Source organism: Pseudorasbora parva, chromosome 17 (assembly GCF_024679245.1).
Source record: "Pseudorasbora parva isolate DD20220531a chromosome 17, ASM2467924v1, whole genome shotgun sequence".
In the NCBI taxonomy this organism is placed as follows: Eukaryota; Metazoa; Chordata; class Actinopteri; order Cypriniformes; family Gobionidae; genus Pseudorasbora; species Pseudorasbora parva.
In genome coordinates, this window is record NC_090188.1 from 11828452 (window position 1) to 11972630 (window position 144179).

Here is a 144179-nt window from a genome sequence, read left to right on the forward strand (position 1 = left end):
TCTTCCAATCAATTTTAATCTTCCCTGTCCCTGCTGAAGAAAAGCAGGCCCAAACCATGATGCTGCCACCACCATGTTTGACAGTGGGGATGGTGTGTTCAGGGTGATGAGCTGTGTTGCTTTTACGCCAAACATAACATTTTGCATTGTTGCCAAAAAGTTACATTTTGGTTTCATCTGACCAGAGCACCTTCTTCCACATGTTTGGTGTGTCTCCCAGGTGGTTTGTGGCAAACTTTAAACAACACTTTTTATGGATATCTTTAAGAAATGGCTTTCTTCTTGGCACTCTTCCATAAAGGCCAGATTTGTGCAGTATACGACTAATTGTTGTCCTATGGACAGAGTCTCCCACCTCAGCTGAAGATCTCTGCAGTTCATCCAGAGTGATCATGGGCCTCTTGGCTGCATCTCTGATCAGTCTTCTCCTTGTATGAGCTGAAAATTTAGAGGGACGGCCAGGTCTTGGTAGATTTGCAGTGGTCTGATACTCCTTCCATTTCAATATTATCGCTTGCACAGTGCTCCTTGGGATGTTTAAAGCTTGGGAAATCTTTTTGTATCCAAATCCGGCTTTAAACTTCTCCACAACAGTATCTCGGACCTGCCTGGTGTGTTCCTTGTTCTTCATGATGCTCTCTGCGCTTTAAACGGACCTCTGAGACTATCACAGTGCAGGTGCATTTATACGGAGACTTGATTACTCACAGATGGATTCTATTTATCATCATTAGTCATTTAGGTCAACATTAAGGGTGCGTTCACACTTGTCATGTTTGGTTCGATTAAAACGAACCCTGGTGCGGTTGCTCGGTTAGTGCGGTTCATTTGAACATATGTGAACGCTGCCACCCGAACTCTGGTGCGCACCAAACAAGCGGACCGAGACCGCTAAAAAGATGGGTCTCGGTCCGCTTCCAAACGAACTCTGGTGCGGTTCGATTGATATATGAACGCAACACCATGCGCAACACGGACCAAAGATATGTAAACGGACCAAAAACCGGACGTATAATGTCACAAGATGCCACGCATAATGCAGCTGATTTGACGACGCGGAAAGATCGGTGTACGTTATCCAAAATGAGTAACTTTAACGTTAGAGGGCAAACGTAGAGCAACGAGGAAGAGCCTCATCAATATTTGGTCTGACGAGCATGTTTCGAAAATGCTAGAAAAAAAACACAAAAAGCATACCTGGCTCTTCTCATCAAAGTTCCTGTGTTGCCCATTATTAGCAGGTACAGACGACAGAACGGCCGTCTCTGCACAACGGAGGATATCCTGCTGCTGTTTTGAATGTTTTGAACATTTTATGAGCTCTTCATGAGTTCTCAGCGGGTAAAAATAATGCCACATGTACACGCATAAAATGATCGCGTTTAATCCAGCACATAGCGTTGTTTTGAACATTTCATGAGCTCTTCATGAGTTCTCTGGTAAAAAATAACGCCATATGTGTTACACGCATAAAATGATCGCGTTTAATCCAGCACACAGCGTTGTTTTGAATGTTGTGAACATTTAATGAGCTCTTCATGAGTTCTCTGGTAAAAAATAATGCCATATGTACACGCATAAAATGCCCGCGCGTGTAATCCGCACACAGCATTGTTTTGCATGTTCGGTAAGCGAGCTTCTACGTCATATAAACCGACCAATCAGGTTGTGAGCGTCTCCCTGTGCCTTTGGTTCGGTAACTTTAGGTTCGCTGTTAAAAATGCCCGTGTGAACGCTAAGCGGACCAGGACTATTATGTTTGTTTTTGTTTTTTGGTCCGGACCAAACTAACCAAACGAACCGAACTACAAGTGTGAACGCACCCTAAGTCATTCAGAGATCCTCACTGAACTTCTGGAGAGAGTTTGCTGCACTGAAAGTAAAGGGGCCGAATAATTTTGCACGCCCAATTTTTAAGTTTTTGATTTGTTAAAAAAGTTTGAAATATCCAATAAATTTCATTCCACATCATGATTGTGTCCCACTTGTTGTTGATTCTTCACAAAAATGTACAGTTATATTTATATGTTTGAAGCCTGAAATGTGGCAAAAGGTCGCAAAGTTCAAGGGGGCCAAATACTTTCGCAAGGCACTGTAATAAATAATGAGCACCAAAAGATGCAAAATTTTATTTCAAACATTTTTTCTTTATAAACTGCTTTGATTTTTAAGGCGAGATACAAGGGGCGGGGCTTTATTGCATCTTTACTCACAGCTGATTGGTCCAGTTTGGGTTTGCAAACTCTAACCCAGAATAAAACCTGCTCCAGAGCAGGTTAGCTGTGTAGGGTCAGTTACCATGGTGATGAACTCAGATAAAAACCAATCCACCTTCTTGAGCCTGAAAAAATTGAGTTTGCTCAAACTAATTTTACCTGGGTAACAGCTTTGTGCAACAGGCCACAAATTTGAGTGTATGTTTGTTGATCAATTTTTATATGTGAATAAAAGGCTAAATTCAATCTGTTCATCATACAATTTAACCGTGTGTAAATTAAACTTTTAGTTATGATTAACATGCTAGTTTTATATTTTATGATCTCTTTATGAACATTTTAAAGTGCCAGAGTTCTGTGTGACAAAAAACTCTCAGGTTTCATTAAAAATATCTTCATTTGTGTTTCAAAGATGAGCAAATGTCTAATGGGTTTGGAATTACATAAGAGTGAGTAAATGTTGACAGAATTTTTGGGTGAACTTACCCTTTGAAGTTGTGGTTGACAAGATTTCCACATCAGAGAAAAGTGCTATTTTAGTGCATTGCTTCAGACACACTTTATGTGTCAGAGGCATGACTGATCATTGGTTAAAATCTCTATATAATTGCAAATAGACCTTATTGGCAATGGCTATTTTCACAAACTCCACCAACCATTGCTCAGACAATGTAAGCTTAACACAAATTGCATTTTCAGTTTATACTTTGTGTGAATATCATCTGTCACTAGTGTAAATATCTATATGTGTGTGTGAGTGTGTTGTTGTTGTTTTTTAAATGGGCAATCTATTGGGTATACTATAGATGCTGCTAATCAGGACCCCAACAGGAAGGAAGGCATTTTTCAACCTTGTAAACTAGGTAGAGAGAGGAATGCTTAGTTATAGAAACAATGTCTTAAAATGTCTAACATTATGTCATTATACTATTATGGTATGATACACTAAACTCCATCTAAAACTACCCTAAACATTTTATTAAGTGTATTATTAGAATTGATAAGGTCCTTTATACCAGAATATAACTTGAAATATTAGTTGTGTTAAACATAAAAAAAAAAAAATATGTCAGAGTTTCAGTTCCCCATATATCTAGCCTTGACACTCATTTTCAAACAGTATTTACCATGGCATGGGGATTTTACCATCTTTACCATCTTTTCAGCTATAAATATGCAAGGGATAGACATTTTTAATAAGAAATTATTATGATGGTACAATGGGCCTGAAGCAGTCTGTGGTAAAACAAACAAACAAACAAAAAAACAGATGCAATTTTTGCCTCAGTTGAGGAAAATATTTGTTGTGATGTGCAATGTATTCAGATTTATTTTTGAAGTATGCATGAACTAAAATATACACAGTTCATGAACTAAAGGCACAATACATACGTTAAATTAAATATGATGAAATTAATGAAATGAACCAGGAAGAGAAACACACTGTGCCAAAGTTGAGTCTCAAAGTCTTTTAATATTTCTTTGTAGAGATTGTGTCTTCCATCAATATTCATTTATTTATTATTATTAATTTATTGATTTAACATTCAACAACTTCAGGGTAAAAAAAAACCTATGACCCCTTGCACCCTAATAAAAATATATGAATTTGTAATGGTTTTCAATGTGGCCCAAAATTGACAAGATGATCGACAAGTGAAGTTTCTCGAGACAACATGAGGGTTAAAACCCTGCCCAGTACCAGAAGCTTCCCAGTTTAAAGTCCGCGCATCCCCGTGTATCTGCAATATTATGTCATCGTAAGGCAGTGTTCGGATTCTCGCGCAGGATAACTCGCCTATACGGTATTTTAGCAAAGTTCTACAACGAACGACTGTTTAGTCAATCTGAGGTTGCCGAGTAAAACTGCTTTTCTAAAATGCACACGAGAGAACGTGTATTTTAGAGCAGCACGAGTGCAGCATGCTGTAGTCGGGGTACCCAGTCACTTCCTTGTCCTGCAGAGAGGATAAAGCAGTGACGTCGGTGGACCGGTCTGCACGGTGGATGTTACGCCGCAGAGGGAAACCTGTCCGCCCGACCCGGACAAACGACCCACGCCGGCGTGCCGACACATCAGCCACTTTATCGTGGGCGGCTCGACGTCTCACGCGCGCTGAATCTTAAAAATGTTTTGCTGTGGACCACGACGATAGGCTGGCGGTTACTAAGCGACGCTCGACCGGGAGATCAGCCGCCCCACTGTCTATGTGTCCGTGTGCGGTGCACCGGTGACCATGTCCTTGTTGAAGAGTGACGAGGAGCAGCGATGGGTGCCAACGCACGTGCAGGTAACTGTGCTACGGGCCCGAGGGTTGCGCGCGAAGGGTAAACACGGCACGAGCGATGTTTACACCATCATCCAGCTGGGCAAAGAGAAATATTCCACGTGCGTGATGGAGAAGACCACGGACCCGGAATGGGGTGAGGAATGCGCGTTCGAGCTGCAGCCGGGGATCCTGGAGGAGGGAGGGCGAGACGCTTACCCACCCGGTAGTGGCGACCTGACCCTCACCGTTATGCACCGTGCTCTCATAGGGCTAGATGTGTTCCTGGGCCAGGCTGTTATACCGGTTGATAAAGCCTTCCAGGATCGGAAGAGCATGAAAAACGAGTAAGTTTGTCTTTGCATTTACTATGTATTTATTCGTTGTTGTTGTTGTTGTTGTTGTTGTTGTTGTTATTAGTATCAGTCTGAATGAGCAGACCGAATGACTGAAGGAATGAAGATTAATATGTGCCATTAGCCCAGTCAGATGTGTCTTACTCAGAGTGCTGCAATCTGTTCCTCTGCAGTCACGCCCTCTTAAAGTGGGCCTGGATGTTTGACTGAGGAAAGTAGGGGAATTTTCCTTGGTGTTTTCCTTCCCTGTTCCTGGAGGACCTTCCAATGGTACAAAATGAAATCTTACTCATCAAACTTAGCACCTGAGAGGCTCCAAAACCTGAAATGGATGCGTCCCATAAGGGAGACATCCTAAATGTGTTAAAGGGCTAGTTCACCCAAAAATGAAAATTCTGTCATTAACTACTCAGCCTCGCGTTGTGCCAAACCCGTAGGACCTTTGTTCCTCTTCAGAACACAAATTAAGATATTCTTGATGAAATCGAGAGCTTTCTTACCCCTCCATAGACAGCAATTTAATGAACACGTTCAAGGCCCAGAAAGAAAGACATCGTCCATGTGACTCCAGTGGTTCAACCTTAATTTTATGAAGCGACGAGAATCATTTTTGTGCACAAAAAACAAAGAAACATAATTACTTTATTCAACAATCTCATCTTGTACGTGCCGTCTCCTACGCTGCTGACAAACGGTGGCTCACCATTGGATAGCTCCTGCATCAGCATCACACGCATGCGTCGTCGTGCTCACGTGAACCGTGTCGGCCAATGGTAAGCCAGCGTTCAGACGTAGCGATTCGAAAGCGCTGCACTGTCAACATCATAGGCGACCTGCAGACTACATTAGATTGTTGAATAAAGTAATTATTTTTGGGGGCTTTTGTGCATAAAATTAAGGTTCAACCACTGGATTCACATTGACTCTTTTAACATTGTCTTTCCTTTCTTGTAATTTTTTACAAATTAGTTTCAAGCTACATTCATATGTGGCCTGAAATCCTATTCAAATCTCAATTCTGGAAATCTGTTTCATTATGACCGTTCTGATTGGATTTTGTGTAGCTTTTTTATCTTATAATGTCACTTTCCACACCACGTAAACCCATCAGACAAGTACAGAAACAAGTTTTCTCCGAAAATTATAATATAATGGAGACATCTCCATGGTCCAGTGATGAGGTGAAACACAAGTCCACTAGTCACGGCCTGATCCACATATCTCTTTGAATTTTGAGACTGAAAGAGAGGGCAGCATGGAGTAAAATCACTCATGTCTCATCACTCTGTCTCCTAACATTGTCATACTGTAAGACAATATTGCAAACCAAGGGTGTCCAGGATCAGTGTTGAGAAACACGTGCTTAGATGTTCTGTATTTTTCACATCTGTTTGTAGCCTAGAAATCTAGACGCACCCTAGCGGCAACAAATTTAATCTGCCCGCAAGTGTTTCTGAGCTGTATTCCCCTCACTCTGGACGGACCAATCACATCGTGTATAGAGTCGTCGGGCGGGGCCATAATGATGACGACCGAGTTGCGTTTGCGTGCTTCTAGTAAACACAGAAACTGGCGAACGGCGGTGGCCTTTCGAATCAGCTTTGACTGCGATTCTGGAAGACTTGGAGTTAAGCTTTTCTCTGAGAAAAGAACAAAGAACGGCACTGAAGTCATTCTTAAAAAGGGAAGATGTGTTCGGAGTTTAGCCGACCGGATACAGTGAATGTTTAATCTATCAACAAGCTCTGTTTCACCTTCGTTGCTCTGGTTGGTTGTAGCGTTATCCTATCTCGTGCAGAGGGAGTTTGAAAGACAACCGTTTATCCCGCCCCTCGGATTGAGCCCTGTCTATGGTGAGTTTCCAGACCAAACATCTTGATGTGGGTCTGGCTTGTCAGGCTAATCTGTTTGATTCAGGTAGATAAAATTGTGTACAAAGTGTGGAATAGGTCATTGCTTATGCGTATGAACAGTCTAGCTTTGCTCTGTCAGCTTTCTGATTATGTAACATTAAGGCACAAGCAGAAAAATGAAGGCTTGCTTGGGTCATATGCCTCTACCTGGTGCATCAGGGCTCTTTAACCATAATGCCCCTTTTTGTGTGCTTCACCAACACAATCTCATGGCAATATGTAACTATTTCATGTTTTTGGGTATCGGTGGCTGGTTGCTTCATATTCATTTGTATGATCTCTTTCATACATTATATGTATCGCACTGTTTTATTAAGTTACCATGCATTGCATTGACAGCAGTGATCTGCATTGTGATGTGCTAAGTGTAGCATCTCAAACAATTTTAAAATGCATGTTTTTTTTATCTAACCATAATAGCTTTCTACATATTGTCCTCCAGAAGAAACCAAGAGTTTATCAGCAAATAACACAAGTGTCTGGGGTACCAGATAACGGATATCAGAAGCTCAGAATAACTTGAGATGGATGTTTGATCCGACCAGTGGAGCATGACTTCTTCATGCTTCACTAATTGATACTTTTTTAAACATTTCATAACCTGAAGAATATGCACTCTTATGTGTTTCACTGTAGCATGCAACAGAAGTGTTTTAAGATGCACTTTTACCTGTATGTAGAGTCTCTGTGCATATATTTATGTGTATGATTCTGAGGTAATCTATTTTCCTGAGTGGTTATGAGTGAATGAGGCTCCATACTATATCTAGACTTTAACACTACAGCTGTGAAATATTTATTCTCAGTATACGCCCCATTTCCTGTAACTGGCCACCAAATAAAAAATAAAAAAAATATTTGTTGGCTATTATATAGAGGTTCTTCAGTGTTGCTCTCTAACTCTTCTGGTGAAACTTCTTGTTAGATGTACCCAGAACCAACGTGTTTAACTTCTATTAAAGAGTACCTTTTAAAAAAATCTTTTAAATAAGACAAGAATAGGTAATACATCAAGAGTAATGTGGCACAATGACAATTATCCTGTAAATATACACTGTAAGGCCTATAATGCTCCCAATTATAGTAGGTGCGCACAGGCATTCAATTGTAGCTTTAAAGTGATAGTTTACCCAAAATCAATATTCTGTCATTTACTCACCCTCAAGTTGTTCTAACCCTGTATGATTTTTTTTCTTCTGCTGAACACAAAAGAAGAAATATTAAGACATTTTTTAAAGAACATCAGTAACCAAACAGTTGATGGACCCCATTGGCTTTCATTTTATTTTTTTCCCATAAGTGAATGGGGTCCATCAACTGTTTGGTTACTCATATTCTTCAAAATATCATCTTTTGTGTTCTGCAGAAGGAGTAACCAAGGAGTAAAGGATGACAGATTTTTAATTTTTGGGTGAATTATCCCTTTAAATGAGACCCTGTAACTTAACTCGTTTTAAAGGAACACCCCACCGTTTTTAGAAATAAGGCTTATTCAACTTCTTTCCTACATTTAGATATGTGGGCAAATGCATTTTTGTCTCAGTGCATGCATTGTTTTAATTTGGCAGGGTCGCCGCTAGCTTAGCTTAGCATAATGAATGGAATCCTATATGTTGCCAGCTAGCATGTCCTGAGTAAAAGTGATCACAAAAAAAAAACCACCAACCTAATTACTTCTTGTGGCATGCGTATTCACAATGAGTGCAAATAGCGATGCAGATTAAGACTAGGCGATATTGACTTGGAACTACATTATTGGGAAGCACAGGCGAAGCACTGCTACTTGGATGTAGAGATATCACGCAACACGTTGTGATCGCTCAATAGCCGGAGGACGTGAGGATGGGAGCCATGATATCTCTCCGCCCAGTAATATAGTCTCCTACCCCATAATATAGTCCCAAATCAATATCTGCCTAGGAAATCGCTTAGTCTTAATCTGCATCGTTATTTGCACTCGGTGTGAATACGCAGGCCACAAAAAATAAATAGGTGAGTTTTTTTTAATCACTTTTACTCCAGACATACTAGCTGGCAACATAGGATTCCATCATTATGCTAAGCTAAGCTAAGCTGCGACCCTGCCAAACTAAAACAATGCATGCACTGAGACAATGCATTTACCCACATATCTAAATGTAGGAAAGATGTTGAATAAGCCCTATTTCTAAAAAACGGTGGAGTGTTCCTCTAAATGTATACAGTCCTTTTAATGTTCCAGGTCACTAGTAGTTCCTGCATAGTGACTTGGTAACACTGATGCATTTTATGACTTTATTTAGAGTAAAAAAGATGACTGACTTATGTCTCCGACATACAATAATGTTCTACATAATTTGTCAGTTAGTTAATAGACATTAATGAGGCTAATCCCATTCAGTAATCGATTATTAATAAGGAACTATCTCCTAAATTTGATATTACTTACGGATTGGATAAGCTTGTTTCTATATTAGTTAATGGTAGCTGAAGTATTCATGTAGCATTAGTCCTGCATAGTTACCTATTAATGACAGGCCATTATTCTAAAGTGATTCATGGAAGAACAGTTGAGCCTGCGGTCCAAAACCATCCGGCTATGGGGTAGACTCAGTTTACTAAATGCACTAAATGTTGACACTGAGGGTTTAATATTTCCTGAATATGCTGTGCGCTTCTTGGTTCCTGGTGATTTCCAGATTGCGTTTTGGTATCTCCCCTTGTTTGTGTAGGTGGGGTGAGTTGGGTAGATAGATGAATCATGTAGTTAGTGTGTGGGTTGGCAAATTACCATTGTATAACGATTAGATCACGCTTGACTCTGCACTTTATGATTAAAACATTTATTCAGATTTGAATTTGTCAGAAGTAAGTTTTATGTACTTGGTTGGCACTGATATACAAAGTGTTTCCATCTATTTACAGATTTTGTTTTTGTTTTTTTGAAAGGACCACATTGTGAAAGAGCCAATTCTGCTGTATGCTGAGTAATAAAACCCACATCTAACCACACTGGGCAGGAGTTTGCTGCTCACCTCAGAGGTGAAATGATTGTAGTGATGTTTGAATCTGGGTTATTCACATTGATACTGGAACTAGTGGGTGTTTGGGGCTCTGGTATGGTGTGGGTACCATAAAAGATGCTACAAATCAAACAAAGGATTGGTTTGACTTGCTGACTAGTCACTTTTGAAACTTAAGCTCTTCAAAGACATAGACAGTTACATTCTGCGCTTCAACCACCACGCAAAGTTCTTAATAAAGAGTAAAAGAAGACAAAATATTCAGTAACTAATTTCTAGTTTACTAGGTTCATGTTGCTTTTCTTTTGCTTAGTTGGCCTGGCATTGTTTGAGCATAACATTGTGCACAATACCGTACATAATACCTCTTGTAACTTAATAAACTTGTCAGAAAAAGTATTTTGCTAAATGTTTTACTTCGGTTAATCTCAAGGTAAAGGAAAAATGGTTGCTTTTAGTTCACTTTTTGTACATTTACACTTTACACTTTTGCTGTATCTCGGTAACACTTTACAATAAGGCCTCATTTGATAACATCAATGCAAACTAACAATGAAATGTATATATTCAAAGCATTTATTAAACAATTCTTAATAGTTAATAAAAAAGTCCATGTTCACTTTTCACAGTGTATTAACTAATGTTGTTAACAAATCAGCATTTGATCTAAATGTAGTGAATGTGAGATTAACACTACATTTACATTTTATTCATAACCCTGTTTTCAACTTAAAACTGAAAACGTATATGCGTTTGGTCATTCATTTACATCTCCGTGTAAGTACAAAAAAACTACACTTATGTCTATAGGCGCATAGGTTTTTTTTCTTCTTCTTTTTACAAAGTGACATCACCAACTACTGGCCTGGCATGCATAACGGCTATAAAGATAACTGTATTTGCATCCACAGCAGCTGGCGATATCACTGTTTATTCTAAGCGCATGCTTGTCTGTCAGTTTAAATGCTCTCTTAAAGCAGGATGAATTCTGATTGGCTCACAGTTTTAATTGTTCATCAGCTGGATAAAATCGCTCTGAAAGTGATTTTCCAACGATATTGTTTCTCTCGTGTTCACTGTGGTGCAAACTGTTATTTTTCAATATTGAGAACAATTATCATTATCTTTAGTTATCATCCTATCATATCAGTTGTGAACTGGACTTAATACTGCATTTTGAATTGTTTTCGCTGGGTGAACGTTTTAAGCAACGTTGTTGTCTGTCTCTTTATTATATGGAATAAACCAATATTCAAAAAACTGCCAAATTTAAAGTGTCTTTTAATCCCTGTAGCACAAACAGTGCATTCTTAATACCTTACTCCATTTATGAGCCATAATTGTGATCCTTCCCTTAGCAAACAACACCGCTAACTTATCGGCTGAGATTCTTGTGCTTTGAGAAGGTTGTGTCTGGACATTTTAAATATAGGTTAGGCCATAATAATGTTCACTAGTTGCTAATTAATTAGTTTTTTGTCAAAGGAACTATGCACAAATTAAAGACAATTATATAGGTTTTTATGGTAAAAGACATATGGTGAGGCAACCGTGGACATTGGACATTGAAAAGCGAATGGATGGAATTTAATATGGTACTTAAATTTGCACATGTGAGACTGGATGAAGTGACTTTGTGTTTAAAGCTAGAGAGTGTCAGAAATGCGGTAGGTGTACGACCTAGATGTAGAATTTAGATTTCCTGTTAGAGATTGTGATTATCCTGGTGGTCTTTGATACTTTGCCATGACATCATAAAGCAGATATATTTTATATTTTTCTGTTTGTGTATATGTGTGTGATTATTTGTGTTTCCCAGATGCACTGATATCTTCTCGATCTGCTTTGGAATCATTAAACTATATATATATATATATATATATATATATATATAATATATATATATATATATATATATATATATATATATATATATATATATATATATATATATATATATATATATATAATATATATACACTCTAAAAATGCTGGGTTAAAAACAACCCAAGTTGGGTTGAAAATGCACCAACCCAACAATTGGGTTGTTTTAACCCAATGGTTGAGTTGTTTTAACCCAGTGGTTGGGTTAAATGTTGCTTAAGACAACCCAATTGCTGGGTAAGAACAACTCAACCATTGGGTTAAAACAACCCAATTGTTGGGTTGGTGCATTTTCAACCCAACTTGGGTTGTTTTTAACCCAGCATTTTTGAACTGTTTTACTAATAAAAACAATGTATGTATCACCTTTACTAATTGCAATATAAAATAACTTATCCAAGTGTCACTTCAATGTGATGCTACCATAGCAACATAAGTGCCAAATGTGTTTATTAGTAAATGTGCATAATTAATGGACATTTATGTGTGGGTGGATCTGCCTATCTGTTCATCTGTTAATTGGTTAATTGTTTTCTTTTAATGTGTCAGCCAAGTTTCTAACAATAAGAAAAGTGTGTGTGTGTGTGTGTGTGTGTGTGTGTGTGTGTGCGTGCTGCCTTGTCTGCCTTGCCTTGTGGAGTGTCTAGAAAAGCAATAATGCTGATGGAAGAAAGCCGACCTTCTTGTCCCAGCTCTGCCTTTGTGTGTGTGTGGGTTTACATGAAGAAAAAATGAATATCAGGAAATCCTCAATTAATAGCAGTGAGATAATTTGATCTAAATTCAAATGACAAGTTTTTGTCTTTGTGTTTGCTAGAAAATGAAAACTGTATGTAAATGTAGAGTAGAGGGCGCGTGCAAAACCTTGGAACATCAGATCAATTAAATTCCACTAATCCAACAGACAATTTTCTGTTGTAATATTAACATAAATAAACTGATGATCAGTTGATAATTTTCTTATGCTTGTACTGACAAATAGCCGGAATTAAAATTGTATACTATTTTTTAAAATGTTTCCTTAAAAAGTCTTAATCAACCATATTAAAGGAATAGGTCTTGTCTTTTTAAAGATTAACTTGATTTGGAAATTTGATGACAGCAAAGCTAATCTAAATGTAGCAGGAAATGAGCATTAAAAATATTAAATATATATATATTATAATATCTGCCAATATTTATTATATATATATATATATATATATAGATATATAGTTATATTATATATAATGTTAATATAATACTGGTGTAGATACCCTGAGGCTTTCCTTTGAAGCCCACCTTGTGATGTTTTGAGGATTCTTTGTAAGATTCATATTTTTTAATCTAGGTATGTGTCTTCCTTTGTAAAACTTTAAAACTCTCAACATCACAGAAATATAGAAAATGGCAAAGGTTCCACAATGTAAAATACAAAGACAGCAGATATCCAGATTAGACAAATATCTCTCTTAGTGTATTGTTCTTCTTAAGTATTTGTTTGTTCTAACAGAGATGTACAGTAGTGGCTAAAAGTATTGTTCGGCCTAGGAAAATTAACATCTTCACCCTTTATTCAAATATTATTATCAATTAGTTAAAGATAGTGCAAGCATATCACATAGTTGTGAGTCAATTTATTTGTGATAACACATTCAAACCAAACCAAATTGTGCAGACAATTTTTGGCCAGGCAGTCATACATAGAAATAAACAAAATATTAATAGCTAATTTTGTTGTGGTCAGTGTATGTTTTTTCCCCTTTTTTTCTTTCTGTGAGCTTTTTTCTATCTAATTTACTCAGATAAATACCATAACCAACTGTAGTGTTTTCTTCTTCCCTTGTTTAAAATAAAAATAAAAAATCCTCATATTTTGATGGTTTATTCAAAGTTGTAGTTAAACTAGCTTCCTTTAACAATATTTTCTTTACTCTTTATTGTTCATAGGTGGCACCGGCTGCATTCTAAAACTGGCAAAAAGGAGAAGGAAAGAGGGGAGCTTCAGCTGACCGTACAGTTCACCCGGCACAACCTGACGGCCAGCATGTATGACCTTTCCATGAAGGACAAGCCTCGCTCTGCTTTCGACAAGCTCAGAGAACGCATGCGTGCTAAGAAGCGCTCTAGTGAAGAAGATTCCTCTTCCGCCATCGTCTCTGGTGGATACGGATCAATGGTACGCATGCGGGGGCGGCTGCCAAGTGATGGGGGCGGCGAGGAAGACTACGAGGATGATGAAGGTGGGGAGGTCCGCAGAAGTAAGATGAGAAGTTTTTTCCTGCGTGGGAGGTTGAGGAAGTCTTCAGACACACGCTCAAGCACGTCACTGGGCTCTGAGAGCAGCGAGTCGTCATCGCGGGGCGGCAGCCTCAGCCCAACGGCAGGAATCAGCGTGGTGGTCTCAGATCTGTCCAATTCTCCAAGTAACAGCAGCAACCTGACTGCAGACAGTCCAGGTATGCACAGCAGAATATTGATGTTTTTTTTAAAAATAATATTCTGGGTTCACTACAAGTTAAACTCAATCAATATAAAACAAATCTGAACTTGTATCTGGTTTTCTTAAAAAATAAATAATAAAAAAAGCTAAAATCTGGGTGAAAGTGAAGGACTTACAATGGAAGTGAATGGGTACAATCCATTAACCTTATAATACTTGCTTCCACAAGACATAAACAATAGGTGTCAAATGAGTTTAGTGTAAACATTCCTTAATAACCTGTTCTGTGCAAAATGATATGCATTTTTATAACTTTGTCACTATGACCTTGTAAAAGTGTTGATTTAAACATAATAATGCTTGTTTTAAAGCCCCCATAATATGCTTCTATACACATTCATAATGCTAGATTAAATGTACATGATTTAAAGGTAGTATAGGCAACACTTTTTGTTATACTGGTTGATACTCTCTTTACATCCTGATATCAATCAGTAATCCACCAGTTCCTCCAGAACCAAAACAACGAGCTTATGCTTCATTCACGTCATGTCATAACTGAAATTACAAGAAGGCAACCCGTGACGTTCTACCTGGAGCTGTTCACGTCCTCAGACTCAGATTTTTTGTGTTTCTATGTCAACACTAACAATGTCAAACTAAATCTGCAGCAGTCAAGTGGTACAACTAGAGCTCTGTAAGTTGTTTTACGTTCATACTTAAAAAAAAAAAAAGAGCCACAAAACGACGGTGGATGACATTAAAGAATGGCTTTTTGTTGATTTATTTTTTATTTGATTTTTTAAATTTAACAATTTATTAAAAGTTTAAAGTATACTTAAATATATAAATAGATACAAAACACTATTTACTTAAATTCACAGTAAAAGCTTAGCCACCTAACCCAACTACAATAGGCCTAATTTAACACTAAATAACAGCACTAATACTAGTGATATTACAGCACTAATGACAGCAAAGTAGTCTGTATTCTTGGTCTGCTATAAACCAGCTTCAGTTCAGCATTATTTTGCATTAATATGATCATATTCTCTGGCTAAATATTTAGAACGCATCACCTTATTGTTTCCATGGCAACGAGCAATAGCGCTGTGTGACAGCTTTGTCGTTTTCTTTTTCTTTTTTATTCATAATATTCACAAAATTGTTACCTATGTCATGAGCTATCTGATATTATGATTTTTAAATATGTGTAAGTGAATGTGTTTTGTCATAATGATCATGTTAGTTGATCTATAAAGCGTGATGGGCGCCGTCATGTTAGTTTGCGCCTCAGAGAATCGGATCTGTCGGATTTACATCACATAAATTCATCCTCGTCTCACGAAACATACAAACGTAAGTGACTGGTGAACTCTGAGAAGAACAGAGTAAACTATATAGTAACTTGTATAATGTGTGTCTGATATGAATAAAACAGTCAAATTAAAACTGTCAGAAAGGAGTTATTGCCACTTCCATAGACATCAGCGTGTTTTTGCTGCTACTTATGTGAATTTAAATTTTTGAAACCTAAAAAACATGATGTGGTTGAAAACACTGAATAGTTGTGATATGTGACGAGTGCTGAGCGTGTCTGTCTCTGGCTCAGCGCCAGCCAAAGTGCGATGGCACTGAAATGGGGAACCGAAATCTGCGTTCTAATTCGGTCCGGTACATACCGGTTATAAACGTGCCGGTGCTATATTGGCACTGGGTTTTGATACCCAATCCTACTCGTGACGCTTTGCAAACTGTTGTGTGTTTGAAGGAGGTGTGTCTTGTGGAGACGCTCTGAAGGGATCTTTTGCTTTCAAAGCTAGCTTGCTATTGCTAGCCTCTCCAAAATTGCCTACCCTACCTTCAATGGGTTACTTCAGCGATTTAGCATGAAGCTTCGTATTTAAACTGGGTCATTAATGTAGTAGAAATGTGAAAATATTTTTGAATTTGGTGCCTTCTAGACTGAGAAAAGACAGAAAATGAATTTTTTGTGAAAGACAAATCCCAGAATATACTTCCTTTGCTGCCCTATGAGGCCACTTCAAAAGCCACTGCTACTGGATTACTGGATCACTTTGCCACCGCGTTCCTTTTTTATAAAATCAGTTCAGTTAGAGAACAGACACTACAGTTAAAATGTATCACAATAACATGTGAGTAAGCCGAAGGAGAGTCACGGCACAAACGCAGCAGGAGTCAGATTGCATTCGTCACTAGAGCTGAGGTAAGCACAGTTTACCGGCATAAATTCACAGTGCGTGTTCAGTCTGGCGCGTTTTCAGTTCATGCCGAGACCCGAGCTGTGCTGTGAGTGCGATCCCCTCCCCCATGGCCTGGTTGATAACATGCGAAAATGGCTCCCTCTAAGTCGTTAGCCTCTGGTCAAAAAATGCCTTCATGTAATTTTTCTTATACACTATGTAGCCCGGACTGCTCTGATTAGGCAGCCACCCCAGTCTGTTGGATTGGTTACTGCTTAGAGTGTGTCGGAAATGTTATGTCCCTAATCTTTATCGGGTTTCAGCGCTCAAGGCTTCATGAACATCTGAAACCATATTATATCAATGGTTTCAGTATTGAAAGTCCATACAATGAAGTCCAAAACAGTGTTTTCTCGATAGTGAAATTACTTACTGGCAGGCCAAAGCAGCTAGTAGGCGAGCATTATGCAAATGTGTAACATTGTAGCATAGCTAAATCACAGAAATAATGGCAGGACTACAAACGAGGCATTTTAGGTATTGTTTTCTGTTGCAGAAATGAACTCCATTTGGTGTGGACTAGGCCTGCTGCAGTAGTCAGTATTACACAGTGTTCTGCCACACACTGATTACATTACGTGCCCACCGTAGCACCACCCCCACTGCTTTCTTATAGAAATAAAATCCATTTAGTTTAGTTGGACAACGAATGCTACAATTGCAAACCATAAGCATCTGCTCTGTACAGCACAAGCAGCGCAGTGCAGCAGAAATCTGATTTCACGTGATAAGTAAAAGTAAGCACAACAGATCAACAAATATATTTTCTTGTAAAATATGGGGTCAGTTCCACTCTCTAGCACAGAGATATTTCTAGTGTGGACTTTGTGCTGTGTAATTAAAAATAATAGAATAGAATAGAATAGAATAGAATAGAATAGAATAGAATTGTATTAAAATATAAGCTTTTGCATTTAAATCCTCCAAAAAGGGGCCCATTATCTTATATTGTAAGGAAAAACAATCCTATAAAGTCAGCAGGACATGGAATTAAAAATTCATTCAATCTATTTGTGTGTCATTGAACTTATTGTGAATTATTATACTTTTTTGTTTTTGTATGTTTTACATTAATTGAGCTCATTATTTTTGGGGGGAATCTCAATCTTTCGGGAAAATGACAGACTTATCTCTGGTGATGTATGCTGGACTCTCCAGTTATTTAGTCTGATCTAACCCCACCCCTTTTATTTAGATCTGCCTCCATGCCAATTTTTTTCAATAATCTGTTTCACTCGGGTGCGTCACAAGAATGTGCTATGTCCGTTACATTGTGACTTTAAGAAAATTATGAAACTCTTTTTCTCTTTCAGAACACACAGTGGCTCCCTCACCACAGGTTTCTCCTGTTAGACATATGATGTACGACATCAGCTTACCAGTGCCTCATTCTTTGACGTCGGAGAACGAAACTCTTATTCTGCTTCCTTCAGTGTGCGTGAACGGGAATCCGGTGGAAACTTCTCCTCTTACTCACCACCCACCGTCACTCATACTACAGCAACCTCAACGAGAGTCAACCAAACCAGTAACTCAGTCAGGTCAACCACAGGCAACCAACCTGCCAGTTAAGTCTCAGAAAACCCAATCTATTGAACAGAAACCCCAAGAGACCCGGCTATCCAAGTCCGAGTCAAAGCCAAGGCCCGAGCCCCAGCTCCCAGCTCTCGGGGTGCTTCAGAAGGGCTCCTCTCTCTCCCTCTCCCTGCAGAACCTCTCTCGCCGTAGGGAAGAAAAGCAAAACGGCGGTCCTGTGGATGGCCGTCGCTGGTCCTTCGATAAACCTGGAGAGGAAGAAAAAGCTGCTATCGTAGCAGCATTAGAGCATGCTGGAAGAGTTACAGAAGAGGCTGTGATAGAAACAGTGATACCTGCTGGAGAGACAGAGACTCAGGGCAAGAAAAGGAGGGGCCTGTTTTCACATGGGAGAGGTGATTCGGCTGGGAAAGGACCAATCATGAGTAAAGAGGAAGCAGAACATGCTCAACCACTTGTAGAAGTCAAACACAAAGGATGGTTCAGCTCCAAGGATTCGCACAGTAAACCCAGGTAAACTTATTTTTGCCATATTTATGTTACAGATGCTAAATAGAAGCGTGTGTGTGTGTATTTGTGCTCCTGTGAGCATGAACGCTGTGACACAGCCATAGATTTAGTTTCAGCATCTGCATTGCAGAGGGGGGTGTTGCCTGGAAACCTGAACTCCCTGAATTACTTTCTTTCTCTCTCCCTCTCCCTCTCCCTCTCTCTCTCTCTTTCTCTCTCTCTTTCACACTTGCTCTCCCTCAATACCAAGCTTTGATTTCTCAATTTTAATCTGAAAGTGCTATTTTTGTATTGCAGACAGATGGATCTGAATGTGTGTGGGAGTGTTTGTGTTCGCTATGAATGGGAGGAGTCAATCAGTTTAAATCTGTCACTGACCGAAACCAGTGTAACTACATTCTTTTTTTCTGGTGTAGGTGTGTATGCTGTCCATTGTTTGGTAAATATTTTCTTTTATTCATTGGTGATGGTAAATCACACTGTTCTATTTTTCTGGGCTTTGGTTTGGGTTTTTGTAAAGCAGGGAAATGACTCTTCATGCTGCGTCAACAGAAATGTGAACACACATGCTCATAAACATCCCTCCAGGATTTTGCAATTGTAAAAAATAATGCAAATTAAAGAACTCACACATCTTCAATTTTCAGCGAAAAAATGTTACTCAAGGAAAAAAAATGAAAGCAATATTATAAGCTAATTAAGATCTGTGAATTCCAGGCTTATCAAATTAATCTCATGTTGAAATTTCCTGCTGATGTCTTGGAGCAAATTCCACAGGAAGTTTTATTATGTTGAACTCACTCTGTAATGCTCTTGTAGTGAGATTACAGCAGTACATCTCGTATCTTCACATCTGGTACATGTGCAAAGACGTCATAGCCACATTATATTCAACCCTATTAGTTAAACAAAACAGGCGAATACTTTTGCATCCAATGTTCTTTTATGTCTTGGGTTTTGAAATACCAAGAATATTTGGATTGTTTTATCATAAACTACAAAATTCTAAATTGGAAGGACGTCAGTGTGTGACACTTTGCTGTACACTTTGCTAATGGCCTAGAGCAGTGTTTCTCAAACCTATCCTGGAGGACCACCAGCCCTGCACATTTTGTACGTCTCTATATCTGATACACACATTTCAGGTCTTGCAGTCTCTACTAATGAGCTCATGAGTTGAATCAGGTGTGTTAGATGAGGGAGACATACAAAATGTGCAGGACTGGTGGTCCTTCAGGACAGGTTTGAGAACCACTGCCCTAGAGGAAGAGCTCGTGGCAGGATTTAGTTGCTTTCATTTGTTTGGAATGTCCCTACGTCTGTCAAAGATGCAAAAATGCCTTTTGGAATTTGCTACTTGGATCATGTACACATCAAAAACAAACTATTACTATACAAATGTTTACAAATTTTACTATACAAGTATATTGATTAATAAGCGCACACTTACTAGGCTCAACAATTAATGCATATTCAGTTATTGTGCACAAAAATATTTACAGGTAATTGCACTTTTACTGTTACTGGTATTAATTGCATAATCATTTATTATTAGCCTGACAAGCCAGACCCACATCAAGATGTTTGATCTGGGAACTCGCCATTGACAGTGCTCAATCCGAGGGGCGGGATAAACGGTTGTCTTTCAAACTCCCTCTGCACGTGATAGGATAGCGCTACAACCAACCAGAGCAACGTGAAACGGAGCTAGACTTCAGTGCCATTCTTTGTTCTTTTATCAAAAAAAAGCTTACCTCCAAGTCTTCCAGAGTCGCGGCCAAAGCCGATTCGAAAGACTGCCGTTCGCCAGCTTCTTTGTTTACAAGTAGCACGCAACTCTGCTGTCATTATGTAAAGCCCGCCCACCGACTCTATACACGAGGTGATTGGCCTGACCAGAGTTGGCTTTTTACAGCTCAGAAGTCTATTAAGAGTTGCTAGACTACACTTGCGGCAAATTATATTTGCTGCCGCAAAGGTGCGTCTAGATTTCTAGGCTAATTTATTCTGGGAAAACACTGCAAAACTTCTGCCAACAGCAGTGCCATTTCTGGGCTGCAATACATTTTAAAAAGTCCCTTGAAATCCTGATGGGAGTGAGATAAACGGATTTACACATAGACCTCAAAGAGAATATAATCTATGCTGATCAAATTATTATTCACCCATGAAATGTCCCATAACAGACTAAATCTTAATGGCTAATGACCTATTAAATGGGTACAGATTAAGCCTTGACCTAACATAAAAACAGTTTTCTTTTGAAAATCACCATTTACAATGCAGTTTAGCTCACAACTATTGTTAATCTTTTCCTAAGCAGCTGGCTTCTAGCATGTCTTTATTAACTGTGACATCTAGTTCAAATGATTTCATAGACATTTCTTTGAAGTTTAGCTACTGGAACATGTCAAATAACCCAACCAATCACATGCTCTCTTATGTTTATTTGCTTGAAGCAAAAAGTGATTTAGTTTATGCATGAACTTAACTATATGGGCCTAACTTAAGCCTGTAAAAGTCTATTGTTTGCTCAGTCTTTCTTTTTTTCTATCTCTCACCTCCCCCTCTAATACGGTTGGGTGATTTGTTATGGCCTTTTCAAACTCAGCGTTTCTACATGTCTTAAAAGTAGAGCAACCAGACACTGTTTTCGAAATACTATCCGGTCATACTGCTTGACACATCACAAGGCACTACTGCGTGATAATTCTTTAAACATCATTTGAGTATGCAATAGTAGATTTTTAAAACTGTAATATATTGAGGAGTTATCATATGGCATATTATCATGTGTTTGGCATTGCGTTGTTGACCTTTTGCACTCTGATTTTACACTGCACATTTTATCATAAAATGTAATTATAAGATATCACATACTAAAGCAATCATACTATCCACAGTATGTACACTGGAAACTGCTTTTCTTTGAGGAGTTTTATGAGAAATATGATCGTATGTTATTTTGAGCATAACACAATTATTTAGTGCCTTTTATTTAGAAGTTTCCTATAGCAAACGTCTTTTTTGTTGAGAATACATGGTGCACAGTTGGTGTTTGAGGGATTTTGTATTTTAGATGGTGAAGGTCACAGGTCATTGCACTTGTATTTCGCCGTTATTATGGGTTTAATGGAGGACACGGTTACTAATGAAGTGCACTGTATATACCTTTCTTTCACAGCCTACTGGTGTCTCCTCAGTCACACTCAAGTGCCAGTACAATCTGTCAAATTGTACCACTGACCTTTAATGACCCTTCACAGAGCATGGCTGACAAACACGCTAATCCCTTCACCTCTCTCCCACCCTTTTCTGAAGACAATCCCTTCCTCCCACTTGCACAGCAGAATCCTTTTTTTCAGGAGCTTCATTCTGCTGCTCCTTTAACATCTGATGTGCCCTCTCTCTTTAGCTCACAGTCTGGTAGTAATGCCACACCAGATTTGCTAAAGATTGGAAACCAAAAAGGACCGTCCCAAATGGATATCTCATTTGATCCTTTAAAGGGACAGACAAAAAAGGATGAATTTGAACATTTTGCTAAGGACAGACTGATGTCTTCAGATGAGTTGAATGAAACAAAGAATTTGGTTACACCCCCTGCTCTCCTTCTAAAAACAAATAATCAAGAGCCCTCTGGTGCTTTGGGTAGCTTAATGGTGTTGGATACAAATCACCTAACTGATTTAGGGCAAACTGCTTCAGCGAGTACTGTAGAGACATCTAAGGAAACTGCTGCTGACACACCTCAAGTTTCAGGAAGTGATGCTAATGATATTTGCTCTAGTTCTGACAAGCATGACCTTACAGATCATGGGGCTCATGGCTTCCCAGAATTTGATATGAATTCATCTGAAATATCCTTACCTGAAAATTCCAGTTTAGAGTTTTCTGAACTGAATACACTTGCATGCCCTTATCCTGCACTGCCACCCTGCTCTATGAATGAAGACCGTTCTGATGCCACAACTGTTGAAGACCACGCAGAAATGTCCCTAAACTCACAAAATGCCAAATCAGATGTCAACCAGCCATCATTATCAAAAGCAGACACTGTTGACCTTCTTCCTGGTATCCGCATTGATTTGTCAGAGGGGGTGTCTGTGCATCCTGAAACACAGAAGGTCGAAGCACCTGAGCCTGCTACAAATATCGAGCCTATGATAGTCCATGAGGATCCTATGCCTTTCTGTAGAGACAACAGCTCAGATGACACCCTGGAAAAGTCCACTGGGATATCTGATTCCCTAGGTGGAGACTTAGACCACCAATCTATTGAACTCTGTCATTCTCTACAGAGTGACATCATTCCAGGAAATATAATACAATCGGATGAAGAATTTTGGAGATCAAATGCCTCACTTATTCAAACTGTGCCAGTAAGTGGAAAGCCCCTGGTTGAAACCACTGAGCCTTCAAGAATCCATGTTCAATCAGCACCGAGTTCCCTGGTGTCAGCTGTTTTGCCAGTAAAGAATGGAGAGAAAACAGATGCAGTTATGGACACCATGTTACAGAATGAATCAAGAGATGGTTTCTTAGAGGGTGTCAGTAGTAAAGATATATGTTCTGAAATTGAAAACTCTGTTCCTGAGAACCTGTTTGATGGCCCATCCTTTCCAAGGCTCTCAGAAACCATGACTAATGACATGCCGGAGGACAAACAGAAGGTCAGTGAATTGCATACAAGTTCATGCAAGAATAACTTCACGGGTAATCTACTCGGCAGCATCAGTGAAGAGCAAGAAATAACGCATTCTAATGGGCCAACACATCCTGTAGGAAACACTGTAATTAGAACAGGGACAGATTGGGATACATCAGATCCAAATTTTGTGCTCTCACCTGGTAGTGTGCACCTCCACAGCCTGTACAAGAGTGCAGAATCAGACCACTATCTTACTTGTGTATCTCAGCAGGATTCAATTTCCCCTAGCTTAGAGCTCACACAGGATGTGAAACCCAAACATGATTGGTCTGTAGAGGACACTTCGAAATTTGAGTCCTTGCCAAACCATAGTTCTAATACTATGCCAAAAGATGACACATCTGTAAAGGCTGTACCAGAAATGGCTTGTAAGCTAAATCAGGTCATAGAAGATAACATTAAACAATCTCAAGAAGTCTTGCCAAAGCCAGAATCCCCTCAGGATGTTCTACCAAGAAATTGCTTATTGGACCTCCTGCCAGAAACGCATACCTTTACACTAAAATCCGCCGCCTCCCACGATACATCATCTGAGAACATGTCTGACATGATGAAGTCAGATTTTGATGAAGCAATTCTACAGTGCAACCCTTCAGAGGACATGGTTGAGAAATACGAATTTTCCAAAGATATGATGCCAATTGTTGTTACCTCTGATATGATAGCAGAACTTGAGGCTCAGCTTGCACCGTTAGGTATAGAAACATGTCACGTAAATGACTGTAAAAGCTGCCCAACCAAACAAAACGATTCCCATGAAGCACTAAAAGATAAATCCCATGGGATTCTATTTGAGGACAACCTAGATTTGTCAGATTGTGTATTAGAACAAACTTCCAGTATCACTCAGGATCTTGTCACAACTAATTCTGGCCTTAAAAACATCTTTCTACCCGAGCCAACTGAAACACCCCTTCAGTGTACTAGCAGAAGTCCTGTTACAAACCCTGAATCTGCAGAGAGTCTAGACCGAAATACTGAAATGTGGGCAATCCCAGCTGTTCAAGATTCTATCACACCTGGTTTATTTCCAGTGAACTGGCCTCCTTTATCCAAGCCATCAGCACCTTCACTCTTTGAACAGCCAATGCTTGCTTCAAGGCATGATCGTAGCCTTAATTTGACATCATCTTTGTTCAACCTTTCACCTGTAGCTTCCTCAACACCACATGTAGTTGTAGAGACTAATGCACTGCCCCAGATATTCCCCTTTCCTATAATTCCCCCTACCTCAGCGGAGTCATTGCCAGGTCCAGAACATGATCCGCTTTCTACTATGCAACCTGTGAATTCTACAACATACAATCCTTTTCTCCAGGATAAAACACAGACATTTGATCATCAGAGCAGGTGAGGTCTCAATTAGTTTTGTTGTGGTTGTTTTGTAGTTGTTTTCTCAAGGTCCTGTTCTTGTACTGATCACATCTGGAGATCTTGTTGAAATTCCTTGGGCTTTCCAGTCACTTTCATTCAGTTTTAAAACTTGTCTTCAATGATGTTTAAAGGTAAAATCTGTAATTACTGAAACTCCACTTAAATTACTGTAATTTCCACTCCTAGAAATTAATTATCCAATAATATGGACATTTTGGTTAAGGGTGATAATTATTGATCGGTTGACCAACTAGAAATAATGTGGGCTCCCATGATCATTTGACTGTTATTTATTGGTTGAAATATATTTGATCATTAATTCTCATTTATTGGTTGAAATGTATTTGATCATTAATTCTCATTTATTGGTTGATACAGATAATACCACCATATAGTCCATCCATACTGGAAATTATTTTGGTTATGCATGGACTACAGTATTATAAACTTTTGTTCTATATACATTCAAACCTAAATTTATTCGGACACCTTCAACATTTTCTCACATTGTCACAGTTTATTCGCTTTGGTTTAGAAAATGTTAGTAAAATATGATAAGAACTCTGTGTCAGAACAAATTCATCATGATAATGTCAGATAATTTAGATTGAAAGGTATGTAATGGATTACAGTCAACCAATCAGCTGTTAAATTTAAGCATTCATTTACATAAAACCAGTTTAGATCAATAAATTACCAAGCAATGCTTCATTTTATTCAGTCTGTGGTGTAAAAAGTTGCATTAGAAATTAGAGAAAAAACACTTAAGCAAAAGTGGTCAGGTCAAAGTGTCTGAATAATTTTGATCAATTTTACTGGTAGTCCACTGTATGAATAATTTTTGGGTATAATACGTCACAGTTCACTTTATTTTGCTATCCTTACATAAATGAGCTATAGTGTCCTGCCAGTTTCATTAACTACAGATTTCCTGTTTTAGCAGATATGTGGTGCAAGGTATGTTTCTTGTGAAAATGGTGTTATAGTGTTGTGCAAGGTGTCTTTTGGGATGTCTTATTATATGCGCGATCAATGTACTTCACTTTCTCGGGTTGCAGGGTGACTCTTTCCCTTCATCCATATCTTCTCTCTTGTGTTAATTTGTTTGTGGTAGCAGCATGTCTCCTGATTTCTCCATGGACAATCACACATAGGCTCACACTCTCTTGTGGAATCTACAGTTGGGATGGGGGAGCCTCAGTTCAATTAGCAGGTGTTAACCAAGTGAGCTGCGAGTGAGATGCGTGGTACGGTCCAACCAAGTGAAATGCTTGGTTCGGTCCACAGGAAGCTTGCCTGAGTAAATTTTAGTTTCTGTGTTTTCAGGGGCTTAGTAATTTCCTTCATATTTTTTTACTTGATTAGAATTATTACCCTTACTGCATCTAGTTTAAGGGGTTGTTGGAAGATGAATGAAGGTAACATTTATTGTGTCCTAGAAGAGATCTCCTTATCTCAGAACTGAAGGCTTTTCACAACAAGAACGATAGCTTTAAAGATTATTGTAATGATAACTATATTGGCATCCACATGCTATCATTTAAATAATTTGTGTGCTACATTGGTAATTCCTATTATATTGTTTCTCTCTATCCTTACAGTTGTGGTGTAGACTGTATCTTTTATCATTCCTTCCTTAGTATCTTCCTTATAGTATCTTCCTTAGAATGGGCCTTAAATGATGTGCTGTTGTGAATAAATTGATTGACTTGTTATATTAAGCTGTCACCATTCTTTTTTCCCTGTACCCTGTCTAATCTTGCTGTGTCAATATGTCTTCTAGTCCACACCCAGTGAAGCCATTGACACCCCCTGATGAGAAAAGGTCAGAGGGTCGCTCAGTACTAGAGAAGCTTAAATCCACCATCCACTCAGGACGAAGTCACCACTCGGACCAGGACGCTGACAAGAAGGTACTACATGAATATAAAGCAGCCTTTTGGGGTTTTTTTTATGGTAAATTTGCTATTTGAATAAACAGATCACATTTTAATTCATTGACACCCAAAAACATTTAGTCAGCTTTCACTTGTCATGTCTCCTTATTGGCATATCTTAAATACAGTTCAATACAATGCAAACATTTTTCCTACTCTTATCATTATTTAAGTATAAGTAATATTTTTGCTAGAATATTTTTTAAGTATTAGATATAATTTCCCCACATGTTCTTCTGCTCACCAAGGCTGCATTTATTTAATCAAAATACAGTGAAAACAGTACAAATGTGAAATATTACGGTTTAGAATAACCATTTTCTATTTCTATTTTCTATTTATTCCTGTAATGGCAAAACTGAATTTTCAGCATCGTTACTCCAGTCTTCAGTGTCACTTAATCCTTCAGAAATTATTCCAATATGCTGATTTGGCGCACTACTTATTATCAATGTTTAAAACATTTGTGCAAAAATTATGCACAAACAGTACTAAATATTTTTGCGGAAGTCTATCATACTCAGACATACATTTTTTTCCTTATGAACATTCTGTAAATATTAATTTACTAAAATTAACATGTTTAAATGTTAATCAAATTAATCAAGTACTACTACTAGTAGTTACTACACTGTAAAAGAGTTATGATAACTCATTTCAATTGAAGAGACCAATTGATTCAATAAATTTAAGTTTACAAACCTTATCTGTTAGTTAGCAGGCTAATGCTTAACATGTGCTAATAACACACCGTAAACCCAAACAAGTTCGCAAAATGTAAAAAAATTTTTTTTGAGGCAATTCATTACATCAATTTTTTATATTAAGAAATTAGAAGTTTAAGCAGAACTTATCTTGTACTAATTGCTCTTACTTTCTTATATTTGAGTAAGCTCATTCATACATTTATATGAAAATTATCAACTTATATTTTAGTAGTGGAAATTTGGCTAGCTTTAACTAGCAATTCAATAAATGCTACCTTGCCAATTGGTAATACAATGGCATAGCACTTGCTAAATGAGTACAGCAATATAATAATTTAACATACTGTTTGTCTGTTCTCAAACTAAATTTATGCTCCATTCGTCACCATGATGCCCCCCCCCCCAAATAAAACCCCCAACATAACAGAAACTCTTCTAAGCTAACATAGCAACATTAAACATAAACATCCCATAATAACTCCCACATAACATTAATCTTGCATTAATTGTAATGCTTAATTTTAGCATTTACTCTCCCATTTACTCAAAGCCGAAATAGAAATTCCTGGCCAGTTTCAGTTAAATTTAAGTTTGTCGAAACTAAAAGAAAAAAAAAAGTTCACAACTCAAAACAGTGAAATGATTCAGATTACTTAAAATGTGTCAGTTCTATTAACTTGAAAGGAAAAAAAAGTTCTAAATACTATTTAAAGAACTAATTTGTTTAATTTGAGTTGGCTCTACTCAAACCAATTAATTATTTTGAGTTTTAGAGTTTACAGTGCACACGAGACACTTGCTACGCCCAAAATTAAATACTTCTCTACCATATAGCATGCAAAAAATAGTACGCTAACAGAGTAGCATCTCCAAATACATAGCATTCGAAAAACAGTAGGCGAAAAGTCCCCGGATGACCTACTACTTCCGGCGAGATTCTGAAGTACGCATTCGATGGACACTTTACTATCCCATGAGGACACGGGAAGGGATTTATGAATGGAGGTGAAGCGACGCAACTGACGCTGGTAGGTCACATGATAATAACAACAATGCGGATGTAGTACGTCCGGATTACATTCATACTACACACTTTCATACTACCGTATAGAACAAAGTTTTTAACGGTCGTGAAGTAAATTCAAATGTTGTAGCGATTACGCGATTTTGGTCGCACCGTATCACTGCATCAGTAAGTGTTACTTTTAAACAAAACTGTTTTGGCCCATCCTCGAGCTAACCACAGGCTCTACTCTTCAAAACAATGGTAACCCTCAAAACCTCCCAATGAATTCCAACATAACAACAGTAAACACTAACAGATCACCACCTGCTTTAATCTTGTGTAAAAGCATAAAATAACATTTACTCTCTCTACAGCATGCTGGGAACTAGAAATCCGCCTTCAGCCTGTGACTTAATCAGTTTGAGTTCTGCTTAATATAATCAGTTATTGAGTTCACATAACTTTTTCTATTAAGTACAATGAACTTTCAGTAATTTATGTGAAATTAACTAATTTCATTGAACACATTTGCAGTGTACTACTGCTACTACTACTTTAATAGTTCTGTCATTTAAACCCATTACCATGATCACAAATCAAAATATAATTTAGAAGTGACTTTTCTCGTCATCTTTGCTCGTCTTTCTTGTTTTAGCCACTAGTGGAGGGAGGAGGCTCGTACTACCACCTGAACCACAGTGAGCTGGTTAATTTGCTGATCCAGCGAGATACTGAGCTCAGGCAGGAACGGGAGGAGTACCAGAAGCGAGGGGCGCTGCTGGAGAAGCGTGAGACGGAGATAAAGAAGATGAAGTTTATGATCCGAGATCTGGAGGATTACATTGACACGCTGCTCGTACGCATCATGGAGCAGACCCCCACGCTACTGCAGGTCCGCACCAAGATGAAATAGTACAACAAACGCCTTCTCTATCCTTCCATAAATCCCGGGTGGACGTCACAACCTTGCACTGCTACAGCAACCATATAAATGTAGAGAGCTATCTGGCGCTAGGTGATGGACATGGGGGAGAGGGTGTAGTATTTGCTGTTCTTAACTGTGTCCAAAAGTACCTAGGCTTCTACGGGGGTCTGTATGCACTGCAGGTTTGCATTGATGGTTAAAGGTCGGTGCCCTGCTGCTAAACTTCAAAGCTGGTAGAATCCATGTTCACTGACCAGACATGTCACTAAGACACATGATAGTCCAGCTAAGTACCAAAACCACCTGTCAGTCGAAAGGAAGGCATGACTGTGACGTGCCAGTCTTCTAGTGCTAGTGTGTTTTTAATGCACGAAGAAAAGCATTGCTTTATCTTTTGTTTTTCTATCACGTTTTGACATGTAACACTCAGCTGCTTGAACGGAGAACAAAAGAACAAGTTTGAGAATTCGAGGTGGCTTGAAAGTGTGCGAGAAGGATCTGCTTGTGCCTCCCTACATGTCTTCTGCACTTTACTTAAGAGCTTAAGGGCAGAGGCTCACACCAACTGACCTTCTAGCTTTGTTTTGTAGGTCGGTGACCTTCCTCTTCCTTCCTTTGCTTGAGCCAATGCACGTACATTGCTGCCAGTGCTTTCAGGAGTAATGAATAGGATATACACCATATTCATTGCGTATATGCCACTCGGACAAAATGCCAAATGCTGCCTTATAATACAATATTTTCTCCATTCTGTTGTTGCTGAACTCATCACTTTTAATTAGATTGCACATATTACAAAATAAAAGGTGAAGGAGTGTTCAAAGTTTAACTTTCCCAAGACTGTTAAGTATCAAAATCATCAAATGGTTCTAAGGAGAGAACGAAAGCCATGAAAATGCAAATGCCAGAAACGATCTGCTCTAAATTAACGTTACAGTATTCTCAACACTGCACCGGCTCTGTTCGTGTCACTGTAATGTTATTCTGGTGTTTTTATGATGTCGCCACTATTAGTGTTGCCACTGTCTGTGTACAATGTAGCACTATAGATATGTGATAGAGGCGTAGGCCGCAGCACTTTTAAACCTCACACCGAGGCATTTGCAACAGTTCTTTCACAACAGCTTAGGAAGTGCACATAGTCAAACGCACATGTTCATTGCACAGACTAATAATTCTTTTAACACAGGATATTAATGGTGTTTCAGTGCTAGTCTCTGCTAGAAAGCTTGAGATTTATCAAAAACGTATTTCTGCGATTAGAAGCAGTTAAAGACTATTGAAGGTGGATTAATGAATGTTCATTTAATAAGGATTAAACTTAAACGTTTACAAGTTTTTAAGAATATGTTATATTTTATTCATGCAAATACCTATTTATGTTTTTTTTATTGTATTTTGCTTTGTTGGCAGGTATTTTGACACCTTTATTTTGAGGTGGTATTAGGGTTTGTACAATCCGTTCATTTTTTTGTGTACATCATGATTACTAAGCTTAGGACTCCCTTTCTAAAGGTCAGTAGTAACAGAAAGCAATAGATGTGAAGGCCAGGCTTTTGCAGAATTTAAGAGATTCATACTTTTCTAGGTCTAAACAGATGGAATGTAATATGAAATATTTGCTTAGGTTGCCACTGTGTTGAACAATAGTTTATAATAGTCACAAACACACAGCCTGCAGCCTAAAAAGAAAGTGTGTTCAAGTGCCCTTGGCTGAATGATATCATGAGATGTGTGTGTAGAAGAAGATTTGTATGATTTTAATGGTGAAGTTGATAATCAAAGCTACATTTTATGTAGTACAAACTCTGGAACTTGCAAATAAAAAACTTTTACGTTTACTAGACTACATTTCATTTATTTTTTAACGGTCTGGAATGTATTTTTTTCTTTTAAGGTCATTTAAAATCTGGATATTTTTAAAGAATTGCAAAGGGTTTATTTTAAAGGAATGAAGTTTGATGTCTGAATAACGTCTGAAAATGATCAATTCTTCCTTCTCTGTTGTAAATTTCAGTGGATAAGAAAAGCATAAATTAACCTCACATATTAAGTAGCGTATAAGCACCAAACATGCTGGGAATGTTAAGATGAACCATTTGTTTTAGGTGCAAAATATTTGAAGTGCTTCCCTGAGGTGTTTGATTGAATGTTTAGGGTGTAGTTATATGAGTGTCCACTGGAGGTTGTGATGTATTCTTGATTTTTTTATTATCCAATGCCTCATCTGAGAGATGTTCAATGACTTTTGGTGTGCTCTTATGCATCTCTGCAAGGAAAAGGGTCTCTGTTGATTAAATAAACTTTTCACTTTGCGATGCATCTCTGACTGTCCTTATTTCACAAACAAGAAGAAAAAAGACAAAGCTCTGTTGTGAAGTCAAATTCCTTGTATGTAGTTACATTGAAAATTAAACCACTATTTTAACACTACACTATTTCAACTACACCTTTATCCCAAATTATATTTCCCTCAATGATTCGGTGATATATTTAGCTTTCAACCAATCAGCAAATATGCTAAAAAGATTCCCTAGGAATATTTTTGATAATTTTTTTTGATGTGCTCACACTGGGTGAGAGAGAGAGAGAGAGAGAGAGAGAATTAATGGGATAATATAATTTATAGCAACATTAATAGTACACCGCTTGCAATTTGTGGAATTACTTGGCTATATTATGTAGCTATATGAATGCAAAACACATCACACCCTGTGCAGTAACAAGGTCATAGAAGCTAATGACTAAACTGAACCACATGATGTAGTTAAGGCCACTGAAATTAATTTATTTATTAATGAAAGTTAAGCAATGTTTTACTGACGTTCATGATAAATCTTTAAACTACTCTACTATCCTAACCTACTATCATTTGATCTGTTAGAAAACGACATTACCCAAAATGCATCAATGCGGATGACTCGACCACTCTTGAGGGGGAAGTCTACTCTAGTTTCAGAGCTCAGTAAAATAGCCTGTTTGGATGCAAAACCTGCCATGCCTGAATCGACTGAGTACCCTCCATTTAGACTCGGCGAGTCTCGGTTTGATCAGGTAAATAACAACCGGACCCCGTCCATATACGAATGTGAAACCTTTGTGTTATTGTAGCTTTAGTTTACTCGCTAAATCAAAACCAAATAGTGCACTGCAGTGCAAGTGTTTGCTTCTTCCGCCCGCCCGCCCGCCCTCACTCACTTACACACTGGGGTCGGTCGCATTAACAGTGACCTCTGTTGGTGACATAACTTCTTTGCAAAGATAAATATTAATGTTGTTGCCTAGAACATGTCGAACACATTTAGATAATTGGAAGAAAATTAAGAGGAAAATGCACATTCCCATCTGTACAGTAGAGGGCACAGCTCAAACAGACCTTTCAGCTGTATTGAGAAGAAAGTTAAACACTTAACCATGGACTTTCTTCTAGTTCACACAAAAATGGAAATTCTGTCATAATTTACTCACATTTCCAAACTTGAATGAATTTCTTTCTTCTACTGAACACAAAATATATTTTGAAGAATATGAGGAAATAAACAGTTGATAGACCCCATTGACTTCCATAGTAGGTAAATAATACTATTTGGTTACCGACATTATTCAAAATATCATATTTTGTGTTCAGCAGAACAAAGAAATTCATACAGGTTTGGAAAAACTTTTGGGTGAGTGAATTATTCCTTTAAGCAATATAAATAAAAAAAGAAAGAAACACAAATGTGATGTTTATATAAAGACATTTTAGTATGGTTGAATTGGATCATTGAAGGTCAGCGACCAAGACATTGGTTAATGAAATGATAATAAATGCATGTAAATTTGTGTTATTTAACATTTAGTTCTTTCATTCAGGTTTGCGTCATATTCTGAGTTTGATGTTTTAATTAATGTTTAGGAATACTGAATCTGTTTTTGTGCAAGTGAGACATGCATACTCACATTTAGTCTAGAAATACAATAACCATCATGTTCATACAGCGCACACAACACCTCTGCACTCTTTTTCGATTTCTCTCAAAACGGGAGCCAGGAGAGGTGTCAGTCAATTAAATTTTATTTTTTAATTGTATTAAATGTTGCCGTCTCCGCTATAATTCATCCCAAAGGTGTTCGGGTTGAGATCCGGACTTATTAACAGTTCCTTTCACTGGAACTAAGGGGCTAACCCCAATCCCTAAAGAATGACCCCACACCATAACCCTCCCTCCAACAAACTTTACACTTGGCACAATGCCGTTAGACAAGTATCGTTCTCCTGGCAACTGCGAAATCAAGACTCGTCCATCAGATTGGCAGACAGAGAAGCATGATTCGTCACTCCAGAGAACACGTCACTGCTGATCTGGAGTCCATGGGTGATGTGCTTTACACCACTGTATCCTACCCTTTGCATTGCACTTGGTGATGTAAAGCATGGATGCAGTTGCTCGATCATGGAAACCGATTCTGACCTATGCTGACTCCGCTCTGATTTTACATGGACTACCACTTTGTGGCTGAGTTGCTGTTGTATGTAAAAACTGTATGTAAAAACTACATATCAATAGACTTTTTGCAGACCCTTATTATTCACATCCCGCCCTCAATTCATTATTTTTTAGCTTAGCATCAAATATGAAGACATAAAGCAGTGTTAACTGTTTTGTGCCAAAGCAAGTTCATTAGCAACACTACTCTATTAAAATGTGAAGACTGGAGCATTCACTGCGAGAAAAAAGCAATTTAAGCCATTTTATATGTATTAGTGACTCAATAACTTTAACCTCAGTGGAAGAGGAATTGAGAGGCAATTTATTTATTCATTCATTTATTTTTTTAATACAGATGATTCACATCTGCTGTTATTGCTCCAGCAGTACCGTCCTTCATATGTGTAAAGGGCCGTCTGTTAGACGTGATAAACAGAGAATATGTTGCATGCTGCTTTGAAATCTCTAAATTCTTCTCTCTCACACACATTTGAACATTTTAATTGCGTTGGAAGAAGTATTTTAGGTCTACAGATCAGCCAGCAGCAGTTGGTGCGCACGCATAATGAGGCGGACACACCTGGTGTGCGAAAACAACTGGTTCGGCCGTGGTGTCAGAGTCTGCATCAGCAGCTGACTCCCGCGTCTGGAGAAAGTTTCTGGGCCCTCAGAAATAATTTGATGAATAATTAAAGAAATTGTGAACATACGATTAATAATCATAATTTTATTCACTGGAAAACTGATCTTGTTCCTTACACAAACTTAGTATTTTTTAAGAATTCATTGGATTCTTTAAGGGGGATTTTTTTTTTTTTTTTTTTTGCACACAATAAATAAACTAATCAATCAGTCTAAAAAAATCACAAGCATAAACTTATCCACCAAATAATTAAAGGTAGTTTACTTTATAAGGTAGTTATATTATATACAGATATATATATATATATATATATATATATATATATATATATATATATATATATATATACAGTCTTGTTCAAAATAATAGCAGTACAATGTGACTAACCAGAATAATCAAGGTTTTTCTTATATTTTTTATTGCTACGTGGCAAACAAGTTACCAGTAGGTTCAGTAGATTCTCAGAAAACAAATGAGACCCAGCATTCATGATATGCACGCTCTTAAGGCTGTGCAATTGGGCAATTAGTTGAAAGGGGTGTGTTCAAAAAAATAGCAGTGTGGCATTCAATCACTGAGGTCATCAATTTTGTGAAGAAACAGGTGTGAATCAGGTGGCCCCTATTTAAGGATGAAGCCAACACTTGTTGAACATGCATTTGAAAGCTGAGGAAAATGGGTCGTTCAAGACATTGTTCAGAAGAACAGCGTACTTTGATTAAAAAGTTGATTAGAGAGGGGAAAACCTATAAAGAGGTGCAAAAAATGATAGGCTGTTCAGCTAAAATGATCTCCAATGCCTTAAAATGGAGAGCAAAACCAGAGAGACGTGGAAGAAAACGGAAGACAACCATCAAAATGGATAGAAGAATAACCAGAATGGCAAAGGCTCAGCCAATGATCACCTCCAGGATGACCAAAGACAGTCTGGAGTTACCTGTAAGTACTGTGACAGTTAGAAGACGTCTGTGTGAAGCTAATCTATTTTCAAGAACCCCCGCAAAGTCCCTCTGTTAAAAAAAAGGCATGTGCAGAAGAGGTTACAATTTGCCAAAGAACACATCAACTGGCCTAAAGAGAAATGGAGGAACATTTTGTGGACTGATGAGAGTAAAATTGTTCTTTTTGGGTCCAAGGGCCACAGGCAGTTTGTGAGACGACCCCCAAACTCTGAATTCAAGCCACAGTACACAGTGAAGACAGTGAAGCATGGAGGTGCAAGCATCATGATATGGGCATGTTTCTCCTACTATGGTGTTGGGCCTATTTATCGCATACCAGGGATCATGGATCAGTTTGCATATGTTAAAATACTTGAAGAGGTCATGTTGCCCTATGCTGAAGAGGACATGCCCTTGAAATGGTTGTTTCAACAAGACAATGACCCAAAACACACTAGTAAACGGGCAAAGTCTTGGTTCCAAACCAACAAAATTAATGTTATGGAGTGGCCAGCCCAATCTCCAGACCTTAATCCAATTGAGAACTTGTGGGTGATATCAAAAATGCTGTTTCTGAAGCAAAACCAAGAAATGTGAATGAATTGTGGAATGTTGTTAAAGAATCATTGAGTGGAATAACAGCTGAGAGGTGCCACAAGTTGGTTGACTCCATGCCACACAGATGTCAAGCAGTTTTAAAAAACTGTGGTCATACAACTAAATATTAGTTTAGTGATTCACAGGATTGCTAAATCCCAGAAAAAAAAAATGTTTGTACAAAATAGTTTTGAGTTTGTACAGTCAAAGGTAGACACTGCTATTTTTTTGAACACACCCCTTTCAACTAATTGCCCAACTGCACAGCCTTAAGAGCGTGCAAATCATGAATGCTGGGTCTCATTTGTTTTCTGAGAATCTACTGAACCTACTGGTAACTTGTTTGCCACGTAGCAATAAAAAATATACTAAAAACCTTGATTATTCTGGTTAGTCACATTGTACTGCTATTTTTTTGAACAAGACTGTATATATATGTATGTATTTTTGGTTGTTGTTTTTTTGTTTTTTGTATGGGTTAGGGTTAGGGTTATGTGTGCTGCCAGCAAGTGAGACAAATATCTGATCATTTGTCACTTTATAAAATATGATGCCGAATGGCTTGGACTATCACACCCTGCTAGTTAAAACAGTTAAATAGCTCCACTACACTATACGATAAAGAGGAAGACATAAATATAAAATTGTCATACTTTTCCTGTTGTCCCACTTATGTTGTCCCTCTTCACAAACCAGGTATGCTCTGCATTAGATGTTTAACTATTAGCTACAATATAAATTAGATGGATAAAATATAATTTATATTCAGACAAAATATTTTTTTTATGATTTCACTTTTTTATTGCATTTTCTCAACTTTTAAGATCTTTAAACAATCTATAAACAATTATTTCTAACGTATTTTTTATAAGAAAACAACTATTTTACAAGTTGGCAATTTGGTATAAATCCGTTCCATGTGATTTGTATGAAAAAAGTAAGTATGAAGGCCCTACCCTTAAACATAACCTTTAGTAAGGGCGTAAACATTGTATGAATTAGGCACCAATTCACCAAATTGTAAAATAGTTATGAATTGCCATGACATTTTATTGTTTTATTTCTTAATGTTTCCCTGTTACTTCAGGGTTCATTTCATGGCAGATTAAGACACTTCTTGGATGTGATCGACCCTCGAACGCTCTTTGTTTCAGAGGTAAGCCAGAGTTTCCTGAAAGTAACCCTCAAATGATTGGATAGTTTATATGTAAATGCTGTTTTCTCTTTTATATTTTAGACATATTTAAAGGAATGTATGAAACTCCTGGATCAGTTCAAAAATGGAACTCTGCCTCCAAGTGTGACTAACATACAGGTACGTTTGAAACTGGGGCCCATTGTAAGTTAGTTTTCAGCACACTTAAAATTAAAGGTTCCAAAAAGGTTTCGCAGTGATGCTATAGAACTATTTTGGGTTCCCCAAAGAACCTTTCAGCAAACAGATCTTAAAATTACAATGTTTTTCTTACTGTAAAAAAAGGTTTTTACACTATAAAGAATGAAAAGGTTCCATGGATGTTAAAGGTTCTTCATTGAACTATAGATGCCAACATATTTAAAGAGTGTGTATGAGAATAAGAGCAAAATAGAAGATATCAACCAATCGAATTGTCAGAATTTGCCAATTAAGTTCACGTGTTGTGTAAAGAGCTTCTGTTTTCTTGGTAACTTTAGTAACACAACAAAAACAAGGTGAGGACGAAATACATTGTAAACATTTCCCTCTTTTGCATGTTTCTCTCTCTTTTTCGCAATAGCTTTGGGAAGCACAGAAGATTAAACAGGTGAGTGTGAACAGTGTTGAAAGCCTTTTACAGGTTCCTATGATGAAAGAACCTGCTCAAATCACTCGACATCTTCGTGCACAGTGTGACACACACTCACAAGCTGTGGTTCTGAATAGTGGTGTAATGAGAGGAGAATTGCAGAGAACCTCAGCATGGTAATTCTCCCATCAGTCCGCTCTCACCTCTCCTTCCCTCTCGTTTTCTCCTCTTCATGCTGTCTGCTGTCTGTGGATTCATTATGTCCTCAGGCCATCGTCCATCCAGACACAGGAGAGAAGATCCCCATGCCCTTTCGCATGTCAGGTAAGGGTGTGAGTGTGTTTTCCGTGTGTGCGTGTGTGTATGTGTGTGTGTGTGTGTGTGTGTGTGTGTGTGTGTGTGTGTGTGTCTGTGTCAGGGGTGGTAGGCAGTTTTCTGCTTGTTACCAGCTCTGGAGACTAGAGCTAGGTGGTAGGGGGTCTCTCTGGACCGATCTGTTGGCAAAGGTCACACTCAGCTGGGCTCTGATTAAACCCTCTCCCTCCTGCTGTCTGGAAGTGTTGTTGGGCCACTCAGAAATAGGAGTATTTTAGTCTTCTGTTAACACTACTATTTAAAGGGAGAACAGATAGGGAGCGACCTGCCTGACAATTATGATGACTACCTCTGACCAATGCTATCTTTTATGAGTAATGAGGATTTTATTAATCTGTTAAAGGTCAGTAATAAAGTCATAATGGCATATGAGAGACTATAATCCTGATTATTAAACCAAAAATGACATGAAATACTTCTGTTGCCTGATCCGGCATATTCAAATGTCAAAATTACATTCTTATTGCATTATTACATTCGTGTTATTCCATTATTGAATCAAGGATTAAGTTTTCCCCTTTATATTCTTTATGTTGGCACATGTTTTTCCTTTTTCTTTCAGGTTTTGTGCCTTTTGGTACTCCAGTGGTAGGTCGAACTAAATATATTTCACATCTCCTTGTCTTGCTCACCAGATGTTAGCATTAATTCATTGTTAAACCACATACTCCTCCATTTTTAGGTTGTGGGCCTTCTTTTACCCAATCAGACATTTGCTTCCACCATCTTCTGGCAGGTATATGGTATACACATGTTTTTCTGGTCTTCATGCTCCTTAAGTCATTCCAAGCTTTATTTACTATGAACTATATCTTACTCATAGTGGCTGAACCAGAGTCACAACGCCTGTGTAAACTACTGCAACCGTAATGCAACTAAGGTACGGTCATGTCATAACCATATTTACTGGTCACATGTATGTTTACTTTTAACCAAAAAAAATGTGTTTTTGTAGGCCAACCCATAAGTTAGCATCATCCTGGTTCCCTCAACTAAACCCAAAAGGATTTTTATGTTGTTTTAAAAGTAAAAATCTAAAAGGAAGTCTACCACGGTCATGTGACTTCAACGCCACCACCAATTATTTTAAGTCATAGAATAAAAATGGAAAATGTCTTGAGATGTTGATTAAAATGTCTTGTTAATTGCAGACCTTTTTTCAGATATTTAACCAAAAACCCATTGACTTAAGACCTATGCAACTGAAAGTGTTAAAATGGTAGCTAATTTCTGGGTTTTGGCCTTCAAAAATACATCATCCCTACAGCACTCCATATAAAACGAAAAAATGTGGTAACACTTTTTAATGAAGCCTGTAATGTAACACATTATAATGGTATTGTAAATGCAATATAATGCATGCAAAGTGCCTTATTATACACCTAATTAATATGACTAATGGTAAAAACAGTTACAATTCTTAAAGGGGGGGTGAAATGCTGTTTCATGCATACTGAGCTTTTTACACTGTTAAAGACTTGGATTCCCATCCTAAACATAGAGAAAGTTTCAAAAACTAATGTTGGACGTTTGATGGAGTATTTCTGTTTTAAAAATACTCCTTCCGGTTTCTCACAAGTTTCGGAGAGTTTTTTTTCAAAACTCGCGCGCGTGGCTAGAGCGAGAGAGAAAATGCACGCCCATAAACACTCTCTTATCTGTCCGTGAACACTGTTTCTGCACTGTTTGAACGCAGAAATGACGGGAAGTTTCACAACATCACTTTAGTCGCGTCGCAAAGTGGATCTCCACCGTTCACTGCTGTCAGGACTTTACCAAATCATACCAAAGAAGTGTGTTTTTGACTGAGCGGTTCCAGCGATAAAGGTTCGGTCCTGCTTTGGAAGCAGCCGGTGAGTAAAACTGCTTCAAATATCTATGCTGTTGTCGTGTGAGTAAACATCAGTAAATGACACGATCGCGTGCTTTGTCATTCAAATGCGCTAACGGTTACTCCATTGTTGTTCTATGTATAACGTTACACTAGTCTGACCTGCAAAACCGTTTTGCTTGCTACTGATAAGGTTTAGTCGCATACAATAGTCCATAAACCGAATCATGTCCTCATAAACTGCGAGTAAACACACACAAATGTAGACAGGCCACTAAATACAGTCCATACCACAGAGACGGACGTCCTGCTGTTGCTGTTTCTCCTGTTCAATTTATTTCAGCCTCCGCATCTGATTCTGGATCATATATCTATTAGCTGAGCTCGATAGCGATGGGTTTCTCCACGCTTGAGGACGTCACCGCTTTGGGTGTGCTCGTCATTCTTTAGCTCCGCCCACACGATACGCCTCCAGGCGCTCGTTTTTTTCCGGAAAGACTCGGTACAGCCTATATTTCTTTTATAAATATGATAAAACTAAAGACTTTTCGGAGATATGAAGGATGCAATACTACTCTATAGGTACTCAAGATTGACATGAGATTGACTGAAACTGAGTGTGCCCCCCCCCCCCCTTAGCTAATTATAACATTATAATTCTTACCTATTTGTGGTTATAACTTTTAGGAGTAGGATGATATAAAGCTTATAAAACTTAAATTATAGTGGATTATAGTTGCTATAGTAACATGTTACTTTTAAAAGTAACTTCTACTATATTGCTCTGGTTAGTTCAAGTTAACTACTGGATTTATTTATTTATTTTAAATAGAGTAATAATAAGAGTAATGCAATATATACGGTCGTCATGGAAAGTGTTATCAAAAGTGCAATATTAACTTAATTTTTAAATCTTTTTTTTTTCAGCCCACACCAATGTCTACATTTTTCAAGGGTTATCTTGGTGCAGTCAGCAGTGCAGTTACAATTGCAGTGAGTTCACATCCCTACATAAAATTGTATTATGTAATTTAATGTGTAGAAAGAATTCTCTTTTAATCCTTAGTTTTTTTATTTCCACATCACGCTAACAGAGAAGATTATTATCCATAATTTATCTAGTTTTATGTGAATTTAATTTTAATAAGCAAACTGATTGAGCCTAATCGCATTACATAGGCACACAGAGCCCTATGCTGTCACTTTGCTGAATTGCATATTCTTCTAGTCACGCCCCCTGTGTCCTCTAGAGCCAATTAGCTGCCCTGCTGGGCGGCAGTTTGATGCCCAGGGGCATGACAAGCAGAACCATGGTGACGACAACTACCAATGCCCCCATGCCTGTGAGAAATGCGGGAGGGGGGCACTAATTAAAACTACAATCCCTCTGAACGCCCCTGCTGAGAAGGGAAGGGATGTGAATGGGTTATCTTCTCAGATGTTTGTTAGACGAGCTCACAGAGATGACCAGAGCGACCAAGGCGAGACCTGAAACAACTTAGCATAGCCTGTCAAGACCTGTCATGAAGCCCTCTGGGAGTTACATGCTTCTAAGGTCACTATGAAAACAAATGATTATTGTCACCGTAACGCCTTTGATATTATATTTGCCATATTAGATGTATTTAAGATTTCATGTTTCACTAGACATGTTTTCTGTTTTTCATTTGAGTTCGAATTGAAAACAGTTTACACAAAGCTGTTTAACTAGGCAATCAGGTTCAAATTCGATGCGTGTCTGCTCCCCCTTCCAAAAACGCAATGTTCTCTAATAAAAATGATATACACACTGTTTTTGAATTTTTTTTTATTTTAGCCAAGGCTGCATTATAATACAATACACCTTTATTTATATAGCATTTTTTACAATGCCGATTGTTTCAAAGCAGCTTCACAGTGTTAAACAGGAAAATAATGCAACAGTCAAAATGCAATTAATTCGGCTGTACAGCTGCACCGGAGAAAATGGGGATGTCATCCATCTCATTTACATGATCATATAGTGAGAATGCTGGCAGATCAATAATTTAGTTAAATATTTAGTTGAATATTTAGTGTCCCCAACTGAGCAAAGGCAATAGTGGCAAGAAACCAAAACTCCATCAGGTGGCATGTATGTGATTTAAAAATCAGTAAAACAGTAAGTGTCAAATATTATTACAAATCATTTTTATATATATTTTAAAATGTAATTTATTACTGTGATGGCAAAACTAAATTATCCGCATTTTTAGTCCAGTCTAATGCTAATTTGATGCTCAAGAAACATGTATTATTATAGTAACACTTTAATGTCAGTTAATGGTAATTTCAACATTTACTAATACATGAATTCAAATCAAAATTTGTATCTGTGAACCTAAACTAACTATGAACAGTTGTATTTTTTGTAATAATCAATTATAATAAGATAAGTACACATGCATTGGTCATTGTTAGTTAATGCATTAACTAACCCTAACTAATGGAACATTTTTGTAAAGTGTTATCATTATTATTATCAGTGTTGAAAATTTTAAAAGTATTTTCTTTGGAGAAAAAAAAACTTTTGAACAATGTAAAGATAAACATGTACATATGCAGACATTTATCATATATATATATATTTAAATAAAGTGTTTATTTAAAAAAAAAAAAACTGATAAATGTTGTAATTGTGTGCACAGGTGGGGCTGAATATTCTTATTAAGAGAGCTGAGCATTTCAATCCAGCTACTAGAATCCTGGTCCAGAGGTTCATCCCGTTCCCTGCCGTTGGTATGTGCATGTGTACGAGTGTGTGTTTATGTGTTGGCGATGAACGTTAGCTTGATTTCCTGCATCGCTTATTGTGTTGTGTTTATGACAGAAATCAAACTACGGCTTCCTGTCATGTGTTCTTGCTAAATTGCTTATTAGCTAAGCATAAAATGATTGATTCAGTAATATACAATATTAATTAATGCATGCCGTTTTCTATCAGCTCTTTTACTGTCTGAAAGCTCACGTCTTTGCATTTGTGATGACACTCAATTTCTAAATGAGCATTAGTTCAGACTAAACCTCAAGCGTTTGTTTATTGTTGTTTGTTCTCATGTTGTTTTGACTGATCCTGTTGTCAGAGGGGGATGCTGCTGAAATGTTATCTCAGTGTTCCATTAGCGTGCTGAGGCTCAAACAGGTCCAGAGGGGCTGAGGGAGACTGTCCCACAATGCCTTGGGGATCCTTGGCTGTAATTAAATTGTTTTCGTCCCCCACCCCACCCCTTTAATTAAATCAGCAGGTTCCCCTTCACCTCTCTGGACTGGAGTAACGGGACCTTGTTAGCTCTCGGCTGCCGCTCTCTAATTGGTTAATTAGGCCTAAAGTGCTCTCTGTGTTAGCACTGGGCTCCCTGTCTCCAGGCCGCCATATTGTTGTTGTTTTTCAGTGTTTAGTTATAAAAGGCAATTAAACACAGCTAATGAAATTCAGTGGAAACAAATTTGCCTTGGATTTTATTTTGCTTCAGTTCACATTTATATACATTTTAATTAAAATGTTTATCCTATTTATTAACCTCAAAATGACATTCTTTTGGAATAAGCATTTTATAAAGACATTTTATAGTGAATCTTTTTTTTCTGCCTTTTCTGCCATAGGGTGACCTAAAGCAGGACTTTCTTCTTTGTAAAATTTAGTATGCATATGTTTTTCTTTGTTCTCCATTTTTGATGCTCTGTGCAGTGTGTGTGTGTGTGTGTGTGTGTGTGTGTGTGTGTGTGTGTGTGTGTGTGTGTGTGTGTGTGTGTGTGTGTGTGTGTGTGTGTGTGTGTGTGTGTGTGTGTGTGTGTGTGTGTGTGTGTGTGTGTGTGTGTGTGTGTGTGTGTGTGTGTGTGTGTGTGTGTGGTTAATTGGCCTGGGTCTGAACCCCTCAGAGGTGAATAGCTATTTACTCAGCCAATTAACTCAGCCCCACAACACTGCAGCACTGAACACTGATAACTCACAACACAAGGCCTGTAAATTAAAAATGCTTCAGGCTCTCTTTATTTGTCTGTTCACACACACACACCCACACCAATCTCACCACATGCCACAGATAATAATGCCAGGAAGTAAATCATTATTCTAATCATTTTTACGCTTGTAATTCATGTGTGCACTTTGACATAACCATATGAAACGATTTGTTTTATATCCAGTTAACCCCTCTTAACGCAGACATTCCAGATCAAGAATGTTTTCCAGTTTTGATTGCTTTTATTTCAATATTCACAGGTGGTGACTCTCTAACAGATTAATTTGTTCTGTTAGTTCTATAGTATGTTTAGTATAGGGTAAGATCTCCCCCAGTCTAGCAAACGCATACAGTGCATCCAGAAAGTATTCACAGCACTTCACATTTTCCACATTTTGTTATGTTACAGCCTTATTCCAAATGGATTTAATTCATAATTTGTTCCTCAATGCTTCAAACAATACCCCATAATGACAATTTGAAAGAAGTTTGTTTGAAATCTTTGCAAATTTATACATAAATGTAAAACAAAATCCCATACGTATTCTTTACTTACTTTGCTCAATACTTTGTTGAAGCACCAAAGTCCTTTTGAGTATGAAGCAAGCTTGGCACACCTATTGTTGGGCAGTTTCTTCCATTCTTCTTTGCAGGACCTCTCAAGCTCCATCAGGTTGGATGGGGAGCATCGGTGCAGCCATTTTCAGATTTTCAGATATGTTCAATCAAGATCAAGTCTGGGCTCTGGCTGGGCCACTTAAGGACATTCTCAGAGTTATCCTGTGGCCACTCATTTGTGATCTTGACTCTGTGCTTAGAGTCCTATTGAAAGTTTAACTTTCGTCCCAGTCTGAGGTCCAGAGCGCTTTGGAGCAGATTTTCATCAAGGATGTCTTTCTACATTGGTACATTCTTCTTTCCCTCGGTCCTGACTAGTCTCCCAGTTCCTGCCTCTGAAAACATCCCCACAGCATGATGCTGCCACCACCATGCTTAACTGTGTTGACCAGATGATGAGCGGTGCCTGGCTTCCTAAAGACATGACGCTTGTTCAGGCCAAAGAGTTCAATCTTTGTTTAATCAGACCAGAGAATTTTGTTTCTTATGGTCTGAGAGTCTTTCAGATGCCTTTTGGCAATCTCCAGGTGGGCTGATTGGTGGAGTGCTGCAGAGATGGTTGTTCTTTTAGAGGGACCATCAGGTTTTTGGTCACCTCCCTGACTAAGGCCCTTCTCCTCTGACCACTCGGTTTTGCTGGGTGGCCCGCTTTAGGAAGAGTCCTGGTGGTTCTAAACTTCTTCCATCTACGGATGAAGGAGGCCACTGTTGGAGTCATTGGGACCTTCAATGCTGCAGAATGTTTTCTGTACCCTTCCCGAGATCTGTGCCTCAATACAATCCTGTCTCGGAGGTCTATAGACAATTCCTTGGACATCATGGCTTGGTTTGTGCTCTGACATGCACTGTTAACTGTAGGACCTTAAATAGACTGGTGTGTGCCTTTCCAAATCATGTCAGATCAGCTGAATTTACCACAGGGGGACTCCAATTAAGTTGTAGAAACATCTCAAGGATAATCAGTGGAAAAAGGATGCACCTGAGCTAAATTTTGAGAGCCATGGCAGAGGCTGTGAATACTTGTGTACTTATGTGATCCCCCACCCCTCCCCCAGTTTTCTCATTTTTAATAAATATGCAAAGATTTTAAACATACTTCTTTCACGTTGTCATTATGGGGTATTGTTTTACAATTGAATAATGAAAATGAAAAAAATTATGAATTTAATCAATTTTGGGATAAGGCTGTAACAACAAAATCTGGAAAAAGTGAAGTGCTGTGGATACTTTCCGGATGCACTGTATCTAAAAACTCTTTGCATGTCAAGGTAAAATAATCAATGTTATAATTACAATAATGGCAACTCTTAGAAATAGTTTTAGTATGTTATTGAAAATGGCAATTTTAATGTAGGCTATTTTGTCTTGGCGGACTAAATCTGCTACACAGCTGCTGATTATTGCGGCTGCTGCAGAGCAAGTTTGAATTTGCTACTTGTAATAGATACGCACAGACATACTGCTGTGAGCATATAAGATATCCTGCTGCTGCATAAACACAGGCAGCCGTAAATCCCACAGCATATCTAGGCAGGTGGAGCTGGGGAAGATGGAGGGTTTCAGAGGAACTCTGATAGGACTAGCTTACAGCAAACGATTAGTGAGACTTCAGTGAGCAATCTCATTGGCTGCAGGATCAGTAAAGGCCAATAAGCTTGTGCCATGCGGTAATGATGTGATTGCATGTAAAGGACCTATCAGCCTGCACCCTCTAGTGTTTCATGACTGAACTAGATATGGTAAAACTTTACAATAAGATTTCATTAGTTAAGTTTAGTTAATGCATTAATATTAATAACCAATGAGCAGTACATTTGTTACAGTACTTATTCATCTTTGTTGACTTTGTTAATAAAAAACACAACAGTTCATTTTTAGTTCATGTTAGTTCAGATTATTTAAAGGGATAGCTCTTCCCAAAAATGTAATTCTGTCACCATTTACTTATTACTTTGTGTTCAGCAGAAGAAAGATACAGGTTTGGAACCACATGAGAGTGAGTAAATGATGGCAGAATTGAAATTTTTGGGTGAACTATCCCTTTAACATTAGCTGAGATCACCCCCCAACCCCCCATTGTTAGTTCATGTTAACTCATGTATGAGTGGCAGAAAAGAAGTTGACCTCTGCTAAATAAGGCTTTATTTTCATATTTTTATTTCAAAAGAAAATTGTTAATGTCTTCCCCAGTGATTTAAAGGGATAGTTCACCCAAAAAATGTGATTACCCCCCTTATTTACTCACCCTCGAGCTATCCTAGGTGTATATGTCATTCTTCTTTTAGACAAATACACTCGTTATATGTATATTAAATTATTATTTATATTATATTAAATTAAATTACATTTATATTGTATTAATCATTACAGTTATATAAAAAAATGTTCTGGCTAATCTAAGCTTTATAATGGCAGTAAATGGCAGCCCAAAATGTGAAGGCCAAAAAGGTGCATCTATCCATTATAAAAGTACTCCATATGGCTCCAGGGAGTTAATAAAGTCCTTCTGAAGTTAATCGATTGGTTATTGTAAGAAAAATATCCATATTTAACACATTATAAAGTAAAATAATAGCTTCTGGCGGACCGCCTACTGTTCTAATTGAAAGGATATATTCTGAAATATAATTTGGCATATTTGTTTTATCTCTGTCTCATTTCTCCTGGCCTAAAGGATAATTTAAAAATAAAATTGCACAGCTTACCCCATTATTCTCCCCTACTCTTTTAAATTAAAATGCACTGCGACATTCATGCATTGACGGCTTCTTACATTTGTGTGTGTGTGTGTGTGTGTGTGTGTGTGTTGGTGTGTGTGTGTGTGTGTGTGTGTTCTTGTTTCATAATCAGGGATAATAACATCAGTCCAAACAGAGTCAAGTTAACATGATTCTCTCTACATTAAGAATCAGTGATTTGGATCCAAATAAGGAAAGTTGGGCAACAAATGGAAGTTCTTTTGTTCTCTAACTGCAGTTCTACCTTAATTTAGCAAGTGCCAACGTGTGTAATGTTTTGCTGATGCGCCACACCGAGCTGTCAGAGGGCATCAGTGTACTGGACGACAAAGGCAATGTGGTGGGCACCTCAAAGCTGGCTGCCAGGCATGTGAGTATGGATCCTTTTTCATGTTTAAGGCAAAATTTTACTGTTAGCAAATGACTAGCAAATGTCTTTTTGTCCAGGCTTTGACGGAGACATCTCTGACACGTGTCATGCTGCCCATGCCGGTTCTCCTGCTGCCGCCTTTAATAATGGCCATACTGGAGAGGTCAGAGAATTTCCTGTGAATTTGACATTTCAGACTTGAGTTATTTTTACAGCACCATCACCTCAGGAAATCACACACCCATAAGAACCATATGTTCTGGTATACCTTTATTTAACAGTTTGATATGAACACATTTGTGTACGTTTTTAAAGGAGTAGTTTACACAAAAAATGGCATTATTACTCCTTTATGATAGCTTTTAAATATAATTTGTGCAACTACAATATTCTTATATGATTGGTTATATAACACACATAACAGAACGTTATTGTATGACGTCACAGTTAAAATAAAGTCACAGGTCACAAGGACAACTGTCAGCATTCTATTAAATTTTGTTTTGTTGAAAGAAAAGTATGCTTTCATTCAGAAAGGATGCATTCAATTTATAAAGTGACTGTAAAAGCATTTATAATTTGACAAAAGATTTCTGTTTTAGAAAATCAGCATTTTGAAATGATTTCTGAAGGATCATGTGACACTGGAGACTAAACTAATGGCTGCTGAAATTTCAGCTTTGCCATCACAGGAATAAATTACATTTTTATTTTAAAAGTTATTTCAAATGGTAATAATATTGCACAAAATTACTGTTTACTGTATTTTCAATATGATAAATAAAGACTTGTGAGCTTAAGAGACGTCTCACACGCACACACACACATACACTTTAGTTTTTGTGGAATGTGGAGACATTTCATGATAGGAGTAATGGTTTTTATACTGTACAAACTGTTTTTGTGTGTGTGTGTGTGTGTGTGTGTGTGTGTGTGTGTGTGTGTGTGTGTGTGTGTGTATTATAAATCTGTGATATTCTTCCATTTAAATTTTAAATATATTTTAAAATGTATAACTACTCACGTTGATATGCTGATAATGTTATTCCTTTCATATCAAATTATAAAAGGCAAAATGCACATTTCACTTGCTCTGTGACTTCTCAGCCTCATTGTATTCGTAGGATCCTCTTCAACAGAATTTGTTCGGTTTTATGACTGATAGACTATGTTGCAACCTCCTTGAATTCTTGCTGCTCTGATTCGCAGGTGTGTACAGCTATGTGTGTGTGTAGGTGTGTCTGTGTGTGAGCGGTAGTAAATGGTGAGTTGTCCTCTGCTATGCTGACTGTCAGCTCACCCTCACTGGCTCTCAATGGAGCAAGAACAGGGATGCAGGAGGGTCACTGCTTTAAGGGTGAGACTGAGTGGCAGGGGTATTCTTGATTAATTAGGGCGCTGAGAGGAGTGTGTGATATATGTGTGGTGTTTGAACCTTTCACCTATATCTTTCTTGCTTTGTCTGAAGACAGCTGCTTTGCTGAACAGTCAGTGGCTTTACAGATGGCGTTATTGCATTTAGGTACCGCCTAATGTTGCGTTCGAGTCATTTCGGAAAGATCCTGTTTACAAATTGAGTGCACGAGAATGCCACTGCAAAGTCGGAAATTATGAGTGAGAAACTCAGGATTTTCTTCAAGCTCCAAGTTTCCGAGTTAGGGGTGTGTGACATTGCAGAATGAACAAATTCCACATCTCTACACTGTAAAAAATTATTTCGAAAAAAAGTTACCTGGTTGCCTTATAATTTTGAGTTCATTGAAATTAAAATTTTGAGTTAATACAATGACATTTTTTTGAGATTCGACAACCTTTATTAAAATATTATTAAAAGATTTTGTAAGCATATTGGGTAATTGTGTGTGTTTTATTTCTGATGATGCAGTGAAGCATGCCAAATAGTGCTATTTTCATGATTTATCAATTTTTTTATGTGGTTCAGATACAAAAATATTTTGAGTTTCTATTTATTAAACAAAATTCCTTCATTGTATCAACTCAAATTTTTAATTTCAATAAACTCCAAATTTTAAGGCAACCAGGTTACTTACTTTTTTAAGTTAAACCAACAAAAACCAACACATTTTTTTTTACAGTGTAGTTGATGATGGTACATTTTCATAAATTAATCAAAAACATAAAAAACATTCTTTGTTCTTAATTTTCTAGAAGTATGCCTTGCTGTGTTTTTGTTAATTTAAAGAATGTTCACCGCCATTTTACTCCAATGAAAGTGACTTAATGGCAAGTCTTAAATGCGAACTTCCCGGGATGACTTGAACGCACCATAATGAAAATGGGTTCACATCACATGATCGGGAGGAAATTTAAGCGAGCTTTAGCCATAACCAAGCAAATATTTCATTAATACAATGTGTATTAGTTGGTTGAAATTTTACAAGTTAAAAATGAATATTACTGAGTGAATTTCCTACATTCAGATGTGGTTTTTAGGAATTGAAAAGGGATTTTTTTAGGGATAATATAGTAATTTGTACCATATCAAGATTTTGATATAAAAAAATAATAGATTTAATTGTGAATGCCGTTTGACCCCCATTTTTACATTGAGATTACATTTACCATCGAATACCCACTTAAAGTTAATCTTCAAAAACACTAACGATTTAATAAGTCCTTTGTTTATATAGAATACAGCTTGTTTCAAAGCACCTTTACAGTGATAAACAGGAAGATAATGATCAAAGTTACAAACAGTTCAATTTCTGCTGTAAAGCAACTTAATAGTGTGATAATAACACTGTTATATATAATCTTTAGCTAATCTCAAGATGAATATCCAGTTTTTATACTGTACACCAAGTTGTGCATCTCTAAAGCCATAGGCATCAGAATACATAAGCCCCATTTATTTCATCTTAGTAGACTAGATGTCATGCAAACATTGAATTACATGCGCGTATTTCCTGTACAGGCAGCACTGTTTGCTTCCCTTCAGTTTGGCTTTGACCTCTGACGGATGAGTGATTTATTTAGAGCGGTTGATGGACATGATAAAAGGTCTTTAACGTACTTTGATCCTTTTCTCCGTAGCTTTTCTCTCCCAAACATACACACGCAAGCATGCGCACGGAGAGAGTGTGTCTGGTGGCCAATTAAAGCTCATCATGCGTACGTGTTGATGAAGTCATCATTAAGCAGTCGCTGGCTTCATTAAAACAGGACTTCTCTGGAGGACTCCTGCAGAGCACGCTATCCCACAACCCCCCACACGCATTGCGGCCAAGGAGGGAGGGAAGGAGGGAAGGGGGAGGTGTCAGAGACCAATCACGCGCAGCAGTTTGAAAGTGTCAGCGAGCATGTTTAATAACGAGAATGGCGGGAACGCTCACGATTTTCAGAGTTCAGTGTGTGTTCTGCCAGTAACGTATGCGTCTTTGTGTGTGTTTTGTGCGTTAGGCTCCCTCTGCTGCAGAAGCACCCTCGTCTAGTGCTCCCTGTTCATAGCGTGGTGTGTCTCTCTGCATTCGGCCTGGCGCTGCCTGTTGCCATCAGCCTGTTCCCCCAAAACAGTCAGGTGAGCACTCACACATGCCTCCCTCCATCCGCTCTCACTCTCCCTCTCACTTTCTCTCCGTCCCCTCTCTTTGTCTGCCACGAAGGCGCTTATGGTTTAAAATGGTGTTTATTAAGCTGTTCATCCATATGGTTACTGAACCGCAGACATATGTGCTGCCAACTACTTCTATTCCTCTCCCACCCCTCCCCTCCTCCTCTCCTCTCACTCTCTCGCTCCCTCTTTACACTTTTCCGAGGGTTCCAGACGAACGCTCCCAAAAAACTCCACTCCTGTCCCCCCCACCCACCTTTTCACACCCCACAGGATGTCTGTTTCAGATTCTGCCTCACACACTCACACACTCATTGCCATCTGTTTCTGAGCAAAATATTGCAAGTTTTGGCCCTGGTTTGGATATTTACCAGTGCTCGCTGCTTCATTTTAGCTTTTTATGATGGCAGAAGTGTCAGTTTTGACTGTGAAAAATGCTCGAGGCTGGAAAGACATGGCACACTTTTAATTCTCATTTGATGAAACATTTTAAACATCTTAATGACTTAACGATTGCTGTGAATGGTTATCTCACCGTAGCCAAAAGATCTGAATCTTAATGTCAGTACAAAAATAAAAACACCCCGTAATCAAAACAGCAGATTCATGTACGAGGCGGTTTCATGTTGCAACCTTATCCTGCCGCTTTTTGATATTTGCGTTGTTTTTCTGTTCCCGTTGAATTAAATGATTATAATAGTGAGATATAAATTAGCAAAGTACTAATGAAGCTGTAAGCGCTGACCTGAGGAGCTTCGCATTACATGGTTATTTCTGTTTTTCTGCCTCTGTTTTGACTGTTCCTGATTTTTGTCTCTTAGATCCACGTTTCAGAGCTAGAGCCAGAGATCTCTGCTGCAACAGAGTGCAAGATCCTGACCTACAACAAGGGTCTTTAACCGGTAAACGCTTGACACCTAGCAACTAATGTCTTTGTCCTTCACAGTAAAACTCTGGTGCGAACAGGAAAAATGCAAAGCGTTATTACAAATTTTGATTGCATCTCACTAGATTGTTCATGCTGTGTGTGAATTCTCTCCCAGCCACACACAGAGACAGACTCACACCAGTGCTAATCATCTTCTTTCAATGTACTTGAAAATGGCAGTGGCAAATAGAGGATTTTGAGTTAACATGATCTACTTAGAAATTTACAGAATTATCTGCCTTCTCACTCAAACGGTTCTGTATTAAATGCCTGTAATTATAATGTTTGCAAAGTAATTCTTTAAACAATAAATAACCATTTTTGATATTTCAAAATGTATTGTAATTAGGAAAAAATGTTGTTTACAAGAATTCAGCTGCCTTTGTTATTTTCTTATAATGCCTTTACAAACTACAAATTACAATGAATAGGAATGTAAACAGATTTTTTTATCAGTAATTCCCATACATAAAAGATAGATAGTTTATCAATTCTATATAAGTTATGATCTATAGTGCTTCGACCTAATCTTTAATATGTTGTAAATCTATAATAATGTGTTTGTGTGTATCTATATGTGTGTGTGCATGTGTATAACTAATATATAATAGTAATAATAATAATAATAATATATATATATATATATATATATATATATATATATATATTATATATATATATATATATATATATATATATATATATATATATATATATATATATATTATTATATATATATTTGCTAAAGGATTATTAGGAACACCATACTAATACTGTGTTTGACCCCCTTTAACCTTCAGAACTGCCTTAATTCTATGTGGCATTGATTCAACAAGGTGCTGAAAGCATACTTTAGAAATGTTGGCCCATATTGATAGGATAGCATCTTGTAGTTGATGGAGATTTGTGGAATGCACATCAAGGGCACGAAGCTCCCGTTCCACCACATCCCAAAGATGCTCTATTGGGTTGAGATCTGGTGACTGTGGGGACCATTTTAGTACAATGAACTCCAATTTGAAATTATTTGAGCTTTGTGACATGGTGCATTATCCTGCTGGAAGTAGCCATCAGAGGATGGGCACATGGTGGTCATAAAGGGATGGACATGGTCAGAAACAATGCTCAGGTAGGCCGTGGCATTTAAACGATGCCCAATTGGCACTAAGGGGCCTAAAGTGTGCCAAGAAAACATCCCCCACACCATTACACCACCACCACCAGCCTGCACAGTGGTAACAAGGCATGATGGATCCATGTTCTCATTCTGTTTACGCCAAATTCTGACTCTATCTGAATGTCTCAACAGAAACCGGGACTCATCAGACCAGGCATCATTTTTCCACTCTTCAACTGTCCAATTTTGGTGAGTAAATTGTAGCTTCTTTTTTTATATTTGTAGTGGAGATGAGTGGTACCCGGTGGGGTCTTCTGCTGTTGTAGCCCATCCGCCTCAAGGTTGTGCGTGTTGTGGCTTCACAAATGTTTTGCTGCATACCTCAGTTGTAACGAGTGGTTATTAGAGTCAAAGTTGCTCTTCTATCAGCTTGAATCAGTCAGCCCATTCTCCTCTGACCTGTAGCATCAACAAGGCATTATTTCCCTCTGGACTGCCGCATACTGGATGTTTTTCCCTTTTCACACCATCTTTGTAAACCCTAAAAATTGTTGTGCATGAAAATCCCAGTAACTGAGCAGATTGTGAAATACTCAGACCGGCCCGTCTGGCACCAACAACCATGCCACGCTCAAAATTGCTTAAATCACCTTTCTTTCCCATTCTGACATTCAGTTTGGAGTTCAGGAGATTGTCTTGACCAGGACCACACCCCTGAATGCATTGAAGCAACTGCCATGTGATTAGCTGATTAGATAAGAGCATTAATGAGAAATTGAACAGGTGTTCCTAATAATCCTGTGTGTGTGTGTGTGTGTGTGTGTGTGTGTGTGTGTGTGTGTGTGTGTGTGTGTGTGTGTGTGTGTGTGTGTGTGTGTGTGTGTGTGTGTGTGTGTGTGTGTGTGTGTGTGTGTGTGTGTGTGTGTGTGTGTGTGTGTGTGTGTGTGTGTGTGTGTGTGTGTGAAATATTGTGTATTAGCAGATTGGCAGAAGATGAGATGCATTATTGCTACAGAAAGATTATTCTATAATCTCTTGATTTTTATCTAGATCTTTTTGCCAATAGTTCAAGTACCAAGTACTCAAGTGTACGATAAAGTCACATGCTTTTTCCTTTTTGCTTTGTTCAAGAAAATACATAGAAATTCTTTAAATCATTATTAACATGGTTAATGAATTGAAACACTGCACACAAGTCTACAATCCCTGTTTTACTTTCATCCTTTTCCATCCATTCGTTCTATTGGTTTTAGATGATTATATCTCTTCTTGTATTTGGATGTGTTTGAGTTCCTTTGGCAGGGCTGTAAAATGATTCCTGTAAACTTCTATTTTATCGTTAGATCCATCGCTAGAGTGAGGGAGTGGACCTTTTGTGTTTTTCTACCTGGTTGTCACGGGAACAGATCACAGTGGGCAGTAGTGAGGAGAGACATGACATGAAGCCGCATGTAGAATCATTAACCGTGCAAGACTGCCATACACAGAACAGTTGCACAACATGCACACAACCGGATTAATGAGGGTAACATTAGTTCTTAATCTTTCCTTTTTGTCAGCTTTTGCTTTAATTTCAAAACCAAGGTAAAATGTTTGCCTAATTAAAAAGAGATTTCTTTAAAGACAAAACATATTGTCAAAATCGTGTTATGACCAAAATGAGGTCTATGAGAATATAATCTGTCCTGTGACAGACAGGTCTGGTTTAAATATGCTCATCTTCAGAAAAAACTGTACAAAAATATATAAAAAATGTCATAAAATACTTTGTTCCAGTGTTGGTGTAGTTACTTGTAGAGCATGCACTGCCGACTGTGTAATGTCACATTTGCAATGATACAGAAGTCATATATTTTCAGTAATTTGTCATAAGATAAATGTTTCAGTTGCAGCCTTTCAATTTGCAACAAAAAAATCTTAAAATAATAGCTTTCTCACCCAGAAGACTTTGAGTTTGTGCAGCAAGCAGCCAAGCATGTTCCACAAGAGTGGCACTCTACATCAACAAGCTTTTGTTTACCTCCCATAGGTTCTCCATTACACCAGTGCTTAAAGCAGTTCACACTCTAAAGAAAAAAACCTGTGAAATTAACCTAAATAAATTAAAAAACTGATGCTGTGGTTGCCAGAATTATACAGTAAAAAAATATGATAGCAACAATTTAAGTTATATGGACTGAAGTTAAAGAGGCTATACGTAATAATTTTCATGTAATGTCTTGTGATGTTTTTCCTAGGAAAATCAAAAGGATGTGACATCACATCATTCTCTATAGAGCACAGCTGACTGGTTCCTGCTTTAATAGTAGCCAATGAGCTCATTGCTCAACCTTTAAATACTTGGTCTGCATTTGCGCTTTCTGAAACCCTCCACCTTCCCCAGCTCCACCTGTATACAGCAGCAGCGACTGTGTGTGTGTGTATTGGCAGTAGCAAGTCCTGTACTTGCTCTGCAGCAGTAGAAGTGTAGCAGATGTATTCCGCCAAGACCAAATATATCAACATAGTCATGTCCATTACACCTCATTGCTGTCATTTTTGTTGTTTATTTTGTTATTGAGAGGAAAACTAGCAGCTCATATTTACATATTCATCTATACGTCGCTCTCAGCGGTGTGGACACAGTCAGGATGTTTGTTAGTATATTACTAAAAAAGGTATATTTCCAACTTTTTACTTCTAAGAGAAAAGCGAACAATAAGTTAGCCGTGCGTAAATCAGGGCCTTGAATCGTGTTCAGTATCTTCAGTTTGTTATGTGATTGATTTGTTCGTCTGAGGCTAGCTCACGCCACAATGTTTGCACGTGTGAGCATGGTTGGTTTAGCTAATATCAAGGGTTTCTGAATTCTACATATTCTGCAACTTTTGCAAAAGTTAAAGTACTAAATACTAATACATAAAAGGTGCACACAAATGCAAAACATCATCATGGTGACACATGATACTAAAATAATGCAATGGGCATAAATTTAACAACTTAAGATCTAACAAACCCCTAATGTACATAATTGATCAATCAAATACATTGGGTTTTTTTTTTTTTGTGAAATATTAAATGTGACTTTCCAGGAATGTCAATGAACTATTTTCTTTTTCTTTTTTTTCTTTCAAAAACTACATTTACCAATATTTCAGTGTTAAATTTAGTAGTCAAATCAATTAATCGCATCCAAAATAAAAGTTTATTTAATAATATGTGTGTATGTGTATAATTATTATGTATATACACACACATTCATGTATTTATATTTATGAAATATTTGCATGTATATACTGTATATATTCATATAATTTATATTATATATAAATATAAAAAAAATCTTAACATATACATGCTTGTGTGTTTTTGTATATTGGCTATATATAATAATTATTCACAGTACACACACACGTATACATTGTAAACTTTTACTTGGGGATGCGATTAATCTTGATTAATCCATTTGACCACTAAATTACATGAACATACAGTTTTTCACTGTATAGATGACAAGGAAGTAACAATCATTTTCCCCTATTGTGATATCCTATAAAAAATAAATTATAGGGTGATTTAAAGTAGGAGAGAAAACTATTAAGATTAAAGATTATTAATAAAAAAAATTACTCTGGTTTACTTATTATCCAGAATAATAGTTATGATCATTTTTACTAAGACTATTCAGTTTGTGTAATCTCTTTCATGTCACTTGTGCACACACAAACACACTTTTTCTCAATCTTTTTCCCCTTCTGAAAGAGGAAAGAGTGCTGTAGGGAATGCACGGAATGTGTGATGTAAAGCTACAGAGGATGTGATGTGTGCACCTGCACACAGGATTGGATATCTGATGGCCTCAAAACAAACCTACCAAAACAATCTTTTTGGCCATCTCAATTCACTCTTGTCGTACTTGACAGTGATACTCGGGTGTCATCAGTCTGTGCGTTTCACTCTCACAACCCTTGCTCATTCTGCAGGCTCGGGGTCAAATGTTGAGGTGAAAGGTCACCTGCGGGTTCGTTTAACACAATCTTCCAGCGTTTCTTTAGACAGGAAGTTAGCAGGGTGAGATGAGAGGAAAATTGCCGGCAGGCATTATCCCTTTGTCTGAGGGTGTGTTTGTGTGTGTGCGTAAATAGTTTTTCTTAAGTTAATAAAAAGTTATTTCCAATCACAGCTGCAAATGAGGTTTGTCTCTGAAACATCTTTATTAATTATGGACATTTTTGATCATGTTCTTCAGGAAAATTAGGTGAATGAACACTAAAGAAGCTAATGTGTAAATTAGCAAACATTCATTTTAGTTTGTGACTCCAGCAGAATGATCAAGGAGCCATTACAGAGAAACCTGCATACATCAGCCTGTATTTACCAGTAGGCCTACTGAATGACAGCACGCAAATCACTCACATACACACTCACACGCTCACACGCTCACACACACCATTTCCTACTCTTCTTTAGATACAGAGACCATTATTTACACAGAAACATACACCTTTGCCTCTATGCTGTGGGTACAGGATGGCTCATGTTAAAACTGGCTGGTAAACTGATTCCTCACATCACTTGACTTATTTCAGGCTAGTTGCTACAGTCGTTTAAAATAATTAATATAAACTGCCACCAATTTCATCAGCATGTCTTAAAACATTTTCATTTGGATAAGTTTTGGATGTTAGTTAATATAATTTTGAAATTAATAGAAAATATACATTTAAAACGAATTTTACTAATTGACTGCACAGAAACAACAAAATAATAATAATTAATAATATTAAAAATATTTAACTTAATTGTTAGCTTTAAATACACAACCAAAAAAAAAAAAAAAAAAGCTAGAAAGACAGTCAAACATAAAATGATTTCTTCTAACAGGTGATGTCTCAAACATTGAATCATTCAAGCAGATGTGTTAAACAACTATAATGTTCAGTCCTGGGTTAGCTAATTGCTGACTGGTTTAATTCATCCTTAACTCACATTTACCAAACTCACGTGGTCAGGTCCTCTGCAGTTAGGATTAGAATATGAAATATCGTGACTAATAACATTAAATAAATAGTGCTTTTCTTGGTCTTGTGTGTTCATTTGGGCAGTGTTTAGGTTGGTCTTAGGCATCAGACATGACATCTATGTCCTCAGATCCGCTCTGTTTGGTGGCAATCCTCCAGCGGTTAATGTGGTGGCTTCCCTTCTTCTTCTGTGTGCACTCCGGGCCCTCTTCCTCCAGCTTCTGTCGCTTGTACTTGGTCCTGCGGTTCTGAAACCACACCTTCACCTGAAGGGAGTAGAAGACCGGGACATCAGTGCCATAAAGGTTTTGGTGAGGCTATAGCCTATAACACAGTTGAACCGAGACAGTTTGTGGGTGACGCAAGACAGTTCAAAAAGACGTTCGATTTTATTCATGCTGTTTTATTTTGTCACGACCGTGTGTAATAATTATTTTTACACTTGTTTCATAACTTTTTGTATCAGACAAAAGAGAGAAACAGGCCTAGATTTTACATTATAATTTAATTCCAAATATAAGGTAGGCCTTTAATGTAGACTTTCATGCGTTCCAATTAAAAACAGGATTTATTTGTTGCAGCAACGGTTCACATTTCACACATTTGAAGAGATTAATGTGCATAATCGGGTTTAGGGAAACAAGAATAGCCGGAAACAATCGAGCAGAAGTGAAAAATATATAGTTTACCATCATTTTTATTTAATCTATTACTGAAGTGGTCTCACGCAAATTAGCTGAATAAATTCTCAAGATGCTGATCTGAGTCCTGAAACGCTTTGGCTTTAGTTGGTAAATTAAAAGAAAAACACAAATTATTGGCCAATATTTTACCAAAATTGCCTCTCGTTCTGAGATGTGTGAATAGGCTATGACCATGTCACGCCTGTTTGGGCTATTTTATTTTATTTTTAAGTTAGTTTTTGTAATAAAACCCATGTCATAGATTTTACAAATAGGGTTGCGATGCATCAAATCGTGACGAGTTCTTAGCCTTAAGTCGAATGCAGACGAACACTGAAAAAATAAATAATAATTTGCAGGTTGAAATTTTAAACATAATTCAGATATATTTTCTTCTAGCCTATGACATTTAAAATAACGTTTTAAAAAAAGAGCTGTATGAGCATAACGGATCAGGGTGAGTGGGTTTATTCCTACTGGCATCTGAGCAGAGCAACTAATAGCAGCTCATCCCTTTGAAGTCTTGGCCTAAAATAAAATTATATCACAGAGCGCCGCAAACAACTGACAATTGGCCAGCCAGCGTCCTTTCAGACTCGGGAATTCTGCTATTGGCCCGTTTCTGGATTTAGCAAGCAGCCCAAGTGTTGTTTACATTGTCATGTAGGCCAACAGCAACAGCTTGTCAGTACAACATTAATCATTCAAAATAAAGAAATGTCTCATTAATGTAGGCTAGTCCCCAGTTTCCAACATTTCCTCATAACTTTTTAAACATAGCCTATTTATTATCTTCTTCTTTTAATCGAACATGTTCTACTTCTTCAATAATTTTAATTAGCGTTATCCTACTTTTTGTCTGTGATTTATTTGTGAAATAGTCAGTTCCACGGGGCAATTTCTCTATTGAAAGCGCGGCTACAAAATACCTCTTTTACTTTAAGTGTTTTAAAATATTTTATACGAGCATTTTATAACAGCATATTTTTTGTGGTGTGTGTTAGCATGTTTACCTGAGTCTCAGATAGACTGAGGCTGTTGGCGAGCTGTTTCCGTTCGGCTCCGACTACGTAGTGGTTCTTCTCGAAGGCGCGTTCCAGGCGCAGCAGCTGAGAGGGCGAGAACGCGGTGCGGATCCGTTTGGGCTTCCTCGCGAAAGGTCCGTGTAGTAACAGCGTGTCCTGTGAGACGTCGTTGCCTGAAATAATAGTAATCGAGAAAAGACAACTTGATTATAGTAATGCCAGTGAACTTGAACGGAGTAACCTATACAGCACGGGACAACTTGAAGTGATGTTAATTAAAACCCAAGTAACAAGGACCATATGAAAGCTTTTTGGAATTATTGTATTTTGTAAATTTAAATAAAAGCTGACCCCACCTATCGACTTCATCAAAAAAAGAAAAGAAAAACTAGGCTACCCTGCTTTAATGCCTATTTTAATTGATAGGCTATCATTGATTTAATAGCATAGGCTATATTGTATTCGTTATAATTTTAGAATATTTGAAAACTGTTTGTATCAACATGCCATTCCAACTTGTTTTTTTAGCTTTTGGGGTTTTAGCTGTTCTCCGCCTGAGTTAGATTTTTTTTTAATTCTGTAAGATAAATCTAAATAATTGACTACATGACTCAATTATATATAGGCCTATATTGATTTCTTTTTAAATAATTTCATCTGAATGAAATATTTTCACAGTAGCCTAATTTGCGAATATTTGACGATAATGTAAATTAAAATAAACTAGACAATACAAATATTGTCTATATTTGTCTATGAATTTAAGTCCAAATATTGTAAGCACGAATTAAAATCGTATAGCTTTGCAACAAACTGGCCTGCAATTTCTATTATTAATAGCCATTTAAGGAGTTTAACAGTCATTACGCATAGCTTTGCAACCTATAGGCTTATGATGGAGAATTAAAAAAACTGCAGAGTTTGTCGATTTAAAATGTTTTCAATTAGCCTACAAGTGGTGTTTAACAGCAATTCATTTTTGAAATAGATCTGATGCACTTATACCCTCATAAATGATTCTTCTTTAAAGGTCATCACAGTTAGCTAAATTATTAACACTGTTATCTCATTAATAAATGTGTGACCTTTTATATTAGCGTTTTGTATTTATACAATTCATACATTCGTTTAATTTCATCGTCTTTAGACAACAGCTTGAAGAGGACAATTTATCGAATGACCTATGAAAATGTAATTGTGATAATGATGAGGTGTAACGAGTTCATCAGCAGATTCGTCGTCTGTCATTATCTCTCGTTGCAACGACAGTAATTAGAAGGCGGTGGCAATGGTAAGCTAATATAAATAACAATAATTAATAAGTAAGCTAATTAAGTAAAAGTCAAGTTTAAAAAAGGAAAGGTCATAAATAGAGGTGATTTGGTGTTGGGTTAAAAATAGCCAGACTCAAAACAATTTAAACTTCTCTCATTTTGCCGTAGGCAGCAGACAACATAAACCTGGTGGACGTTTCGAATTCAAGATCAAGCAATTACTTTTATCAGAACTGTTCTCCAATGCTTCTATTATCATCTTAATGCGTTCATTTTGGGAGATATGACATTGTGCTTTTGTGCGTGGGAAGCTTAGTCTAAATCTGTGTTTCCTTTCTTTAAGTATCGCCCCAGGGCATGGCCAAAGCTGTAAGCATATCATTTGTGATTTTCATTCGCAGCTTAACCGGAATTACCTTCCAATACAAGCTCCATCTATCAGCGTTATCCCGCTCCACAGTGGTAAGACTGTAGCCGCGGGTGAGCGTTTATGAGCATATGTCAGATAAGTTCAAAGACACACACTATTCCATTAAGCACAGCATTGTATTTCACCTACTTATATCGAGCACTTATCTTAAAAATAATTCATATGCTATATTCTTATTTTTATTCAGACTAAAAAGTTGTTTAATAGCTATCTCTTAATGCGCGGCTGACAAAAATACCGAGTTGGATGCTTACCTTGAAACCGGTGTCCAAAAAACCTGTTCCTTAAGACCCACGGGTAGAAATTCAGTGGCTCGCGGTGCTGCGTGCCAAAGTAGTGCGGGTGCTGGAGGTGTGTGCTGCCGAGCGGGTGCGAGTGCAAGCCCAGAGGTGCGTGGTTCACAGTCTCCGAAAACACCAGTTCGGGATTTGGATAGAGCGCGCGGCCTGCGGGGCTTTGATACCCGTTAAGAAAACTGTCAGCAGGCGCCGAGTAGCTTAGGGCTGTAGGGCGAATGGGGTCTTCTGGTGTTAAGGGGTTTTCCTTCGCCACCAAAGACTCAATGGTAAAACACCGCTTCCCCGTTGCCGAGAACATTGTCCGTTACGGTACCGGTACAGTCCAGCAAGTGAGGTTCACCTTTACGTCCTTTCACAACTCCTTTAGTGACCTCTGTCAGCAGCAGTTTTTTTAGAAAGACATTTTAGTTAAGTCAGAAATGTAAAACACTTTAATGTCCCCTACTTTGGCCTATTGCTGTGTAATCCATCGGTCCACGAGTGTCCATAAATCATGAAAGAAAAAGTGCGAATAGAAGCTCGAGACCCATGGATTTGGATTTGAGGGGCTCACGCAGTGTCGTCTGAGACTGGCACTCATTGGATGAAAGCCCTTGGCGCATTGAGCTCCGGCGGTGGGCGGGTCCTACGTTCATTTGGGTCAGATAATGAACTCTATTAGTTTGATCATTCACTTCAATTGGGCTGCCTCCAACAGGTCAGTTCCTACGCTAGATCATCAAAAACTATTTTCCTTGTCACACTTCCAACTATGAGTTACGCAAAGCAAGCCTTCAGGGTGTACCTGCTACAATCTGCAGTTCATTCCAGAATAGGTTTGAAAAAAGGTTTGCTTTTGAACTTTTTAATAAAACTCGTTTAAATATCATGGTATTTTCATAAATAAAAATAACGATGCTGAGCTGTAGGGAGAAAAATAGAATTATAGTAAACACGTAGATGTTTTGCTGCCTTGATTATTGTTGCTATAAAGAACCCAAGAACATTTCTATAAAACAAAAATAAGAGTTTTTCAATTAAATTTAGAATCCTACATTTGAAATTGCAAAAAAAAAAAAAAAAAAAAAAAAAAAAAAAAAATGCCGTCTGGGTAGCCTACCAAATATAAATTTGTTTAATTCTCTGACAAAGTTTTATTTATTATCATTCATCCACCTTTAATGGGCCTATTCATAATTTTCTAGATGATAAATAAGCCTAAATCATTTTGGCATACAAATATTTTTTTGTATTTACTAGGCTAATAATAATAATAGGTTATAAGCTAATGATAACAATATAAATTAATAGGCTAATAATTAGGTAGATTATTATTTTTAGACTTTTAGCCCAGTAAATAGCCTACCGCATGGTAGACTAATTTTTGTTTATATTAGCCTATTAGGGTATTATTATTATTAGTGTAATTTTTAATTATTTTTATTAAAGCTAGCCTATAGAATACTGCCACCCACTTCATTCCAAAAAGAAAAACAGAATCAGCAGTGCATAATGACACGGACATTATCTAACTAACCAAAATAATTAAATTCGATGCCAGTTTTGTACCTATAACTACAGGCTGTATTACATTCGTCGTTTTTAGTCTTTCACCAGTGCCTGTCTATTAAAATGGGAAATCGTTGACCCGTTTACGCAGTAACGTATTAACTTGGTCACTGTGTGGTTTCCAGAACTGGACATCGATAACATCTCATGGCAGGCCGAGCCTCCTGCACCTGTTTCCGATCACTCACCCGCGGCCAGCGGACTGGCCCACACCACGGCATTATGAGGCTTACGCGACTGAGTGGGTCAATTATTGAAAATATTCCGTTTCGGGGTTTGACAAGAGTTGCATGTGCAAGCATTGCGAATACGGCGACATAGCTCACAAACTTCTGCCTCGCTATTAATTTACAGGCCAATGTATATTTAGTCTCTTGAGGGGTTGTTCAGCGATCGTTTCATGTTGTGTTTTTAAAGGTAATGATTAGGCTAAATGTTTGACTGGCTCGTTAACTCCAGTGCGCATTAGAAAATCATTACAGTTGGCAGAACAACATGTTGAGCGCCTATTTAGAAAGCAAAAACCCGTGAATGCGCACAGCCATCCCTTAAAATGGACCTCTTTACACTATCAACGGAATAACCGTCGTTTTGTTCATTTTTCAATCTTTAGTTGTTGTGCCAAGATCATACAATAAATCGTCGACAAAAAGTTATATTTGGTAGCCTACATTATATGGCCAGTAAAGCAACATATTCCAAATTGGTCTTTGTGAATAGTGTGATTGAACATAGCTGCCTAATTATTGCTAATAAAATTATTAAAATTATTATAAACCATGCGTACTTGATACAAATTATGTGCACAGTTTTCAGTTTAGTTCAATAATTTAAAGGCAACGGCTTTCCTCACAGATGACTTGTTTTGTTTAAGCTCCATTAAATTACACTTAATTAAAATGTCCAGTACTTTCCGTGTCCTTGGCTTTTAGTGTTTTGATTGGCACTGGATCTGTTGCAGCAGTAACCCTATCTGCTGTATCCTCTAGCCATAACAAATGAGTACAAATATTCTCAATATCTGAAATTGAGGTGGTAGCATTCACATCCCTGTTCATAATTACTCGAGTGTTAGTTAATGTGTCTGTTTATTATCCACGAGATGTGCAATGTTGAATTTTTAATGGACCATCATTTTAGACAGAGCGGTGTCCATGGCATTGCATAAAATGAGCAGTGAATCATAATTGCACTGTCACACAAATTCTATCTACTATCTACCCTATATATAATTCCCAATGCACATCAAGAATATGGTATTCTGGCATTCTGAAAAACATTTTCATGGATCTTGTCTGTGCCATACACGAACCTAAAGGTGCAATGAAGTGACAGGGAAAGGGAGAGAGAGAGAGAGACTCCTCAATGTTTCCGTCTGCCACTCTTCTCTCTTGTTCCATAATTAAGTGCTCAAGGAATCTGTAATGAATGCTAATGGGGCAACCAGCCATCTGCACAAACACAGAATTAAAAACTACCATGCTGAGAGAGAGAGAGAGAGAGAGAGAGAGAGAGAGAGAGAGAGAGAGAGAGAGAGAGAGAGAGAGAGAGAGAGAGAGAGAGAGACTTAAACCTTTCACCAGAAGAAACCCTATTAAAGGCAGCTCTCACTTTCTTTCTCCCTGATTTGTTGCCTGTGATTTGAAGCAAGACATCAAAGATTCACAGCATCTAAAAAAACGTACAATATACGAAACACAAAAATACAGAGATGTTATATTTTAAAATATGTTTTAGACACTTGTTTATCATCAAAAATTACATGAATTCAGGTTGACTGAAGTCACTCCTCCGCAATGATGCCTACCATTCTGGCTTGAAATAGTCCCAATACAAACATTTACTATAAGTGTACCATAATGAATCAATGAATCATTCATGTTGTACATATATATATATATATATATATATATATATATATATATATATATATATATATATATATATATATATATAATTGTTTTTTTTTTTGTAAATCTTGAGCACAAAAAAGTTACGGTGAGATGTAGCTATGTTCTGTTACAATTTCCAAACTCCCACGTTCATCATTATCTTCTGCATTTACATAGCATGGGATCTTACCAAAAATAGCATTTCCTGTTATTTTCTAGCATTTGAACACTTGTAGTTGGTTTCTGTTTGTCTGTCCTGCTGTCCGCTGCTGCCCTCTAGTGGTGTAAAATGTGTGTTTGGAAACCGTTTTGTAGAGGTAGTCACGTATAGAAGAAATATGAGCATGAAGAGCAATTATTCTATATCAATATTATAATGTTTAATTCCAGCAGCAGTCTGTACACCTTGACAAATGGGCTACATATCAAATAGTAGTTTTCTTGATATGTCATGCTGCTTGCTTAATCTAAACTTTTACATAGCAAAGTGAAGCCAAAACAATTGTCATTTTCGGACACCTTAAATTCAAGTAGACTGTAGTATATTTACATTTCAGAATACAAAGGAATGGTCATAGACCTATAGCCTATATGCTGAGTCTGACAATACACCGCCTCTACCTGATTTCACTTAAAACACTCGCAGCACTACTACTAATCTAAGAGCATTTAACACCCTGGTAAAATATGAATTATGTTATAACAGTTTTGTAATGAGACACCATTTGATGAATTTTAACACTACGTTGGAGGATTTGTTGTAAAGTGGAATTTATTCTGTAATCGTTGACAGTTCATTCATATAGTTGACAGAAACATTCATACTGACAATAATAAATAAATAAATAAATATATAAATAATAAAAAAAATGAAAGAAACAATCTATATTTGACATGTCACACTGACAAAAAAAACATTAATAAATATGTCATAAATTAAACAAACAATTATAAATTGTCACAAATCAAACAAACAGATAATTATCAATATCAAACTAGTGTGTTTGATTTTTGATATGCTTCAATGATGTAGTTGAGGAAGCATCTAGGAGACACCAGTGTGTGCCATTGGCATGTGCCTTCATGTGTTGTTATCTTGCTCTGTAGGAAAAAGGAAATTGATTCCGTCAAATGAATAAAGTACAAGACACAACAGGCAACAGAATAGTCTACAAAAGTACAACAGGCTGATTGTCTTTTAGCCTACTACATTGTAAAGTAACCTTGGGTTCCTGAAAGGCGTTATTTAAAAAAACATATTATTATTCTTATTATTCTTATTATTCTTATTATTCTTCTTCTTATTATTATTATTATTATTATTATTATTACATGACTCTGTTGAAGTTACAATATAATTGGGACCAAAAATGAATATCTAATGATGATGAAAACAGACTTTATTTTCGTCCTCATTCCTCATCAGTCAGATTAGTTTGGTCAACACAATTTAGTTGATTTGATTAATTTACTGTAGCAGCCTATGTATGAATTGCTTTCTTTACATTTGTCAAACTAAACTTTTATAACTTTTTTTAAAAGACTTTATTGTGGTTTAAAGGTAGCCTACACTTTTTGTTAAAAATTAACAATTTGCATTACAGATTTACATCATCAATCCTTATTCTTATGTCTCACCGTGATTCATACTGTAACTCTTATAAGTGTTTAAAACAACAGTCTCACGACCAATTCGTAGCATTCGTTTTTTTACGAGGTGGCTAATTCGTATGAATTTTGTACGACCTCACGTGTATGAATTCTTAGGATTTGTCAGTACTGCAATGATGGCTAGGTTTTAGGGGCGGGGTTTGGGGTAGGTCATTTATACAAAATCATATGAACTGACCAACTCGTCAAATAATCGTATGAATAGGCCTATGTAGTGAGTGAGGTCATACACAACCGTATGAATTAGCAACCTCATAAAATATGTACGAATTGTTGTGAGACCGGGTTGTTTGAAAACATTTTTCTACGGTTTTTCGCGAGAAAATGGGAGTCTCAGAGAAAAGTTGCTCTGGCTACCTTGACGTGTGTAGCCTACGGTGTGGGCGTGGCATAGGTTTAGTTGTCACAAAAACCACTAAAACTCGATCCTCCGGGGAATCGCCCTTTTTAAAAAAACAATGCACAGAGGAGAGTCTAAAGAGAATAAGACAGGAAACAACATTGACTTGGCTTTCAGAGGTGAACTGAGGGATTAGAAATGTTGTAAAAGCGTCGCGGAGTTGGCGTTTTTATCAGGCTACTCAACAGGTGAGCTGCAAGATAATTTATTGAACAGACAGCCTGAGAACAACAGTAACGTCTTGTCAGCTTGAGAGCCTTTCCATCTAAACTGCTGGTTATTTCTCTTTAGCCTAATAGTTTTATGAGCATGTTGTTTATTTCAGCTATCTATAGGCCTAAATTCTGCAAACTGGTGTAAATCATAAGTGCTTTCCTCCCTTAAGAATAAGTTCCCCAATGAATTTAATGTAAACATACCAGTCTTAATTTGAGTACTGTTGACCCCTTCAAGTTGAGCTGCCGAAGGCCAGTATTAATGCAGTTGGAAACGTTGCCATTCTACAAAATGAAAATACAGTTTTAGTACAATTTAGTGATGAGTCAGCCTAAATAAAGCACAAAGAAATCTAATCATTAAAGATAGACATGCATCACCTAACTGATTGTTTTTTTCAGCGTGATGTAAAAGAAACATCTCTTACCATACAGTGGTCGAAGTGGATACATTTGCATGCTGTTTCCTGGAAAAAAAGAGTAGGTACACTGTTATTGCTTTATGAGAGTAGACTTTTTTTTCATAAGTGTTGTCTCTCGGAAGCAAACTCATCCAAGTCTAGCAGCAGCAGGATCAGAAATAATAATGAGAGGACCTTCTGTGTCAAAACAAAATGTCATCTTTGGTGGCAATAGGATTTGAGCGTAGACAGATGGAACGATCATGCAAATGGAAAGGAAGTCAGGACGATGCACAAATATGATACCATCTCATGTTGTTCTGATAAGCATTAGTCTGTGGTTCAACAGCATGTATGAGACCCAACGTATTAATGTGTACAAGTTTCAAGTTGTGCACATTCTGAAGCCAAGCACTCACTCCAAGAGCTTTGAATCAAGTGTGAAATCAAAAACGGTTTGTGAGTACTTACCTTTACCTCGTCGCAATTCTCTGAGCAGTCCTGTAAATTAGATGAAGAATGTCAGATGTTAGAACATTTCAAAATGTTGTGATTTTTAAATGTCTTCAAAAGAGTTGTGTGTATAGCATGAAGTGTAGTACTTACCAAAAGTGTTTTTTCGCCCTCCAGCCGTACTTTATCCACCATAGCTTTAAAGTCTACCTCGAACTCTGACTTCGTAGCAGAACGAATTGACCTCTGAGCAGAAAGACCAATGAGCAGCAAAAATACGAAGCATACATTAGTATTCATTGTTCCACGTTGAGTTGTTGTGAATAAGTTGTAAATTGATCTGATTGACTTGTTTTCAGTGCTTGAGCTTTTAAACTCCTAAATACAATGAGTAAAAATTCCATAGATGAGGGAAATCCCTGTCATGCTGGGTACTATTATTTGTCATGCACGCAATTTTACCCGATGGCAAGTGGCAAAGTTACCATAGACCTACTGTTCAATAACACTTTATCTTCTGAATCTTGTAAATTTATCAGCATCATATTGAGAATGTCCATCCAAACGGTTTTGGAGTTTGAGGCATACACTGATAAATGACACTATGCTGGGGTGAAAGGTTATCTTTCAAAAGGGACTTTTGAACTAATGTATGTTTAACCACTTACCACAGTTTTCTTCTTTATTTACATGTAAACATGTTTTGAATTCAAAATCTTCTACTATCAATTATGTTTGAAAAGATTTAACTACAAACTGCATACAAGATCTCTAAGAATTACAATTTTATGAACAAATATTACATTATGGTGGTAGTCCAATGTTAATGTACATTTGTAATTGTATAACAGTCTCATAATAATCAAACAGTCTGCCTCCAAATCCTGACCACTTGTGGACAGCGTTGGGGAAAGTTACTTTGAAAATGAATGCATTACAATGCATTGCGTTACTCCCTTAAAAAGTAACTAATAGCAATACTTAGTTACTTTTTTTTATTTTAAGTAATGCGTTACTTTTGCGTTACTTTTTTCTCACCTGGGCTGGGCTTGTTATTGGGGGGTGTTAATAACAAAAAAGTTCAATTTTCGTGAAAAGACCCTTTCACACCACAATTTTTATAATAGGCATCAGGCTGAGGTAAAAATGCCAATTTACACGTGTACAGAGAGGGTGCAGCACAAACAAACCTTTCAGCTGTGCTTCCATTCTCAAGAATAGGACGCAGGAGGGAAAATAAATTTAAAACTTACTTCACCAATAAAAACACAAAAAAATCAAAAAAAAAAAAAAACAGATTTTTTTCTAATCGTTTAACTTAATCTCCTAAATGTAAGCAGCAAGACATTGGTCAATAAAGTCAATTTAAATGCATAAAAATATATTAGTTTTATTTAAAAAAAATAATTTAGCATAGTATTCTGATTTTGCATTTGACTGATTTAATTCATTTTGAGATACATTCTGCATCCTTTTTTCTACAAGTGAGATTAATAAATTCGTGCTCACATTTAGTCTAGAACTACAATAACCAACATGTTTGCACTGCACTTACTCATGATTTCTCTCAACAATACATTGCATTTATTGTTAATAATAAAAACTTGCATTACTTTTTTTGAAAAAGTAACTCATATGTTATTGTAAATTTGAAAAGTAATGTTACTTTTCTAGTTACTTGAAAAAGTAATCTGATTACGTAACTCAAGTTACTAATGCTACCCCCAACACTGCTTGTGAACTGATAAAAAAAAAAAGCCTAGCAAATTAACCAGCCAAACAAGTGTGACTGTTTTCAGGACAAATGGTGCGCAGTAGCCTATACCTTGAGATGTTTTAGGCAGCTGCTAAAAAATATAAAACCACAATTACGTTATACAAACAATTCTGTCTTGGCAGCTCACTGTGGAACATAGCCAATAGCCAAAATCCAAAACATGCTCTACATCTACAAGGACAATGACTGACAAAGATTGACTAATGATAGGCCAACCTTTACACAACAACGATAGGCCTATGCCTAACCATTGTCAAAAATCTCTTCATTCAGGCCCCGTCCACACGGAGACGCGTTTAGCTGTATACGTATAAATTTTGTACCGTATCAGCGTTTCGTCCACACGGATCCGGCGTTTTAGAAGCATGCATCCGATATTTTTCGAAATGGGTCCAAAAGCGGATAAATCTGAAAACGATCATCGTCCGTTTTCCTGTGTACAGCGAATCCGTATATTTTCTGAAACGGTGATGTCATCACACTACGTCCAGCACGGTGAAAAAGGTAAGGGATACAACTACGGGCACTGGGCATGCGCACATCAATATCGCGTCATTTAATTAACGTAACGTTATCTGCATTGTTGTAAGGGTATGTTTTGGGTTGGGGTAGGTGTAGGCATTAATAAAACACATCTGTTAAGTAGCAAATGTATTTATTGTTATTTTATTGTGAGATTTTGCTTCACCTCCGACCACTGCTATACCCCTGCTAGCCACAACTCTTCTCCGTTTTTAGTTTATTTCTGTGGCAGAATTACAGTGCCACACACTGGCCTGGCATGCAAACTACATCGTTTTTAGTCCGTTTTTGTAACCTCGTGTGGACGCAGATATTTCTTGAAACGAGGGGAAAAAAGATCGGATTGGGAAAGCGCTGGCTTCGTGTGGACAGGGCCTCAGACTTACACGCAAAAACGACTTAAAACGCTGTATTCTGCAGCTTGGCCATTAGATGGCGACGCAATACTATGGACTAAACATGTTCACGTTCAACTTTTTGTCATGGATAGTTTTCATAAACTAGCACTTCGAAGTTTTCAAAAGTTTTCGTTTTCAGGCCCCGAGAAGCGGTTGTCGTCTAAATGAATGGCCAAAACGCATAAAAAGTTTTACTTTTTTTGTTGTCGCGTAAACAGCCCATAAAACAATGGGATTTGTACACAGAGACGGTAACAAGACACACCTGGGAATGCAATCAAGAGTGACCAATGAAACGATAGGACTACAAAGCGACTACAACATGCCACTAGAAACAGGAAGCAACACAAAAGTCCTCACACAAGACCAAGGGGGTAATCTAGCGCTCGGAAAGCGTTCCACCCCTAGGGGCTGCCATTGCTAACCAAGCCATCACCTGCTGTTAGCATCCCATTGACTCCCATTCATTTTTGAGTCACTTTGACAGTGAATAACTTTACATCAGAGGCGTTTAAAGACTCCATTTGTCCATTGTATATTTCTAAAGAAACACGACAATGTATAAAAGGCTCCATTACCTTGTATCTTACACTATCGCCCCGCAGAAGCTGTTTTTGTAAAAATAGGCTAACGATTGCGTCATAACCAACGCGACCCTGTCGCGCAGTAGAGAAATTACCGTATAGACCTAAGGAGACGCTCGCAGGCAATCTTTTACTGTCTATGAGACAGTCGGGGGGACGTGGAGACATGTCCTGGAGACTAGTCTGATAAAGTCAAGGGGGAAGAATGGGTAGAAGCCCATAGTGAGCCAAAAGCAACGGGAGAAAATATTTAAACAACGTGATTCAGCTTTCGCTTTCCACATCTACTAGAAGACTCACAGCTGTCAGACAGGAGGCTCACGTCACATCTACGTCGTCAAGCTCAGTCTGAGCCTGCGCAGTTCGCTCAGCCATCAGGAAGTGAGTGCCCCTAGGTTGACTTCATTATTTCGCCGTAGACGTCAATGGGGTCGCTGTGTCCATTTCTTTTACTGTCTATGCACAAGACGGGAATGCAAGGCTGGGATCATGACACACTGATCACATCATGTCATTTTTATTTATAAATATACAAACACATAATACAGAGAACTGCAAGCTGTGTCAGGTGGTCAGGATGCATATTTACCAAGAATTTTAATTTTAACTTGTTTGTACACCTATGTCTCTCCCCATAAAATCCATACAGCAACACAACCATGTTAATATTAATAATTTGAATATTTATTCCAGTAAGAAATGAACACTTAAATGTAACCAGGAAAATATTTTTTTTAGTCCGAAATTGCTAGTAAAATACACAAATAATTACAAGGAAATGACACACTGCGACACACTGAACTTAACGCGTAAAGACTGAATAGTATTTTCTTAGAAAACATGCTCTAATAATCGTTTTAAATCTTGTAATCATTTTGTTTTATTTACAACTTCAGATAATCGGCCTAATGTTCTCATTTATCAGAGCAGTTACTCAACAATAAATCCTTCCATTGTGAGTAACACTAATAAGCAGTGAGATTAAAATGGCAAAACTAATAGAATCTCCGGATGTGAAAGAAAATAGACTGTTAATCTACAGTTGTGCTGTTTTTTCTGTTCTGACTATTGCGTATGATATCTCTATTGTGTGTTATCGCTATTGAGTATCTCAGACTGAATAGAGACAACGTTACTAATAATAAACCTAGCTCTGCTCTGTGTTTGTCTGTCTAATCAAATTATTGTTTATGGCATGATTTAGACTGTTTTTAGCCCTTATTCATGTGTCTGCCAGAGAGATGTGGCAGAATGTGAAGTTAAGAGCTCTCCAGATCCTGTTGAAGTGGTAAAACAAAGGTTTCTGTTCAAACCAGCTGAGAGAGAAATAAAATAGGCTCCAAATAAACCTTTTTTCTGGGTTACTATGAGGAGTGAGTGCAAGGTTAGCTGTTTTCCTATCCAGAGAGGAGTCTTAATGTAGAAGGAGTATTTTCATAAAGAAAGCAACAGCGAGCGAGAACACATGGGGTTATGCTCCAGTAAGTCTACGGTTGCAGTGGCTCCCTATGCTGGGATTCAAAGTCCTGAATCAGGAGACCAAGCTGACAGCACCATGCAAGCTTCAATTTGGGATGATCGAACCTCCATGGCCCAGGTTGCTAAGAATAGGATTGACCCTAGGGTGTGGAGCAGGGGTGCCAACCCACCCGCCAAAGGCTACCTGGAGCTGGGAGGGAAAGGTGAAGGGGAACTGCAGACATCCAGGGAGGCAGAGGAAGAGGAGGACACCGATGGAGATGAAGTGGTGGAACTGCTGAGTGTCTCTGACAGTGAAGGAAGCCTGAGGAGTCAGTATCTGGATTAGTAGCATCAATGTGTAAGACCAAAATAGATTCTGTAAAGATAAGTCGCTGAAGAAGATGTATTGAAAAACGTCTCTTGCAAAGAGCTCCAGTCTTCAATTTGTGGATCTGTCGTCAAATGTGATTTGAAATATATTTCAGACATAACCATAAAACTGAGTATGATATATTTACAGTATATTTCTTGTAAAAAACGTCCACTCATCTGTAACAATCACGTTTCTCTTTCTGCCATGCCTTCCTTTTAAATATATACAAAATATATTTTAATAAGTTGATTAATTATTTGTGATCTTAATTTGTTTAAACAAGCAGAATCTCATATAAGAGCCATTTTAGGTTTAGTGACAGTTAATAATGATGAGAAAAAGAAAAGTTCCATAAAGTCAGCTAATTTGTCATGAAACGGGTTTTCTCTGTTTTTCCATATTATTCACAATCTAGTGGGAGATATGCGGCCAGGTTATGATTACTCATACAAGTCTGGTTTGTTTAACTTGCTTACTTCTGAAAATAGATAAACATTTTGTTTGAATAATGGCAGAATGAATGAATCATGAGTCGGCTGGTAACTGATAAGGAGGTTTCCTTTTCTGCAACAAGAGTATCTGATTAGATTTTTTTTCTTTGAAATCAGGGGAAACCCAATGCTGGCATTTATGAACCTTTACCTGCATATTCTCTTTGGGATTTCTACTACCATGACATTTCAATGCATTGGGGGAAAATTGATTGTACAACCCTGAAAAAGAAGTATAAGAAAAAGTTAATGCAGAAATAATACTGTAAACTAGATTATAGAGGCCCTTTCAAATAACAATATTCAGTCGGATATCAATGTATATTCAATGAGAAAGAAGCAAGAATGTTAAACTAAAAAGATCTACTTGTCTAGCTGTGTTTAGGTAAACTGACCACTTTAATAAGAAAAAATAAATACATTTAAACATGCTTTTGTTGTTGTTTGTGCTTATAAAAATGGATTTTGTCTTAGATTATCTTAAATATGTCTTCATTTTTCAAAGTAACAGATAATGGGTTTTTGACTTTTGTGAAGGAGTATTTCAACAGAACATGATGACAAAATAAATGATTATGTGCATAATACATGCTGCAGTATGGGGCCCTCAAGTGGTTGGAGGTCTTTTGGTGTGTTGGATAATCTGTGCCTGGTTTACCAGAAAAAAGCAAAGAATTGTAGCGTAACCAATTACATTACTCATTTTAGGTAATATTATCGGACTACTTTTATGATTACTTTTAGATTACTTTTGAACCTAATTCATTTAATCACATAAACGTCGCACACCTGTGTGTGATAGGTGCGTAGGAGAGCAGGACAAAAAAGTCCAATTATCAACAAATGAAAAAAGGGAAGTTTAGTGTGCGGGACTTCTTTTTCATTTACCACAATTAATTGTACCTTATTGATATAAATGACAAAGAGAGGGAAAATATATTCCATTCTTAAAGTTTAATCCAGCCAAAATCCATTTAACATTTTTTTATTTAATGAAAGCTAATAAAAAGCTACAAAAAATACATTTTTAAATCATTTTAAAACACAGAAGCCTTCCAAAAACAGTAATACATGTTTAAATAACATACTGATGATTCATATAACAATAAAGTGTGTGCCAGGAGTTTATTCCATATACAGTGTTGCAACGCTGATAAAACACCTCTTAAAGAGATAATTCACCGAAAAAGGAAAATGATGTCATCACTTACCTCAAGTTGTTCCAGACCTGTATGAGTTTCTTTCTTCTGCTGTACACAAAATAATATATTTTGAATGTCGGTTACCAAACAGTTGATGGACCCCTATTGACTTTATAGTATTTTTCCCTAGTCATGGCTACCGTCAGCTGTTCGGTTACCAACATTATTCAAAATATTTTCTTTTGTGTTCAACATACAGATTTGAAACAACTTGATAGTGAATAAATAATGACAACATTTTAATTTTTGGGTGAACTATCCCTTTAAAAGTTCAATGATTTCTGTAATCCAGTAGCCAAATGCTTTGTGGCCTCTCATTTTTTTCCATGTAAATTAGTCATCAGAGTAGTGGCTGATCTGTGTAATTTCACAAAACCAGAAAACTTTCTAGAAGAAGTGAATGTATGTTTTTTTTTTTTTTTTAGAAAGGGAATTTTAAAACGTGAAAAAGAAGACGTGAGGGACATGAATTAGTTACTGCCATTGTGTGAATAATGTGTAATCATGTAATCAATTAAAAAGTTACTGTAGTGGGATTAAGAGTATTTTAAAATGTAATATAATCTGATTACAAGTACTTCATTTTTGGAATCTGATTACATAATCCGTTCAGCACTGGTCACACTATATCTCATTAACTGCAACATTTTAAGACAAGAGTCCAATTAAACTAATTAGAATATACAAATACGCCTATAGGCTATGTTGGTTTAATATCATCATTTTGCTATAATTGTTAGGAAATAAAATCACATTTTGATTTTAAAGGTTTTTACTTTTTTTATATTAAAAGTCTAACAATTGTTTTACTGTTGAACTTTCCTGAAAGTCTACAGGTCCTTCTCAAAAAATGTGCATATTGTGATAAAAGTTCATTATTTTCCATAATGTAATGATAAAAATTAAACTTTCATATATTTTAGATATATGAAACTGAAATATTTGCAACTGAAATATTTCAACTGAAATATTTCAGGTCTTTTATTGTTTTAATACTGATGATTTTGGCATACAGCTCATGAAAACCCAAATTCCTATCTCAAAAAATTAGCATATCATGAAAAGGTTCTCTAAACGAGCTATTAACCTAATCATCTGAATCAACTAATTAACTCTAAACACCTGCAAACGATTCCTGAGGCTTTTAAAAACTCCCAGCCTGGTTCATTACTCAAAACCGCAATCATGGGTAAGACTGCCGACCTGACTGCTGTCCAGAAGGCCATCATTGACACCCTCAAGAGAGAGAGTAAGACACAGAAAGAAATTTCTGAACGAATAGGCTGTTCCCAGAGTGTTGTATCAAGGCACCTCAGTGGGAAATCTGTGGGAAGGAAAAAGTCTGGCAAAAAACGCTGCACAATGAGAAGAGGTGACCGGAGCCTGAGGAAGATTGTGGAGAAGGACCGATTCCAGACCTTGGGGGACCTGCGGAAGCAGTGGACTGAGTCTGGAGTAGAAACATCCAGAGCCACCGTGCACAGGCGTGTGCAGGAAATGGGCTACAGGTGCCGCATTCCCCAGGTCAAGCCACTTTGGGCTACAGAGAAGCAGCACTGGACTGTTGCTCAGTGGTCCAAAGTACTTTTTTCGGATGAAAGCAAATTTTGCATGTCATTCAGAAATCAAGCTGCCAGTGTCTGGAGGAAGACTGGGGAGAAGGAAATGCCAAAATGCCTGAAGTCCAGTGTCAAGTACCCACAGTCAGTGATGGTCTGGGCTGCCATGTCAGCTGCTGGTGTTGGTCCACTGTGTTTTATCAAGGGCAGGGTCAATGCAGCTAGCTATCAGGAGAATTTGGAGAACATCATGCTTCCATCTGCTGAAAAGCTTTATGGAGATGAAGATTTCGTTTTTCAGCACGACCTGGCACCTGCTCACAGTGCCAAAACCACTGGTAAATGGTTTACTGACCATGGTATTACTGTGCTCAATTGGCCTGCCAACTCTCCTGACCTGAACCCCATAGAGAATCTGTGGGATATTGTGAAGAGAAAGTTGAGAGACGCAAAACCCAACACTCTGGATGAGCTTAATGCCGCTATCGAAGCATCCTGGGCCTCCATAACACCTCAGCAGTGCCACAGGCTGATCGCCTCCATGCCACGCCGCATTGAAGCAGTCATTTCTGCAAAAGGATTCCCAAACAAGTATTGAGTTCATAACTGAACATAATTATTTGAAGGTTGACTTTTTTTGTATTAAAAACACTTTTCTTTTATTGGTCGGATGAAATATGCAATTTTTTTTTTTTGAATTTTGGGTTTTCATGAGCTGTATGCCAAAATCATCAGTATTAAAACAATAAAAGACCTGAAATATTTCAGTTGGTGTGCAATGAATCTAAAATATATGAAAGTTTAATTTTTATCATTACATTATGGAAAATAATGAACTTTTATCACAATATGCTATTTTTTTGAGAAGGACCTGTATAATAGGCTGTTTAATTGGATGTTCCATTGTGCAAAAATGCCTCATCAATAGACAAGTAGGGATTTAAAGAGATAGTTCACCCAAAAATGAAAATTACCCCATTACTCTCTTACCCTCTAATCACCCTAGGTGTAGGCTGTATGACTTCTTTCAGACAAACACAATCAGAGTTATATTTAAAAAAACATTCGGGCTCTTCCAAGGTTTATTTTTTTATGATTTACTCAATCTCAAATCATCCTATGCTAGAATGCCTGTCTTTCCTGAACGTGCATGGGTCTACGACAGTTAGCGAAAGTTAGAGATTTTACAGTTTGTAAAGTCTTAAATATGGATAACCTATATTTCTTACACAAACGCATGGCTTCACTTTCTGAAGGCCTTTATTAACCCCGCAGAGCCGTGTGAAGCACTTTTATGATGGAACTTTTATGGACTTCAAAACAGAAACTGCATTCACAGCTTGGAACAGATCAAATCTAATAACGTAGCCTATTCGTCTGAAAAAGGAATGTCATTAACACATATGATTTGAGGGTGAGTAAATCATGGGCTAATTTTCATTTCTGGGTGAACTATCCCTTTAATGCATTAACTTTGCTAAAACTGGGTCTTGTTTTGTCAAATTGTGCTCGGTGCACTTCCTCCAAATAAAAATAAATAAAAAAACACGTTGACCTTAGTGTGTTTAGCTAATCTGTTCTCATTAATTAAATAGCTGCAGATTTTCACTCAATCTGAACGAGCTGGGAAAAGTCACAAACATATGCGCTACTGCCACCTGCGTGTCAAGTCAAGCAGTTCGCCACCTGCACTCATTTACTCCCAACTCTGACTATTGCATTAAGCACTGATATAAACAGTTCAGCTACATTCATTTAAATGTAACCTAGTGTTTACTCTGGGAATCTCCTGCTGCGCACATTCTGCCCACGAAACCGTCTTTGATTTGAAATGGCACTTGCGTCGGTCTTAATGGTCGTTGTTGTCGTTGAAAGCTTGGGAAAACAGGAACGGCTCAATTTCCTGAGTAAAAAAGCCTCATTGAAATGTTGCACAGAGCGTCGCATTAGCATAAAGTGCTCGTTTTAAGTAGGGCCTCGCCTTGTGCTCCTTTCAACCCATCTTTCAGACAACGCGTTAGAAGTCATTGTGTTCACACACTAAACCTTTCACAAAGACACAATAGCGTGCGTGTACTTCAAACGCTAGTGATTAATGTTAATGACCATTAGATGGAGTGGACGCACATTTCGCTGCAAATAAAATGCTAAATCTAGCGTTTTATCGTTTCCACGCTAAAATGGGGCTACTCCAATCGCATGTCACTGTCCTAACTGTTTAGTGGCAAGAGAAGGTGTTTTCTCTACATGGAAGGTGAGAATCACGTAATTATTCTTGGTTTTTTTTCGTTTTTGTCAGTGCAGATTTGAAACCAACTTTACACGAAAAAGCGCTATGTACCCAACCCAATATCTTGTCTTAAAATCTTTGTACACTCTTAAAAAACGGGCAAATGATTCCTAAAACGGGGTTTTCGAGGTGATGCCATACGAAAAAAAATCACATTTCAGTGAATAGTTCCTAAAATAACCATTCTTAAACCTTTTCCATTATATTAAGAACCATGGACGTTAAGAGGTTCTTAAAGGAACCTTCGATAATGCTAGTAAATAATCTTTTATTTCTAAGAGTAGCCTAGACAACCCCATAGTTTTTTCTTCATTTTCTCAAACATAGTCTTACTGTAAAAACAGGATTATTCATACAGAGACATGCATTATTGTCTGTTCAGGATTTCACCTGTTTGTTTGTGCATGATTATTAACCAATTTCATCCCTTGATCCAAGGGTTTAAATCTGTGTTGTGAGGATGAAGGGAGCTGCTGTAAGCTAGGGGTGTTAGATAAGAGGATGATGCGTCCCTGAAACAGTGAGACACTGTGCTAATACTAGCAGTGGGGGGCACACGGGGGCCCTGAAGGTGGTTCGTGGGGGTGAGAGATGACTAATTGGAACGGTGAGCTCTCCTCCCCTTTTCCTGCTGCTTCTGTCCTGTGGCTTTTCCCAGGGTCCCCCTCCCTGTTGGACATCTTGGCCTACTGCGAGATTACATCAGATCACATCACAGAAAGTCTGTCTGTACATAAACAAACACACGCACTCACATATAGCCACACATGCCTGGAATCAGTCAAATTGATGAGGAGGAGAGATGTGTTCTTGTTCTTGCTCCTCACTGCTCTCTTTCTCTTTTCCTCTCTCCATCTGTATCTTTTTTTATCTTTGTGTGCTGCATGACATAGAGGGGCAGCCAGAAGTACCTGTTTGAAGAGGATTTAGGATTAAGGAAAGGAGGTCTCCATAACAGTGCTCTCATAATAGGCTTTATTCTTCTATAAAGCCAGTAATCATGTGAAATGGAACCCATGGGCCAATGGTGAGAGTTTCAGCACAGACATCTCCCTGTAAACGCTCATAAATAAATCATCAAAGCATTTTTCTTTACCGCAAGGTGAACATCTTATTGTTCAGAAATGCATGTGCTGTTTAATTTTAATAATAATGAAATGCAGTTTTTTCTTTTGTCAAATCAACTTATAATTAATGTGGTTTAGATAACATAATATTTTAAGTTCCCGTTGATTGAACCAATCATTGTACTTAAATTTTTGCATTTCAATGAACTGAAATTTGAAGGCAGCCAGATTACTTACTTACTTTTTTATTTTAAACCAACAATAAATGGGCCCACTTTATATTAGGTGGTCTTAACTACTAACATTTTAATTAATAATTTGATACAATGCACTTATTGTGTACATACATGTTTTTACATTGCCTTTAAAAAAAATCCTGCATACAATTACATCTGTTATTCATTTCTTACATTTATAATTACATTGTTAACACTTCCCTTAGCCCTAACCCTACTCTTAAATGTACTCATACCAACACACCTGTCAAAAGTTTTGCAATACAATATAAATACAATTTTTTTTGATGTACGGAAACCTAATACATGAGGCCCAGTAATTGTTTTACTATCAGGTGCTTTATGGGTTCCCATTGTAGGATTGTTTTGTGGATTTAGTTTTAGTCTAATAATTTTGTTTTAATTAATATTTCTTTTTAATTAAGTTTCATGAATTAAACAATTCATATTTTGTCACAAGAAGAAAAGAAAAAAAACATTATGAAAGTATTATGCCATCATGCAAGACATTTATCCTTATATACAGCATTTTTTGTCATAAGGGTTCTTAAAAATTCAGTCAAGCCCATGGTTAGCCTTTTTATATACTTTAAATATTCTATATTGTATTTAAAAGGTTCTGTCAGGTGCTTCATTTGGATTTAATTTGAATCAGTTAATGTTGTTTTAAATAATTTTTATTGTGTTGTGAATTAAACAGCGTGTAAACGTTTATCACTGGGAATATATCAAATAACATGTTGAACATGAAAGTATTATGCAATAATTTAACCCTCTAGTGCTGTTAAGTCATTTTTGAATGAAAAATGTTATTTTATTTATTTATTTATTTTTGTTTTTTATTAATTGTAAAGGTTTCGGAACTTGCTGTGTGAACAAAAAAAAAGTAATAGACATGATTCAAAAAAGTTAAAGTCAAGTGTGACAGAACATTTTTGTCACACTTGCATTGGAAAATATATATTTCAATGTCAAATATGTCAAAAAAAATATATAAAAAATGTTTTTCATATTTTGTGCATTTTTCATATTTTAATTAACAGTATTTTTGCAGTTTTCATAACAATAAATGTTGCATTTTATATCTTTTCAAGTTCACTTTTTATATATTTTTTTATTTACTCAAGCAACAATCAGTTGGAAATCTCATTTCCAGTGAATAAATGGATTATAACTACTGCATAAATATAATTTAGTACCATAAAATCCTGTTAAAATACAAAATATTAAATAAATAAAAACATTATCTAACTAGTACATTCATTTCATTAAAAAAAAAAAAGTTTGACAGACACGTGGAAAGTACCAGAGAGTTAAGATTGATTTAGAACATCTTTTTATTTTTTTCTAAGAATGTAAATTTCTGCATTCAGCATTAAACACAAATCCACAGCATTCCATGCCTTCCTGTTTGAGACTGAATTTCCATTCACCTACAGGGTGAAACAGTCAGAAAGGTCATATCATATAAGTTTCACTCACTTAACTCTCCTTATCTTTGATCATTTGATTTAGTGTTTTTTTTAAAGATGAATCTTTATTCATTGAACAGATTCCTTCAGCCTTTCTGTATTCCTGCCTTTAGGGCTTAACTGGATTAAATGAGTGGAACAGAAACATTGTGACGAGTTTGTTAACTAGTAATCAGTGCGTTCTTAGAGCAGGATTACTAATCCATCCTTATCAAGACTATTAGGCCAGCCACTGCACAAAGCCGCCATGCTAACGGGCTTTAGCATGTCTTAGTCTGCTGCAGAGCAGAGACAACAAGAAGACACAACCATGTCTAAAAAGCTCTGTCTACAATGGAGAGACACACTACCTGGCTCCAACAGCTGCCCTTGGAACTCAGATAAGCTCTTTTTTGTCTTCTCATCCAACTTTGTCACATCAGCAAAGTTCAACAGTTCTAAATGAGTCGAACTGTGTTCATCATTTAACCCTTGGAATTCTCCTTATAGCATTTTAAACAGTTTTTTCTGTGTTAAAAATGTTTATGTTTTTCCTGTTATTGTGAAGGTCATTATCTTGTCTTATGAATTATGTAAAATTTAAAATGTGTTGCAAACTTCAACATGAATTATTCTCCTAATAAAATGAGGAATCTATGCTTTAACACATTTGGATTATTATCTTTACAATATATTATCTCTACCATTATTATTTATTTTAACAATAATATTTTGGATTATTACTGCTGAGCAATAAGCTATGCAAGTATATCAACATAAAATGTGTAAAATAATCACTCAAATTAACTTAAACTGAATAATTGTACTGCATGATAGGCTACATAATGTACTTTTATGTAACAATTTCTTTAGTAAAATGCATTTTTATTTTTTATTTGATACAATCTGCAGTTTTTTGTTTTTTTTTGATGGACATGTTTAAACTTTTTGGTATAACTTAAAAAAGAGACCTTGTTGCCTTATAATGTTGAGTTCATTGAAATTAAAAATTTGAGTTCATACAATGAAGGAGAATTCAAAAAAATGTTATCTGAACCACATTAAGTTTTTTTCCCAAAAGATTTACAATATTTTTTTACAGTGAGACATCAAAGAACATGAATATTAAAAATAGATTTCCTTTATTTCTTCCATATACAAACGTTTAAACAAAAACAAAGATACCCTTATAAGAGCAATGGTGTGTAATAGAAACACCTTAAATATATATCTATTCATTAAATATTTGTACAAATAGAGTACTGTGTCATCTAGAGATAATCGAATATGTACAAAACCATCCTGTATAAAGATAAAGCAGCGAGTGTGATTTCCTCAGTCCTGAAGTGAATCGTCGATGTCGATGTCTACATCAGACTCTTCTGTGAAATCTCTCTCCTCGTCCTCTCTGCCCTGAGACCCGGGGCTCTTCGGCGGGACGGCGAGACCTAGTTTGGCTAGTTTGGCTTGCTGTTGTTCAAGACTCTGTTTTCTCCACTTGATGCGTCTGTTCTGGAACCAGACTTTAACCTGGAGGTGCGAGAAGAAAGAACGTTTAGTGTCTGATCCATAGATGTTGAAAATCAATGTAAAATCCCATAACTGATGTGTAGGCTATGTACCTGAGCTTCAGTGAGTTGGAGAGCAGATGCCAGGAGGAAGCGCTCTGATCCCACCATATACTGCTGCCGTGCGAACTCTTTCTCCAGTCTGGACAGCTGCTCATTGGTAAAACTTGTGCGCATTCGCTTGGATTTTCCGGCTTTGTGTTTATAGTGAGAGTGGACTGCTGCTTTGGCCAGTACAGCATCTGTGCGTAAAAGTTGCATGGGTTAGAAGAACATTATTAACATTGCTCCTTTGTGAAATGATGTATCTGTCAAACATACATACCTTGTGAGTACATAGCTCCACGACATGTTGTTTGGTAGCTGTAAGGCGGGTAGCAGAAGACGGGATACCCAGTCTGCGTGTGCGTAATACTCTGGTTGTACGCGAAGTGTGGGATTTGCGAGTACACGTGCGCCGCTAATGGGACCGCGGAACTCGAGACTGGCGCTTGATTGGTTATGCTCCGATACACACTTGTCCTGTCCCTCCCTGGATAGTCAGGTCTCGCGAGCAGAGCGTCGATTGTGAAGGATTTCCCTGCGCTCGGTTTTGATGAAGTGGCATAGTCCGGATTGAGAGCCGCGTGAGGGCGCACTGACTGTCCATAGTTTTCATAAGCTCTTCCAGGCATATGCATGGCTTCTGTTCGGGTAGGTGAAAAGTCCAAAGCCTGGTTAAAAGTTATCCGCGGTGGAGATGTTCTCGACCCTGTGAAGAGCGGAGTGAAATGAAGCTTGGAGAACCGGGGCCTCTTTTATACCTGCTCAGGGGCGCGAGGTGCGAACGACCCCCAGCGCGCCTTTGTCTTTTTAAGTGGCAGATGAGTCAAACGAGCGGCTCTACAAGGGATCCAATTAACTGATGGAGTTGTAACAAGCTGAGATTGTCAAATATCCTAATGGCCCTCTGCACTACATGCCCCCGGAGGTAGCCCAGAAACACAGAGAGGGGGTCAAGAGCCGAGAGCCAGGAGGTCCAGATTTACTACAAATTCCTACATGGCTGCGCGCCACAGAAACGTCCTGTGTGAGAGTGCATTGATGTTACCCAAATCATCTTATTTCATGTATTCAAAAGGCACCGCCGAATGCGACACACAGCGGAACAAATACTCTCACATTCAGGTCAAAGAAAAGAACAGAAAAGAAAACCTACTAATCACATTACGCTCAGCCCGTACATCTCTATGAAAGCCCGTTGCCAGTCTTTAAGACTCCAGATTGTCCCCCAAATATTTAATTCGTGGTTAGTGGACTAATTCATAAGTTAGGCCATACTAAAGTTTAATTGCCTAAAAGTGGTGCCGGTGAACTTACTTTGAAGTTGATGAAGAAAACCAGACTAGTTGAAACTCATTAGATCAGATCGAACTGGCAGACATGATTGTGATAAGATAATGAGATTGAAACTAAGATGTTGTTATGGCATAATGATGAAAAGATGTTTTACAGCGCAGACCACGGTAGCATCACACCTACGTGTTGTGGATGATGTTAGAATTCACTTCCAGTTTCAGTCTCGAGGTGTCAAATGAAAGTAGGTATAATAGTGAAATCTCTTCCACGGTGGTTCGTGTAAACACACTGATCAGTTCTCCTCCCTCAATCAGGCGCTGGCGTGTATTGCACCTTGTGCCAATTGTGTTTTTGTCAGTTTTGGTGTTGCCCGAAAATTGGAGAGGAGATTTGCCGCAGCCGGGCTTCGGTTTTCTCACCCTGAGCGCGAAGCCCGCTGACTTTACTTAGTGTCGGGTGAGTAACTCCGATGAGCAGATAATCTATTGTACATTTCCGCTACACAAGTGCTCTCAATAAAACCTCTTAGCTTCTCTTAATGTTTTAACTCCCTCAACCCATTTGACGTTTTTGATACTAGCTGCCTATACTTTTTGACTGAGTTGACGTTTTTTAATGAAGTGTGGAAGCCTGTCACACAGAGCAGAAACTTGAATAAATAGCATGTAGCAAAAATACAGCATTGCATTGATAATAAGCAACTTTTATATTGGTTTATAAGGACACTGTAAAAAAATAAAAAAAATAAAAATAACACTGAAATTGTAACCAATTACTGCAGGTGCGTGCAGTGATATTTATAATGGTACATATCACTTTTATCTTTGTTCATATTTTAGTTTTTTCATCTTCCAACAATTAAATTTTAAAAAACAATATTGGAAAAAGTGCTGGTCAAATGTTTGGAAACATTACTATTTTTAATGTTTTTGAAAGAAATCTCTTATGCTCATCCAGCCTGCATTTATTTAAAAAACACATACTAAATATATTGTGAAATATGAATAGCTACAATTTAAACGTAATGTAATGGTTTTCCAATTTTAATATGGGCTACTTTAAAATATAACTTATGTTAATTTATGTGATGCACACATACATTTTCATCACCCATTGCTCCAGTTTTCAGTGTCACATGAACCTTCAGAATTCATATGCTAATTCATATCAATAGCTTGAATTCAATATTGATACTTCAAAAATCAAATAATTTAATATTAGGTTCAAGCTATATATGCTTTAATGATTTTTGCATTAATATATGTTTTATTGATTGGTTGATTGATTTATTGTCCTTTAAATAGACCTGTACCACACACACACACACACACACACACACACACACACACACACACACACACACACATAGCTTCTCTTCAGCTGGAAATGTAATTTTTTTTATTATTATTGTTAATTAAAAGTATATGGGCAATTTTTTTGTGTGTGTGCCTGGAACATAGTTCATGTCTGAACAAAGACTGATGTTGAGGACCAGTGATGGGAGGAAATCACTTATGTAAAGAGGGAGTCCCCATTACTGGCTCTCAATTAAGACATGAAACGCCACAGATGAAAAGCAGCGGCTTCACTAAAGGAAGTGATTTGCTTTCTAACGCTGCTTTAGAACAAAGACGCGCTCTTTCAAGGGAGGATTATAGTCAGCTCTGCAAACTCTACGTGCTCATCGCTTAAAGACAAGTCCAGTGTAGAGGACTCGCTAAAGCACAGTTAAACAGTTCTTCCTTTGACCCTCGCGTTTTCTAATTACAGCAGCGCACCTGACACCAACGCGTCTAATGAACAGCGCAAACAGCGCGCTTCTGCCTCCGTAGAAGCCCAGCGTCTGACCACCTAGACTAAGTTTCCATTGTTTGTTAACATGTTTCTCTGAACAGGCTTGAAAGAAAGGAATCACGCCGTGCGAGGCGGTGTTTACATATTACCGCTTAGTCCTCACGTCTGAATCCTCAGCAAGCACATCTGGACAGCAGTGTTTGCACGCCTGCGCATTATGTGCAATTAAGAGGCTTTCTATTTATCATAATCATCAATTACTTTATTATTTTGGGGCCTCCATTTAACGTTTTATCAAAAGTCATGCGAACTCCAAAATGCCTCCAAAATTAAATACAGCGCCTTTCAAATGAATTCACTCTCAAAAATAAAGGTTCATTAGCTACTTACATGGTTCCCCGAAGAACCTTTAACAGCACTAAAAACCAGAACTCATCCTTAAATTTTAGTTGTTGTCTGAGCATATATCAACACATTCCGTCCTATTTGCTTTTATTATAAATGATGCATTAAAACATCCTGACAATGCTTACAGTTGATACAGTCACGCAATAGCTATTTAACCCTAACCAGAGTTAACATTAAAAACAAGTTTCAAACATACGTAAAAATATAGGTTTCAGAAGGGGTGTTAACAGCTAATTCAAGTGTTCAAACGTATTATTTAAAGGGATCGTTCACCCAAAGAATGAACATTTTCCCAATATGGGGAAACAAACAGTTAATGACCTTTATTGACTTCCATATGGAAAAAAGTACTATGGAAGTCAATGGGGCCCATCAATTATTTGGTTGGCAACCATTTTCAAAATATTTTTTTTAGTGTGTGTGTGTGTGTGTGTGTGTGTGTGTGTGTGTGTGTGTGTGTGTGTGTGTGTGTGTGTGTGTGTGTGTGTGTGTGTGTGTTCAGCAGAAGAAAGAAGTAAAATAGTAAATGATGAATTATGGTAAATGATTAATTTTATGGTGAACTATTCTTTTAACATCATTGAATCAACCCAAATACTTTTTTTTTTTTTTTTACAGTGATACTGAACTTACTTTCTTGATTTTTCCTGAATTTTAGACTCCATTGATCATACCTTTCCTCTTCTATTAGACACTTTTGAGAGATTTATACTCATTGTAATTTCAAGAGACTTTACATTGCACTGAACGTTCTTTCTAATAATAATAAAAAAAATGTTAAAATGCACACACACACAAACACACATACACACACACACACACACACACACATATATATATATATATATTAATGTTCTTCACACTAAGAAACATATAGAACTGTTCTTTGAGGTACCAAACAGGTCTATGGCATTGGTGTGAAAACCATTTTGGGGCCTTTATTTTTAAGTGTTTGAACCTTGTTTTAATATTTACTCTTACACTGTAAAAAAATATGTAAAAAATAATTTACCTGGTTGCCTTAAAATTTTAAGTTCATTGAAATTAAAAATGTTAGTTAATACAATGAACATTTTTGAGAATCGACAACCTTTATTCAAATATTATTTAAATATATTTTAAGCATATTGGGTGAAGATGCAGTGAAAAATGCCAAATTGTGCTATTTTCATGATTTATAAAAAAAATTGTGTGGTTCAGAAACAATAATATTTTGAGTTTCTATTTATGAAACCAATTTCCTTCATTGTATGAACTTAATTTTTTTTATTTCAATAAACTCAACAGTTTTAGACTTAAAAAGGTTTAACTTAGTTTTTTAAGTTAAACCAACATTATAATTTTTTTACAGTGTAGGGTTATTGTAAATATAAACTGTGAGCAAGGTTCCTTTCTTAATTGTGAGGAATATGGTTTTATAATGCATCATTTAAAATAAATGCTTATAAGGACAGAATGTGTTGTGCTTAGACATCAACTAAAATCAAGGCTGAGTTTTGGTTTGTGTATTGGAGCCAGACAGAGAATACGCTGGTGGGCTTTTTTTGTGTTGGAGCTCCTTTTCATAGTCATGGTGAAGTACAGTGGCTGCCCCTCCTTCATCAACATCCATTTTCTGTAAAACCGAAACTCCACGCACAACCCAAAGCTGTCAAATCGATTGAATTTATCTAAAATGTGATAATGTTATAGGTATTATTGCTGGTATACAATGCTTATTTAGCTTTGTAACGGAGGCAAGTGACATTAAGATTATTACCTCAGACGTGAAAACTGACCAATTATCTCACCTTATCATCACACCTCATACAATAGGAATCAAGATAACTTCTATACAGGAGTTGCATAATGCGGCAGAATGGACCATCCAGTCTCTTTTCTTTTACTCTGGTAGGGACTATCAAGGTCATCAAGGAGAAACAAGGCCAATTGGACAATCTATCTCACATTTACTGTTTCGAGCAGTTTGACTGGACGACCAGGTAACCTACGTCTAGCTTCAATACGCATTTAATTCCTATGCTTCTTTTTATTCAGTCAATTTTTTTTTTTTTGAGTATTCAAACATATTATTTAACATCACTGAATCAACTCAAATACACTGTAAAGAAAAAGTTGCTACCTTAATATTTTAAGCAACCAACTTGATTGTTTAAGTTATTTGAATTTAAATTGCATTGAACGACTTTAAAAAATGACGAATCATAACTTATTTGAAAAAGTTGAAAATTAAGGTAACGGTTTGTCACTTTATTTTACAGCGATGAATCTTGGAGCGGAATTTATTCGAGGAGTTACACCTTTAGACGACACCTATTATGCAGTTTCAACTAAGAGTGACACCAAAGTCATGAGGATTTATTGCCATTTCGTAAAAACTGAAGAAAGGTTAACATGACATGCAGAGGGCGAAGGTCTTGTCCCTGGATATTTTGTGTGTGTATTCAGCCTGTCTGGCACTGTTTCACCCCACCTTGACTTGATGGTCCAGTATTTTCAGTGGGATCAATTGCCATTTCAGAAGCTTGATTTCTCTCTCTCTAGGGCTTCAGTGTTTAAAAAGCACTGGGCCGTTGTCACGTTCATTCTGGCCATACAACTAATGTCCCATTATCCTTCCAGCTCTTTGTCTCATCCTCGTCCGCTCATCAGGAGCCACAATAGAACATGGATGGAACTGAAGGCTAATGAGGTTACTTGATTGCTTTTTTGGGGGACAGTGATTGCTTAGAAACCAAAATCAGATCCTTGGGTAAAAAGACTTGATATACATACATATAGAGAAAATGTTAATTTCCATTGGTCTAAAGAATATTTATAATGCATATCAAATATATTAGTAGAACCAAATTTAAACATGTTTGTTTTTAATTACCCAATTAAATCATCAAAAATATGAGGGAAGAATAAAACACTAAGGTAAAGACAAACAACTACAGGTTTCTTTATTATGCAAAAATTGTATTAAATTAAATATTAAATTAAATGAAAGCTCATGATGATAAAAACATACATCGAATGCAACATAATCAGTTATTGATATCTTATTGGTTCGCTCTTGTTTTGGCATGTGTTCATAATTTATTAGTTTGACAGGCAGAAATCATGTCAGCACAATTTGGCATGTTTTAAACAATTGACTCCGATATGCTTACAAAACTGATAATAATATTTTTGTATATTACTGACATAATGATGAGATGACATGATGATATATATCTGATATAATACTGTATAATCTATGACTATTTAATTGAGCATTTCAAAATAATTATTACATTAATATGAGACCTAGATTGGCTGTGTATAAAGAGAGTCATTCCCATCCTCTATTCACAATCAGCCACAAAAAATGATAATCAATACCAGAGTTTCATTTCATAATCAAAACAACTTTTACTCATTAAGAGAACAGTTTATACTAAATGTGAACATATTTTTGATGTGCAGATCTGTAATATTTTTTTCCACTTGAAATTCTGATCTGATAAGGTTTGTTGGTTTATTGCCATTACGGCCTTCAATACAAGAGTTAATGTTGTCATATGTGACAGCCTCTGTCACACTCGGTTACATGCCTTTTTACACAGTGGTGTAAGACGGTGTGAAATTTTCACTTGAGGTGAACATTGTGGCAACAGAATGTGATGTTTGGTGTAATCTCAATAAATCAATAATGGAATGTGTGATCTATCGATAGTCTGTTTCCAAGTAGCACGCAGGTGGTCTTGAGGAGCAGCGGCCGCTTTACGGTGGTGTTTTAGAGGGGGTTGTGGGATTATACGGGGCATTTTAGGGGGGTATTTGGGAAAGTTATGCATGGTGACACTCTTTAATGGAGGTGAGAATTGGTGGGTTGGACTTTGACACTTGATCAGTGTTTACACTTCCTGTCGAAGAGAGTGAGAGGGAGACAGAGAAAAGAGAGTAAATAGTGTCCGAATACTACTGAGATCAACTCTGGACTAAGGAAGGTCATGAATTTTGTAAAAAGCCTGCTGGAGACTCTAAAAAAAACCTTGGTCAAAGGGACAGCTCAAAGGAAAAATTGTGTGCACATCCAGTGAAACTTTTGCAGGTGCCAGATTCAATATATAGAGCATAGATAAAAGTAAACAAAAATTTGCACACTGCTTTTGCTGCTCCCAAAGATTTATTTAAAAAAGGACAACGTTTCGACCCAAAAGGTCTTCGTCAGGCCCTTTGAGTCAAATCGTTGTCCTTTTTTAAATGAATCTTTGGGAGCAGCAACAGCAGTGTGCAGATTTGTGTTTACTTTGGGACAGTTCGCCTATAAATGATCATTTACTCACCCTCAAGTTGTTCAAAACCTGTATGAGTTTCTTACTTCTGTTGAACACAAAAGAAGATATTTTGAAAAATGTTGATAACCAGACAGTTTATGGAACCCACTGACTTCCATAGAATACTATGGAAAATACTATGGAAGTCAATGGAAGCCACCAGCTAAATTATGAGAAAATGTTCACTTTTAGTGAACTCCCTTTAAACTATGGAAAGATTCTGCGCTTATTGCACAAAATTAGTAGCTATACAGCAAAGCTATATGTCTCAAACTCGTGCTGTAATAACAATAGACAAAATGGGGGCATTTTATACTTCAGTGACCTTACCTAACCGCCTCTAAACAAATTCATAAGAGGGAACTACAAATTAGTGTTGGTGAAAACCTAGCTTCAAAGTAAAAACGTGATTCCAAAAAAGTTGGGACACTGTACAAATTGTGAATGATAAAGGAATGCAATAATTTACAAATCTCATAAATTTTAAAAATATTTTATTCAAAATAGAATATAGATGACATATCAAATGTTGAAAGTGAGACATTTTGAAATGTCATACCAAATATTGGCTCATTTTGGATTTAATGACAGCTACACATTCCAAAAAAGTTGGGAGAGGTAACAATAAGAGGCCGGAATAGTTAAATGTACATGGAAAGAACAGCCGGAGGATCAATTTGCAACTTATTAGGTCAATTGGCAACATGATTAGGTATAAAAAGAGCCTCTCAGAGTGGCAGTGTCTCTCAGAAGTCAAGCAGAGGATCACCAATTCCTCCAATGCTGCGGCGAAAAATAGTAGCGCACTATCGGAAAGGTGTTTATCAGAAAAAAATTGCAAAGAGTTTGAAGTTATCATCATCTACACTGCATAATATCATCCAAAGATTCAGAGAATCTGGAACAATCTCTGTGCGTAAGGGTCAAGGCGGAAAACCATACTGGATGCCTGTGATCTTCCAGACGGCACTGCATCACATACAGGAATGCATACTGTAATGGTAATCACAACATGGCCTAAGGAATACTTCCAGAAAACATTGTCGGTGAACACAATCCACCGTGCCATTCGCCGTTGCCGGCTAAAACTCTATAGGTCAAAAAAGAAGCCATATCTAAACATGATCCAGAAGCGCAGGCCTTTTCTCTGAGCCAAGGCTCATTTAAAATGGACTCTGGCAAAGTTCTGTGGTCAGACGAATCAAAATTTGAAGTCCTTTTTGGAAAAATGGAATGCCATGTCATCCGGACTAAAGAGGTCAAGGACAACTCAAGTTGGTATCAGCGCTCAGTTCAGAAGATGTCGTCTCTTTCAGGGAAGACCTTGCATTTTCAAACATGCCAGACTACATTACTCCATCAATTACAACATCATGGCTGCTTAGAAGAAGGATCCGGGTACTGAAATGGCCAGCCTGCTGTCCAGACCGTTCACCCATAGAAAACATTTGGTGTATCATAAAGAGGAAGATGCGATAAAGAAGACCTAAGACAGTTGAGCAACTAGAAGCCTGTATTAGACAAGAATGGGACAACATTACTATTCCTAAACTCGAGCAACTTGTCTCCTCAGTCCCCAGACGTTTGCAGACTGTTATAAAAAGAAGAGGGGATTCCACACAGTGGTAAACACAGCATTGTCCCAACTTTTTTGAGATGTGTTGATGCCATGAAATTTAAAATCAACTTATTTTACCCTTAAAATTATACATTTCCTCAGTTTAAACATTTGTCATATAGGTTGAAATTTGAAACTTCCACATCATTGCATTCTGCTTTTATTCACAATTTTGTACTGTGTCCCAACTTTTTAGAAATCGAGTTTGCAGATGTTACATCTCAAGGATATATTTTATTTAACACTTGACTAATAGTTAACAGGTTGACTAAGTCATGTTTGACTTGAATAAAACCAAGTGAATTTAGATGTACCATGAAACACATATTTATGTTACTGAGGAGGAAAAAAAGCCATGTACACAACTGTTCAAAAGGTTGGGGTCGAAAAGACTTGATTTTACAAAAAATACAGTAAAAACAGTAATGTTGTGATTAGTTATTTTAATTCAAAAGAACCGATTTGTTTTAATAATTTAAAATGTAATTTATTCCTGTGATGGCGATTCTAATATGATTATTTGCTGCTCAAGAATTTTTTTTTTGTTGTTTTTTTTTGTACTATTATCACAGTTGAAAACAGTTGTGCTGCTTAATATTTTTGAAGAAACAATGAGGCATTTATTTAGGATTCTTTGATGAGTCAAAAGCATTTATTTGATTGATAAATTTTATCAATTTAATGTGTCCTTGCTTAATAAAATATGAATTTATTTCAAATTACATTAAAAACTAATTATAAAAACCATCCCAATGACCTCATACTTTTGAACAATTTTGTACATAGCAACCTAGTTTTTAAATTCACGTCAAAATGTTAACTTATATGTTCTTAACATACATTTATTTATATTAAAAGTATCTTTTAACCCTTTGGGTTTTTAATAGTACATTTATTTCTCTTTTAACTTGACTTATAGCCCAATGTACCCAAATGTTATTTTTAAATACTGAAATAATGTATTTTTCACTCATTCATTTTAGAGTGAATGTAGATGTAGCACATTTCTTAAAGGCCCAACAGGTCATCTAAGGTGAAAAAATGTTCATTCAACAGCCATCATAGAAATCATTGCTCATGTTTGTCTTGTAAAATCCCTATAGTCTGGTTGCTATCAAACACACTTCGACACACAGCCTAAAACAGATTAAATCAGTCTTGTTTAGCCTGTGTTTGCAGCCACTTGATGCAGCACAACCTTCAATAGAGAACAAAGCCACTATATGCGAAAGCTGTTTTTTACTAGAGTCCCTCATAAGAGGACAAGATCAAAGGACTGTAACCATGGAGATCACACACACAAAGACACACATGTGGTCCTGGGAAAGTGGAGTAGTTTTCTGTGTTACAGCTTATTGTACTATAGTTGACAATGCTCCTCCGAGCTCGCTGAGCAAACGAACGCCTCTATACTGACCTCTAGCGGTGCTGATTTACATTTACATTTAAGCCTTTATCCAAAGCGACTTACAACTCAGGAGAACAGGAAGCGATCCGTCAAGAAGAGGCAAAGAAACACAAAAAGTGTCCCAAATACCAAGATTTCTATACCGCTCAGAGTAGCAAAAACAGAAAAGGGAAGAAGAAAGGAGAAATAGAGGAGGTAAGAGTTTTTTTTTTTTTTTTATGTAAGATTAAGTGCTCGTGGAAGAGATGAGGGATGATGATGAGTAGGCCTACTTCCTTTAGCAGAGGAGAGTGCAGTAAAGATATAAGGATATGGCATTTTCTATTTAAATTTTCCTGATTGTGCCTTTTTTGAATGTAGTTGTGCCATGTTAATTATACATAACAACGTGACTTATCAAAAAAAAAAAAAAAATACGGTGGCTCTGGATGTTACTACTCCAGACTCAGTCCACTGCTTCCGCAGGTCCCCCAAGGTCTGGAATCGGTCCTTCTCCACAATCTTCCTCAGGCTCCGGTCACCTCTTCTCGTTGTGCAGCGTTTTTTGCCACACTTTTTCCTTCCCACAGACTTCCCACTGAGGTGCCTTGATACAGCACTCTGGGAACAGCCTATTCGTTCAGAAATTTCTTTCTGTGTCTTACTCTCTCTCTTGAGGGTGTCAATGATGGCCTTCTGGACAGCAGTCAGGTCAGCAGTCTTACCCATGATTGCGGTTTTGAGTAATGAACCAGGCTGGGAGTTTTTAAAAGCCTCAGGAATCGTTTGCAGGGGTTTAGAGTTAATTAGTTGATTCAGATGATTAGGTTAATAGCTCGTTTAGAAAACCTTTTCATGATATGCTAATTTTTTGAGATAGGAATTTTGTGTTTTCATGAGCTGTATGCCAAAATCATCAGTATTAAAACAAAAAAAGACCTGAAATATTTCAGTTGGTGTGCAATGAATCTAAAATATATGAAAGTTTAATTTTTATCATTACATTATGGAAAATAATGAACTTTTATCACAATATGCTAATTGTTTGAGAATGACCTGTTTTGTTGAAGTGAAAAAAAAATAAAGTTTTTAATTTATGATTTATTTTTAAAATAATATATATATCAAAACATATCTAAAAAAAAGTAAGATTTTGTTTGGGTGCAATACCATTTTTCCCATTAGATGTCAGCAAAACTCACAGACACACACTACTAAAATGAGATTTGTAGTATAGTTAACTCTCAAAAAAGCATGCACACACATATTTATTACTTCTCATGCAAACCCATTTATCCAATTGCAGAAGCAGACAACAGAGAAAAAAATGCCACATATTATAACTATAGTTTATGACCTTACCATCAGAGTGGAAGTTTATTAACAAAGTTTACATCATTATAGTTAAATGGACTAAAAATGTCAGTTTTATTCGGTTTCAATGGGATCATTTTTGTCCTTAAGGTCCTAACGATTATGCCGCCGCTCTGAATAAGGTCCATTGGTTGGGAAAGCAATGACAGCAGTCTTGCTTCTCTTTGCAGAATGTGCCATAAACATTTTCCTTATAGCCTACATAAAGATTCGGCCACAGCATGTTTGTGTGAGTGTGGTTTTAAAACAAATCAATCAAAAAGATGTTAACTCATGGCGTTTTTCCCCCTTTGTAATTCGAATAATAATTCCTAAATGCAGTCACTTGCCGCCACCTACTGGCGTATTGATGTAATCTGCAGAAAGAGTCACTGTAAAATCCCACAAATCTAAATTTGTAAATAAATGCTGACAAAAATATAATTGAAATTGATTTTTTTTTAGGTTTTTTTTTTTAGTTTTTAGATATTTTAGATATTTATTTAAAATATTTGAAAATTAATGGTAATAAAGATTTATATTCAATAATATCTTCAATAAAGTCTGTCTCTAGATTTGTTGCTCCAAATCTAGAGAAAGGAGTCCACCATGTATTTTCGTCTCATTTGCTGGCAGCACACATAACCCTAACCCTAACCCATACAAAAAACAACAACCAAAAAACAACAAAAAATACATATATATACACATATATATAGTATGACCGATTAGAGTTTGGTGGAAAGGTGTTTTATATATATATATATAAAACACCTTTCCACCAAACTCTAATCGGTCATACTCTCAACACTGTCTGGTGCGCACAACCAGATTTAAATTTCTCACAATCTTCTTTTTCTGCTAGTCTCTTGTCTCAGGCATATAATAAAACTTTCACAGCAAGCAAAATACTATAGATGGCAGCATCAGCAAACCTGTGGTAATATCTCTACCCAACTCCAGGTGGCATCATAGTCATAAGGTCAGTGCTTGTTGATTAACCTGGTGTATACAACGATCAGGAATAACATTATGACCATATTGTATATATCCTAATATTGTGTTGGTCCCCCTTTTACTACCAAATCAGCCCTGACCCTTCAAATCATAGACTCCACTAGACCCCTAAAGGTGTGCTGTGGTCTGGCACCAAGATGTTAGTAGCAGATCCTTTAAGTCCTGTAAGTTGCGAGGTGGGAAATTTGGAGGCCAAGTCAACACCTCAAACTTGTTGTTGTGCTCCTCAAACCATTCCTGAACCATTTTTGCTTTATGGCAGAGAGCATTATCCTGCTGAAAGACGCCACAGCCACCAGGGAACACCGTTTCCATGAAAGGGTGTACATGGTCTGCGACAATGCTTAGGAAGGTGGTACGTGTCAAAGTATCATCCACATGGATGACAGGACCCAAGGTTTCTAAGCAGAACATTCCCCAAAGCATCACACTGCCTCTGCCAGCTTACCTTCATTCATCAGACCAGGACATCTTCCATTGCTCCGTGGTCCTGTTCTGATGCTCACTATTGGCACTTTGAGTGGTAGACTGGTCTGCAGCTATGCAGCCCCATTTGCCCATTAACAGCATTAACTTCTTGAGCAATTTGAGCTTCAATAGCTCTTCTGTTTGATCGGACCACACCGGCAAGCCTTCGCTCCCCATGTGAATCAATGAGCCTTGGTCGCCCATGACCCTGTCTCTGGTTCACCACCGTTCCTTCCTTGGACCACTTTTGATAGATACTGACCACTGACTGGGAACACTCCACAAGAGCTGCAGTTTTGGAGATGCTCTCACCCAGTTGTCTATCCATCAGGACCACATTGGTCATTGTCAAACTTGTTCAAATCCTTATGCTTACTCATCTTTCCTGCTTCTTGCTTGTGGAAAACAATTTGCTGCCTAATATACCCCACCCACTAACAGATGCTGTGATGAAGAGATAATCAGTCTTATTCAGTGTATTTTATATCCACATGCACATTTATTTACTTTTTTGAAAACTTTTCCTGAAAACTTTTATATTTTATATTTTAAGATTCAAATATATCTAATATAATAGATAGCCTAGATAATATGACAGTCGTATTTAATGTGGTCCTACATTTTATAATCACATTTAGTGTTTGTCTTTGGGACCAAGCAGTTGCAAACTCTAGTATTAGACCTACAGCTATAGGGTAATATCAACTTACAACCACCAGATGGCGCTGTTCCCACGTCTGGGAAAATTCCTGAGACAATAAATAACCTTTGTTTTTTTCGCTTGACATCTGAAAAATATGTAAAAAGTAATGCATATAAATGTAATACATACAATAATATTTATGGTTTTTAATATTTATGGCTGAAATGTTTTGTGTTCATAATACTGCATTCACAGGTCTCCACTGGCTGCCAATAGAAAGAAATCAAGACAAAATGTTTAACAGACAACTGACTCAAATGTCCTGAAGTGAGAGACATTGCTGTATATCATTCATCCAGTGTCTGCTTCACCCCTCTTATAATCCACAATTAAAATAAACACTGAGACCAGACTGACTGATAAGAATGACAAGAGCTTGCTGTATGTGTTTGTGCAGGAGTATGCCCAAAACATACCTGACAACATCAAACTTAGAATAGAGGCCTATGTTAACATTATTATAAAATTATTAGTTGTCTTATTCCATAGCAAGACAACTGATTCTTGAGTGATGGAACAATGCAATCTGAATTATTTTGACTGCATCGATTGAGCATGCATGTTGAATAGATGATTGATTCAGGTTTTTGTTATTTTTCTCTTGAGATGAGTACTGTAGTTAAGATCTCAGAGATACAGTTCACTTCAGGAATAGTCTCCCTGCAGCAACCAAGGTGTTAATAGCATTTGTGGTAGTTAATTGTAAAATATGTTCGTGCACAAACTAGATAACTGAAAGTTAATTGTAATTTCATTTAAGTTCAAGGATGTTTACTGAAACCCTCTCACCACAAAACTGCCACACCTTATACTCTTCCTGGGTGGTATACAGATTGCTCTCTGGCTTGAAACAAATATAGGTCACCCTGATGAGTGCAGATTACATTTAATTTGAAAACAGACCACTTTACTATACATTTTTACTACAATAAAAACAAGATTGCAATAATTTGCACAAAGAGTTAAATGAACTAGTATGTCACCTGACAAGCCCACATTTATTTCTATTAATTTCTGTTATGCATTTAGTATTAACTTAACTAAGCAGGAGTCTTGTGCTTAAGCCCTTCATCACAAACTTAAGCATGTATTATTACGTAATCGATATTAAATGGCATTTAAGTATACTTACAGAGAGTGTTTAATATAGCACTTTGTAATAATGTCAAATTAAACGTTTTATTGTAAATTGGAAGTTTTATTTATTTGGACTATTATGCAGCCTAATCGTGTTATTCAATATTACATTACAAGATTTTTATATTAAAATGAAAAGATGAGCAAAGTTTTATGACAAACCTTGACTTGGCGTGACAAAGCCTTGTCTGAAAGTTTGAAATAACTTTGAAAAACTTAAAGTTTGAAGATTAATAAAATGTTAATCATGATTTATCATGTTACAGTCATGTTCTATTATGAAGCACATACTAGCGTGTTTTAGCGTGTTTCTTTCATTATTTAACATGTTTTAACATGTTGCTAGCATGATTTAGCTTGATGCATGGCATGTTTAGCATGTTGCTAACATGATTTAGCGAAGATTTAGCACATTGCTGATGTTTCAGCATGCTTCTAGCATGAGTTAGCACATTGCTAGTGTTTCAGCATGCTGCTAGCATGAGTTAGCACATTGCTGGTGTTTCAGCATGCTGCTAGCATGAGTTAGCACATTGCTAGTGTTTCAGCATGCTGCTAGCATGAGTTAGCACATTGCTAGTGTTTCAGCATGCTGCTAGCATGAGTTAGCCAGTTGAAAACATTTTAACATTTTGCTAGCATGTTTTAACACTTTGCTAGCTTGATTTAGTATGGTGCTATCACATTGCTTGCATCATTTAGCACATTGCTGCCATGTTTCTAAAATAATTTAACACATTTCTTGTTCATTTAGCACATTTCATGTTTTAGCATGTTGCAACTATGATTTTAGTATGAATCTGTGATTTTAGTAAAGGCTATGCTGGCATTGTCAAGCCAACATTGCATCTTTATCATTACAAATGTTTAATTAAAAATAAATATTATTAAATAGGCTATGTTGCCAATTTTAGTTTGTTATGTCAATACATTTGACACTTTAACCATATTTCTAAGGCAATATAAGTAATTCTGAAATGATGTACAAAGATATCTTTAGTGTAGGCTACAAAACTTAAATATAAATATATTTTTAATATAAATATAAAATATATAAATATAAACGATAAAAAAATATGTTTCTGAAAACATTACATTCAAGTGATACTAAGTATATGATAAGTATTATAAGTGCCTACTCCTTTTTAAAAAATATATGCTAAAGTATACTTTTTCACAAGGTTAATTGATAATGTTAAAACTTTAAATAGGGGCCTTATACAACTGTTCAGAGTAGTTAAAGTCCAGCATCAAATGAACAGCATAATGAAATATTGATCAGCATGTGGGGTAAAGATTATTTATGAGAACTGCTGAGCTCAGGATAACACACATAGGCATTTGTAAATCGTTACGTTTGGTACATTAAACATTCCTGTGCAAACACAGAGCTGTATCACAGCACTGCTGATGGTCCACTTCACACACAATTACAGTCTGCCTTCGACTGGGCTGTGCCGAGCGTTTGCAAACATCCCATTTTAATTCAGTACGGGTACCACTGAATGCATTTTAAATGAGGACAATCAGTGTTTATAGACCATCAATATGCGTCACAGTACCCCCACAAGTCTTTACAATGTGGCTGAAAGCAGCGTCACAGGCTGACTGGGGGTTTGATAAGGAAGTATTAAACGCTTTAATATAAGCCAGTTTACTCCTTATGTTTTAAATGTGTTTATTAACAGGAATGGTCAACCTTTCTGCAAACTCAGAATTGATTTTAAAAGCCTAAAAATTGTTCAGATAATTGTGAACGGCTTCTGTGGAAACTGTGAAGGTGTGCTATCAGATCAGTAGATCATTACAATATTGTCATAACCATTTCATTTTTTACGTTCATCAGCTGTGTCACCTTTGAACCCTCCTCACATTCTCTCAGTTAATCTCCAGCTGTCACTGTCTTTGATCAGCTGCATAGGCCTGTCTATTTCCCTTCACTCTCTTCCTCTTTAGCCTTGTCGTCTCCTTTCTGTCTCAGGTCTGTTGGAACCCGTTGGCCCCTATGCCACCCTCCAAACAAACCCCCTATACTCTCCTTATTTTAGACGCTCTCCTCCCCCTTCTGTCTTTTGTCCCTACTCTTTTTCGTATTCCCTCCAGAACGGCGGCCTAAGGCTGAGTTATTTTCTCCCTGCAGGCCCATCTGTTCCCAGGAGACTCAATGGACAGATGTTCTTGCCTGTCTCATTCTCCCCCTCTTCTCTGTGTCAGTGCTTCTCCCTCTTTCTCGTTCATGCTGACCTGAAAGCAGTGGTCACTTTATTGTGTAAATAATTTGTATTTTTCAGAATGTCCGGGCTAGATGAGTGCACTTAAACACTGTAATAAGTAATAACAACTTAAAAAATTGATGAAACCAGTTGCCTTAAAATTATTAAATAAATACATTTCATGCGTGATTGGAAAAAATCAAGATATATTTGAGATTTGAAGTACAAATCTCAAATATATTTAATATATATATATTAAATCTGCGCTCGCAGATAATATAATTATGTTCTTTACAGTATATCTACATTTTCAATCATGTTTTAATATTCTTTTTTGTGCTTTAAAAATAACTAACCTTTTTGATGTTCTCAAAGCACGAATAAAGAACTTGATTATAATTTAAACTGTAGTGTGTTATTTAATATTATATTTAAAGCTAATATATTTTAAAGGTACTTCAACTTTGTTATTACATAAATTTACTTACACATGTAATTACTTGACAAGCACATTTAAATAAAATTAGAATTAGAATATTTTACTTTACCATAAATGCTTGTCGGTGCATTATTGAATAGAAAACAGAAGTAATTATGAAATTACATATGAGGAAAAACACCCTAAAATTCAGCCAGCTGCATTTAATATAAATTAAAACCCAAATGTAATTGCAGTAATGTGTCCGAATACATTACATTCAATCCACACTTAGTATAATATTCATTTAAAGTATATATTATCTCTGTAATAAACGCTCTTTTGAAAAAGTATACTAAAGTGTACTTCTGTTGCTGCATAAACTGGAAAGCATTTAACATTGCATCTCTTTTTTTTTACAAAAGCACTAAACATTGTTTAATAGAACAAAACATACTTTACAAAATGCCTCTTTTCCTTCGCCAATTGTATTTGAATAAAATGTATTCAAAGGCTTTTTTTTTAATTTTGAGATCTTTACCACACATCAATTAAGCACCAGCCATTTCTCATAGCGTCAGTAAATAAGGTGGGTGAGGAAGGTGAGTGATTTAGGGCGTTTAGCTCTTGCTCCATGCATGTGTTAATGCAAGACCCTTTGCACCATTTGGGATTTGGGGCTGTTGCTGATGGCTCAGGGAGGTAATGAGGCAAGTTGAACTGCAGAGGACATTAATGACAGAGCAATACACTCTCCACATTAGAGCTATGCAAATGTGTATTCACACTCAGTCATTCACTGAGGCAGTATCTCAAATGCGAAGGGTTTAGGCCAGACCACCTGTCACATCATGTGGATGTGAACAATTACTTACACTTACAAAAGCTGACGTTTAAGGAGTTTCAAAGGGATTGTGTACATTATTCTAGCAGATGTGACTACAATTTGGGTGCTGTGCATCAGGGATTGTGACACAATCTCATTGCGATTTATACGGTTTGGGGCTAATTTGTATGAATTTGTACAATTTCTTGTCACCTAGGGATGGCGTTAAGTTGGATAGTAATGTTTTTCTCTTCTTCATTTTCTTATGATTCACATTGTATGAACTGAATTCACCACCTTGCAAAATATGTTTTCCCGTCAGACTGGGGATAGAGTACTGTCTTCGTTTTTCTATGAGCCCCCACTTTACTCTTTATCCAGGAAGTTCATTAAAGCAAACAGACATTTATGATGGGTCAACGCACATGCACAATGCATTCATAAGCTATTGTGTTGTGGATCACCAGTTTAGCGCTTCATTCAGACATTAGTGTTAAGTCTTTACATATTATAAGAAATATATCATTAGCATTCCTTCCAGATGTAAGTACTTTTTATATAGTTCAATTCTGAAAGATTAACAACTTTAATTGAGCATGCGGCTTACATTTTGTTCTTTAATGGTATCAAATTGTATGTAAATTATTTCTCAGACCCTTGGGAATCTGAAAAATCCAAATGTACAGATTGTATCACTGGTATGATTGTGAGGCTGATCTCTCTCGCCCTGAGGAACCCCACATGTCCCTTTGTGAATCCTCACAGCAGGTGCTTACCTGTTAGCAAACGTCAGCTTTAAAACTGTCTGGGCAAGTTCTCTGAGATCCTTTATACAAGCCTGTTTGTCCAGTTTGTTACTGTTTAAGATGAATTTATTGTGTATTTTGAGTTTTCAATATGCTTTTAATATGCTATTGTTCAGACAAGATATGTAAACGTATATCAAGATAATCTTGTCTAATTTTGAGATGCTTTTTAAGTCTTGAGTCTTCCTTAAAGGGAAAGTTTACCCAAAAATTTAAATTCATCTTTCACCGTTCCAAACATGTATGAATATATTTAATATGCTGAACACAAAAAATATTTTAAAGAATATGGGTAACCAAACAGTTGATGGACTTCCATATGTGGGGGGAAAAAATACAATAGAAGCCAAACATCAACTGTTTGGTTACAGGGATTCTTCAAAATTGTGTTTAGCAGATGAAAAAAGAAAAAAAAAATCATACAATTGAAACAACTTGGGTGAGTAAATGATGATAATCTATTGTGAGTAAATGATGATATTTTTTTGGTGAACTATCCCTTTAAGAATATGACACTGGCAACATGAATTGTATATAAGGTTTTGTGTAGTTCTGCTTGTTACTTGTGAACTTTACTCCTCAACCATTTCTTAAATGTTTTGCAAGAAATCTCTCCAAGGCTGCAATTGTTTGATCAAACTTATTCAAAATCAATTTATGATCAAAATCTGGTGGCAAAGCTGAATTTTCAGCAGTCTTTAGTGTCACATGTCATTCTAATTATTCTAATATGTTGATTTGGTCCTCAAGAAAAGCATTTTTTTGTGGTGCTTTATAATTTTTGTAGAAACTGTGATACATTTTTTTCAAGGTATCTTTGTTTTATACAGCATTTGTTTGAAATAGAAATCAGTTGTAACATTTTAAATGTCACTTTACTGCCAACCTTTGTTACATTTTTGTGAAGCAAATGAACATTCAGAATAAATAAAAACACACAACATGAAACATAAAATTTGACTTGTATAGAAATGACCAAAAACATGAGAGACTGTGATCATGAGATATTTCATAATTATTTGGTTAAACCCCTTTTTATTACATATGACAATGATTCTACCTGTTAGGCCTATAACAGAAGAATGTATAGAAACCGAAATAATGAATAAATGGTGTGAATGTAAATCAATGAGTTTTTCCATCGATCCTCTTCCCTAAGACCCGTTGTGCTAGAATTGGAGGGATTCTGCCGCAGTAAGGGAGGGAGACTGGGTTATCACCAGTAACAGAAGGTTGTTCGGGTTGTTTTGTCTTCTAAAATGGCTGTCACAGTTACCATGAGTGTTCAATGAAAGATCTAAAAAAAAGAAAGAAAAAAGTTTGCACCACAGTTTGCATTATTTTCAACATTTTTTGTTAGAGCCCTTTTTGAAGTGAGGGGCTTGCCTTAAGTGTCTGTATGTCCCAGCAATCTCCTCAAGCGATCATAAGGTTATATCTGCTGTTTGGAAGACCATGGTGGATGTGTGAGGTAAGATATTGGATACTGTATGGGCGTGAACTGAATGGTAAGTGACTACATGTTTTATCTCTTATAGCCTATGTGCTGGCTGACTGTATATATATCTTATATTCTCACATAGGCACGGGATGGATTCCTCACAGCCTCAGTCATTCCTCAAATTATGTCAAATGAAATATGGTTTCTACCCTGACAGAGGCCACTTGTAGCATTAATAATGTCACTACCCTTCCCCCATTATACACACAAAGATGTACTTTGCTTTTATGTTTTGTAGCAATATACTTATTGGGAGGAACTGTCACATTAATATTTTGATAAATGTAACGGCCCCACAATATTCAGAGTACTAGATTTCAGTGTTCACGGTCAGCCAAATGTGTCATTGTACAGTAGGCTACTAGCTATTTGTCATTAAGTGAACAACTGGTTAATGTGGTTGTGTAAATGTATCCAGATCTGCAGAAAGCTGAGTAGTTTAATAACTGACATTTGTATGATCAATCACTAGGCTAATTTAAACACCCACCACCTTTCTATAGCTATATGGCTAGATTAATTTGAAGGTAGTTGCCAAAAGTCTAACCCTGGTAAGTGTACATTTATGAGGGAAAAAGTGTATACCGGTATACATTTTTAACTTTTTAAAATATATTTCCATCTCTTTATTTACTTCACTAGCTTTTCTACAAATTAATATGTTTTAATGAACGGCAAGCTATAAAAAAGGTTTATTTATTAAGGTTTATTTAAAAGGTTAATTATTAAAATAATTTTAGATGTATGATAACATGCTGAAAATGCAAGCAACCTATAAGTTAAATATGTGAATTATCAGCACAAACATTTACCAGAAACAGATGTCTGTCGTTTTTTTTTGTATTGTACAAACATATTACTTCTTTGTTCAGGCGATGAGTGGTACGTTCCGCGCCAGGATGTTGGCATATGATTGGCTTTCCTGCAGATGAGGGCGTTGCCAAGCTGCAGCTTGAACTGTTCCGCGGGAAATTTGTCTTCTTTCTTCGTCTCTACATTTTTGTCCCGCCCAATTTATGTAAACATAAAAGCCATTGGATGAGTTTATCGCAGTGCTGTTGTTACCTTCATTTTCATTGGATATCGTATTTGCCTGTCATTCTTTGGACCACCTACGTTTTCTCAGAGAACAATGTGGAAAAAAGAGGAAGTGCAGCTCATTGGAGGAATCAGATGTAACAGCGATGCTCATTGGCTGCTCATATTGCCGCTTGTGGACTGCATGTTTTGAACATAAATAAGAGCTACGTTCAGCTCTTCCTCAGCAGAGTTTGGAAAGGTCAGAGAGAGTGCGATCGAATCGGCAGCTCTCTGACAAGAAAGATCTGAGAAGATGGATTTTTAAAACCCCCTTTTACCGTGTCTTGTGTTATCTGGCGTCGTTATTATGCAGGATTTTGCACGTTGTTTCTTTCAACCCAAGCTAAGATCAATTTAAGCCCCTGTCCGGGTTGCTGAGCGTTTGCTAACTTGGCTTAACCCTTTGTCGTCTTGGTCGCGCTTGGATCATATTTTCACGGAGCATCTGACGATCCGCGTTCCTTCAGAAATGGATTTTGAGAGCGTTCCAGGCGACATCAGCCCTGTAAATGATCCGTTCAGCCCCGGGCCCGACCCAGTCCTCCGAGCTCCCCGGTTCTCCTTGCCCGAGCTCGGGGCGAGGGGCTCCCCCTGCATGAAGAACCTGGCCTCCCCCGGACCCATGGCAGTGCTGTCTCCCGTGACTAACCTGGCTCTAAACCTGAATAATCTCGTTGTTCTTGGAGGGTGAGTGGGCTATTGTAGTGAAAAGTAAACAACTGCACAGGCATTTCCTGTAACTGTGCAGATTACATTTATAGACTGTTTACTGCCCTTGTTATCATGGCCTGGTGTGGTTGTGTAATTGTTAAACTGATTAACTTATGTGGTGCTATAACAAATGTGATGCAGTACACATCAGTTTTCTAAATGCTTCGCTTTGACGTTTTGTTGCAGTCAATGTGAGACGCCAAAGCGGAAGAAAACCTTGCCCCTCCTGAAGATCCCGTCCTTCGCCTCTGATGCCTCCTCCGATGCAGGTTAGATCTATACTTTATAGTAGTGACATCGGATATTGTGTATGGCAAGCCATTTTAACCTTTACGTTAAAGGATAGAGTATCTATTTTGTTACTACCGCTTATTTTGATTATAAGTTAGTTAAATATGACTTGATAACATGCCTATTCTCTAGTTAGTTGTAACCATTCAAATAGTTGCTAGTATCTATTTCAGTTGTCATAGATACTTCTACCTTTATGGATGTGCAGTGGTTGCTCATGAGAATTTAAAGGGATAGTTCACCCAAAATTTAAACTCGTTGTTCCAAACCCATATTAATTGCTTTCTTCTGCTTGACACAAGATGATGTTTTAAAGGACATCAGTACCCAAACAGTTGATGGGGCCCATTGACTTCCACAGAATGGAAGGGGAAAACAACAACAATGGGACCTCAACAACTGTTTGGTTATCCATATTCTTAAAAATATACTATTTTGTGTTCATCATAGTACATTACATCGTTATGTACTGCGATTCATACAGGATCATGATTAAAAAGAGCAAGAGGGTACTAAAACTAGCCTTCAGTGGTGCATAAATATATTGTATGGATTATATCATTTAGCTTTCAGTTCCTCAATGTAAAATGGTTGCACATTGACAGTGCATTAGAGTGCACTGAGTGTATTAGAATGGCTACTTTATAAAAATGAGAATTTAAAAAAAGCAGTAGTAACTTGTAAGGTAAGAAATGTTGCTAGTAACAATGTCTCATAATAAATAATAGGAGAGCGGGAAAAGGCACAAGCGCCAATTGGAATGTATACTAGTTGGGCATGATTGCTTGCTAACGAAATTCTACTAACGTAGGTGTTCATTAGAAGGAATGTTAAAGCAGTTTGCCATATAGTGTGTGGGTGTGTGACAAGTCATCCCATTTGGAATGTGAGCTGTGATTAGTGTATGCCTGCTGTATTTAAAGCTTGTGCATTTCCACCCCCTCACCTGTGCCCTCCCTCCCTCCCTCCCTCCTCAGGTCTTGGGCTAGATTCTCCCAGCCCTTTGGACTCTCTGGATGCTGAGCAGAAGTGAGTATGATTCTTCTGTCATGATATCTGACATGTGAGATGGAGCTTGGCTAGGATGCTTGGCTTGAGGATTATACATCTAATCTACTCTTTGCCGTTAGCTGGACCTACATCTGCTTGGTGTGTTTTTACGGATTAGCTGAGCATATGCTGACATCCATCACAAATCACTGGATATCTGAGCACTGCACACCCTGTTTTTAAAGAGATGATTCACCCAAATATGAAACTTTAATTTGACATTTATTCATCCTCAAGTTGTTCCAAACCAGGAATATATTTTGTGAGACATAGAATGAGATCTCTTGCAGACTGATTCAGTTTGATTTATTTATAGGGGTCGACTGACTTGTTTCTGATGGCTAATGCCCAATATTGAGAACAGAGTGGCAGATATAAAGCTTATTTATTTCCAAGATGGTAAAAACACATGCATAGCAATTGCTTAAGTGATATATTTAACATATTTACTAAAGTGGAATTTGAACTTAAGATAAATCTGTAAAATAAACTTGTACTTTAGATTGCAGCCACTTGATTCTGTAAAATGCGAAATGCTTGCGATACATCAGCCAGACAGACACACTTATCGGTCAATAATTACAATGACTGATATGTTGGCCTTGATGTATATTGGTTGATCACTAGTAGTATAAAACTAAATATACTTTTGTGCGAACTGTTCCTTTAAGTTGACAGATGTTTGCAAAGTCTCAGATATAGTATTATGTACCCGGCATGCATTAAATCTGTGTACATTCTGGCTCTCTGGTAATCTACAGTGTGTGAGACTGCTCCTTTCCAATCCGTTTGGTGTCGTTGGAAATCCATTTATCTGCAGCCAGTCCTACAGCTGTTTGGGTTCCTCACACATCAGTGTGTGTGTGTTGTGCGGCGCGTTGCTGAAGGGGGGCTTGGGTGAATAGTGGCACGCTTTTCATGCCCTTTGAGACAGGCGTCCGAATGGAGCGTTAATGTGTGTGTGAGGTAGCCAGGGTTACTAGAGAACCCCCTTTTTTTAACTCTAATTCCCCGCTCTTCCTATGCTATGAAAGAGACACACTCCTTTACCTCCTCCCCCTCCAAACCACCATTCATTCTCTCCCCCTGCTTTCTCCCAACAAAAGCGGTTTGCAGGGGGGGTTAGTGTGTGTGGGCATATGGTAAATTAGAAGGACCCCCCCCCCCCCCCCCCCTCCCGGTTTTGCTGAGGGCTGTTTTGCATACAGGTGGGCATCGCGGTGTATTTGTTAAATATAGTCGTGAGGGGCCTAGTCTGAGAGATCAATGAGATGAATTGTCGTCTGGGCTAGTGTTTGGTTGGGGGTGAGAGGAGACTTTGAATACACTAGGAACTGCTCAACAGCATTTTCTTTTTTTTCCTCAGGTTTGAGAAGGCCATGCAGGATGCCACACGAGCAGTTAATGAGTAAGTGGTCGTGCACTACAAAAGAGGATGCTTATGTCTTGTCTCTTGAAACTCTGCTTTAATTAAATCTTCTTTCTATTTGTACAGAAAAGTGCGCATTCGCAGGATACACTCTTTGCCAGTAAGTTTATTCTTTAAACTTATTTTTTGTACACTCCCTTTTCAAAAGTTTGTGATCTGTACTTTTTTTTGTTTCTAACACAAAAGGCTTTAAGGCTGCTAAAATTGTCATATTTTTACAATTACAACGAAACTGCTGGCACAGCTGAATTTTCAGCATCATTAATCCAGTCTTCAGTGTCACATGATCCCATCACAGAAATTATTCCATTATGCTGATTTGTTTTTCTAAAACGAAACTTACTGACTCAAACACTGTATACACACAATTCAAGACCCCACCCATACTTAAATAACACGGTCCTTTGTTTTTCCTCTTTGTAGCTGCCATTTTTGGGTCACAGTCCTAATTTGAAAAGTAAAGAATTGGATCCCTCGCGCTATGGAGTGTGGACTCGTGGCTGCGACAACAAAGAGAATCTGGCTGAGGTTAGTTTTTGTAATTTTGTTTTTCTGTAGTTGGAACATTTATCTAATTATGCTCAATTACATTTTTAAAAAGTGTGCTTGTTATATAAAATAAAGGGTTTGTAGGTCATTTTAATAGGGAGACACCAGTACCAGTACTCCGTGCCGGTCTAATGTGCTTATTTATTCGTAAAACTATCTTTATGACAATGCATCTTCGGCTGTGAAACCGCACGGAAAGTTACAAAACTCTGCATGCACACTGTCAATGGGAAAGGGCTCTTGTGCACGACTGACTTCATTTTTGCAGCTGGCTCCTCACTAGTGCGGACACGGCGAGTAAACAAAATGGATCACATGCATGCGAATGCTTGTCTTGCATTATGATCATTGTATTAAACTTGAGCATTTACTGAAGCAGCGTTAGCCCATATAGACATATTTATTCAAATCAACTGAGTCAATGGACAGCACAGGACCAATAAGTCAAACCTAATAGCCTTATATAACCAGAGTTCCTTAAAAGGAGTCCAATGAAGTTGGCACTAAGATATTGTTACCATGGCAACTACCTGCGTGTCCAGTTTGAACGTGCATCTCGTGAATGAAGTGTCTTCACATGACTGTCAGCAAAATGGCAAGAATAGCTTGTTGAGTACTGCGACTTTATTGAACTGTCATATTGTATTGTCCCTCATACCCAGTACTATAACAGCCTAAGCCAGACAGCAAGCTTAATTGTTATACATGTTCAAAATCCTCCTTCACCTTGCTCATCTCCTGATTGGAGATGCAAACCTGAGGTAAAATTAAATGGTTTTGTTTTCCTGCTGATGTGTACTTGTGCAAAATATATTAATTTCAAAATATATTTACACGACTGTAATTTAAACATAGCCTTTGTAAAAAATATTTAAAGGGATACTTTGCCGCTTTTTCATATTAAACTGTCATTCCCTTAACTAAGACGAGTTGACACATACCTCTCTCGTCTCAGTGCGTGCACATAATCGCTGACGTGCGGGTGGTAGCATTTAGCTAAGCCCACTAGGCCCAGTTCATTCATTAGGTACCAAACAGAGATCAAGTTAGAAGCGACCAAATAACTCCACGGTTTCCCTATTTAAATAGTTAGACGAATAGCTGAACGACCAAGTATGGTGACACAAAATAAAAGTGGCGCTTTTCTAAGCAGGTTAAAAAGGAGAACTATAATGTATGGTGAAATAGCACTTCTGAGAGTACTTCGACTCGGCGCAGTGAAAAATCCTCCCTCACATCTCCCCCTCCCGCTCTCATTTCTATCAATAGATGTGAGTGTCTTTACTGCGGATGGGGCAGATGTTGAAATAAATGTGGTGCATTTTCTCTTATGACTTTTATTCAATCTGTTTTTTACAGGAGAATTTTGAGTTCAAGAAGCCTTCCATGCCTGCATCACGCTGCCGTATGAGGTCCAATGGTGGTGCCAAGGATGCGTTTGCCTGCCGACCCAACTCTGCTCCTGCTTTAATGGTACGACACGCTCCCTTGAAGAGGCCGTAGAAAGAATGTTCCTAAAAGTTTTTATTTGAGATGCTGATGTGTCGATTAAAAGCATGGTTCTTTCTCCAGCTTTCCCCTACGTCATCCTTTCAACCTGACTCTTCAGATGAGTGCAGTCCCTTTATATTGCGCCGCCCCTCTCTCTCCTGTCTACATGATGATGATGACGATGATGGCTTCTTGGAGGGGCTTGATGATATGGAGGTGACTTTTCTATTTGCTTTGGTTTTATTCTTAACACTTTCTTTGATTATTGAATAACCTTAATGCATTAATCTGTGTAGAATGAATCCGAGGTTCCTCTTGGAATGGACAGTCTTCTCACAGCTCCTCTGGTGGCCAAACAAAGTACTGACAATACTGATTCGGTATGTTGCACTCATTTAGCAAGCACAGTTCCTGGTTTATCTCTTTGATTGACTTTTTATGGTTATTACACGAGTTACCAACCAAACCCACTTTATTGCCCTTAGCCTGTTCGCTGCCGTCCCCGTGGGCTGTTCCGCTCCCCCTCTATGCCATGCCCGGGAGCGCGTGTTCCACTGAAGAGACCCGAAAGGCCACAAGATGAAAACACACCTGTCAGAGTGAAGAGGAGGCGGAGCCTGGCAGGGACACAAGTTGCACTCACGGAACAGGAGGATGTTATCCCTCATCAGGTCAGAAAAAAAAACTCCCGACTAGGGATGTCACAAGTACCGGTACTTCGGTACCAAATCAGTACTGAAATTTAAACAAATGTGACCACAGCATTTAGCAGTGTTTCTGTAGTTCAGTCGCTTCTGTGTAAATCCAAGCGCAGGGCTCCAGACTGTAGCCGAATGAATATATATATATATATATATATATATATATATATATATATATATATATATATATATATATATATATATATATATATGCATACATACATATATGTACAAAATATTACTTCCTGCATGTTCTGTGTGAATGACGGGCACACTCTCGCAATGCTTGCTGTGTGTTACATGTGGAATGCATGAACCGTCACTTCATGAGAATTTATGGTTTCATTTGAGAAAACGGTCATGTCATATGAAGACACTCAAAAGTCTTCATGGCAACCTGTCAAAATAAATTTAGGTATAACATGAAATTGACGGAATATTTTGGTCTACTGTTGTACAGTAGCTTGAACTACGTCTCTATACTACTACTACTACTACTAATAATGCCTTGACGATTTTTTTTTTTTTTTTTTTTTTTTAATTGATCTTTTTTTTTTTTTTTTTATAAACCATGTTTAATTTTAAACCGCAAACAGCCTTTAAATATTTTTGTATTATTTACTTATAATAATTATAAATAATACTTATTGAATTTAGTAAATTTTTTGAAAAATAGCTCAATAAAATAAAAATTAAAACATTTTGCTGTGGTATCGTAATTGGTACAGAGTACTGTGAAATTTATGGTACTGACTACTGGAATTTTGGTACAGTGACATCCCTACTCCCAACAAATGAACTAATCAGCAGCCCTAATTGGAGTCCTAACTTTGACCTTTCCCCTTATAGGTTCAACGATCCAAGTCATTTAATCACGTACAGATTGAAAGAATGTTGGATACAGATCCTAGTAATGTGATTGGAGATTTTACCAAGGTGAGTCAGCCAGTTTTTTGGCCAATCAGAGGGGTTTCATTTAGAAGCTTGAGTTCTGCATTAAAATTATAAACGTATTTAAATGCGTGATATGAATCTAAAACGTAATTATTGACAGGGACATCCATCCCTGTCAAAAGATTACATTTTGTCTGGGAGTGTAAATGCAAACTAACAGACCTGCCACTTGTTCAATGGAATGTTTCTTTGTCCTCAGTTTTATTACAAATTTCTCTGTCTTTTTCTATGAAGGCTCCTGCGCTACCCACGGTAGATGGAAAACACCAAGAATTGAAATACATCACTCCAGAGATTGTAAGTTTGCACACATTAAGATTTAGCATATATATTTAAAATGCAAGCGCATGCAAAACGAGTTGTGTATGGACTCTGGCATCTTTCCCATAATTCCATTCTCTGTTAACGTCTGTTTTTGTATTTTCAGATGATTAAAGCAATGAATGGACAATACAATGATCTGGTGGAGAGGCTGTTTGTCATCGACTGCCGTTATCCATATGAATACGAGGGCGGCCATATTAAGGTGAGACGGTTGCTTGTGATTTTAATTAACTTGGATGCAAGTTGCATGCCGTAGTATTTGTGTGGGGCAAATTGTTGACTCTTCATTTTTCTTCCAGGGTGCTCTTAACCTCCATCAAGAGGATCAAATTGAAGACTACTTTTTACGGAATCCTATTCTCCCAGAATTCCCAGAGAAGCGTGTCCTGCTGGTTTTCCACTGTGAATTTTCATCTGAACGCGGCCCGCGGATGTGCCGCTACGTTCGAAAAAGAGATCGAGATTTGAATGAGAAGGAGTACCCCAACCTCCATTACCCTGAACTCTATATCCTGAAGGGAGGCTATAAAGACTTTTTCCCGCTTCACACGGTATGTGCAATTTCGAAATGCAACATCTTTCTTTTGATTCTTGCAAATCAAAATGTTCCTTTTTTTTTTTTTTTACTTGTGTACATTTTCTTTTTCAAGCTTGTAATGTGTGCTTTTTTTCCCCCCTGTCTGTGCAGTCGGTGTGTGAACCCCAGGCTTATAGACCGATGCATCATGAAGACTTTAAAGAAGACCTGAGAAAGTTCCGCCTTAAGAGCCGTACCTGGGCTGGAGAACGCAGCAAGAGAGACATGTACAGCCGCCTCAAAAAACTTTGAGGCTCATGTGCTCACAACGATTCTACTGCCGTAACTTGCTCAAATGCTGCCCTCACACATGAGACATGGCAGAGACCTGAAGAGGTGTGTTTGTTGGGACTTGCTCTGAGAGAGGAACTTGTTCTTTGAGGGTTTGGTATTGATTTTAACACCACAAAGGCTGAGAGGCTATGCATCTCCTCCTGGTTTGGTTTGATATCATAACTTTTAAACTGCCATTATTCACCAACCTCATCTCCCTTTAGTAGCACACAGCTACATGTCACTGCCATGTTTAACACCTACACTTTTTAACTAACCTGTATTTTTACTCCCCCACTGGCCTGTCCTAACTTGTATGTCAGATTTCAATTAATAACCCTTTAACTTTTAAAAATTTTTTTTTTTTTACCCTTCCTCCTGAGCACTTTTTAAAGTTGTAGTGGTGAATAAGTGCTTTATGCGTTCATTTTGCCCCCTCTTTTTCCCCCTTTCTCACATTTGGTCAGTTGCCCAATGATAGCTTTGATTCGAGCAGGAGAACCAATTAATTTATTGTATGAATTGGTTTGCATATTCTAAATGTCACAATTATGTATATTCTCATATTACAGAATAATGATTGTAATTACCCCTATATTTTGAGAATTGTAAAGATATCTGGTGAGCCGGTTGTTTTCACAGTCCAGATTTGGTGTTTTTTTTTTTCTTTTTTTTTTTTTTTTTCTCTCCATCTTTCTGGGACTGACAGCTTTAACTCGGGGGCAGAATCCTGACTTTTGCTGCTGGCCAGCAACCATATCGATGTTCACAAATGTTCTAAGACCAGATTTGGTTCTATTTGTCCATAAAACAGTGACCGTTGAGTTACAATTCTCACTCCTTTTTTTTTTTTTTTTTGTACATTTTATCTTCCTGAGTGTGTTTTATTGGCCATGTGTGACTGAGAGGCTTGTTTATGTATTCCTAATAAACTTGGAGTTTGGGGTATTAACTCTCTGTTGAATCATGTCTTGATCTCTTGGTTCTGTGTGCTCTTATTCATTGGTGAATGGGGATTGAGTCACTTGTTTTTCAAATATGCCGGTCTTGCAGGGACCTTGACTGTGGTTAGCCAAGCACCAGCACGTGTCCCTGCTCACGTGCCCCAGCACACGTGTGCATTCCAAAGCCATTCCACACGAAGGAGGGGCCAACTGTTCCCTAACGTTCTGGCAGTGTCAGACTAGTTCATACACAAATGTTAGTGTTTTTGGGGACTATCAGTATGAGCAAAGAAGAAAATGAACGTTTTAAACAGCTAAAAGGATTTTCTCCACAGTTTATGTAGTTGATTAGATGCTTTCAACTATTTGTCCTCAGCCACACCGCATGATTCTTACCAGACTCAAATGTAGATATTTGTGAAAAACTGTTTAAACCATTGTTCAAAATAACTTGAAATATAGTCTGCACACTTTTAATATGTAATGTGACTCTATAACTGAGGTGATGTGAATTAGTACATCGACTAGATGTATTTTCACATTTTAAGGTTCGACACATGTCGCATGTGTTGATTTTAGTAGTCGTTCGCGTTATCTTTTAAAGGGATAGTTCACCCAAAAATTAGATTTGTCATTTACTCGCTCATGTTGTTCCAAACCTGTATAGTTTTCTTTCTTCTGTTGAACACAAGATATTTTAAGTAATGGTAACCAGACAGTTGGTGGCACCTATATTTTTCTTACTATGGAATTCAATGGCTACTGTCTGGTTGCCAAAATTCCTTAAAACTAAATTTGTGTGTTCATCGGTTGAACGAAGCACATGTTTGGAACAACTTGAGGCTAAGTTTGACAGTGAGTGTTTTTTTGAGTGGGTGGGTGAACTATCCCTTTAAGGTTGTTTTGTCAAAATGAGCCAGACATCTCCACTTGACCAAACTGTATAGTTTTAATGCCTTACTATATTCTGAAGGTTTTTATAAATGGGTTTCATATATTTCACCATCATTAACCTGATTTTTAATATTTTATTCCTAAAAAACCCAAATCTCGACAGTATTTTCTGATTCATGGAGTCATACAACATTTTAACTCATTTCCTGCTTCATTTTGTTTACATTTTGAACCTGGCTGTATTGTTTCCAAATGTACCCATTTGCATGTTTAAACATGCTTGTCTGAAAACTTTAAATTCAAATTAGTTGTTTTGATTCACCTGCTGCACTGTATTCACCAATGTTGTCTTAAGTCACAACATTAACTCTTTGCAATAAGGTAATGCAGTTTTGCATTTACATTTTATGTTTCGAGTTTGCACACTGTAAATCATATAGAAATTGGATTGCCTTAAATTAATGCATTAATTATGTTTTGTGTGCTGGAGTCTATGTCTAATCTTTTCCTATTAGGTCTGAAGGCTGAAACTGCAGTTTTTGTTTCCCTCTTTGGATATTTAGTTTTAGTTCCACCACAGAGAGCCAACCAGTATGCTAAAAAGTCCACTCTGAGTAAGAGGATCTTACGCATACTGAGTTTCCATTGTCAATGTGTTTCTGTTTGATTAGCCTGCCTCTGAATCAAAAAATTACAAGAATTGGTTGCCAAAGGTTGGAGAATTGCCATCATTGTAACCACATCCTATCGCTTTTGCAGCAGCAAGAACCTCTAAATGTGGCCTTGGCTTTTGTTTCTTGTCTTCCTGTATCTTAAGTTAACCTTTCATTTCCTTCATTGTCAGCTGAGGGGAGGCTATACGTCTTGTCTCAGTCCTGTGTCTTCTAACATAAGAACATTGATCCTTGTTTTGTGCATGAAATGTTATGTGCTGGATGTCAAACTGACTGTAGGTGTGTTTATATGTGTTCAGTGTAGCAGGAAGCGGGGGAAGATGTGTGTCCTCCTCCCTCTTGGGTTAAGTGAGCATGACGAGCAGTTGTTAAGCAAAACAGCTGTTCTTTGTGTGTGTCTAAGCATGTGTTTGAATATGTCCAACTTAGTCTTCTGTCAATGGCACTGTATGAATTTGCATGCAGATTTGGTTCTTTGTTTAACATTTAGCATTATAGAATATTTGTGTATATTTGAGGTTAGGCAGAGAACTGTGCAGTTCCAGATTTTTTACATTTTACAATTTGCATACCTCACAGAAAGATCACACTGAAGAATGTAAATAATTTGGTGGTGGCATAAGAACTGTACTGCATATTAAATGTCAAATGATTGCATCCCAGATAAAAGTTTACGTTTGTGTCTGTGTGTGTGTGTGTGTGTGTTTGTGTGTTTTGTGTGTTTTTCTGGTGTGTTTACAATTTAAAAGTAATTGTTCTGTAATTGTATATTGGTCCACTACCGAGAGATGATATCTTAGGCTAAATTACATGTGCATTTTTTATTTGAATGTTTATTGAATGTTATGGCTATAGAGCACACCAGAATCACGCAAGGTTTTTAAATTGTGTTTAAAATATTGCAGGGTTTTAAACATTAAAGAAAAAAAAAGGTTAAAAAGCTTACACTGGTGTCAAATAGATTTACACGGGTAACGCTTGGTTCAATCAGTTCAACCCATCCAATAGCGCCATCTAGAGTTAAAAAACGGAACCACGCAAGAATCAGCTGATTCAAAGTCATGTGACCAAATACGGAAGTAATTATGCCAAGTTTGTCCACAATGGCAGCATGATATTTTGACGCAAATTTATTACACGTTTATTATATTGCAGACACATTTTTTGTTCTTTTTTTTCTTTAAATCTGTTAATTGTGTCTGTATTCTTATGTTCTTTATGAAATGTGAAATCGGATATGGTGCTGTGTTTCTTAATCCACACGGTGTGCCCGGTGAGCGCTCTGTCCGCAGGTGAGACCCGGATACTGTACGCGCGAGTGTTCGGACCAGATACCGGAGATGGTCGTGATTACACACCGGAGCAGAGACGACTGGTGCAGAAAGAGAAACTTCACGTGGTAGCGAGGTGGGAAGGTTAAACAATTTACAAGCTTTCCAGAACTGCTTGCCAGACAATTACTGCTAAATAACATGACAGTTAACACTAAATAGTGGAATATATTTATAAATAAATAATATTTATGGAATATTGCAGTTACATCCTCATTATAATTTTTTCAAATGTATGTGCCCACAATGTGGACAAAACGACTCATATGAGATCATTCACACATATAGTAAACCATAAATAACTAGCAATCCAATCAATTCCTGATGGAAAAAAAAACAACATGTCACATCCCTTTTCTTCTTTGAGAATCCGCTCCCTATTCGTCCCTATAGAAAAGACTGGCCTTGTCCCATATGCAGCCACCCTAAGCACTCACAGGCTGCACCCAAAATCTCAAACTTCCTTACTATATAGCATGCAAAAAACAGTAAGTGACGAGTAGTATGTCCGAAATTCAGAATTTACAGTACTTATAAAAGAATAGGCAAAAAGTACCTGGATGACTTCTTCCGGTGGCATTTTTAGTGGTCATGAAGTAACTACTTATTTAAAGTAAGTACCTATAATGTGATTTTCGGATGCAGCCACTGTCTTCCTGTGAGTCCGCACTTTTGTGACATAAAACTGCTTTGACTGTTGGGAGTAAATCTGCAGCCTACCTCACTTATGTGCGGACTCTGCAAAAGTGCGCATCAAGGGCATATACATTGACTGCAAAGGGTGGCGCTCACAAGCACCCTTCTCAACCCCAGAATGACAAAGATCCTGTCCCAAATGGCACCCTAAACCCTCATGGTCTTCCTCTGGGTCTGCGCTTTCACAACGTAATGCCGCTTTGACTGCCGGGAAGAAATCCACTGCGTAACCCACACCAGTGAGGGTTCAGCAGAAGTGTGCTTATTGACCTTATAGGCACCATTCTGAGATCTAAAATGACAAATGGCACACCCCTGGAGTCTCGTGGACTTAACGGACATGCACACGAAGTGGCCATCGTAAGTCCACAAGAACGAAAGTGCACATGAAGTGTGCCATTTGGGACAGGGCCAAATGAGATATGGTCTCATGGATTTAATGGACACACACACGGCAGCCATTGTAAGTCCACAAGACCGATATGGAGTGTGCCAGTTTGGACAGGGCCACTATCGCAACATCTGTTTCATTGCGACTTTCGCTGCTTCCATACTATATAGTAGACGAAAACAGTATGTTACAAAACAAGTATGTTTGAATCATAGACTGTAAAAAAAATATGGGTGTCTGTGACATCACCCATAGGATTCTGAAGAGCAGTTTTGAAACGTAAAGTAGAGACGAGCTGGCCGTCCATCTTGGTAGCGCGTCACGCCCGGATCACAGAAAATGGGCAAAGAGGTGGGACGTGGGTGGAGCTAAGGTGACGCAATGAAAAAGAGACAGCTGATAAATGGCTATCCACCTGTCAATCAAAGTGGCCACACCCTTAATTATGCAGAACTTTAAGGCTTTAAATAATGTAAACGAATGAGTTATAAAAAAATTCACCCCCCTCACAGTTGTCATGAAGGGCAAAATTAGCCATATAGACCAAAACCCCAATTTGTACCAGGCTGTAAACATGTTTTTTTCTGCTGTAAAGTTGGGCATTTTAACATGGAGGTCATTGAGATTCTGCTCCCTTCTGGAGCCTGTCCCTAATGGCCAGTCGAGGAATTGCAGTTTAAGTTACTTCCGTATTGGCTTCAACAGAAACTGGGGGAGGTTGCTGCTTGGTCTGAATTCACAGTACTCATAAGGAGTAGGCCAAAAGTATCCGGATTACCTAATTTTTCATGGATGTCACATGATAACAACAACATGGTGAATGTAGTGTGTCTGGATTGCATACTACACACATTCATACTATATAGAACAAACATTTTTAGTGGTCGTAAATGTGTACCTACTTGAGTCGAGTGTATGTGATTTTGGAACCTCAAGTACCAAGGCTGCATCCAAAATCTCAGAATCTCGTCGGAAGAAATATGTTATCCGAGTACTTTTTGCCTGCTTTTTTATGAGTACTATGAATTCGGTCATTCTTGTCACACACTGTTGTTCGCCCTACTATATAGTATGGAAAATGCGATGTCGGATGCAGCCCAGGTATCTGCATTATAGGTATTTTGCCAGAAACTATGATACATTTATGTATGTATACATACCCATAGAAAACAATAATCTCATTTTCTGCCCTTCCTCTCTCTCAGACAGGTGAGGAGTGCGGTGGCTCTGAGTAGGGAGGCCTCAGGCAGTCTGACCGCTGAGGCTGTGCTGGGTGAGGAGGCTGTAGCTCTGGGTGAAGCTGACAGGGGTGTGTTTTCCCTGGGCAATGCAGAGCTGTTTCCAGATCGGAGTGTTGTTCTGTGGCTGGGGGTGCAGTCACTAGCATTCACTCTTGTCTGCAGACCACACGAGAACCTTCTGCTCGCAGAGGGAGCGCTTCGCAACATTGCGCGTCACTGCCTGGAGGAGCTACGTCTGCTGGGACCTGGTGCTGAGGTGAGCTTTTCTACGACTAAAGACCTGATCAAAAGGACGATAACTAATGAATGATAACCATAAAGATATAGGGTAACACTTTAGAATAATGGTCCATTATTAATAGATAACTATGCAGGACTAATGCGTAGCACTACATTAACACTGCAGCTACTACTATTAAATAATATAGAAACAAGCTTAACTAATCAGTAATTAATATTGAATTCAGGACTAAGATAGTTCCTTATTAGGTAATTAATAGTTACTGAATGAGACTGGCGTCACTAATAACTAATAGTTAACAAGGAAAAAATATAAAGAATTACTATTTAATTACTAATCACAACATTACCATGTCTGAGATGTGAGAAATTGAACTTTTTTTACTCTGTGTGGTCATGAAATGCATCACTAATTACTTAAGTGTTACCTAGTCATTATGCAGGAACGTCCAGTGATCTGGACCGTTATTTTAAAGTGGAAAACATTGTTAGATCACTAGTTCTTAAAGATTGTCCTTTGTTACTCTGAATAAAGTAATAAAATGCATCACTAATTACTCAAGAACCCAATCACGCTTCAAGGACTACTTGTGTTCTGGACCATTATTTTAAAGTGAAAAAACATATTTTCCACTTTAAAATAATGGTCCAGATCACTAGTAGCTCCTGTATAATGACTAGGTAACACTTAAGTAATTAGTGATGCATTTTATGACTTTTTTCAGAGGAAAGAATATGATTAATTACATCTCAGACACACAATAATGTTGTGATAATTGGTCAGTTAGTTAATAGTTATTAATGAGACTAATCTCAGTCAGTAATTATTGATTACTTAATAAGGAACTATCTTAGTCCTGAATTCAATATTACTTACTGATTAGTTCAGCTTGTTTCTATATTAGTTAATAGTAGTAGCTGAAGTGTTAATGTAGTGCTACTCTTTAGTCCTGCATTACTTCCTGCAGAGTTATCTATTAATAACGGACCATTATTCTAAAGTGTTACCAGATATGGTTCTAAAAATTGTTCTAAATATACAAAAAATAGCAAAGACCACACCACAGCTATAACAATAATGGCACAGAGAAGTGATATCATTGGTATAATTTTGATAATTTTTTTTCCAACTGATAAACAAAAAAAAAAACATTTGTAGCTAATCAGAATCCACCTTGCTTTAAAGAGCTTGAGCATTTAATGTGAATCGCGTCAGAGGACATAAATTATAATGAAGTATATTATAATAAACAGAACATTTTACTTCTGATGATATGTGACATCTAGTAGCTCTTTCAGTCAGTAGTTCTTGTAGTATGCATATACATGTTTGCATACATGTTGCATGTATGTTTCCATGTTCTTCTGTTTACTATGTTTGGTTGTGGGTGTAATGCAGCACCAGAATTCAAATGTGCCCAATAAATAGAATGTATATCACTACCGGTGTGTAAGATTTTGTAACGTTTTTGAAATACCTTTCTTACACTCGACAGGGCTGCATTTATTTGATTGAAAACATAATAAAGCCTGTAATAATTAAAAATATTATTACAATTTAAATGAACTCTTTTCTATTTGAATATATTAAAAAAATGTCATTTATTTCTGTGACGTCAAAGCTGAATTTTCAGCATCATTACTCCAGTCTTCAGTGTCACGTGATCCTTCAGAAATCATTTTAATATGCTGATTTGCTGCTTTTTGTGAAACGCATCCATTTTCATGCTTTTTGATGAATAGAAATAACATTTATGTGAAATTTATTGTATGCAACATTGTAGCAGTTGTATGTCTTTACTGTCATTTATTGTGTCCCTGCTGTATAAAAGTATTAATTTATTTTAAATAAATCTTACTGACCCCAAACTTTTGAATGGTAGTGTAAAAGAAAACTATTCTTGTTGTGTGTTTGCGTGACTGTCGAGTGAATGTGGCTGAGATGTTTGGTGTTCTTATTATATCATTGTATAGATTCATGCAGTTTAAGAGTCTGGAAATGACTTTTGCTGCTTTTGACTGAGGCTAAGATTTTCTTATGTCTGCTGGCCTAGTTTCTTTCCACCAATATGCTTAACAGTGGGCACAATTGAAATCTCATTGTGTAAGAGATACATTTTAGGCTGTTGATTACACTAATCAATACATTTATAGAAAAGCAACTCAATGAGCTCAGGGGTACATTTATGCTAGAATTGTATAAATCCTAGTTATTGTATGACTAGGGCCAGACTTGTTGTCAGGCAGTGAACAAGGACACGCATTCAAAGTAGGCACACCGCCAAGCTATTGATTATTTGACACACTACCCATTTTTTCTCTGGCTGACTTGGCTGTTATTTTCAGGTGTTGCTGAAAAGTGATCGAGTGGACGCATTGTTGCACAGACTCCTTCCTCATGGTCAGCTCCTCTTCCTCAACCACCGCTTTGCCTTCAGCCTGGATAAAGAGATAGCGAGCTACGTGAGCAAATGAAAGAATGCGTGTACTGGTAGAATCACATTGGTGAGCAATGTGCCACATATACATGACATAAACAGGATGATCCGATTTAGGAGGAACTACATCTCCTTTGAAAGTGTAACGCACGCTTCCACAGTTCAAAGAAGGCATTTGCCTTGGAGGAAACCAGACGGCACGTTCTAAAACTTTAATTGCAATTTGACATCAGATTAGATGGAAAAAACAGATTGAACCACACCACGCCAAAAAGAGCACCTGAGAGCTTCTTCAGGTGTAAAAGGCTTGTACAAGTAAAGCCCTTTACGCATTTGATCGTTCAGGCAGAATGGTCAATTAATAACATTGTTCATTGAGTTTCTTATTATTAATTATTACTGTCTGAAAGTGTTAAAATAAAACCCTGGCGTTATGTACTAGTTCTCCTCTAGAGGGCAGTGCTGCATTTTATTACTGTAATCGCTATGTTTTGCTTCAGTCAAGTGCATTACAATTTGAATAATCCAGTAACACTTTTATCTAAAATAATTCAGTAGTTTGCAGCAGTGTGTCTGCCAACAGATCTGAGATGTCTCAGATTGACAAGGCCGTATGTCGCCTTCATATCTAGGCCAACAGAGCAATAACACAATTCCTGAAAATCCATTTTTAGCACCTCTTTCCTCTGATTTAATAATAACGAGTTGCCTGTGTCATCATGTTGCGCTGGGAATGAAGGAAGGGTGAGGATGCTCACTTATAGTAAGTGTGAGGCCCATCATAACTCACAACTTTCAATATGTTAACCTGTGAGGGTGTTCTGGCTTCCTTGAGTCATCTGCCTTGAACTATGTGACGTTTGTATTCCTCTCACATCTAGCAGGACAAGAGCTCCATTAAGGCTATACACTAGCTGTGAAGTGTTGTTCAGGCATTCACACTGTAAGAACCTATAACACGTTTAAGTGTTGGCATTTGTATTAAAGCTGTAGCCTATGTGCTCAGATAAATCAAATCTCTCACAGCTTTTCTGTTAATGTTTCTGAATTCATAAACCTTTTTCTTGAAGCACACTTAAAATTGTACGTTGTTTATTGTAAAATAAATGTCATAATTTCACACCTGTCTCTGAATTAAACTTTTTTTTTTTTTTTTTTTTTTGCTGCTAAGACTTTTAAGATGTCTGTAAACACTGACTTCATATGTGAAAACAGTTCTTTGCTGCACTCACACATGAGTTGTGTTTGTACTGTTGCAAAATGTGTTAGTTAGGTCTGGGGTGGGGTGTTAAGAATTGTGCTATAAATTATGCCTAAATGCACTAATGTATTTTTCTAATTTCCTTGAATCCTGAAGGAGTGCATTTGGCACAGGGTTCATTGAAAGGACTAGATGTTACAACCCCTAAGGATTGTAACATCTAGTCCTTTCAATGAACCTTGTGCCAAATGCACTCCTTTACGATTCAAACTAGTTTCAGAATTTTTTGTATGGGCACTTCTCCCGGATGAGCATAGACGAGAGCAAGAGCCCATCAACATGCAGCAGCAACAGAGTTGTGCAAGTGTGTTTGTTTGTTCCCGGTCATAGGTCGAAACTGTAGGCGATGAGTCAAACTGCATCAGATGTCTGTTTGGTTGGCAATTGGCGTGTTTGTGCATATAATGTAAACAACACAAACATATTAATATAGTTGTTAGGATTAAGTTGTGTTGGTTGTCGTTTTGGTTTTTCCTTTTGTTGCAGGTCAAGTGATTAGTGGGGGAATTGAGTGAACCTGTTGCTCATCACAGGATCTGATTTAAGCACAGAGCAAGAGGTTGTCGGGGCGGCTGCTCAGCGCTCGTACAGGAGCAGTTTGCCAAGTGCTCTTATCTTTTGATTTGATTCGATTCGATTTGTTTTGGTTGGGTTGGGTTGTATATTGATTTATTCATGGTCATTGTTTCATTTGTTTGTTTTCATTCATGTATAATTCTTAATGATTGTTTGATTGATATTGATTTCTTATTGTTATTCTGTTTAATAAACTTCTTTGTTTAGATTTATTCCGCTGTGTCGCCTCCATTGATGTTGCACCGTTGAGCTGGGTGAAACACTGTATTGAAAGTTATTCAGGGATAATGCCACAATGTATTGTGTGTGTGTTTGTGTGCGCTTGTGACTCTTTATCTCTGCCTACTGCAAACCTTCACAAGTTTGGTTGTTTTCAGAAAGAATCCATACAAAGTATCTGTCTTTTATAAATATGATAAAAATAAGACTATGGTGATATGAAGGATGCAATACTGCAAATACGATTTCAAAAAAGTTTGGACACTGTTCAAATTGTGAATAAAAAGGAATGCAATAATTTGCAAATCTCATAAACTTTTCACATTGCATAATATCCAAGATTCAGAATATCATATCAAGATTCAGAAAATCTGGAACAATCTTACGCCAATGTGCGTAAGGGTTAAGGCCGGAAAACCATACTGGATGCCTGTGATCTTCGGGCACTTAGACAGCACTGCATCACATACAGGAATGCATACTGTAATGGAAATCACAACATGGGCTCAAGAATACCTCCAGACAACATTGTCGGTGAACACAATCCACCGTGCTATTCACCGTTGCCGGCTTAAACTCTATAGGTCAAAAAATAAGTCATATCTAAACATAATCCAGAAGCACAGGCGTTTTCTCTGAGCCAAGGCTCATTTAAAATGGACTCTGGCAAAGTGGAAAACTGTTCTGTGGTTAGACTTATAAAAATTTGAATTTCCTTTTGGAAAACTGGGACGCCATGTTATCTTGTCTAAAGAGGACAAGGACAACCCAAGTTGTTATCAGTGCTCAGTTCAGAAGCCTGCATATCTGATGGTATGGGGTTGCATGAGTGCGTGGCATCGGAAGCTTACAAATCTGGAAAGGCACCATCAATGCTGAAAGGTATCTCCAAGTTCTAGAACAACATATGCTCCCATCCAGACATTGTCTGTTTCAGGGAAGACCTTGCATTTTCTAATATGACAATGCCAGACTACATTACTGCATTAATTACAACATGGCGGTGTAGAAGAAGGATCCGGGTACTGAAATGGCCAGCAGTTCAGATCGTTCACCCATAGAAAACATTTGGCACATCATAAAGAGGAAGATGTGACAAAGAAGACCTAAGACAGTTGAGCAACTAGAAGCCTGTATTAGAGAAGAATGGGACAACATTACTATTCCTAAACTCGAGCAACTTGTCTCCTCAGTCCCCAGACGTTTGCAGACTGTTATAAAAAGAAGAGGGGATGCCACACAGTGGTAAACACAGCATTGTCCCAACTTTTTTTGAGATGTTTTGATGCCATGAAATTTAAAATCAACTTATTTTCCCCTTAGAATTATACATTTTTTTCAGTTTAAACATTTGATGTCATCTATGTTGTATTTTGAATAAATCTGAAACTTTCACATCATTGCATTCTGTTTTTATTCACAATTTGTAGTGTCCCAACTATTTTGGAATCGGGTTTGTACTCTATATACTCATGATTAACATGTGGTTGGCAGAAACTCTGTTATGTGCCCTTTAAAGGTGCAATAGGTGATTCTCTACAGAAACTGTTTTTGTTATTCTGGTTGTAGTCTCCTCATATCCTGATAGCAATCTCTATGTTCTAAATGTGGTTTAAGGGTCTAAATGTTTTTTTAATGAATGTATATAATTTGAAGCTCTAGCAATAATTTGATGTATATAAATTGTTGGCTCTTGAAGCCAACACGGAAATGACTTAAACGCCAATTCATCAACTGGCACTAAAGAGAAGTTTCAGAATCGAATACGTCCATAGTTTTATATATTCTATGATTGATACCATTTCTTAAAAATAATATCATGATGATCATTGCGTTTGTTTTACCGAATGGGGTATCCTGTCAGCAATAATCTGCTTGTGTCTATGGGCCTTTTTTGATTTCTGTCAGTGTATCTGGAGTGCTGCCAGATATTGGTACAAAAACAAATTGAGAACAATCTAAACTGAATTACACATGCAGACACTTATGGAGGAGTTTTAAATAACTAGTTAGTCATTCGGAAAACTTTATCAAGATCTAAACCTTGGTGGCCTCATGGGATAGGCTATACTTTTGAAGCGTTTTCAGAGCAGTAGATGACGCATAAACTTTTTCTGGTGTAACAGGTTATGTGCAGCAAACTTGTGTATTCTGTCACATCATCTCCGGTTCAGGTCTTTTGTATGTGTTTTTTACATATAGAGCCATTTTACTCAATATAGATTCAAAGCAGTGAAAAAAGATGGACATAGCCAATGTCTGTTGGATATGCATATTGATATCGCAAAGTCTTTTTTCCCCCTCTTCTCACTAAAATTTAAAATCGTAAAAAGAATACAATAGCAAAAAATAAAAAGTACTAGCTATCTAAAATCTAGGTTACCTGATCACCATAGACCCATAGCTAATCGCCTGATCCATATAGGCATCACTATCAGTTCATACTGCCGTTAAAGGGATAGTTCATCCAAAAATGAAAAATAATTTACTCACCCTCAAGTTGTTCCAAACCTTTATGAATTTCTTTCTTACTGAACACGCACAAAAAAAAGATATTTTGAAGAATGTCCCCATTAAAGGGTTACTTCAGCGATTAGCATATGGCTTTGTACAATCAAATGATTGTTCTTCCGCCCCTCATATCCCCCTGAGATGAGAGATTTATGCATTTTATTTCTGGAAAAATTCCTCCCGTGACGCAAATTGACGATATTTGCATCATAGGAGGAATGTTTGGCCAAAGGCTAAAGACTACAGCCAGCAGAGGGAGCCATTTCCACATGTTTTGAACCCGCACATGAGGGATGGGAGATCACATTCACAGCTCAGCTCGCAGCTGCCTGCAGGCATTCATTTAAACGGATGCTATAAGCAAAGTAAGTGTTTTAACTTCTCAAATTACTTTCTATGAAAGTTAAGCTTCCAAAGGCATGAACTGAAAACGTGCCAGACTGAACACGCATTGTGAAAGTATGCCACAAATATGGTCACGATTTCCTCAGCTCTCATCACGAGAGCTCATTAGCTCATTTATGTAACCTGACTCCTAATCTGAGTTAGTGCTGTGAGACCCACGCGGCAACTCAATCGTTATATTGAACAGACATGTTCAGTATTTATTGTAGTATCTGTTCTCTAACTCAGTCACTGCAATCCAGTAGCGGCTTTGGGAATGGCCTCACAGGGCAGCGAAGCATTCTGGGAATTGTAGTCTTCAATTGTAGTCATCCCCATGAGACAAAAATACATTTTCTGTCTTTTCTCAGTCTAGAATAGCCTGACAAGCCGGACCCACATCAAGATGTTTGGTCTGGAAACTCACCATAGACAGGGCTCAATCCGAGGGGCGGGATAAACGGTTGTCTTTCAAACTCCCTCTGCACGCGATAGGATAGCGCTACAACCAACCAGAGGAACGAAGGTGAAACAAAGCTCGTTGATAGATTAAACATTCACCGTATCCGGTCGGCAAAATTCAGAACACATCTTCCTTTATTAAGAATGACTTCAGTGCCGTTCTTTGTTCTTTTCTTAGAGAAAAGCTTGACTCCAAGTCTTCCAGAGTCGCGGTCAAAGCTGATTCGAAAGACCGCCATTCACCAGCTTCTGTGAAGCACGCAAGCACAACTCGGCCGTCATTATGTTAAGCCCCAAACATCAACTCTATACACGATGTGATTGGCCCGACCAGATTTTGGAGTTTACAGCTCAGAAGTGTATTGAGAGTTGCTAGACGACACTCGTGGCAGATTAGATTTGCTGTCTCTAGGGTGCGTCTAGATTTCTACACTGTAAAAAAAATGTTGTTGGTTTTTGTTGGTTTAACTTAAAAAGGTAAGTAACCTGGTTGCCTTAAAGTTTTGAGTTTATTGAAATTAAAAATTTGAGTTGATACAATGAAGGAAATTTGTTTAATAAATAGAAACTCAAAATATTATTGTATCTGAAAATGTATCTAAAAAATTTGATAAATCATGAAAATAGCACTATTTGGCATGTTTCACTGCGTCATCAGAAATAAAACACACACAATTACCCAATATGCTTACAAAATCTTTTAATAATATTTTAATAAAGGTTGTCGAATCTCAAAAAATGTTCATTGTATTAACTCAAAATTTTAATTTCAATGAACTCAAAATTTTAAGGCAACCAGGTAACTTTTTTTCTAAATAATTTTTTACAGTGTAGGCTAAGTCTAGAAGGCACCAATTTCAAAAATAATTTCACATTTACAGACACGAGTTAAATGAACACTGACAAACCAGACAAAACTCACAAGGAGTCAACAATATGTATTACTGTAAGTTTAATTATTGAAAACTTATACATTTGAGTTAAATTTCCAAAACTTATCATGACAATTGGAGTTAAAGACAAAAAGTAAGTTCATATAACTTAACATGGCTATCATGTTTTACAGTGTAGGCTAAGTCTAGAAGGCACCAATTTCAAAAATAATTTCACATTTTTATTATGACCCAGTTTAAATACAGATTCATCTTTCCAGCGCTGAAGTAACCATTTAACTTCCATAGCATCTTTTTTCTATACTATGGAAGTCAATGGGGTCCATCAACTTGGTTATCCACATTCTTCCAAATATCTTCTTTTGTGTTCAGCTGAAGAAAGAAACTCATACAGGTTTGTAACAACTTGAGGGTGAATAAATGATGACAGAATTTTCATTTTTGGGTGAACTATCCCTTTAACAATTTCTCTCTCAGATACGCGGATGCAATGAGGCCTGTTTTCCTGTTTGTTCGTGTGATGTTAAACATTGAAATATGAATGTTTGTTTTACTGAGGTCAGGAATCATGTGCCCACAAATTTAAAGTAGAATAAACTTAAAGAGAATATCAGTGCTTGTTAATAGTAAGGTACAGTAACTGGAACATGAACATACTTGAGAGGGAAGACAACTTTGCCCTTTATGGCTACTATTTTGGCTAAAAAAACACAAACATATTTGGTGTGATATTCATTCCAACATTTAAAAAAAGCCTTGGTTTTAAATGTATGCTTGCAAAACACAAATGCAATTATTACAGAAATCATGGAGCGTTTCTTGGCACATTTGGATCCACTTCAGCTGTGAAATCTGTTTTTCAGCTGTCTGATGATTCTGTCCTCCAAAAGTGGGAAATATTTTTCTCCCATGTCTTGATGAAAGCCTCAAGTAATCACAATTAAACTGTGCTTCAGTTTGTGCTGAGTCTCAGCTCTAACCGTAGCAGTGTTGTTACTGTCACTCTCTTTTACCCTCTCATGATAAAATCTTTCATTTACAGGTGTGCATTTCCCTCTAGAAGAATTTTTCTAATTGAAATCTCAGTAGTAAACTTTGCATTATGAATGCAATCCTATAGATATAAAAGAAGTATAGAAATAACACTATGACCAAATGCGTCATCACAAGCTTATTCGAATGTGCATTAATAATTCAGTGCTTGAATACTGATAATATTATAACAAACGTATCAGTTAAATCCTGACAAAACTTATATCCTAAGCTATATTTACATCCAAAGTTGTCCCGATTAAAATTCTGTAGATGCAATCTTTGCAGAGGAAAATCTTTTCACATTAAAGATCCATGTAAAACCACCAGTTTTGCCAGAATAGCATTAGTTAAGGAACACTGTGGTTCCAGGTTGCCTAGTTTTTTTCTCTTCTGTTGTATCAGTAAATGCTTTCTCTGCCCTTTTATACAACACAACTCCTACACACTTCCTAGGTAGGATGTTTTTTTTTTCTTGATGTCTTTTTCAGTGCTTTAGAATAATGAGAGACAATATTTAGCATTCAAGAACAAAGAAAGTAATGCAGTCAGTGTGTGTTTGAGGTTCAGACTGTCAGTCTGAGTACACAGCTGAACTTCAAACGAAATAAATTTGAATTATGACTCATTTAGACTCATACTCCTGAAGACAGTGGGTGTCTTTGAATGTTTACACTGACCGATTTTTTTTTTTTAATCAATGAAAACCAATGAGGGCTTTAGGGAGACATTAATGAAACATTTGTGCAGAAGTTAAAAAAGGGGGAGAAAAAAAGAATGTAATAAACCTGAGCTGTCAGATCTTCCCACCTCCATTCCTGGTTTACCCCAGAAGTTGGAATTTTTGTTGTTGTTGAAAAAGCAGGATTTTCCTTTTAGGAAGCAGAAACCGAATTATTTATTCAACACTTTGAACAAAGAAACTAGATTTTATGTAAACATCAAGAGGGTTTGGAGCTGTGGCATAGCAGCTGAGGGTTAACCAATATATTTAACTAAATCTAAAACCATGAAAAACATTTTTGTTACTAGAAAAAAACGGTCGTTAACTGAAACAAAATATAACAAAACATATTGAAACAATCAGTCAAGTTTAAATTATTTAGTAAGTAAATTGATTTTTTAAATGGATTTGCACTCTAATATAGAAACACTATAAATGTAAAACTAGAAGAAAAAAAATCGTTATTGGCCTAGATTGTTTAGCCTGATGTCACAGAGTTTGTTGGCTCCTAATAATAAAAGATTATTATTAATAAAAGAAAAATGTTAACATGTATGATGAACAAATTTGAACTAGGCTAGATGTAAATTAGCTGTATTAGCTGTAGGCTATGCAAATTGTAAATTTGCATCTAGGCCTATATTAAATAATATATTTATTATTATTATAATAAATGTGGGCATGTAGTATCGATTATGGTCTTTGAATTTATGTATTTATTTATTTTGTTGCTTTTATTAGCTGCTGTAATTGTTACTAGTAATAGATAAACGTTATCTGTATTTGACCAATAGAGGGCTCCAGTGCTATTGGCAAGGCAATTCTTGGCTGATAAAAAGTAGGCGATTAAAAATAAACTAGACTCGCTCCAACGGTGAAGGAAAAGTTGAAAAGTTAAAAACGTATTTAAAAAAAATGGACTGCAAAAAGATACAAACAAATATGATGGCGAAGAAGATGACATAATTGGCGAATATCCGGCGTCCTGGTGTGCTTTTTGGTAAACGTGGAATCACGGTAAGAAATATTTGTTTTGCGGTTTGAATCAGCTTTGATCTCTGTAACGTTAAGTTGTGAAATGACAAACGGCTGTTAATGGTTGTGGTTAGTTTTAATTTATGACGGTAAGTTTAGCAACACAATGAATGAGGAAGTCTTGACTCTTATGTATCGGCAAGCGAGGCAGTTAACGGCAGTTTATGATAATTTACTATTTTGTCCAGTTTACAAGTGTAAAGCATGAGAAATACAACGATGGCCTTTCCTTTGTCTTTTGATGCCCTCTGACTTTCCAGTTTCCATATGTCACTCTCTGTGTCTGTCTTTATCTTATCTGTCTCTAACTCTACCGTGTTTTAAGAGTTTAGACGTCACATGTTGTAGTACTTAAAGATGGCGGCGCCCTGCAAAAGCTATAGCTAAGCATATTTTTTCCCCCTTTTAATTGTTACATTCATCGTGTTTGTTATAAGTGGAAAACCATTTACTAAATGACTTACTGATTCATTTCCATTTAAAGGTAGAGCATAGTATTTATGAGGATCTATTTACAGAAATGCAATAAACTATGTTTTCAGTTGTGTATAAAGACCTTATATGTAAGGTTGTGCTGTTAATGCTATGTTATGTTTTTATTACCTTAAAATTAGCCATTTATAGTTCTATCTACATACACTGCGGGTCCCCTTACAGTGAAATCGGCATTTTGCACCGCCATGTTTGAGTATCCCTCAAAGGGGGGAAAAGTTAGGTCGATTCTAAGAGCGTCAATGAACATTTGGGGCCCCACGTAGTCTCGCGTAGCCAGACCTTCAGACTGACGGCAGAAGGTCGGACTTCATTGTAGCTTTCATTGGTCAAGGACCAACAATGGAGCTACAAACTTTACATACCCTTGAAAATCCAGTGTTTAGTTGATTGTCACAACATGATGGCGTTTCTTCCACGAGGGAGTTTGGAGTCACGGCATTTGTTTCTAGGCGGATCGTTTCTAGGCAGATCGTTAAAGAATGCAACACGCTCGTCTCGTGGACATCCTGTAGAATTCAACCAATCAGATGACGACTTCGAAACTCCTGAAGTGTTTCTAGATAACTGTGCCATATGCATCAGACCGTTGGCTGAGACTACCCTAAACAGACAAACTTCTCTACAAAGCGCTAGTCACTCTGCTCTCTACGACAACGCCATTTTTGTCATATATTGGCCACCATAGCTTCTCTATGTGCTTCGAAAGGTTGGGGTGAGTGGTGGGCGTTTGCAGTTTACAACCTCGCCACTAGATGTCGCTAAAACGTACAAACAGCATCTTTAAAACTTGTTGTTTCTGCTATTGCCATGCTACATTAATTTTTAGATTTAGTTGAACTTGATGTTCTAAATTAAATCTGAAATCTAAATTAATATAAACTATGTAGACATTAAAAAAAAAAAACTAATACAAATGTCATAAACACGATAAAACTACTAAAACTTATCACTGAGCAGCTGTGGTGCTCCTTTGAAAAAACATACATTTTATTATGGCTTCGCTTCGTAATTTCCTTTCCTTTAACAGTATTTCAACATTACTGATAATAAAATATGACAGTTATAAAATATATAAAGCAGAAAAACAGCTCCTTCTCAGGTTGTTAATTTATTATGTTAATGTATGACTAGAACAGTGGGAGAAGGCTTATTATACTCCTCTGTGCATTGAAATGTCTCAGCTGTAAATGGGTGTGTGTGATTATTCTGTTTGTCACGTTGTAAAGGGATAATTGAAGAGCACATCCATTTCTCATTTCATATCTGTCATTGTCTCTCTCAAGTACACAAGCACACACCACAAATTGTGGCCTTTGAGAATATCTTTAAGATCATATTAATGTTGTTATGCAGTTATTCTTCCCTTTTCCTTCCCTACATTACCCTTATTTTAATTCTTGATGTACGTGGAGGAATCAATGCACTATTATTGTTTTATGCTTCCAGCTTCACTCATTTTCTCACATGCTGTTTACAAAACATATGACATTTGTGTTTAGTACTTAATTGCTAATTATACAGACTATATTTAAAAATAACTAGATGCATTTACATTTAATCATTTAGCAATCATTTCATCCAAAGCTAGTTACATAAAATCAACACAAGTAGATGAGTGATTAAAATAAATTGACAACTAATTTATTTTCGACATGATTTTAGATATAATTGTAAGTGACGTAACCCAGTAGTAATGAATGTAAATCCCTCTTTATTTTCATCCGTACAGACTCATATAACAACACACTGTTATAAAAAATGGCTTTATTTGACTGAGCAGATAGACAGGCACAAATCAGTAAAGACGAGTCTTTTCCATCACTGAGCATACATAAATCAAAGTTTCTTTCCATCAATGTGAAAACAAAAATCAAAGCAAAGACATAAAACATTGTGTTTTGTCGCAGCCTCTGATTTGACTGACAATGTCACTTGGGTGAGTTATTTGGGGAAACTTGTGCAAAGTTCATCCACAGCACAATGCAAGAAGATTGAGAAAGTGATTGAGTGAGTGTGGAATATTTGCTTTGCTGCACTTTTGGCTTTGTGCGCAAGCCTGCAGAGGTTTTATGAGACTCTTGACCAGTCCAAAAGTCCAAAAATCTATTTTTTGAAACCCCCTTGATATATGTCATAAAACTTGACCTTAAAAATGACACCATAGTTCTCACTTTTGCCATTCCCACACATGTGTATTTTCTGAAATTAAATTACAGGAACACTGTGTAACTTGGCTCGACGAGAATACTTTTTTTATGTGCAAAAATAATGACCTTATTCATTAATTTCATTCTGACCTGTGCCAGTGTCCTGCTGTTTATGTTATAAATAAAGTGAAGCACAAAAAGTATTCTCTTCGCTTTATTAAATTGAGTTTGAACCACTGGAGTGACATGGACTATTTTAACAATGTTTTTAATACCTTTCTGGGCCTTGAAAGTGTTAATTAAATAGCTGTCTCTATGGAAGGGCCTGCGAGCTTGATGATGAATAAGATGATGGTCTTACGGGTTTGGAATGACATGGGGTGAGGAATTAATGACAGAATTTAAATTTTTTGGGTGAAATATACCTTTAATAGCGAACTCCACACACGCACCCCAATTGACTGGATTCAAGGATTTTATGTGGTTGTAATAAAAAAAGTAACAAATCCTTCCCTCGTGGGTCAATTTGACCCCGCATGCAGGGACAGTAACTAAGTACATTTACTTGAGTACTGTACTTAAGTACACTTTTTGAGTATCTGTACTTTACTTGAGTATTATTTTTTCTGGAAACTCATGACTTTTACTTCACTACACTGTAAAAAAAAAGGCAAATTTTGAACTTTTGCAGTACAATCGACTTGGATGTTTAAGTTATTTCAACTTAAATGATGTTAAACCGACTTTAAAAAATTAGTTACATCTTGTATAACTAATAAAAACAAGTTTAACATTGCTTAACTTATTTTGATGAGTTAAAACAATGTAAAAACATATGTTGTCATAACTTATTGAACATATAATTTTTTACAGTGTACATTTGAAAGACAAATATCGTACTTTTTACTCCACTACATTTCTATCTAGGTTGAAAGTCGTTTCTGTAGCAGCTCTGAAAGCCGGTGAATTTAACCTTTTTTAAAAGTTGTTGTTGTTGTTGTTGTTGTTGCAGACAGTCTATCAGTAATCTCTCTTATAGGGTCATATACATTTTCCCAACATTTTTTGAACACTGATCAGTTCATAGCAAAATGGAAGAAGACGGTTCTTAGGCACAAGTGTGTGCACCCATAGCCATACTTTGAAAGTATGTTTCTGTAAAAAAATAAAATAAAAATTAGTTTATTTGGCTTATAAAATTATAAAAGTTATACAATATTTAAAATATAAACGTCTAGGAAAAAGAGAAGAGTAAAGTTGGGAGAATATCAGAAGTGTATCACTGTACTGGATCCGTGCATTTGGCCTTAAAGTGACAGCAGCTTTATAAAGAGCTTTGTAACTTTTCTACAAGTATTTAAATGAGTTTAAGTTAGTCGTATGGTAGTATGTCAGATGGAGCATCACTGAATGGCTTAAACCATGACGACAGTGTGCATTTATACAACAATAATAAAATAATGCATTGGCTAAAAAAGGAAATTTACTTTGATACTTAAGTACTTTTGAAAACAAATACTTCTGTACTTTTACTTAAGTAAAAATCTGTTTTTACAACTTTCACTTGTAACGCAGTAATATTTGACCAGTAGTACTTTTACTTTTGCTCAAGTAACAGAGTTGTGTACTTTGTCCACCTAAATAATGCTCAAATGAACTAAACACTAGTTGTGTTTGTGAATGCGTACTAAAGAGATAAACTCAATGACCAAACAGAAAAAAATATTTTCTCCATAGGAGCTATATATAAGCTATAACATGTTATTTAATTTTTTTCCTCACAAGAGATCGGCAGAGGCACGCAAATTGACCTACTGTGAGATATTTTGAGCTGGTTATTGCATGTATTAGAATTATTATTATTTTTAATTCAAGTTGAAAGTATGTGCTTAAATTATATGTTTGTGATGTATTGATAAAGTCTGTAATTTAAAGGTAAATATAAAAAAAAATCTCTAGATATAAAATTATATAAGCTATATGGACAAAAAAAGTGGGGGAAGGATTTGTTACAGGATGTGAGGGAAGGATGAAGGTTAAAAATCATTTTTGTTGTTATTATTCAATGTCTTTTTTAAGTTATTTATGTCTGCAGCAGGGTTCCTGTTTCATTCTCTTGAAATTAAACAGACAATAGTTTTTGTGTGTGTGTATATATATATATATTTTTATTTTATTTTATTTTATTATTTTTATTTATTTATTTATTTATATATATATATATATATATATATATATATATATATATATATATATATATATATATATATATATATATATATATATATATATATATATATATATATATATATATATATTGGTTGTAGTTGTGAAGGCAACATTTTCATTTAGCTTAAGTAAAATGACTAAAACAAGAACAAAAATTAACAACAACTAATTTACCAAAAATATTTTTACCATAACTATATTTATGGCAAAAAACCATAACATATTTTTTAAATTCTTTAAAATAAACAATATACCAAAATATTAAAAAAAAATCTCAGTTCAAAATATTAATATCAATGCTATATGCGTTTTATACTAAAATAACACTGGTCAGCAGATTGAACAGCAGCTACTGATAATAATGATTTGTCTCACGGTGTAATCGGTTTTTGCATCCATATTTGTCTTCAAAGTTCTCACGCCTGCCTACATACTCCCCCAAGGTGCCCTAAGGTTGTTACACACTGATCTAAAATAGTGATTTTTTTGTTTTTTCCCTGTTTGGTGCTAATTTGCCCTGAAAAAAAAAAAAAAAAACCTGACAGGCTTACAGCATTCTGAACATCGTGGCATGTGAAAGATTCATTGCATTTATTCATGTTCTCTGAGACTACAAACTTGCATAATAAAAACTTTTGTCATTGAACACGTTTAAAGCATGTTATAACGTTTGGTTCAGTTCCCAAGACAAGGAAAACAAAACTTTAAACATGATATTTCAACAGCAAGGGCCTTGGTGCCTCTGAGAGCCCAAACAGAACATTTATTGTGAATTCAAATGAGAGCAGAACAGTGCTGGTTGAGATGTGTGCGTGTGTGTTAGGAATGAATACCTCCTATCAATCTGTTCAAGTGCAGTATCTCTGTAAAGTGTAAAAGACTGTGCTGATTGCTGTCACTTCTTTAGTAGCTGTTTCTTCAGACAGTGAAGGTTCATATTGAACTCTTTTCTCTGTTGGATAAAGGACAGGCATTTGGGTTTTTGCTAAACTTCAGTCATTTTTCTTATTTAAGCTGATATCTTTTTGTTCAGTTGCTGGAGCAGTGTTCCTCTGGGGCTCTGTGTGCTGTTCACTACTCTAGAGACGATGTCCTCACAACTTACGATGACATCGGTAGGGGACACAGACATTCTGATTATTCATCCGTTTGTACATCTACTTCTTCGCCATTTTTCCTATCCATCAAGCGCGAGGAGGAGAAACGGAGACGGTGTGCGGTAGACTGAAACCGAAAGCTCTTTTAGATGAAGATGGAGGGTCCAGGTCTTCCTCCCAGCTCGTTTGCTGCTCACCAAGGAACACAGACACACACATACACAATGTAGGAAGAAAAAAAGACAGTGTGCCCATGTGCCTGTCTTTTTGTGTGAGGAGGAGAGAGCGAGAGAACGAGAGCATGTGTGATGTTTATCTCTGAATAAATAAATCATTTTCTGATTCACAGATGGCTCACTGCAGCAGTGGATGAGGATGGTCTGTCTGGATGTGTTGGTGTGTGTGTGTTTGTCCAACCGATGTCACATTATTCCTGATGGATTTTGTTCCTGTTAGGTGACATGGAGCCATCTGGGGGATCCTGCAGTGATTGTGTGTGTGTGTGTGTGTGTAAGAAAGGTGAAACAGAGGAAACGAGGAAAACGAAAAGCCTATCTGTACTTACCAACGTCGAGGTAAAGTGACTACAAAAAGTCAAAATTCAAAGGCTATTAGAATATATGAATGTATTTGCATTATATAACAAGATAACAAACCAAGTGGCATTAAAGGCAAAATTAAACGAAATAGATCAATGTCTTATATCTAACACTTCTGAAAAAGAATCTTACGCTATAGCATACTATTAAGAGTACTTATAGTACTTTATAAGAGTATGTGAATGTGCAAACTAATTGCATATTAATTGCAATTAAATGAACATTTAATTTATTTTTATAGTTATGTATATTAAACCCACTCAGGTAGGACTTAAGTACATTTTTATATGTAACTTCATAATGGCTTTTGAAATATGGTTGAATATATTAAAAGCACTTATGGTAAACTAAAATATACTTTAATGTAATTTCTATTGGAACTTGTATGTATACACATTTTTAATGATGTTGCACTTTAATACATTTAAAATATATTAACATTAAATGTAACCTATTAAAATTTTAATCAAGTATTTTACATGTGTTATAGTATGTTAGTCAACATAAGTGTACGTGTGATTTCTATGTCATTCAAATATTTGTGATATATGTGTCCTAATATGTTTTTGGGCTACTGTAAATACTTACGTGTGTGTAAACGATCTGTGCCTGCTCATACACACATGCGCACACACACAGCAAGGAATATGCCCTGGTTAGCATGATTGTGTCATTGGTGTCAGCACCCAGTCTGTCTGCAATGTCACGTTACTGTCAATAGAGGACATGAAGGCATAGAAAGAAAGAGAGACTACAAATATCCTAGTCATTGAGCTCTACATTTCAAGACACACTATTGTGTCTCTAAGTGTCTCTCTGGGACACTCTACAAGTGGAGTGATGGGAAGAACAACTTTCTCCAAAGAAGATTTTACTTTCTCAGTTTTGCAAGAACAGATGTGTTGAAGACATCATATTAAGTTCTCATCCCTGTATTAAAAATGAGCTTAACCTCAGAAAGAAAGCTGCATAGCTCCTCTGCAATTAAAGAGAAGTCAGTTTTGTCTTTGCCTTTGATAGGCCTTTGGCTGTTTAATAGAGGTGGCCATTCTGCCTTGTGGTTGTTCTGAAATGTATTAACTGTTCTCGATGAATAGTGCATATTTTTCAAATGTGCATTTTAAACTCAGGGATTTGCCATTTAAAAAAATGGTTTTTAGTTTTTAGAGTGTGGAAATTGTGGGTTTGGTTCATGTGAAGAGTGAAATAGGTGTTATTTGAAAATATGAATAAGCAATGAGTTTTGGATGAGCTGTGTGGAGAAAAGTGGTTGTATGTGTCGTATTCCCTTGCATGGAGGAGGTATGAGAGTTTTCAATGTGCTCAGGCTTGCTGGCTCTATACCTTCAAATAACAACAAACAAATAATCAAGGTTAAAAAAAAGTCTGGGGTTCTGTAAAATATATATTAAAAGGACCTCTTTGCTAAGGAAAACTCAATATAACTTGATATTAAGGGGTGAAGGTTAAATATCATGCGCGATATTACCATATTAAATACTATGGTAATGCTGTAAATGAGTCCTACCTGTCCGAGATTTCTTTCTTTGCCTTCTTTAATAAAATAACTTTATCATTGTAAAATCTACATCGTTCCCAACAAAAGTATTGTTTAGCGTAAAACATGTTAAAGATTAGTGGGCAGGCAATCAATTCATTAAATAAACTATTCTACCTCACAAAAGTGGTTTATTCAGTGTAGTAAAGCCTCTTCTTCACTGACTTCCATTAAAAAATGGCCTCTGGTCTCATTTCCTGCATACCGACAGCAGCAGCGTTAGCATTAGCCATTACTCTTTTATGGATAAAGGTTGCAGGCTTGCCTTCTAGTGACTTTGATGCACTCTAGTTAACACAGTGCATTTTGGGACTTTATAGGGAGCGAACGGTTCAGTGCACTGGTATGATTTTGCAATTGAGCCTTTACAATGAATGAATGAAACACACTCTTGGAAATGCCCCACATCCCACTCTGAATGTAATTCTGCATAATCTCAACAGAAAGCTAGATCTTTACGAACACGCGTGAGCACCCCTAGCGTTGTGGATGTATCCGTGTCGCTTAAATTGTGTACTGAAGGTGTGGGGCTTATGAGACTCCACTTTGTACATTCTGGCCACCAGAGTTATTTTAGCTGCAAACATACTGTTACGCTTGCTCGATAATGCAAAGTTGTATTTGTTATATTATTTTAATGTATTCTTGTATTCATTCATTATAAGATTAATATTATTTATTTATCCAAACCTCTTAAAAAGTGTTTTGTTGTTACTTTTCACTTTAGTAGAAAGGGCTCATACACACACTCAAGCGCCGATACAGTAATGGAGTGTAATGGTGTGTGTCTGCAGGATATCGGCCCTTCAGATTCCATTAAGTGAGAATGTGCTGATATCAGATAGCAGGGGCTGATGGGATATGTGGGCGTGGCAATGCTAGCATTCATCAATGTACACTCATGCTGTTGAGCTTGAAATATAATTAATGTTAAAGGTTGGTAATTGATTTATGGCTGTGTAATGTCTGCACTGAGGATGCTTTTTCCATAGTGTGAGAGCTCCTGTGCAGAGCAGGGATGCATTAAAACACAGCTGTTGTCTGGAGAGCTCTTCATTAGCCTCAAGCACATTTTAATTTCAGACTTGACCACACTCTACCGTACAGCATATAACGCTCATGCCTTCACTACTGAAACTTGGTTAATGTGTGTTTGGAGAGTAATTAAAAGAGTCGAGAGTGTTTTGACTAATGAATTGATAATCGTAAGTGTTACTTCAGGTTTCATACTGAGAATGACATTGCAAGTTTTTTTTTCTTTTAAATTCAGGCCAGCACTTCAGTTCTCTTTCCTAGAGAGCAATTCTTTTGCAAATAGACACATTGGATATATATTTATATGCACAGTTGTTGAGTGCTGTTGGTGTTGTTAATGAGAGTGGACCGGAGTGTGTTGTGCAGTATCATCTTCCCAGACATCCATAAAACCAAGAAATAGATCATGATGATGAGGATGATGATAATGATGTCACTATATCTGGAACTTGTTTATGAAGAATGAACACAGACATTAATTACTCTAGGGTGAATGGGCTGTAGGCACACCAGATGGCAGACTATTCAAATATACTGTTCAGTCTAAAAGCAGGTGTTAATATTCATGCCTTTGCATATTTCACCCAGACGTGTAAGTTTAATTATGAGCCATTATTGCAGTTAAAGGGTCTTCTAAACCACGCTCTCCTCCTAGCCGCCTTGCCACAGCACACACTCACAATCACAGTGCGCTCCATAATTATGGCAAGATTACTCTCATTAACGTCCAACGGCGATTATGCCATGCCCTGTTTCGTTATCCAGCCTCATGTGACACTCCTTACATCTTCCGCCAATGCAAATTTCATCCGTCGGTAATCATTTCGGTAACACTTTATTTTAAGGTTCAGTTATTAACTATTAACTAGTTGCTTATTAGCATGCATATCACTAGGATATTGGTTGTTTATTAGAACTTATAAAGCACATATTTATGCCTTATTCTGCATGACCTTATTCTACATCCCTTAATCCTACCCAATACCTAAACTTAAATGCTACAAAACTACCTTACTAACTATTAATAAGCAGTAAAAGAGTTTATTGAGGCAAAAGTCATTGATAGTGAATGTGTTCCCTATACTAAAGTGTTGCCATAATTTCTAACCCATTGCGAAAGAAAAAACAAAACAAAAAAGGCTTGTTTTGTCCAATGTGTTTGATTTGTGATTTTAAGGTTAGAAAGATGGAATGATGGATCGGTTCGGTTCTGCTGTACCTGGGCATCATCACCTTGAGACTTTGTGACTCACTTTTAAAAAGCGCACCGGTTACTACAGAATAATCGATCAAATGTTGCAGTCTGCTGCACACATTAAGACCTGTAACTTTCTTGTTTGGCACAGATGTGTTTTTACTTCTGATCTAACCTGACCTGACTCAAAAAACAAAACAAAAAAACATCCAGGACAGGTCCCCTGTTCCCCAATGCCTTTCACATTGTCAGTCCTGGAGCCTCAAAGTGGCCCATAATCTGGAGTTGCATTCAAATTCTTATACTTTAACAGTGCAGTATGTACTCAATTCAGTGAAGCACTTCACAACCATTTATAAAGTGCATTGCAAAAGAGTTATATTTCAAATGTATGCTATTAAGGTTTTTATTCATCAAAGATTCCTGAAAAAAAGATATCATCAAATATTAAACAGCACAACTCTTTTCAACTGATAATATGTTTTTTGAGCATCGAATCAGCATATTAGAATGATTTCTGAAGGATCATGCAATGTAACACTGAAAACTGTAAAAATGCTGAAAATTCAGCTTTGCCATCACAGGAATAAATTACATTTTAAAATGTATATAACAAACATATTTTAAATTGTAATATATTACAATATTACTGTTACTGTTTTATGTTATGTGTCGCAGGTATGTGTAGCTATCACACACAAACATGGCGATGAAGGTAAATCAGGATCTTTAATCTTTAAAGGGATAGTTCACACAAAAATTAAAGTTAGACCATGATTTACTTAGCCTCAAGTCATCCTATGTGTAAAGTTCTGGCTCTTCCAAGCTTTATAATGGCAGTGACTTGTTGGGTCATTTTTGAAGTCCATAAAAAGTGCTTCTATCCATCATATAACTGCTCCAAACTGCTCCTGGGGGTTAATAAAGGCCTTCTGAAGCGAAGTGGCGTGTTTGTGAAAAAAAAAAAAATTTAACACTAAAATACATAGCTTCCGACGGTCAGCGGTATGCAAATCAACTTACGGCTAACACCTATGTACAGTCCCTGACAAAAGTCTTGTCGCTTGTGTACAAATTGACCTAAAGTGCCGCTGAAATATATTTCTAATCAAGATTTTTTTTACAACAAATGGCTCATTTTAATCCCACCAGCTTTTGTGATAATGTTTCAGTGAAAAACTAAACTTTCAAAAAGTATTCTAATATTCACAGCTTGGTAAAGCCCATTGAGTCAATTTTTGCTAAGACATAAGTGTTGTCACCTTGTCATATGAGCTTCACCTGTGACTAATAATGGATCAATTAGGTCTCAAGTGTGTATAAAAAGATCCCCAGTACGCTAGACCTTCCCATCAACTGCAACTAGACCTCTGCAAACATGCCTAAGATTCACCCAGAGACTAAAGTTTTGATTATCAAGAGGCTGAAGACCAGATCCACTGCTGATGTGGCAGACACCTTCAATGTGTGTCAGCGTCAAGTACAGAGGATAAAAAAAGATTTGAAGAGACTGGAGACGTTTTTGACAAGCCCAGGTCAGGCAGACCCCGCAAGACAACTGCTCGAGAGGACCGTTTGTTGGCTCAAATCCAAGGCCAGCCCATTTTCCACTGCAGCAGAGCTCCACGAGACCTGGTCACCTGAAGTCCCTGTGTCAACCAGAATAGTTTGTCGGATTCTGTCTCGAAATGGCCTCCATGGTCGAATCAGTGCCCAGAAGCCAGCACTAAACAAAAGACAATTGAAAAACCGTGTGGCATTTGCCAAGGCCCACAGCCTGCTAAAAGGATGGACGCTGGAAAAGTGGCAGAAGGTGGATTTTTCAGATGAATCTTCTGTTGAATTACACCACAGTCGCCACAAATATTGCAGGAGACCTACTGTAGCCAGAATGGATCAGAGATTCACCC

The 144179-nt window shown here is 37.1% G+C and overlaps 7 protein-coding genes across 11 annotated transcripts in view; 5 read left to right on the plus strand and 2 right to left on the minus strand.

The window, feature by feature from the left end:
• The first annotated feature begins 3059 nt into the window (after nt 1-3059).
• On the plus strand, nt 3060-31345 carry rab11fip5a (RAB11 family interacting protein 5a (class I)). 4 transcript variants are annotated; one of them, XM_067421555.1, is made up of 6 exons: nt 3060-3079; nt 13568-14076; nt 17638-18373; nt 21555-24431; nt 26239-26368; nt 28761-31345. In XM_067421555.1, the coding sequence occupies exons 2-6, from the start codon at nt 13665-13667 to the stop codon at nt 29016-29018; spliced, it is 4413 nt and encodes a 1470-aa protein (XP_067277656.1). In that variant the 5' UTR covers nt 3060-3079; nt 13568-13664; the 3' UTR covers nt 29019-31345. The 4 variants fall into 4 exon arrangements, with proteins under 4 accessions (XP_067277656.1, XP_067277654.1, XP_067277655.1 ...); XM_067421553.1 differs by lacking the exon at nt 3060-3079 and adding an exon at nt 3847-4830; XM_067421554.1 differs by lacking the exon at nt 3060-3079 and adding an exon at nt 3847-4830 and having other exon boundaries at nt 21786-24431.
• Nucleotides 31346-31956: 611 nt separating this feature from the next.
• sfxn5a (sideroflexin 5a) lies at nt 31957-55936 on the plus strand. Of its 2 annotated transcripts, XR_010898730.1 has the most exons (16): nt 31957-32084; nt 36771-36839; nt 36921-36998; nt 37441-37467; nt 37719-37773; nt 38387-38412; nt 38507-38560; nt 38648-38704; nt 40583-40648; nt 42322-42412; nt 47246-47361; nt 47439-47524; nt 50782-50899; nt 51754-51834; nt 53170-53226; nt 54321-55936. XR_010898730.1 is itself a non-coding variant. In XM_067421864.1 (15 exons), the coding sequence occupies exons 1-14, from the start codon at nt 32028-32030 to the stop codon at nt 51829-51831; spliced, it is 978 nt and encodes a 325-aa protein (XP_067277965.1). In that variant the 5' UTR covers nt 31957-32027; the 3' UTR covers nt 51832-51834; nt 54321-55936. The 2 variants fall into 2 exon arrangements, 1 of the variants encoding a protein (XP_067277965.1); XM_067421864.1 differs by lacking the exon at nt 53170-53226.
• A 1224-nt stretch (nt 55937-57160) lies between these two features.
• On the minus strand, nt 57161-62256 carry emx1 (empty spiracles homeobox 1). The gene is made up of 3 exons (XM_067421437.1): nt 61644-62256; nt 59674-59858; nt 57161-58243 (listed from the first exon to the last, which is right to left on the minus strand). The coding sequence occupies exons 1-3, from the start codon at nt 61984-61986 to the stop codon at nt 58076-58078; spliced, it is 696 nt and encodes a 231-aa protein (XP_067277538.1). The 5' UTR covers nt 61987-62256; the 3' UTR covers nt 57161-58075.
• A 20704-nt stretch (nt 62257-82960) lies between these two features.
• Nucleotides 82961-83991, minus strand: noto (notochord homeobox). The gene is made up of 3 exons (XM_067422247.1): nt 83573-83991; nt 83302-83489; nt 82961-83209 (listed from the first exon to the last, which is right to left on the minus strand). Exons 1-3 carry the CDS (start codon nt 83925-83927, stop codon nt 83015-83017), a joined length of 738 nt encoding a protein of 245 aa, XP_067278348.1. The 5' UTR covers nt 83928-83991; the 3' UTR covers nt 82961-83014.
• A 21755-nt stretch (nt 83992-105746) lies between these two features.
• On the plus strand, nt 105747-114323 carry cdc25b (cell division cycle 25B). Its single transcript, XM_067421015.1, has 15 exons — nt 105747-106305; nt 106516-106598; nt 107598-107649; nt 109037-109078; nt 109166-109199; nt 109523-109627; nt 111008-111121; nt 111221-111355; nt 111436-111519; nt 111625-111810; nt 112690-112776; nt 113029-113091; nt 113222-113320; nt 113418-113669; nt 113807-114323. Exons 1-15 carry the CDS (start codon nt 106088-106090, stop codon nt 113945-113947), a joined length of 1695 nt encoding a protein of 564 aa, XP_067277116.1. The 5' UTR covers nt 105747-106087; the 3' UTR covers nt 113948-114323.
• A 3243-nt stretch (nt 114324-117566) lies between these two features.
• Nucleotides 117567-123937, plus strand: ap5s1 (adaptor related protein complex 5 subunit sigma 1). The gene is made up of 3 exons (XM_067420984.1): nt 117567-117887; nt 120104-120395; nt 122726-123937. The coding sequence occupies exons 1-3, from the start codon at nt 117718-117720 to the stop codon at nt 122852-122854; spliced, it is 591 nt and encodes a 196-aa protein (XP_067277085.1). The 5' UTR covers nt 117567-117717; the 3' UTR covers nt 122855-123937.
• A 7806-nt stretch (nt 123938-131743) lies between these two features.
• gfra4a (GDNF family receptor alpha 4a) overlaps nt 131744-144179 on the plus strand; it is a 287628-nt gene continuing 275192 nt past the window's right edge. The window contains exon 1 of the mRNA XM_067421642.1: nt 131744-131896. The gene's annotated coding sequence lies outside the window, so the exon portion shown is untranslated. The remainder of the gene's footprint in view (nt 131897-144179) is intronic.

Coding starts and splice junctions, on each gene's coding strand:
- ap5s1 (XM_067420984.1), top strand. CDS start 117,718: ATGGTGCTGTGTTTCTTAATCCACACGGTGTGCCCGGTGAGCGCTCTG. Junction 117,888..120,103: donor AAACTTCACGTGGTAGCGAG/GTGGGAAGGTTA, acceptor CCTCTCTCTCAG/ACAGGTGAGGAGTGCGGTGG. Junction 120,396..122,725: donor TGCTGGGACCTGGTGCTGAG/GTGAGCTTTTCT, acceptor TGTTATTTTCAG/GTGTTGCTGAAAAGTGATCG.
- emx1 (XM_067421437.1), bottom strand. CDS start 61,986: ATGTTCTCGGCAACGGGGAAGCGGTGTTTTACCATTGAGTCTTTGGTG. Junction 59,859..61,643: donor TTTTGGACACCGGTTTCAAG/GTAAGCATCCAA, acceptor CTATTATTTCAG/GCAACGACGTCTCACAGGAC. Junction 58,244..59,673: donor TCAGTCTATCTGAGACTCAG/GTAAACATGCTA, acceptor TACTCCCTTCAG/GTGAAGGTGTGGTTTCAGAA.
- noto (XM_067422247.1), bottom strand. CDS start 83,927: ATGCATATGCCTGGAAGAGCTTATGAAAACTATGGACAGTCAGTGCGC. Junction 83,490..83,572: donor TGGAGCTATGTACTCACAAG/GTATGTATGTTT, acceptor TTTTACGCACAG/ATGCTGTACTGGCCAAAGCA. Junction 83,210..83,301: donor TCCAACTCACTGAAGCTCAG/GTACATAGCCTA, acceptor TCGCACCTCCAG/GTTAAAGTCTGGTTCCAGAA.
- cdc25b (XM_067421015.1), top strand. CDS start 106,088: ATGGATTTTGAGAGCGTTCCAGGCGACATCAGCCCTGTAAATGATCCG. Junction 111,356..111,435: donor AGGGGCTTGATGATATGGAG/GTGACTTTTCTA, acceptor TAATCTGTGTAG/AATGAATCCGAGGTTCCTCT. Junction 112,777..113,028: donor TGATTGGAGATTTTACCAAG/GTGAGTCAGCCA, acceptor TTTTCTATGAAG/GCTCCTGCGCTACCCACGGT.
- sfxn5a (XM_067421864.1), top strand. CDS start 32,028: ATGCCTGAATCGACTGAGTACCCTCCATTTAGACTCGGCGAGTCTCGG. Junction 36,840..36,920: donor GAACGCTCTTTGTTTCAGAG/GTAAGCCAGAGT, acceptor TTTATATTTTAG/ACATATTTAAAGGAATGTAT. Junction 38,705..40,582: donor GCAACCGTAATGCAACTAAG/GTACGGTCATGT, acceptor TTTTTTTTTCAG/CCCACACCAATGTCTACATT.
- rab11fip5a (XM_067421553.1), top strand. CDS start 4,454: ATGTCCTTGTTGAAGAGTGACGAGGAGCAGCGATGGGTGCCAACGCAC. Junction 14,077..17,637: donor CCTGACTGCAGACAGTCCAG/GTATGCACAGCA, acceptor TTTCTCTTTCAG/AACACACAGTGGCTCCCTCA. Junction 26,369..28,760: donor ACCAGGACGCTGACAAGAAG/GTACTACATGAA, acceptor TTCTTGTTTTAG/CCACTAGTGGAGGGAGGAGG.